The following is a 124122-nucleotide window of genomic DNA, read 5'->3' as shown; positions in this document are numbered from 1 at the left end:
TACCCAACCCTGTGACTGACTGGAAGAGTCTGATATCAACTGATAGGCTCCATCTTGTATTATGCATCAACATGTGTCTAAACTTGCCCAAGGCCCGAGTACTCTGCAGCATTCCAGGGACTGTCTCTGCCCTGAAAAGCATCTGACACCCTGCTGAAAGCCTGCCTCAGTCTCACTGCCTGCTGAGGGCTCTCCATGGCTCATGGGCTTGCTCATTTTGTCACATTTCACCCTGCTCAGAGGTGACAAAAGACAACAGGCTTGAGCTTAAGCGGGACACCCGTCTGGAGCAGGGCAGAGACTCGGTCCAAGGAGCAAGGTTTTACCTGTGCCATGTGGGGGAGATACTGCCTTGCCTGAAAGGCTATGGAAACTCAGGGGAAAACATCAACATGGGAATGAGGCCTTTACCCAAGGCCTGTAGCTAGACTTCTTTGAAAGCACCAAAGAAACTCTGCTAAATCTATTTCTTTTCCATGTTGCTCCACCAGCTGCTCAAGAAGATTTAGAGGATTTCTCAATACTCGTTTCATGGTTTAGAGCAGCAGGATTTGTTGCAGTACCACACAGAAAGGAGATTGCTAGGGATGCACACAACCCTCAGTGAGAACCAGCACCCGTGCCCTGCCCAGACCTGGTGCAGATTCCCATTAGACCCAGCAGTGAAGCCCCTCACACCTAACTAGGTCAAGGCGTTACATAGAAGACTGGCAAAGGGGGAATACACTGAAGATGGGCTCAGGGGCAGATTCTGTGATACTGTCACATGCTTATGTCTCCTCATCTGTTTAAACCTTTAAGACATGAGGAAATGTTTCGTATGAGTCAAGTTACCTGTGTAGTAGGGGCATAGTTCAGAAATTTGTGAAGTGCTCTGCTCCTGTACACTACTGAATTTCTAAAATTAGAATTGATTAGAGTTTTCTTTAAGGTACTGAATGGATTTTACTGATTCATAGAAGAATTGTTTCAGTTGGAATGGACCTCTGGAGGTCCAGTCTTTCCACTCAGAACAGGGTCAACTAAAGCAGGTTGCTCAGGGCTGTGCCAGGCAGGGTTTTGAACATCTCCGAAGACAAAGAGTCCACAAGCTCCCTGGGCAACCTGCTCCAGTATTTAACAAATGAATAGTAAAAATGGGGTTTTTCTCACATTTAAATGTAATTTCATGCATCTCAGTTGGCACCTGTTCCCTCCTTTCCTTTCACTAGGTCCCACTGAGAAGAGTGGCTCCACTTTTTTACTCCCTTCCAAGTGATATCTATACACAGTGATACACATTTACACACATCAACTCCCCTCTGAAGCCTCTCCTCAAAGCTAAAAAATCCCAGCTCCTGGTGTGTCAGATGTGGCAATCCCTGAATCATGTTAGTGGACTCCAGTATGTCCGTGTCAAAAAAAAGTTGGTTTCTGGTCCAGAGTGTGTTTGTAATGCAAAACACACTGTTCCATTCTCCTCTGCTTTGATCTTTTCCTGTTCCTTATGGAACAGTGGCCAGGAGATGTTTTAGGAAGGATTTGTAAATGGTCAAGTATATGGTTTGGCCCTGCTCTATGGCATGATCTTAGATGCACACACAGATAGGTGAGGAGCTAGTGCACACGTATGAAGCCAGGCCCAAACTGTTTCCTGAAGTGGCACACAAGAAAGGGATATGATTTCAGATTCTTCATCCCTTTCTGCAGCAGACTTGAGATCATTTTGTGAGCATAAATACCTTTGATTTGCTCCAAAGTTGTCTCTCTTCTGTGGAAAAAAAAAAGCAATCCTTATCATGTGAATGTCAATGCTGCAATCTCAAATTCACTGGGGGCAGCAGGGAATGGATAGTAGATGCCCTGCACTTATTTCAGCAAGTTAATTAAATAATTATTTTCTGCTTAAGCCACCAAAGCCTTTATCAGATTTTGCAAAAAGCAACTTCTCTCTTTCCCTAACTCTCTGTTGATTTGATTTTTTTCAACAGCAACATGATTAGCATTCTCATTTCATACAGCTCCTTGAGGGGGTTGTTTCTATCCTTAGCTTTGAAGAAACACACAGGAAAATTTTACAAGTGCAAGCAGGAACATTCTCTTCCTGCCTGAAACATGAGGATCCAGACAGTTCCTGGATCCTCAGTTCACATTTGCTGAAGGGTCTACGTGCCTTCCCACCAGTGCAGCACCTGATCAGGTATCTGACCAGGGCCAAGATGCGTGGATGGTGTAGTCCAACGTGAAATACACACACTTGCAGGAAATTCAAATCATATAGACATCTGTGTTCTAGAGAAGACACTCATATGTAATTCTACTAATCCATCTCCTGCATTCCTCGGGCTTGGACTTTGCACCATGAAAAGCATGAGTTGGACAGAAAACCAGAGAGAGATAAGGGACTTTCTGAAATGTGGACATTACCCTTTATTATGGCAAATCCTTTAGGATTTTGAATCATTTGTCTTACACTTTGATTTGCTGATCACAGTGCATCAGCAACCTGCTATTCACTGAAATAATCTGAATAAAGGTCTACATTCTCTCTTCCAGGATCATATACAGTAAAGCGATGGGAGTTTTCACACAATTTGACATATATGTTACACTTTAAAGTCATCTCTCAGGTCAAAAGTTTGCTTTTCTTTTTCCTCCAGGACCCTGGCTTTGCTTATTTCAAAATTAATCAATCTCCTTATCCTTATATTTTTCTATTGATCATTTTTGTGGGTCAGATTCTGCTATGTTTGGAGATACACACGTACAATATTTTTGTTAAGATACTGAGGTTGAATTCAGTGTAGATTTTTTCCATCACCTTGGAAACCATTCTTCTTTCCTCAAAATCCAGGCTCCACCTTTCCCAACACACAGTGACATATCCAGATAATTTTTGTCTCTGAAAAAATTCAGTGACAAAATCACATGTCTACATATGTCCATAAAACCTGATTGATTTCTGTGCTTGGTATTGCTTTTACTACTTCCTGAATAGAAGGGAAAGATCATTCTCAAGTTACAGGCCACTAAAGAGAAAATTTGTGTGCATAATGCCTTGAGAATCAGAGGCAATGCTTTGTCAAGAAACACAAGTGTGAGCTGAGCCAGCACAAGTATAAATGTCACTCTGAATTACAGCCTGCTTTTATATAGCATCAGCTGGAGCCTCCAGCATGGGGTGCAAAGTTTTCTCCTGAGACTGGATGTCACTTCATAGGTCCTATCTGATGAAACTGCTCCTACAGCCAGTCTGAGCTGTGCATGACCGTGCTCTCAGCTGCTGACCTCACTCCAGCAGCTTACATCCAAAGTTCAAGTAAACGTGCAATGGCACAAATGCACAAAGTGCCACTTTTCAGCTCTTCTGCTGCAAAAAATCTTGTTTGGAAGAAGAGAGAGAGAGAGGCCAGAGGGACATGACTACAAAAGAACTCCTTCCTTCCCTTTTGGGGTGGTTGTTATTTAGAAAGGGAAAATGCGTAGTACTGCGCAGCTGAAGAAACAGCATGACACATTTATTTTGTATAGCAACTTGTATAAAAGCTGCTGAGCTGTTTATGGAATTAATTATCTGAAATACATGATTTCTGCCGAAATAAAGAGTAACGGTGGCGGGCAACAACACTAGAAAAACTTCACTTTGCTGAGATTCTGCAAAACCCATTTCAGGATTCAGTAGAAATTCAAAGCAGACAGAGGTAGAGCTTTTCTTTGGGTTCAGCAGATTTAAAGAATACTAAAGAACACTGTTAAAAAAAAAAAAGAAAGCAAAAAACCCACAACAAAGTGTTACAGGCCACTAAAGAGAAAATTTGTGTGCATAATGCCTTGAGAATCAGAGGCAATGCTTTGTCAAGAAACACAAGTGTGAGCTGAGCCAGCACAAGTATAAATGTCACTCTGAATTACAGCCTGCTTTTATATAGCATCAGCTGGAGCCTCCAGCATGGGCTGCAAAGTTTTCTCCTGAGACTGGATGTCACTTCATAGGTCCTATCTGATGAAACTGCTCCTACAGCCAGTCTGAGCTGTGCATGACCGTGCTCTCAGCTGCTGACCTCACTCCAGCAGCTTACATCCAAAGTTCAAGTAAATGTGCAATGGCAGAAATGCACAAAGTGCCACTTTTCAGCTCTTCTGCTGCAAAAAATCTTGTTTGGAAGAAGAGAGAGAGAGAGGCCAGAGGGACATGACTACAAAAGAACTCCTTCCTTCCCTTTTGGGGTGGTTGTTATTTAGAAAGGGAAAATGCGTAGTACTGCGCAGCTGAAGAAACAGCATGACACATTTATTTTGTATAGCAACTTGTATAAAAGCTGCTGAGCTGTTTATGGAATTAATTATCTGAAATACATGATTTCTGCCGAAATAAAGAGTAACGGTGGCGGGCAACAACACTAGAAAAACTTCACTTTGCTGAGATTCTGCAAAACCCATTTCAGGATTCAGTAGAAATCTCACTTCCATTTCAAAGCAGACAGAGGTAGAGGTTTTCTTTGGGTTCAGCAGATTTAAAGAATACTAAAGAACACTGTTAAAAAAAAAAAAGAAAGCAAAAAACCCACAACAAAGTCCCCACACTCCAGAAGCATTTCCTAAGTATATTTAAAGGGAACAAAATAGGGTAGATTTCATCTGTACAGTTGAAAAGGACAAGAGAGGACAAGAACCTGATTATTTACTTGCCCCTGAGGTTATAGGGCTAGAATCTGTTACATACCATGCCTTTTCCTCTGTGTTACGGGTACCTCTCAGCTCCCTGGAGACCTTAAGGGGTAAGGGACATTAACAGTCTGCCCTGCTCTCCCTTTTAACTCTAGTCAATCATAGCAGGGTGGGGGGCACAGGACAGAGGCTGAAACAAGGGAAGGCATGAGGCCTCAGAAAGGAATGGCTGGCCATAGTGGGGGCAGACACACTACTTCAGTCTGTTCTGGGGGACCCAGCCACAGGACAAATCCTCTGTTCATGTGCAACTGGTGGCCAAAGAACCTGTAGGTGTGCGTGAAGCTGAGGAACAAGACTGCCCGCACTGGAATACTTGGGAACTAAATCTTTTAACAAAGGGCAATAAACATGCAGGAAAAAGAAGAGGTGGAGGAACAGAGCCTCGAGTCTGCAGACTGAAATTATGTGTTCAGTCAAGCTGCCAAAGAAAAAAGCGTAATTGGTGTTTTAATTCTGGGAAAGACGGAGCTTTTCCAGGCTGGGGAAGCACTGTGAGCTGCTGCAGCTGATTAACAGTGCCACCAGCCGGCCTGCTGGAAGAGGGCCAGTTTGAGAGACTGGGGAAAACAAGGTACATCCACTCACCACCTCTCACCCCTCACAGTCGGACTCTGATCCTGCAGGCACTTTGCCAAATGGAGAGAGGGCTGTTCCTGGGAACAGCTGCAATAAAGGTCTTACCCACAGAGGTGCTGTGCAGCACTGACTGCCCTCAGCTCCAGCGGGGTGAAAGGAGGTAACAAATCCCACGGGCTTGTTTGCTACAGCCAAGAGTGAAGGACAGAGTATCCAGCTCAGGAGGGCTTCTGCTCTTATGGAGCACACCAATCAGCATGATGAGCCATGTCAGGCCTGGAATTATTAAATAACCAGATGGTGCCAGAGGGGCAGTGTAAATGCAGCCAGTGAGATGTATGTTGGCAATGAGATATTTAGGGACATACTTTCCACTGTTTGTGGGGTGATTTCCTATTGGAAGATGAACTTCAAATTCAATTAAGTTTGGCACTTGACAGTCTCCCTGATTACAGCACTTATTAGGAGAGCTACTAATTGCCTGGTTGTACCAAAACAGCCTAAAAATATGTTGGCTAATAATAGTGTCAACAGTGTGAAAAACAGGAAAGTTCTCCTGCAGTAGAGCAAAGCCAACATCAAAAACTCTGCCCCAAAAAATGAATCAAAGGTTCATGGAACCTCTCACACAGTTTTTTAGACAGCAGTAAGGAACCGGTTTTGCCCTACAGCTGCAACAAAAAGCTGTGTAATGAAATAAGAGTTGTGGGAGAAGGAAAGGTATCATTTATAGTCAGTCTCAAATTTTGGCAGCCTTGCACACCTTTGCCAAGGATACTGGTCAGCATTTTGCTAGACTATAACCACATGATTAAGTAGCTAAATTTTATATTTGAACAAATGCAAGTCAAATGGGTTTCTGAGAAATGAGAACAGTATAAACAATTTATTCTGTGTGGTTATTGTACAGTTGACAGGTTCCTTTCTGCTGAGCTATATGTGGACATGTAGACTGAATGTCAGGTAACCACTAAAAAGCTGATTGAAAAGAGGTATAGTGAGATAAGGTATGAAATTTGAGAGGGAGTGAGGGGGCAGGGAAATACAGCTAAACAATACTGTATTCCAAGACCTAACAATAACTTAATGTAAGGGATAACAATGGAGCATCAGTTAAAAGTTTAATTTTCCATCTCCAAAAGAGATCTGGGATTGAGCCAAGATCCTTCCTCTTTGGACTCTGAAGCCAGAGAGAGTCTCATTCCACTCCAGAGCCACTGACAATATGCAAATGTTGGGGCTAGTCACAGCAGAGAGGTACAGGTGTGAATAATGGCTGTGCAATCCATGCTTCTGACAGGAATGCACAGGGACTGCCTGAGTGATGGTCACTTTTTGTGCATGTTCTTGGTGAAATTACTTCATGGCTTTGAGACTGTTGTTGAAGATGAATATGGCTGAGAAGCAGAGGAAGAACCTTTATTCCTAGAGAAGTAGTATCTAATAGAATGTCAAGGAAATGCTGTCAAGTGTCAACAAGTACCAGACAACGTGTCCACTAACAGATTTACCAAGGAAGAAAGCCAGAATGCTCTGAATACTTTTGTCTTTGCTTCAGGTTTTTGGTTTCACGGAATTGCTGACAGTGTCAGTATAGCAAATGCAATCTTCCAAGAGAAGTGAAAAAACAGAGCCTCGTTCTAAACCTGCTTCCTTTCCTGGAAGGTGAAAGCCTTCCTAAGCCTGTCCTAACACACCAACTTTCATCATGTTCAGCTAAGGAAGCAGGCTATCACCTGTTTGGAACATTGTAATGTTTTTTTATATTCTCACTTTTGTTGCTTTCTGAGTCACTTCCATTAATCTGAAATTCCAGTCTTGTTCCCCCACAGATGTGGCATATACTGGTAAGTCCATGCTGTCAACAGAAGACTAGCACCTGGTTCTAACAAATCCTGACAGGCATGCTGTATCACACTCATCTGTCATTATCACCCAAAATGCTAAGTCTTTGAGTACCTGGATGCTGTCAGAAATACTGGATGCTGACAGCAAAGTGAGAGAAACCAGTTTTTTTAGCTGGACTGTGGCATCTCTGCCTTGCCTTACTTCCTTACTGTGCATTTACCAAGATATTTACAGGATTATTTCAGTACTAGATGGTGAACAAAATGAGACACACTCCAAAAGGATACACAAGAGTGGGCACACCCCGAGCTGCCAGGTGCTTTCGGATGAGCCGCTCAGTGCCGTACCAGTTGAAGCCTTTTGTTGCATGCCCAATCCGTGGAAGATGCACTGTTGCTGAGGAGAGAACAGAGACAATAAAAAACACAAGAAATACTTTTGAGCAGCCTATCTGCAATGGAGATCTCACTTCACTTCAGAAAAAAACAATAGAGAGGTGGAAATCGGTCATCATTTTTTAGGTGCAACCACACATGTACGGATTCGCTGTTCCACTGCACAGACACTTACCATTCCTTTTCTTGGCTGCTAAATAAATCTTCTTCAGGCCCTTTTCCAAAGCTGACAGCTTAATGCCAGACAAGTTGTTGGACCGATCTCGGTGCTGAGCTACAATCAAGGCCAGCTAAGGAGAAAACACAATAAATTGAAATACAATCTATATACAGTACTAAGAGACACAGTGACAGTACTGGAAAACCGCGTTACTAAAACTTTTACCTTTAATAAAAGAAGAAAAGAACTCATTATCTCTACTATTTAACTGCAACTTAGCCATGTTCAGTAGTCAGTGCCATTACTGTGAAAAAGACATAAGGTTCATTTCACACAGCTTCAAAGACATATGGATAGAGCAAAACAGGAAAGAGCTTCTCATTCTCACCAAATCTTGTCCTTTTTTCCTAGATTTTTTATCATCAATAGGGAATAGCAGGGTTCCTCCTAACTCCAGATCTGTCCAGAAAAGAGAACAGGACAACAATAAAAAATCAGTCCTGAAGAGTAAAAACAAGCAGTCAATGAAGCAGTAATTTCACTGTCAAATTCTGTATTATTCTCTGAGACTGTATCTCCTCATGATGGTTTCAACAGTCAGATCCTTTGCCCAAGGAAGCAAGACAAACATTTTCCCCTGACACACACACCCACATCCCAATTAAAGACAACAAATGGAAATAGAGACACTGAAATGAGAAGAAAGCATCTTGCAGGTAATTAGAAAGATCAACAGATCCATCTTAGAGAAAGATGATAATTCCTAACCAGCTGCAGGTATCTCAAAACTGTTAATATATGCTCAGGAAAAGATTAGTGCATGGAAGGAAGCAATGGCTCCGCTGAATGGTGCCTGAGGTGGCTTTCATCCTTCTTGAAAGCACTTTGACAGAAGATGCAGTGCTCTGTCTTATTTAGTGAAAAACACTCTGTGAATAATGTACAAGTTTGGGAGTTTTTCCTCTTTTTTATGACTTGCAGGATAGATTGGAATGATCAACCTCTGCACAGAGTTCTCATACTCCAAACAAGCCAAGTTAAAGCACCTCCTGAAGTACTACTTTGAGAGCTAGGGATGCACATATCCACAGAAATAGTAAAACACATGAGTATTGAGGTATCCAGGCACTTCACTCCTGCAGTGTCAGTGAGGTTTTACCTCTTTCAAGTATCTTGGCCTCAGGTCATATTTGAATCTCTTACCTTTCATCTTTCCTGCCATCTCATATATTTTTCTTGGCTGATCAGAACGAGCCTCTAGAGCAGTGAATAAACCACCCCTTCCCCAGCGGCCGGAGTCATCTAGAATGAAATAACAAGTTAGATTCCTTTCAGAAGTGAAGTTGAGACCACTCCTGCAGGAAAGGCACCTGCTCTGTACACAGACAATGAATGATTATCAAAACCAGATATGGGAACTACATACAAACTTAAGTCAACCACTATTCAAGAGACTATCCTAAAGGATAAACCTCAGCCCTGGAGAAAAACAAACTTATCACAGTTCCCTGAAAAACTCCACAGAAAAATTCCTTACTGTTCACCAAGAATGCTGAAACAAGCAGTAACCATAGCACTGAGCATATAAACCTGACAGTATCCTCACAATACACACATACATATAGGTACACAGAGCAGGCATGTAGCATGTCCCCACATTGGTGCCTTGGGCTTCCCAGACCAGGCGTTTGATATTTGCAGTCTTTCACTTCTACTTGGCATTTGCACTTCAAACATGAGCTTTCATGCATGTCAAAGCAGATGTTGATGTTTTGCTGTAGCCCTGGACAGAGAGCAGCTCCAACAGTGCTTCAGGAGAAACTCCTTTTAATGTCTTTAATGCCTTAAAAGAGGGCCTTAACTTAGACTAACCCAGTGCCTCTGTACTGTCAGTGTTGAGAGACAACCACCAAGAAACTCTGACCTCAGCCTTTGGAAGTCTCTCTCTGCTGACCAAAAAAAGAAGATGAATTTCAGTATCTCGGTTTGATTCCTACAGCTTCCACTGTAGGATAAACAAAAGGCCCTACTCTCAGGAACTGTCATGATTTAGCCACAGATATAAAATGTCAAGATCTACAGGCATCTTTGAAGAGGTTTACCCATAAATCCAGAGCAGGCATGCAAAGACCCCTGCACACCTTGCTAGTACTTATGTGCATTATACATGCTGGAGTAGAGGCTGTATTGCCTCTGCACCACTTGAGATTAAGTCAGACTCAAATCCAAATTATTTCAGAATTAGAAACTATGGAACCATTAGGGACAGTTCATCTCCCTTGTTCACCCCACCCAATAATAGTCATATTCCTGTTGTTCACAAATCCCACCTAGGCAATGGACAATGATGGCATCTTCCTCTTCTGCTTGGGGGTGGGTTACATCTCCCATTACGTATTTAATATAGTTCTGGCCTTCATCTTTGTAATCTAAATCCACATTCTGCCCCAACTCATCCTCCTCAAACTCGTCCTCGGAGCCACTTTCCTCTGAAGGAAGGCAGGTAGATGAGTAATGATTGGCCTCCCACCAGGCCATCCTGAAACCAAGAGAAGAGGATGTTCAATGAAAAACAAAGGGGGCACACAGCTTGGTTTAAATAATTTCAGTGAAACACAGGAGACCTAGACCTGCATTCCCTCTGCTCCCACCCCATTTTAGGCCAGAACAATGGTTACCAAAATTCTTATTTATAACATTAGGAGCCACATGCCAATGTGATAAGCCAATTGCAGGCATGGAAAAAGTGAGCACGTAACAAAGGGCAAGGAGCTTCTCAGAGTGGTGAAAAGGAAGTAACACCTGGGAAATAACAAGGAGAAAGTTAAGATGTGCCAGAGAGTCACAGATGTCAGAGCACTTTGTAGGGGGCCAACTGTGACACTTCAGAAAGCTTCTCCCAAACGCTCATTAATCGTACAGCCAGACATGGGGCTCTTATTCAGGACATCCTCTATGAATTAAAGTAAATTCATGCAGGGTATTCAGGAGGAAAGAACCCTTGCTAGGCACTCAAGCCATTTTCCCACCTTCACATCCCCATGTTATGCAGTTTGAGCATATTATTTCCATCAACCAGACACATTCCAAGAATACAGTGCAATAGACATCAGTTTACAAGTAGTAGATGCAATAAAAACCATACTTTTTCTTGTGCTCTGCCTCTGCTTTTGCTGCCTTCTTTTCCTCCATGAGCCTTGCTCTCTTTGCTGCTGCTTCTTGGCGCTTCTTCCTGCGAGCCTCCAGCTCTTCTTCACTCAGCAAGTGCTTCCTCCTGGCTGACTGCTCCCGAAGGCCTGTGAGAAGGGCCTGGAGAAAGAAAGAGGTATCATAGAAACAAACTGCTCATCTTTGCCCTCCTTAACCCACATTCCTTTCCTATTTGTTTACTTGTCCACAAGTCTTAATCATCAGAACTCAACTGTCACATAATAGGTGGTTTTGTGACTTGAGTTTATGTAGAAGTGCCCTCTACAGCATATCTCAGATCTGTTAGAACTGCTGAATTGTCAAGCCCTGATTCCAGAGCCAACTTTAGTACACTGACATCCAAATCTTTTAACATGCCTTCTGCAAGCTGTAGGTAAAGAGAGAAAACTGCCAAGTTTCATTTTCCACGAGCAAATGAAAGAGCATCATGTTCCTTGTCACATCTGCCTTACGTTTGCTTTGTTCCGGAGAGCTCTTCCTTCCTTACTGGTTTTTTCAATCAATGCTTTCTGAAGATCCAAAAGCTGATCAAATGCTTTTTTGTCTTCGCTGCTGGGTTCTTTTGAATAATCTTTGCCTTCATACACGTAAATGTGATCTTTAAAAAATAATTGAAAAGTGTGAAAAGGAACTGAAACCTACTAACACACCAAATGTACAGTGAGATCAAAAAATCTATCTGGCTCTTCTGTGACATTGTTCTACCCTCAGCAGAGAAAGATGTTCACTTTCACAACTTTTTGGTATGACCAGAGTCAGTATCATGTAGAAACAGGAGAATCAAAATATGCTTCCTCTGACAAAAGCTTTTAATTTAAGATAATTTAACATGTTTAGACTGGCAAGAAGCTTTCTTCCTATTTCATTTAATTAATTATTTTAAATTGTGGTTCCATTGCTTTGGTCATTCCAGCTCTGCCAGTGGAGAATTCATTCAGCTTTGCTATGTAGTTACAGGCAGCTCTTGAAAAGGGACAGCAAATTTTTGCTTTTGACTTCCCAAATGAAATGAAAGCACAGAACTCTGGCAGCCCAGGGTTGCTGCTCACCACATGAGTTATTTTCCCTATACTTATTACAGAGTATGGTACTACTGCCCCTCTTTTAAGTCACCACCAGAAAATACCACTCTTGGCTAACTCTCAGCAAATAATTTCTCATTGCTGGCAACTGCTGCTGGATGGACAATAACTGTCCTGCAGAGCCACATTTCAGCTTCAATAAAAAATCTGTATTTAAGTGCTACAGTGTACCCAGACAAAAATTCAGTCTTTCTCTGGGAAAGAAGACAGTGGAAGAGGAAAGTATCCTTAGAATTTATTTTCAGGTAGTATGGGGCTATGAAAAACTAACCACAGCTGGGTGAAATTTGGGCTGGAAAGCAGAGTTTTGAAGACAGAGTAGGTTTAATTCTATGGACACCATGACTCTGCATTTCTTACCTCACCTTTTGGATTTTCATAGCAAATAATCCTTTATTTGGAGATAAAAAATTAAACACCTGCTACACAGCCTTTCCTTAACTTACTATAACATCTCCAAAACTGTAGATCTATCTTAATGGTTCTCTGGGAAAAGCAGTAGCTACAATATTAATATTTCCCCATTTCTCAGGAATTTCCATCTGAGGTATTAAAATATGAAAAGGAATTCAACTCTCAGCCACAAAAACTGGGCAAGTATTGTTAATATTATCTTACAAACAGGCAAATAAGGACACAAAAAAAGAACAAAAACACCAATAAACACTCAGAAGTAAAGTTTGTGGATAGTTCACAAACAAAATCCAAGTAACTTAATTACAATTCTGCTTTTCCACTTATTGCCTGAAAAATGCCACCCCTACCTGGGAAGCCTTCTTTGCCAGCACTCAAGTGACACAGCTATTTAGATTCTTAACTTACTCTCTGTATCGTCCTCTTCATTCTCTTCCTTTTGTGGCAGCACAGTGTCCATTATCCACTGCCCTCCTTTTGTCTCTCCAAGGATGTTTTCCAGCTCCACATCCTGTACAGTACTTCCCTCAGAGGAGAGCAATTTATCCAGGCCAAATTTCAAGATTTCACTCAGCTTTAACAAAGAGAAGGGGAAGTTCACTATTATTATCCTCTAATTCCATGTCAATCCCAGTGTGTTGAGCTTCTCAGGCTTAAAAGCAAAGGATGTATGAGTGGTGGAACCTAAGCTTTAAGGCTGCCTGTCAAAATACTTATTCTTTAACATGCCCCATTCTCCCAACACCTGACGGGACAAGCCCCAACAACATATCTCACATAATCATAACTCATCTAGACTTGAACAGTCGTTTTTCTTCAGGGCTAAATGACAAAATATCACTCTACTGACTGCATTTGAGCAGCTTTCCTCACAGTCAAAAAGGCCAGGCTTGCTTTTGCCCTCAACTCGTTTAAAACAAAAGCCTAAATACCATAAAAATCCAGGGGGAGAAAAATATCAGCATGGAACTTCCTATGGGCTCAGTTACACTTCACCCACAGAAACTTTAATTGCTGAGATACATATAAAAGGGGCAGGAAGGGCAGACAGAGGGGGAAAGGATATACTAAATCCAAACCTCTTCTAGGTTTAGCTAAAGCTACCACACAGGGTATATATTCCCTTAAATGTCACTTTGCTTGATGTTTTGCAGCCAAGTTCTCAACACAAACCTCAGCTTTCAGGTCAGAATTATAAATCAAGTCCTGACTTCTGGGACACTGTATTTGCCAAGAAGTCAAAAGAAGGTTGACGGAGTTTCAGACTAACAACCAAAAGCTGACTAGGTTATCACCTGACTTCTTATCAGCTCTGTTTGTGGGAGAAAAGCACCAGAGACAGATCAGTTAGACAAACAATGAGTCCAGCTTCCACTTTTTATAATTTCCACTAATTATAATTAAAAAGCAAGTAAGACAAAGAAAGGTTCTGTCTTGTCCTCTTCTCCAAGACAACACACCCTTTTTCCACAATGAACACACTTCAAAATTGCAAAAACTGTCTTCAAACATCAGGTGCTGTCTGGACCTGGGATGTCATTTTGGTTGCTACATACAAAAGCTGTCATGTCAATGCATAACTATTTGCAGAGGTTCAAATCCGACATAAACAGTGAAACATTCTGGCACATTTCTAAAGTGGTTACTGGAGTCAAATTGAGGATACAGCTCTGGTTTACCTGCAACTCTGCTGTTCCCTGAGGCTTGGGCGCTCCCAGAGCAAAGTGCCCCCCTTCGACAATGGCATTGGTCAGACGGAGCTTCGAGGCAGCTCTTCGGTAGATTATTTCTTCAACTGTATCTCGCCCAATCAAACGGATAATTTTTACAGGCCTTGAAAAGTTTAAGAAAATTCTTATTACTTACTTTGTTTTGAGGTGCACTAAGGTATTTACTATCCCCTCACCCACTCCTTTGGTAGGTAAAGAAGGCAGAAACAAAATGATCAAAAATAATCAGCAGAAATGTGATGCTGATACAATTCTGCTTGACACAGGAGAAATGCTCACTGCAAAAGTGCAGGCAAACCTCCACCCTCCATCTCCTACTCCAAATTTACAAAGTTCCCACCCTAGATACATGACAAGGACAAGACTGTATGAGGCTGCAGTTGGAAAATGAAGACACAAAGTCCTCTCTGCTCCCCTTTGATCTTCAGTCTATCCTCATGCTTTAACTTTTCATTGCCTATGGAAGGGGAAAGTAATACTGAGAGGCCAAGAGTCAGCAACCAAACCACAAGTAGTAACATTTCTCACTTGTGCTGCCCAATCCGGTGAGCTCTTGCTATTGCTTGCAAGTCATTTTGTGGGTTAAAATCACTATCAGCAAAAATAACTGTATCTGCTGCTGTCAGATTCATGCCAACTCCACCTACAAACAAAAGAAGGAGGTCATAAAATATGTCACCGACAGAAAATAAAGAAGCTGGAGAATTTATGCTGTGCAAAGTTCTGTCAGATCTGATCAACTGTATCTAATCCACTCCATCTCTCAAACCCAAATCTAAGTCTCTTAAGGATCTAGACAGATGGGTAAGCATTCCATTTCCAGCTTCCTGCAACAGTCCAAAAAAGAAGCTGTAAAATGCAGTGTAACCAAAAAACATAGGGTGTGAGTGAACCAATACAAAAGGGTCTGATTGTTAAAACTGATGAACAGACATAATTCTTCTGCTGGCAGGCAGATTATCCCTGCAAGGACTGGCTTCCCTGAAGCCCCAAAGGACTGCCCAAGTCATGACTTGGCTACAGCACAGAACCAGCTGTAAATATACCACTGAAACGGTGAAAAACACCAAGCCAAACTATACAATAACCAGAGCCCAGGTGTTTATGAGATTTACAGGTTTTGAGGTTAGAACTTGGGCTCTCGTGAAACAAAAAGATAAAAAAATAAGTTAATTTTACATTTTAAAATACCTCTACTGTTACCACATTGTGTAGTTCAAGAGGGGACAGTCTGCTGCCTTACATTTTCCCCAACTCATGACAAGACCTTCTTACCTTCCCTGTAATCAGAATATCCCTGCAAGTGGAGACACCATCATGCACCTGAAAATGTGTGTCCATAATATAACAACAATGGCAATACTGTTAGCACACCTGCTCCCAGCTGAATGCAAGATGCTTTGGCCAGACATAGCAGGGTGCTGTAAAAAACAACCCTAAGTGTGGCTGGCATGGGAGGGGGAGCTCAGGCACTGTGGTGACAGACACACATACTCCTGACACACATCCAGCATTAGGGTCTTCCCCTCACTATCCCTGTGTGCTCCTCGCTGTGCACTGTGGCTCATCAAGACAAGTCTAACCAGAAGCCCAAAGGAAGACCTGGTTCCAGTTTGATGTCTGAGACCAAGCAGTGTGGATTCCTCCTCTGGAGACAAGCAGAAGCCTGGCTCTGTGCTTGTTTGAACAGAAAGACAGGGAGGTTTGAAACTGTGTAGAAGACACAGATCTGCCCAGGGAGTGAAGAGGGGAAGCAGCACAGATGGCAGTCCCATGGAGTTCTCTGCAGCCTCGGGACAGTAAAAGACTCTCGTTTCAGTCTGTCTGAGCACGTCCATGTTCAGCAAACTTGAGAAGCAATTCCACCAGCTTACTTAAAGGAAGTCTGTTCCTGCCTGAAGTCTGATGCTTGCAGAAATAAAATGGTAGTGAGATTCCTTAAGCTCAAACTGGCACAGAGACAGACATTATGGAACTTGGAATAAAATAAACTCAAGAGGCTGCAATATGAAAAGGATCTTGGCATCAGCTGCCAAAAGGAAAGCACAGAAACCAGATGTCCTAGATGACAGACCCAAGTTCAGGATGTGTCCTGTCTCCCTCAAAAATCCCCCACATGAGCAGGCTCTGCAGGATTCAGAATTCCCTGAAACCCTGCCAGAGGGAATAAAATAAGAGTGCAGAAGCAAGATGGTTTGTTTGTCTCTCCTTACTTACCTGCTCTGGTGCTCAGCAGGAAGATAAAGATGGGCTGTTGACCAAAGTTCTTGATGGCAAGGTGTCTCTCCTCACCCCTAACAGAGCCATCCAGCCGCTCGTAGCTGTAGCCTTTCCAAACAAACAGTGTGAATGTTTCTGAAACTTTGCCTTTGCTCTTACCCTCTTACCTCACTCTCTATTGTCTCACTGCTGTCCTGAATCTTTTTGTGCCAGATCCTCCTGGCTTGGTTCTCATTTAATTGCCTTCAATTCCTTCATTTTTTTCCCAGTTAAACCTCGTATAAACTGAGGTAATGACCCTGACTTCCAAATTGACTGTTGGTAAAAAGTAATTTAGCTGAGTCTGAAGCAGAGACTCTTAGCATTTAATTTACTGCTTGGAAACACAACAGGAAAATTCAGAGCCCAAGTAAAAGAACATTAGCACACAGTCCCATTTCAGACTATGCTGTGCTGGCTCTTGGCCCCACAAAGCAGGCCAAGAACCATCAGATCCTCCTTATCCAAACTCCCACGGCCTTCAGTGTGCTTTGCTGTGAGCATGCAGTATGGGATATGGCACTGCATTTGGCTTTATCCTACATTATTAGTTGTCCAAAACCATAAACACCAAACAAAAGCCTCTTTCATGGGAAATCCTAAGTAGGCATGGAGCCACGTGGATTGACACAAAAGAAAATGTCCCAAGAACACATTGCTAACCTTGCCAAAAATGGTCTGATCCAACCTGCCCTCAGACATTTCGGGGCCCCACTGTCAACAACTGTTTTAATCAAAAATTAATTTCCTGGTGTAACTGTGGCTCAGTTTGTGTTTTGTGGTGGACAAAATGAATCTAGAGCCAGCCTACTGCCTTTATTAAAATTACTTCAGGACACGGGTACACAATTGAACACAGGTATATAATGAAACATTGCTACACTGCCATTTGTTAGCTCCATTTCAGTAAAAGAACATTAGCACACAGTCCCATTTCAGACTATGCTGTGCTGGCTCTTGGCCCCACAAAGCAGGCCAAGAACCATCAGATCCTCCTTATCCAAACTCCCACGGCCTTCAGTGTGCTTTGCTGTGAGCATGCAGTATGGGATATGGCACTGCATTTGGCTTTATCCTACATTATTAGTTGTCCAAAACCATAAACACCAAACAAAAGCCTCTTTCATGGGAAATCCTAAGTAGGCATGGAGCCACGTGGATTGACACAAAAGAAAATGTCCCAAGAACACATTGCTAACCTTGCCAAAAATGGTCTGATCCAACCTGCCCTCAGACATTTCGGGGCCCCACTGTCAACAACTGTTTTAATCAAAAATTAATTTCCTGGTGTAACTGTGGCTCAGTTTGTGTTTTGTGGTGGACAAAATGAATCTAGAGCCAGCCTACTGCCTTTATTAAAATTACTTCAGGACACGGGTACACAATTGAACACAGGTATATAATGAAACATTGCTACACTGCCATTTGTTATCTCCATTTCAAGGCACAAAAGTTACTTTGAAGAACACTTAACTGCCAGCTCATTTCGGGAAGCTGGTAACAGCAAAGAGCTGAACTCAAGACTCTCCAACTCACAGAGCTGCTGCAGGAATATGGTCCCTATCTACTAAGAACCAATAAACCTTCATCACATTTCTTTCCCCATCCCAGACAGATCAATCAAAATCACAGGAACAGTATCAGGCAGAGATCATTAGGATAAGCTCTGTCATACCAAAGTGTGCACAACGTACCTCTATAGTCCATGTAGTCCTGCAGGATATCGAGCAGTTGAGTCATCTGAGAAAAGAGCAACACACGGTGGCCTCTGCAAGAAGAACACGAAATCCTGTGATCCTCAGCATACTGTGACAGCATTTCACAGCCTGCTGGGGGTCACAGTAGCTTAACCAGTCATTATCAGTCCCTGTTACACAGCAAGGCCTCCCAGAATCACAGCCTGTTCCCTCAGCACATTTTCAGCTCCACATCTAAATGCAATCAGTTAAGATTTATCTGCCTTCATCATTTGCCTGTCCAGAGTGTGGAGTCAAGAGAAGTAACGGGGCTCTGACACAGCTCCGCTGTGGTTACAGGCTGGCAAGGAGCCTGTCTAAAAGGACCCCCAGCTTCAGCCTAGCATGATGAGGTCTTCTTCACCATCTGAAATTCTGGGAAAATGTAACATCAGCATCTCTATAACAGCAGAACACTTCCTTCTCCAGAAGATAACCTTCAAAGATCAAGCTCTACCTACAAAGGTGTGTTAAGAAATCAACTCTCCTCCCTCCGAGCCTAGGCCTCAGACAGTGCACTATTTAAATAAGACTTCACCCTAAAGCAGAACATAGACATTTCCCAGTCCAGAATTTCCACAGGGCTGGTCCTGCAGCAAACGCATTCAGTGGAGAGGTAGCTACTCACAAGGTGCTACACAGCAGGACAAAGACAACAAAATCACATCAGAACTTCACAAGGGCTGTTGAAGCTCTGTTCTTTGGTCTTTGGATTCCAGGTTCTGAACTCACCAGACACAACACAAGGGGTTCTGAACATCCCAAAACTTCTGAAGTTTCAGCTTATTCTTGGGTTTTTCTTTTTCCCATTTACCATGGACTGTGCCTCCCAGGCTAACAAAGGCATGCTAGCACAAAGAAACTCAACCGAGGCATTAGAAACCACTCTCAGGAAACTCACAATCAAAGCAGATATGCTGAATACCAAGTCACATGGCTATTGTCCCAGGTTCTAAAACATGGCAAATATGAAAGCATGTGAGAGAGTTAGTCAAGTGCTTTGAGAAATGCTTAAAGGGAAGCTACAAAAATCTTCAAGGTTCTTCTGCCATCTCCAGTACAGCTTTTTTTACTTCTTTCAGGTAGTGAGTAATGTGGAATGAATAGGTCAGTGCTTGTGTTGTGATGAACAACTGCTCAATCTACGGCTAAAAAAAGTAGTGTGCTTTCCCAGTTTACTCTTTCTCCCTATGTCAACCCCATCCCAACATGACATACCCAGCGTACAAGAATGAAAGGAGCTTATCCAACAAACACATCTTGCCACTGGCTTCAACAATATGGTCTCCAATCTCAAAGGGTTCTGGCTCAACACCTGGAACAGAAAGGAGTTTCAAAAGCAGAGTTAAAACCACAGAAATAACAATTCTGTGGTAAACCCCAGTGTGTCTGCATGGTCGCTTTTGCTGAGCAGAGCGACACAATGCTTTCTTGAGAAGATAGGGACAGTCCTTCTCTATCTCCAAATGACACCCTCAGTAGTTCACAAAGCATTGTGATTGCTTACATGACAGAAGACACAGAAATAGAAAGCTGCAGTCAGAAACTCAGACTTCACACAGTCTCCTAGTTTATTCGTCATTATTGATGAACTGTCATGTGTTGGAACTGGTCACAAACTCACAGCTGCTACTGATTCAAGTACAAGAGTGTTTATTACTTGCTTCTTCTAAGCATTACACTAATAATAGAAAACTACAGTATAAATCAAGAAAGTGATTTTTTCTGTTCCAAAAGAGGACAGTGCTTTCCTACCATTGAAGAGGTATGGGTGGGCAACACACTTCCGAAGCTGAATTAAGACATTCTGGAGTGTAACCTTCCTTCCCATTTCATTTTCAAATGCATCTGGAACAAAGAGCAGAGAAAGAAACAGAGCAGGGAAGCCCACGCTGCATTAATGGTTGTGACTGGGAATGTCTTGGTACTAAACATTGCTCTGAAGTGCTTCAGCACTGGAGTATTTCTCTCTGTGAATCATATCTGGATTTGAATTTCCCATCTGTTTTCATGGACCAAAAAAAAATTTCCCTCACACTTTTTGGACAAGCTTTTAGAAATAAGACCCTGATAAGCACTACTTTGCCTTGTCAGATTCACGGAACTTTCTGGACTCCCTAGAAAATGTCACTGTAATTTTTCTGAGTGAAATCATCAAAATAAGTGAAAGAAATTTGGTGCATTTCATTTGCATTTTCAAATATATATATATACAGCACAGTCAGGATCTCCTGGGCAACAAGATCTCCTTGTTGCATTTTTGTGAAGAACAAAAAAAAAAAAGCATGCCCATATGCTGACTACAGTAGAACCCTGATAAGCACTACTTTGCCTTGTCAGACTCACTGAACTTTCTGAACTCCCTAGAAAATGTCACTGTAATTTTTCTGAGTGAAATCATCAAAATAAGTGAAAGAAATTTGGTGCATTTCATTTGCATTTTCAAATATATATATATACAGCACAGTCAGGATCTCCTGGGCAGCAAGATCTCCTTGTTGCATTTTTGTGAAAAACAAAAAAAAAAGCATGCACATATGCTGACTACAGTAGAAGATGAAGTTTCAGATTTCTGGGTGATGTTCATGCAAACTGCTAGAAAGCCCTAGAAGAAGAAAGCATCTGCAACTCCCCAGTTTCAATTTCCCTACTACAAATAAGCACTAACAAGCCACATGATGATAGTGGTTGCATTGCCTATATAACCCTGCAGTTTCCCAAAAAACTCCTATCTGCATCCAGTAGGTTGAAATTTGCTTTATGGCATGTGTGCTACTATTAGAAAATTTGTAGAGAGCCACAGATTTCTTGTACCACCCTTTTGCTTGAATACAAAGACATGCAATAGGAGCAGGCTTACCTTGTGGTAAGTATTTTTAATTTACTTTAATTACTTTGAAATTGCCCAAAGCAGATCCTCAAGCTGACCCTTCCTAGCTCACAATACCTGAGCAATAGATTATGTCTCTTATTTTACCACAAGCTAAAACCAAAATTAAGCAACTCAAATTTGGCATATTTATTCTGTACATATGCCGCAGACCAAAGCAACTGCTTCTTTACGACAGAGCATGCATGTACAACAGGAATTAGTTTGTTTTTTAAAAATAATTTATAGACTTCAAAATGCCCAGTTACCTAGATCTTTTGTCAAAATAGCCTTGTAGTACTTCTTCTGCAGAGCTGACATTCCATGGTACAGAACCACTTCCACCTTCTTTGGCAGCTCTGCAGCCACCTCAGATTTGACTCTCCGAAGCAGAAATGGCTGCAGAAGACTGTGCAATTCTTTGGCTATGCAGAGGCAGGGAGAAATTTAAAAAAAAAACCAACAAACAAACAAAGAAAAAACCCACAAAAAAACCCACGCAAAAATCAAAATGCCCAGTTACCTAGATCTTTTGTCAAAATAGCCTTGTAGTACTTCTTCTGCAGAGCTGACATTCCATGGTACAGAACCACTTCCACCTTCTTTGGCAGCTCTGCAGCCACCTCAGATTTGACTCTCCGAAGCAGAAATGGCTGCAGAAGACTGTGCAATTCTTTGGCTATGCAGAGGCAGGGAGAAATTTTAAAAAAACCAACAAACAAACAAACAAAAAACCCACAAAAAACCACGCAAAACCAGAGGAGAACCAGAGGAGAATACTGTGTTAAAGGTAAGGAATTTATACAATACCTTCAGAAGTACACTTTCAAAATAAATGTAAAAGGAATCTCACATCTATTGGTGAAACCATTCAAGCCACATTTTGCAAACAGAGAAACCAAAATATAGCTGCATACTTGCAACACTTGGGACTACATTAAGAAAGCTCTTTCCTTAAAAGTAATCATTAGTTTTTCTGGCTTTGTTTTAAAGCTTGTTACCATTAAAAGAAGGCAAATAAAGAGGACACAACATGGTTGCTTCCTAGTCAAGATAAAAGCTGGTTCTGACTGAAGTACAATGTGGCTTATTACTGACCTGGCTCACTCTCCTTTTCAATAACTTGGTAATACTCAACAAACTCTTTCACTTGGTCCTGGGGAAAGATGTCAGGTTCAATAAGGCTGAGTAAGGAGTACAGTTCCTGGAGGCTGTTCTGGATTGGAGTGCCTGTGAGTAGCAGGCAGAAGCCTACTGAGAACTGAAAAAAAACAGCAATAAAACAAAATTATTAGGAAAAAGTGTCTGTAATGAATAGTTAGTTAATATACAAGTCCACCTACACCACTCAGGCTTAACTTAGAAGATGAGTGCCAGCACGGAACTGCTCGCAGAATGCTGCAGATTTGCCAAAACCATCCAAACATGAGGTATGGTGTGACAGTCAAACAGCTCCAAACTGACAAGGCTGGCACCAGTGCAAGGAATTGAATGTAAGCCAAATAAGAACAAAGTACAAAACTGACTCCATTAAAACGCTCAGGTCCATGCAGTCTACAGTCTAATACTGCACACTAGATGTTAGATAAGGAGGGATTACTGGAAAATGTAGTTGGAATAGGGCAGTGGAATGAAACTGCGTCAGACTAAGTTCCATTTCTGTTTGCTGAGCAACTCTGACAAACCAACAAACACTATCAGGTCCATGTTGCTCACAGTAATCCCCATAAGAGACTTGAGAAATACGTTTACTTTTGGAAAGATACAAATTTCTCTCAAGTTCGGTAATAGAAAACAAGTTAGGAGGAGAGATGAGGTGAATCACATCTATTTTTTTGTGATTATAACCAAAGCTCCTGAATTACAGACAACATGGACAACATGTTCAGAATATGTAAGACTTTCAGGAATTCAATAAAACCCCCTATTTTCCAAGATGTATTGTAGTACATTGTTGCTGATGCCAGCACACACCAAATGCTGATGTTTCACTGCCATGAAAAGAAGTGCAGCCTTCATTCAGGCATTTGATACTCTGGCTGGGAGCTTTGGCAGCTGGAGCAATTCTCCTAATTTCTGTAAACAAGGGTGGCTCCATTAAATGAGACAGTGGAAGTCAGTAGTTCAAGACTTGAGGTCTCATGAGCTAGGCAAGGGCTCCTTCACCCTGCCAGAGCTGGAGATGGCCTCTTGTTGCTTAGGTCAGCCAGACATCTACTTCTGTAGTGGCACAGCTGTGGTGAAGCACCATGTCTGGCTGTTTTACTTTTTCAAGTTTTTCAAATTGCTCCAACATGGCAAGCCCAAACATGAAGCAGAATGAGAGGGAAGCTGCAAATACTGCCCACTGCTATGCATAGCCAACAAGACCTTTATCTCTCTGCCACTAAATATGGGAATCTTTTCACCAGCTCTGATGGAAACAAGTGATGATTCACACGGATTCACAGAGAATCTGAAAAGGGAAAAGTCTTAAGGCACTAGAAGATAGATGAGTTACTTTACCTCAGAAAGTGTCTTGTGAAGCAGAGAATTTTGATTTTTCAGTCTGTGAGCTTCATCTACAACCAAGGCAGCCCAGTTAAAGCTGAACAAGCAAAAAACAGCATCTTCAGTAAGGGGCTGACAATTCATTCTTGTAAGTACAAAAAGACCAAAGTAAGTGGTGGCTCTGCTTGGCTCAACTTGAGATGGGGTCCCACCCCATGAACAACAAGCAAACAGCAGAAGTGGGGTGAAATTCACAGGTACTGTTTTGGAAGAGCCGACAGAGGTTTGGAACTATAGTCTGGGTGAGTTTTTTCTGAAATCAAGACTAACAAAATTCACTCGAATTTCTTACTTCTCTCTCCACCCCTGTTACTATCAGGAAAATGATATAAGCACAAGTTTTTTGAACATTCAAAGAGGTCTCTGATTTGGAAAAAGAGACATGAAACTAAGCCCTAGCACCTGTGCAACAACGCAGCAATGATCATGAGGCAGTGATGGAAGAGTGATCCCAAGGCAAATCACCCAAGAAAGGAGCTTCAACTTAATCTGTGTTCATACAGCTCTATGCAGAGTGTGGTAGTAGTAGGCTGCAGAATCACTGGTGATCCAGTAGATCCACTAGGCTTAATTGAAACTCCACATCTTCTCAACCCTCAGTGTCTGTGCCTCCTCATCAGTAGGGTTTCAACTTCCACATCAGAGTCATTTCCAGGGGAGAGAAAGCATGAACCTCCATCTTTTCTCACCCACACACTTCTATTCCCAGTGGAACACAGCATCTGAAATCACAGTGACCTACATTCTTCCTAAAAAGGCTTTTTGTTTGCCTTGATTTCCCTCTCTGCTGTATCAGAGAGGTTCTCGATCGCCAGAACAATCAAGTGTCATTACTCTTATTCTACAAGCTCAGGAGCTGAATTGCCAAAGGACTCTGCACTGTGCAGCATTGCAGAAGCTCATGTGCAGAGCAGTCTGATCCCTCATCTATTCCATTAGAGCATGGCTCTTGCTCAACTCATTTGTGCTGTTACGCTGCTTGTGAGGAGTAGTGGTGGGGAGACATCTGATAACTCTGACCCTCCTTTACAAAGTGCTCCAATGCTCCCACACAGAACAAGGTACAAATGATTAGCAACCACTTTTTTTTTTTTTTTCCCTGAAGGAAGACTAAAGGGCAAAACCCTAAATTTGAGTGACATGGCTTTGAGGTTATTTATTAGCTTTAGAAGTAGGAAATTACTCTGGAGCTGACATTTCTGTGATACTAGGGCTACCTATTTGCTCTCTCTGGATGCTACATACCTGGGCTACACTTTAAAATAAACAGAGTAATATGCAGCAATGCAGAACATGATATGAAACTGTAAGGACAATACAGTCATGGCTACCTTTCATTAGACCTGGATTCTACCAGGATGTGCAGCACAGTCTGCCACTTCCAGCAGTGGCCAAGGACAGGTGCTTTGCTGAAAGACAGGGAGTGCCCACTGTGGGCCTGACTGCTCCTGACAGACACAAAATTGTGCCAGCGGGGGCCACTGGATTTGTTCTTCTACAAAGACACTGAGCCATGCATTATGTATAGCTGCCCCCAGCATTTGTCACAACACCACTGCAAGGCACTGGCACTACTGCTAAGAAAAAAGGAAAATTCCTCCCCATTTCAAGTGCAGATGCCTGTGGAATTCTGAGTGACCATGACAGTACCTCCTACAGGCTGAATTTCAGCTGAATAATCAGCCTTTGTAGACGGCATAATGCTTCATAAGCCCTCCACAGTTCTGACTGGAGGCAATAAACTTCAGGACATTATCACTGTTATATAATGCGGGTCAGTTTCAGTGAATTTTGCAACTAATACCTTTATAACCTGAAGCTCTTGAGGATGTCCTCTGCTGGACTGATACTTAATGTACTGCTGTAAGTCACTATGTGTCATGTCACTTTGAGTTAACTGGCTTGAAAACTGTCCTTGGGGGAAGTTCACAAGTGTTTTAGCTGACATTAAAGACTGAAAGTCGGAAAAGGCAAAGTTCTAATCACAAGCCAAGAACATCCCTCTCTCTTGTGAAACAGCACAGAATCTTGCACATACAATTATCCACTTAAGAAATCGTTGATAGATATCCACTTAAATTTGAAGAAATTAAAACCACACTCACGACTTTAGAAACGCTGCATCTTTCAGGCAAATCTGCAATGAAAGAAAATGAACTGTGATTTATGATTTAATTAAATACATCAGTTAATAAGCAGGGTATTTTTCTGTCTGCTTGCAAACTATGGTGAAAAGGTACAGAGTGGAATGAAGGCACTTACTGCCTGAGGAAGAAAAATGACAGCTACATGACACCTTCAGCATGTCATGGTTTAACACCACACCCCCTCTCACTCACGCTCCACCCAGGGAGAGGGGGGAAGAGAACTAGAAGGGTAAAAGTAAGAAAACTTGTAGGCTGACAAGGCATGAACTGGGTGGTACAGAGGAATCAAAAAGGCAAGGAAAACTTGAGCCCCCCTTTCAAGTGCCAAAGACATCACGTACCTCGTATGTTGTCAGGAGTGCATGGAAGTGAGAGGATCTTTTCAGATTCTCCTGCAGTTTGGGTCGCTCTTCCTTGCTACCTACATATGTTATGAAAGAAAGACCTGGAGCAAACCTGTTGGTAAGAGAAAGACAGAGCAAAAACAGTGAGCCAAGCTAAGTCTTTTCATGTGTTTATGACCCTGGACCTCATTACCAAACACAGCCACTGCACAGATGATGAGAATTCTATCCAAACACCCTACACTCCTGTGAGATGTGTCTGGCCCTCAGCTCTTCAATCTCACTCCTTCATAATTTTCACCTCAGGTTGGCACCTCAGCTGTTGGCTCTGGTTTGGACAAGTCCTAAGTAAACCTACATTCTTTTAGCTGTAAGAGTCCCAGGCAGACAATTGAAAACCAGTCTCATGACCTTAACTGCTATTCTGAACTGAAAAAAGTTCATAAGAAGCAGGTGAATGAATACAATTGGCCCAGATGAGGCCAAAGAATTGGCCTGGATCATACTAAAATAAAGACAAAAAATGTCTGCAGCAAAGAGGTCCTAGTCAGGGCCTCAAAAATATATTCTCTCAGTCAAAAAGCAGATAAAACCAGTTCCAATTGTTGGACCATAAAACTCCTCCTCATTTAATCCCACCACTGCTATTTACCTAATACTCCTTCTGGAAATCTGCACTGCTGCTCTATGAAGGAATGCACTTTCTCCCAATTATTCCAACCAACATCTATCCAAATCAGGCCATCTCACTTCAGAATGCAACCTGGATGACTTCAGATGCATCAGCTGACAGCCACAAAGACAGACTTCTGTTCTAACCTTTAATTTCTAGCCCTTCCTCTTATAAGGAATCTGTGGGCTACAGACCACAAATGCACATGTTTCAGGCACAGCAGCCTGTCACCCTGACACACATCAGCACTGTCACCCCAGTGAGGATGGGCTGCATGCACAGGTGTGATGTATTTGGTGTGCATATGTGAGCATGCCCCCCAACCTGGGTCTTACCTTTTACTATGAAGATTCCTGGCTGTCTTCAGCAGATTTTGCCTAAGAGAGGCTGAGCAGGGAGGGTTACAAATCAATAAAAAGCAAGGAGCTAGTGTAAGGCATTTGGACTGAAAGTCAGCCAATAATATAGGATGGATGGATTTGTGTATACCACAGCATTGTAAAGACTATGCATTAACTGCATAGTCTGCATTGATTTGTTGGTTTAGTAGCAGCTTCCCTTTTTACTTTCTATCCCTTTGAAAGGATAAAAAGAAAGTGTTGGGAGTGAGCACATTTGAAAACAATCTTTGCAATCTTGCAACTTGCAAACTTTGCAATTGGAAATCTGAGGAATAACATAGTAAGCCAGACAACTGTTAAAACTTACCTCTCCAGCTCTTCCTTCCAGTTGCTCAGAACTGACAGAGGACAAAGTATCAGAAATCTCTCTTTGCTGGATAACTTTTTTGTCAAATAAAGAAGTAGAGAAATGGTCTAAAAGGCAAGAAAAATATTTTTTTATAACAAGGGAAGGGTTCAACCTGATAGCCTGATCCTATATAAACTGTCTCCTTGTTGAGCTTTGCAGCTAGTTTCCATAGGTTCATTATCACAAATCAGAGTTAACAGCATATCAAGTGGGATACAGACCAAAAGGCTTAGATCCTAAAACATGACCTCAATATATGAAGCCCCTTTCTTGCACACTCACAAACCAGGTCTACCATGCATCACTTTCTAAATGTATTTGTAATTTAAGATCTATTGAATAAAATTTGGATCAGCTGATCCAAAGCACAAAAAGTAGCACACTCACAAACCAGGTCTACCATGCATCACTTTCTAAATGTATTTGTAATTTAAGATCTATTGAATAAAATCAGCTGATCCAAAGCACAAAAAGTCATTTTCCAACAAAACTTAAACCCGCTGAAAAACTTGAAAAAAAAATCCAACAAACCTCTGAAAAAATTAGATGTATAAATTTTAATCCATGTCTTGACAAACACAAAAATCTCCTTGGTGAAAGTGCATCAAAAGGACATCATTTTCCCTGTACTGGCTGTGTATTGTGCCTTCAACTCTGCACACTATGAATTATGCATTAAGGTGTTTGGATAAAATGGCCACTCATCTTTTTACAAAACCCTGAAACCTATTTGGAGTTACACAGGCCTTAACTCAGGACTCGTTTAAAGTGGTTAAGGACTGAAAGAGACAATGAGCTCTCACTTGAGTATGGAATTCTGAAGGGGTGGGGGGGAATCAGGGCACTTTTTCTTTTTATTTTTCATTCTGCAGAAACATTAGGCTAAAACCCCAAAACTTAAAGCAAAGATCATTTTCCAGAAGAAGAAGACACACCTGACAAGTCTTCCCAAGGCCCATCTCATCACCCAGGATACAGCCATGCTGGACTTCATAGCATTGCACCAGCCAGTTCACACCTTCTAATTGATAGGGACGAAGTTTAATGCCTGGGAATAAAGGGATTTGTTACACTTACAGTCACCCAATGCACTCCATACACATACTAGACAGAAACAGGCTTTCCCAAACATCTCCCTTACAGGAAAAGCACAGAAGAAGCTGTTTTACCCTCCTGGACAGCAAAGACCCCAATGTTATAGCAATTAAATTAAAGCATGTTCAGAAACTTACACAAAAATGCCCTGAGCCTGCAACAGGCCTGTACAAGGAAGCTGATCTAACAATTAGGCTGGTACTTTGCATTCCTAAAAGACAGCTTGATTTTCAGCCTGAATCACTTTTTAAAATATATAAGTACTAGAGCCAGGGACACACTTCAGGCTACCAGAAATGTTTGTCACAATCTATTATTGTATAATAATAATTTCTCAACAAGATGGTTTCCAGATTTTCTGTACTTAAAGCTAAGGCAGACCTCCACTATAGGCCACTGTGACTACTACCATCATTGCAATCCTTATTATGGGGCACAATATGTCAAAATTAACACAAAACAAGGCACATAGGAGTTGTCAAGACCCTTCCTTGTACTTGGACTCAAGTGCTGTTTATTGTGGCATTGCTGTCCTCTCCTCTCTGGGAAAATATGCACACTGAATGCATGAAGTAACTCACCAGCCCGCAGGATACACAAACCCAAACTGGTCCGGGGACTGAGGAAAGAACTTCCAGCAGCTAAGGAAAATGTGTGGGCAGGCTTGCCCTGGCATTGCCCTTTAACATCACCCTCCAGGCAGTGGAAAGCACTTTAACTCACACCCATTCAGAGGCCGGGAGTGAACAGGCCAACCCTTGCTGGTGTTGTCCCGAAGCGCAGAGCTGCCTGAAGCTGTGCAGAGGCACTAGGGGGGTAAAGCCGAGCTCAGCCCTGCCCGAACACCCACCCAACCACAAAGCCAAGGACAGGGACTGCAGCATCCGGGAGTGGGGAGCGTGGCAGCAATGCCATCTCTGCAGCAACTGCAGTTCACTTTGACCACTTTATTTGCACTTTTATTTATTTCCAGCCTAAGGGCTGTTAGTACAGAGCTCAGACAACCACAGCTGAGAGAACTGGGGCTGTCCAGGCTGGAAAAGTGAAGGCTTCTGGGTGACCTAATTGAGGCCTTGGAGGACCTGAAGGGAAATTACAGGAAAGATGGGGCAAGAATATTTAAAGGAGCCTGCAGTGACAGGACAAGAGGGAATGTGTTCACATTGAAAGCGAGTCTATTTAGACTGGATATTAGGAAACAATTCTTTACGGTGAGGATGGTGAGCCACTGGAACAGGCTGCCCAGGGAAGTTGTGGATGTCCTGTCCCTCGAGGAGTTCCAGGCCAAGTCGGATGGGACTTTGGGCAACCTGGTCTAGAGGGAGGCGTTCCTGCCCATGGCAGGGGGGTTGGAACTGGATAATCTTCAAGGTCCCCTTCCAGCGCAAGCCATTCTATGAGCTGGGCAGCGCCAGGCAGCGCGGGGCCCGTCCGCCGCCTCCCGCCATCTCTGACAGCGCCCACCCCCCTACGGCTCCCTGCCGACCCTCTCCCCGGGCTCCCCGCTGACCTGTCAGCCCCCACCGCTGCACGTCCGCCTCCTGCACGCCCGGACCCCCGGCCCGGGCGCCGCCGGCGCGGCGGAGCGCCTGCAAGAAGCGGGACATGGCGGGACGATGCCAGCCGCCGCACCGCCGCTCCGTTCCCGCCGCCCGCGGCCGGCTGCGGGCGGGGTGTTTTCCCCCGGCACGCTCCGGGCCCGCCTCACGGCCGCCGCTTTAAAGGAGGCGGGCGGGGTGCGTTACGACGGCCGGCTTTGCGGCAGCGCGCTGCTTTGCGGCGCGCGGGGCGCCTGGCGGCAGAAGGAGCGGAGCGGGAGGAGGGAGGACAACAAAGGCCGGAGGGGCCGCGGCGGCGGCGGGCGCGGGGCGGCGGGGCCGGCGCTCACCTCACTGCTCGCCTTCTCTCCGCAGTGGGCTCCGAGGCTGTGCGGCGCCGGGCTGCGCCTCTTCGTCCATGTGGCCAACACGGTGAGTGCGGGCCGGCACCCGGGGCTGCGCGGGGGAAACCGGGCGGGAGGTCCGGAGGGAGCGGGGCTCGGCGGGGAGGTTGTGGCGTTAAAGGGCTCGGGTCCCTCAGCCCTCTGAGGAGCGTTCCAGCAGGGTGCTGAAGGCAGCGGTGCCGCCGGTGCTCCCCTCGGGCGGGCTCCGGGGTGTTTGGCTGATCCCGCTGTGGCACTGGGACCGCTCGGGGTCAGGATGCAGAGGGGACAAAAGCCTGCATGGCCTGGGCACTGCCCCCCTCGCACCTGCTTCTGCTGGAAGCAGCTGGGTCTCATTGCTGCTGCTGCTGTTGCTTGGCCTTTCCTTTTGAGCGAAGTAGGCACAAAAGTTTCTTTTCAGCCGTGTCACCTGTTACAGAGCTTGGTGTCCAGCTGGGCCTGGAGTGAAACAGCTTGATGGGCTGTGTTTATTTGTGAGAATACCTTAGGAGTCGCTTTCTGTGGAGATGTAACAACCGGAGTACTTTGTTATCTTTTGCTTTGTGACTGCTTCTGGTGGGTGGCGAAGGGCTTCTTCCCTTTCCCGATACCTCTCTTGGAAGGGGCATGTGAGATTCTCAGTCTCCTACGGGATTGTGCTATGCTAGATTAGATGTAGATTAGGAGCCGTGTGTTTTCTAAAAGGTGCTGTAATTCTTATGCAATGTGTGAGGTAACATGCCGCTTTGTGGGGCTGGCAGTGTGAGCCTTGCCTCAGACTTGTACTGTATTTGTACATCTCACAACGTGTTTCTGAAGTCCATTGTTAATATCTTAAGACAGGCCAGAACAAGGCTGGTCTCTTTGGGATTGTTGATGCTGCTACTCTGCAAGCCAGGGTATTGAAAGATTATTTTCTGCTGTCTACTACCACAAAGTCTCTAAATTTCTCACACTTTTCCAAGTTGACTCATGTTACTGCGGGAGCTGGTTGAGAGACGGGCAAGGTCCTAATAGTAAATAAAACAATAAGCTCCTGCCTTATCCAGTGTTTGCATAATCTGTGGAACATGAAGAAAATAACGGATGGGAGCTATGTAGATGTTTCTTAATAGTGTTGCAGCTGCAGATGCTAGCTTTCTGTGTGAGTCAATGAAGGACAAAGGCAGAAGAATCAGAAGAATACTCTTTTTATAACTATATAAATATGAAGCATGGGGGGAAAGCATTTCAGGCCATTTTTTGTGGTGTAAAATACATCTAAGTATTTGTGCAGTTTCCTTACTGCATAGCATTATGCATGTGTGCACTCTAATGCTCTCTAGTGTGCTCCGAGCCTGCATCAACTGTGAGCATATTCAGCATTCCTTGTCTAGTGAAAGAAGGTGTTCAGGTCAAAGTTACTGCAAACCAACATTTTTGCTTGTTTTTTTCCTAGGCTTTTGGGCAGATCTGCTTACTGCCGTTCTTAATGAGGTAAGCGTGGGGACTTATCTCCTACTCTGAGTTTCTTTTATTTCTTGTTTTATGTTTAAGGTACCTGCATTGCACATTGCTTGTAGGTTATCTGAAATTGTATTTATTAAAGAGAAAAGCTGCATAATTTGATTGGAGGATATGATTACTTCATAGATGTTTACTAGATTATTTTTTTAACTGCTGTCATTTAAGTGGGTCTCTATGAGAAGAAATTAACCTTTTTTCACACTCATGCAGGTGCATAGGAACTGTATTCGCCAGCTTTGCTTTTTGCCTTTTGTTTGCTTTTGTGTCTCTTTGTCTTTGTTCTTTTGTTAAAGGACAGTTGTTTTTTCAAAGCTGGTGGCTGTGCAAATATGCTGTTCTTATCACTGATAGGGTTAAAAGAATAGTAGTAGTGGGGAAGTGAGGCCAGACATAAAGTTCAGAGGTTTTGGTAAGTTCTTTTTTGTGATGTTTTCTATTTTAGGTTAGTCTTTCTTCTTTCTCTCACATGTGTTTTTGTTCAGAAACTGATTTCAAGTATACATTGAAGTAAGGAGTAAGTGGACACTTGTGTAAGAGGTTCAGGAACCTCTTCATGCTTTTTTCATATAGTTTGCCCATCATTTGAAGGGTCATCTGTGCAGATCCCAGGATACTGAGAACTGTCTCAGCCCTGGATTTGACTTGGAATGTGGGCTTTTTGAGCAAATCAAACCCAGGCAAGTGTCGCTGCTGTTAAACTGCAGATCATTCCTGGATATCTGTGAGGATTTGATCTCCTTGCTTTGTGTGGTCCAAGCTCTGGATTTATGCTGCAATCCCCATTGTATTTGACTGCAAACAAACTGTTCAAGCAGGTCATGGAAAAGTCTGAAGAGGTGCTTGTTTTAACAGGATTAGTAGTTGAATATATGGCTTACACTATATTTTCCTTTTACTTTCTTCTCCGCTCCTGTCTTGTTTGGTCTGTGAATAAGAGGTCCAATTAAAGTGAATCAAAAGCTTCCACCATTTCTTTCCCAGCTCGAGTTTACAGAGGTTGGCCTTATATCAGTTGGTAGGAGGCTTTGTTAAACAGGCAGAATAGATTTGATGCTGCCTTTAGGAAATATGTGAGAGAGATTAGCTTGTAACTGTTGCAACTCCCTGCTGTGAAAGCAGACTGCTAAGACAAAATGTTCTTGGGTAAGGTTCCTTCTGAACAGTCTGAAAAATTAGTCATAGTCGAGGTTGAAAACTCCAGCAGTGACTCTCTCTTATTCAGAATGAACAACTTCTCGCTTATGCGTTCCCTTGACATTCATGAAGATCCCACGTTTATCCCGGAGGTTGCTGCAGGGGTTACAGAAGACAAGTCTGAAGCTAAAAGCCCTTCAGATGTTATCAAGCAGCTGACAGATGCAAGGTCAGTATGTGATGTGTAAGAGAGAAGTGGAAGAATACACGTGCTGGCACTGTTGTGTTAGTGGGAAGCTGTCATTGTCAGCAATTTAGATCGAATTCTTGTATCCCTGCCCAGCCATTTCACAAAACAAACAGTGCTGTCAGTCATCTTGCCTTTTGTAACTTACAAATCACCAGTAATTACAAGCAGTGTGAAAGGGAAAAGTCTGCCTATTGGGAAGAGACCAAATTCTGCCCTTACCAGGGCTCTGGTTGCACTATTAGAGCAGGTACACTTTGGGTAGTCAGTAAATAGATTGCTCTGTGTGACTTTGCAGGAGTGCTGTTTCTAGCCTGCAGGGAATCTCAAAGAGAACACCATGTTTGCTTGGAGGAGGGCAGGAACACATGTTCTAAAGAAAATTATGCACAAGAAATTAACTTCGTTAGTGATGAGAAATGGTCTACTGATTATGTGCTAGAGCTATTGATTTGGTGTTGAAGCAGTTTGCTTGTGTGAGCTGCATGGTGCTTTTCCCACTCCTGCACTACACACCCAGATGTGCTGCTGGCTGTCTCTGGATTGAACTTTTGACAGAGGTCCTGGGAGTAGATTCACAAGTATATTCCAGCTAGGCTATAGTGTTGTAGTGGTGAGTAGCAAATGTAAATCTGGAATACATTTTGAACAGTTTAATGACTGCTGTATTCAGGAGGAATATGAAGAAGCTAGAACATACTGGCAGAGCTGGTCCCTTATTTCTGTGGCATCCATACTGTGCCTATTGCCTGGCTTGTGTGCAAGAAATCTGACAGAGTGTGAGGTGTAATGCAAGGGCTGGCAATCCACATGGTTTGCTGTGAGTGATGCCCAAATCTGCATTGTACGGTAATGCTGAAGTCTACAGGTATGAACAAACCTGGCTGTGGTAGCTTGCAGTTGCACCTTTTAATCTTTTCTTTTGCAGGTCTGATTCTGCTAGGAACGGGTTTAGCTTCAAAGGGATCAAAGACTATCTGGAATGCTACAGGTAGGTGAAATTATGGTCTGGAAACAACCTGTCCCGCATGTTCCTCTGCTGTGGGCTGCCACTTTTCCACAGGCTCTCAGGCATCTCTTTGTTAGCATTGTCCTTGAGGTGCCATTGTTTATCATCACTTCCTGCTGTTCTTTTCCTTTAGTAGAATAACAAAGGAAAGTCAGCTGGGAGAGCTGGCACAACTTTACAAGCCCTGCAAGGATATTAAAATGTCATTTTCTTTGGCTTATTGTCAGTCTTGTCTGAGAGAAATTTCTACATATCTTGTTTTCTCAGACATGAGTGAGAAGTAGAGGAAGGTTGATCTGGATTAAGCCAGTTGTGCATTCTGTGGGTCTCTGATGAATCCCTTGGTTCCCCAGCTCCTTGTGCTTCTCTGAGCATGACACCTGCTTTCACCCAGTAAACATGTCCAGCTTGGAAAGAACTGAAAACAACCCCCTGACTCTGGTGTTCTGTGAGCTGTTGTCTGCCTGGTAATCCTAGTTGCCTCTGGGACATGTGCCAGAAGTAGAGCCCTTGGAAAAATATTCTTGCACCCCTAGAACTTGTTCCTCAAGGGCCACTTCTGCCTGCAGGCTGTGGCGTTGGAGCAAAGGGCTGACACTGCAGTCCGGTGTTACAGGTGCATCTTGGCCTCGAGGCTTTTGTGTCAGCCAGAGATGGTGTGTTTGTGGTGTAACACAGCCTTTGCCAGGAGGGAGGGAAGGTTTTTTAAAGGTGGGTTATGACAGTACTGCTGGCAGCCCCTTCTCTGTAATGGGATAAAGGGGTCTGACCTCTTGATCTTACCTCAATATACTGGGAGTTTTGTAGCTTCCAAGCTTTTAGGAGCTTGAGGACTCTCAGTATAGCTGTCAGCTATTTATCTGTCTGATGGTTCAGGAACATTTTGTTAACTCTCCTAGCTTTTGCCTCTCCTCTAAAGGAGCATTTTGTGTAGGCAAATTCTCCCCTTAAGGAAAAGAAGTCTTGGTGGTGTCAACAGCATTCAGATCATCACCACACAGAGATTCCTACCCAATTCTTGCTTAAAGCTGTGACAGCTACCATCTTGCTGCATGGGAGACAAATCCTGTGAGTGAATGTGTGAGGGGAGGTCTTGTAACAAACTCCCAACTTCTCCTGTCCTGTAGGAGTGGGAAGCTGACGCCAACCCAGGTAGCCAAGAACATCATTGCCATGTTGGAGGACTGTGACAAATCCACGCCACCGCTCAGAGCCATAGTGCAATGGGACCAGGAGCAAATAATGCTGGTAATGTCTGCCTCCGGTAGGAAAGCGGCCTCTGTCACCCCAAGCATCCATGAAAAGGGCAAATATGTGCAGAAAAATAAGTACATTTTTCCTTACTCTCTTTAGTGGACTACAAACAAGTTTGCTTTCCTTCCTGTGAAGAGAGGTAGCATTAAATCAATCTGTTTCCTGCTGGATGACTGTTTATAATAGGACTTCTGTGCTTATGTGGCATCCATTAGTGTAGATGGTTCCAAGTTGTAGTTTCCCACCAGCATATGGTGGAAGAAGGAAACTTTGATAGACTGGCCAAGAAAGCCATTTTTTATATCCATTCCAATACTGGTGATGACCTTCAGCTCAGCTAAATATATACACAGCATATGCTTTATGCTTTTTATTTTTCTCTGTGCAGATGGCTGAGGCCTCCACTACTCGTTACAGGAATAAGTGTACCCTGTCTTGTCTGGATGGCATCCCAGTGTGCCTGAAAGAAGAGTTCAAAGTGGTGAGTTTCCTTGTCTAGCTGCCAGTTTCTGCTGCAGGTGGTTAACCTGGACAGCTCGCTGTGACAAGGTTTTGAGACCAACTTCTCAGCAGAAGCCTGAGAATATGTTTGTAGTGAGGGGTTGTATGTGGGTTTGTAGTGAGTAGGATTAACAAGTTTTGCAAGGTGAAGACAGATCTTGCATAAAGCAGACGTGCTCCATATCTTGTACTGATCTTTTTAATCCATGGGGAGCAGAGGGTGGGTGTGGGAAACAGTCTCTTGTGATGAAATGGGAATGTATAAAAGCATCTGTAAAGTGGGTGTAACTGTCTGTATTTCTCAGGCACTGATTCTGCTCCACTGGCAAAACATCCCTCTCACCTTAAAATACACGTGCCAGAAATACACAAGTTCCTTTGAAAATTCCTACTGACGAAGATTTTTACCTGTGGCCTAACAACAGCTAACAGTAGATACTTGTGGCAGTGCCATCAGGCTATTGTAGGTTCTGCAGAGATGTACCCCTATGTACATAGGGTCCTGTTTGTGTACAGATTCTTCTGTTGCTGCCTTGAAGTAAAGAATACTTAGCATATCCTGAAAATAAGCCCATCTGTTATTTTGACATTTTACTAATCTTGATGCCAGTCTTCAAAAGCATGCAGATCTGAAATGATGCAGCCCTGTCCATAGAAAGATGGAACACAGAGTTGTGTATTGTGGGGCCAAGGTGATCTTCAGCTTCTGGGCATAGCAATTGCATTGCTGCAGGGAGGCAGACTTTGATGATCTACATGTTTCTGTTCTACTGTATCATGGTGTGAAAAGGACTCCTCTGCATGGGAGAAGGACCAAATACTGAAGGGTTAAATGTCCCTCTAAATATTGAAGGGTTAAGTCACAGAGATGAACACAGGACAAGTTGAAGAGTCATGGTCCCTAGCCCTTGCTTACCTCCATGGGTCCTAATGTCTGTGATCTGTTGTGATGGTGAAGTGTGCATGTGCTCCTTTGCTAGGGTTTTAGAATGAATAATTAGGTGTCTTCTTGTTGAGGTGCCTTACCATCACCGAGTGGGAACAGTGTATCTTGGGACACAGCCAGAAACAGAAGATGCTACTGTGGCCAAGAAGCTGCGAGAGGCTGGGGCTATCATTATTGGGGTCTCAAACATGCATGAACTAGGGACTGGAACAACTGGATGCAACCCTAATAGGTAAAAATCCCTTTCTTCTCTCTTCTCCCAGTCTAGAAATACCTGTGACTGTCCAGAACTCACAGGGAAGAGTACAAAAATAAGGGGAAGCATGACGGAGCCCTGAGGGCATGAAAACCCAGTACTGCACATTTGAGGGTTAGAGTAGTTGTGGAAGCCTGAAGGCTCCTGAAAGCAAAGGGAGGAGAGGCTCCAAATGTTGTCTTCTGAGTAAGGAACTTGGTTTGTCAGGCCTTACGGGCCTGGAGGTGTGAATGTTTATGGTATGAGTGGTTCACAAAAGCTGTGACAGAAAACAAATAGTCATGTAATGTTCAGCCTCAATGATGGCTGAAGGCCTAGAATACTGAGAAAAAGGTACAGTCATCTCAGGAGGACATAGTGGTTTTACTTCCTAGCTAAACCAGGTTCACTGAATGTGCTTTACTACGGTGAATTCTCCAGCTATAGCCAAGCTGAGACCTCAGCCCCAGAGCAGTGGTGCTCACAGCCTAGATAAGCCTTGTGTAGAGACACACTTGATGCATGTGCAGCTGGATGGAACTAGGGCTCCCCCTCAGCTGCAACAGCTGCCAGCATTTCCAGCGTTTCCTCGCCGTGGGAGGGCGGCTGGATACCCGGCGGCTTGGCAGGGCTCTGCTGGCTGGGGCTGTGGTCAGGCTGGAGGCGTGGGGAGCTGCTGCTTGGGAATAAAGGGCAGAGCTGACTTGCTTGTCTGTAAGGATTGCTGGCCACCAACTGCTCCACCTTTTGGAATTGCATCATGCACTGTGGCAGGCAGAAATGGCACGGTGCCGTTGCCAACAGAAGAGCTGAAGTGGCATCTTTTCTCTTGCTTTGGGCCTCTTTTGGATGGGCTGCTTATGCTCACAGGAGATTGGACTCTGAGGCAGAAGTCTTTTTTCCATCCTGTTTTTTAGGGATAGGCACTTTCTAAGATTGAGTGGCGTCTTTTACCAAGAGATCAGAATCTCTGAGCTGTGTTTCTGGATCTTTTCCTGCCCTATAGTGCACGCAGTCCTCCTAAGAAAAAGTTAAGTTAAATAATCTTTGTCTGCTTCAGGTACCACAAGATCCCTAGGAACCCCTACAATCCTAACCACTTCACAGGTGGGAGCTCCAGTGGGTCAGCAGCAGCTGTAGCAGCAGGTAGGTGGTCCTAAATGGAGATGGTGGGAGGAAGATCCTGAGCCAGAGTACCTCAGGCATTTAGTTTTTATGGGGGGTTTGGGTTTAGCAGCTGGAGGGAACTTGTAGCTAAACAGAGAGCTCTGTTTAGCTACAAGTGTGTAGCTGCTGGTAGAATGGACAGGGCAACATGTTGTGTCTCTGATCACAGGCCAATGCGTGGGTTTTTTGTAGGTCTCTGCCCCGTGGCTATTGGCACAGATGGAGGAGGCTCTGTGAGGATTCCTGCTTCGTTCTGTGGTGTGGTGGGGCTGAAAGGTAGAGCCCTTTAATCATGGAGGGGTGTGTGTTTGTCTTGTTTGCTGTTCCAGATAGAATGCCACAAACAAGTCAGACACTTATTAATTCCTGTGAAGTAAAATTTGACCAGAGAAACTCTGAAATATAACACCCTTAGAGTCATGAGGGTTAGCATGGCAGCATTTAAGTATTCTCTACTCTCTGTTGAACATATGTTCGTAAAACCTTATGTCAAACTTACGTCAAATACTAAACAAAATATGCATGCTGCCTTTCCTTTCTACCTTTCATCTGAGACCAGATACTCAGCCATTACTCTCTTTCTGTCCTTCACATGTGGTCAGCTCGACACATCTTGATTCATCTGTGGATGATAACCAAATGCAACTGGTCAGAAAGGTGCTATGAGTACTTGCAGAATGCAGCTGGTGTTAGGCATGAAGTCTCACCATGAAGTCAGACCTCCCATGGGGTGCTGTCTCCTGCTGTTGATAATCCTGCTCCTGCCTCCCCATCCTCCACACCACAAATGCTGCTTCTGCATATTTAAATACAAATATTCCAAAATGTCCCTGCACATATTTCCCCTCAAGTAAATAATTTCTCTGGGGGGAAACCAATTTCACTATTCACATGTTTTACTGATGAGACAGATTGGGGTCAGCAGAGCAGGGTACTGAAGGATGAGAGACTGGGCTCTGAAACAGCAGACATAAAAGTGACTGGCAGGGGTTTGCTGTTTACCCTGGGTGCACCAGAGCCATCTAGGTGGCTCTTCCCAGTGACTGCTGATACCCAGCTAAATCCCATTTCTTGTTCTCCAGGTACATTTGGGCGCATCAGTTGTCATGGCAGCTTGCCACTCTCCTACTCCACAGTCAGTGTAGGTAAGAGGATTTGTGCTCTGCTTCAGGGACCTTGCTGTGTGGTGCTCTCTCACACAGGGGAGGCAATCTCTGCCTAGGAAAGACCTGGGGAGGAAGGTACTATTTACCTCCTGTCACTTTTTTATAACTGGTCTCTTCTACAGGCCCTATCTGTACATCAGTGGCAGATGCAGCCATTGTTTACAGTATCCTTGCTGAGCCAGATCTGCTCTATCCATATGGTAGGTGAGCTCTCTCCCTCCCTCCCTGAGCCCAGATGCTCTCCCTTCCTAGAGGCATCCTGGAATAAAAGCAGGAACTCTTCTTTGTTCCCTGCAGGACTGAAACAGCCCAAAGCAACCCTATCTGATATGTGTGCTCCTGACCTGAAAGGTTTAAAACTGGGAGTGGACTGGACATTTTTTAAGGTGCCTGGTTTATCTCTTATCTTTCTGCTGCTTTGAAAAATAAGATTTTAAAGGAACCCAGTGCATTCATTGGTCTCTTGCCTGTCATCATTAAAGCTTCTCATATTTAGTCCTGTAGTTGGAGGATAATACAGCCTGTGTGAAAACATCAACATGGAGATATCTTTTTCTAAGGCAGCCTTTTGAGTAAGAGTCTGTTGGAGCCTTGAAGAAGGTAATGACTACTGCTGATTCTATTGGAAGCAATGCTTCTAAACTGATAACAAAAGGCAGTTAAAATCAAATGAGGAAAAGGAGTGTATCCACTTGGTGACAGTGCTGTAGCTGCTGAATGTTATTTCATTATCCCTATGTAAAAATGGGACTTGCAAGCTAGTACTACTTGAAAATTGTAATACAGCCCCACAAATGTACTCAGGATTTCTTCCTGAAGATACAAAAAAGACACTGTCTCTGGCACAGTGCAGATGAGGAATATTCTCTGCTCTGGAAAAGGTGACCTTTCCTTTTCATTAAGGGTGTGACCTGCAAGCTGTTCTCTTGCAGCATGTGACCTAAGTCCTGTAGGACTTTCACTGCTGTTAGGGACAGGAACAAAGAAAGGACTGAAGTCCTGGTGAATGTGCTCACCAAGATGAAGAGAGCAGTTACTAAAGTTCTTTCCTCTTATTCTTTAGGCATGTGATGCTGAAGTCCTGTCTGCCTGTGAGAAAGGTAAAGAGGGAAAGTCTCTAAGTCTCTTACTGTGCCTGATGTTATGGTGTTACTTGGTGTTCCTCTTATGTATGCATTAAATAGCTCTTGTCTGAAGTCCTTAAAGGCAGTTGCTTAAAGGGGTCTGCTGGATAAACAGCAGTAACTTTGTATTGGGGAAACCCCCCTGACTGCTGAGGGTTAAAAAGCTCAGCAGTTGTAGGCTTGTCAGATTACAATGGAAGAATGCAGTCTAGTGTGCTCAGCCTCTTGTGTGTATAAAGACAGATCTGTGCTTAGTGATACTTACTCTGCAAGCTTTAATGGTAAAAGACTTTTAAGGGAAGGCGTTGTTTCACAACATAATGCTCAGTAGTAATAGAGTATAAGGTCTTTGTGATATATCCAGTCCTCTGGTATTTCCTTGAAATCTGCCAAGTGGCGCCTTTAGGGTGACTTTGTCAGAGTTTAGACTAAGCAAAATTGATCCTGGTGGGTACTTGGGGGCAGGGGAGAAGGCTTCTACAGTGCCTGGTATAGTAATTGCACTGGAGCTGAGTATTCAGGCTTTGCCTGGATTTTCTTCACCCTCCTTATTTCCACAAACACACTTGTACATTTATACAGTTTTCTTAGGAGAGGTGGATCATAGGCAAGCTTGGGTATATATGAAGAAGCTGGGGTCACAGAAAGAAGAGGATTCTTTTCAGACTACAAAAGATTCACTTTTCCCAAAGTCTTGGTGTTCAGCCTTGTTAAAGTGCATCAAGATTTAGTGGCTCTGTATTGTTTACCTGGTCTCTTGAGTATTCCCTGGTTCCTTTACCATTATGGTTCAGAAGAGGCTTTGAATGGGATCTCTTGATGCTAAATAATCACTTCATGCTGATAGAACACTGGTCATGTGTAGTGCTCAGGGACACATTGTCAGTCCTTTTACCGTTTGGCTTAACTGGGAGGCTAGAGGAGTGAGGTGAATTTGCCTGAAATGCAGCAGGTAAGTTAGGAACCTGTCTGCAGCCCCTGCTCTGTTGGAATACTGCGCTGTAGTTAGGTTGAAAGCATTTCCCTGCAGGAAGCAGCTGCAGCCGTGCATGCCACGGGGTGCACTGAAGGTGCTTGCCCTGCAATGGTGTTTGGAGACTCTCACTCTGCAGGAGCTGGGGATTTGCAGCCTTTCTGTGAAGCCTGGAGAACTCAGGGATGCTGTCTGTCATTTACCTGTCCTGTACACAGCGGTGATGCACCTGCAGAGTTTGGGAGCCAGTGTGGTTGAAGTCTCTCTTCCAGAGATGGAGGAAGCCCGAGTGGCACATGTGATCTGCATTCTCAGTGAGATGAGGGACTTCCTGCAACCCGACTTCAATAAACATTTCCATGAAATGGTAAGTAGCAGCAGCTTGGAGCAGTGTCAGTAGTTGTTCTGGCTGATACAGATCAAATGTCATGTCAGTGAGAAACCTGAGGTGCTCCTGCTTCTTCTATGACAAACTACCTGTTGGATGGCTACTGGTATAGAAGGGCAGACCTGGAAGAGAACTCCTGGGCTGTCACAGTTCAATTTCCTGCAAGCAGAGCCTTGATCAGTTTTTTCTATTTCAGAATTTGGAAACTCGGGCTAGCTTGGCCTTGGCTTGCCAGTTCACAGCTCTGGATTATATTAAGGTGAGGAACATACTGGGGTGAAGGCTGAAGGGCTGCACTTGGTGAAACTGTAAAGGTCGGATAGGGGCTTCTCTTAGCTTCCCCATACATATGGGAAGATGTCACCCAGCTTTAGGTGTCCTCTGCTGTGAAAGCATGCAGGATGGTAGGGCACCACCACCTGTCCTGTACCTGTCCTGCACCCTGATTCCAAATTGCGGGAATGGTGTCTTCTTTTGCAAAGATGCTGATGGGCAGAGTCTGCCAACATCAAACATGAATTTTGTGAGCCAAGAGGGCCCATCAAACAGCATTCTCTCTGCTTGTAGGCAAATCGACAGAGAACTCGGAGCATGAGATTTTTGCAAGAGATCTTCAGCAATGTGAACTGTATCCTTACACCAGGTATTGGCACTCTTGGCTAAAGAGACAGTCCTCAACAGCTGTGTGGTGCCTTTTAAGAGCAGTCACTTCATTAACTTTCCCTCCTCAATTTTGAGAGTATGACTTTTGTGCACTTTGCTGTGCCTTGCACCCTTAGAGATAATGCAACCTGATTAGAGAGAGCACTGTGTATTTGTAGACTTAGTGGTTATATATATATATATATATCCATGGCACTGCATCAGGTTGCCCAGAGAGCCTGTGGGATCTTCATCCCTGAGAACATTCAAAAGCTATTTGGACATGGTCACGGGCACCCAGCACTTGGTGACCATTCCTGATCCAGAAGGTTAGACAGGATGACTTCCTGAAGTCCCTTTCAAGTTCAGTCATTTTGTGATTCCTCCATAGCTGTTCCTTGCACTGCTCCAAGAATTTATGAATCTGATCTCTTGACTGGGAGCAGCGATATGTCCTTCACAGTCCGGTCCATGAGGTAAGGAAAGTGCTATTTGCTCTACAGAAACAAACATTTGGGAACAGCTGGCAAAGACCTTCAGACTGTAAGTGGGAGAGATTAATCATAGCTGTCTCTACCAAAAAAGGATGAATTTGCTGCTGTCCCCAGGAATAGTGATGACAGTTTTTTCCCCCTAGGTTCATGCAGCTTGGCAACTTCACTGGGATTCCAGGCCTTGTTGTTCCCATTGGATATTCTACTGCTGGGCTTCCAATTAGCCTCCAGGTGAGTATTTGCTCTTTGTGAATGCTGTGGCACAAAATCCCCAGCTGGCTTTGTCCTGCATCACAACCTGTTTCACGCAGCTCACTCGAGGAGCGAGCAGGTACTGGAAATAAAACTTAAATTTGAGGGTGATTTGCCTCACTCCTAAATGACAGAGGTCTCTTTGGGTATCTTTGAGAAAGATTTCTCTGTCTCCCTGTCTATTTGCATCAATACCCAGTATTTGTCACTACCCTTTCCTCTCTTATTTCTAATATCTTTAACTTCTTTTAAATATTTTCCTCTTGAAACAGGTGTCATGTAAAGGGGAAAGATCTGTGTTTTGCAATTGAAAGTCATACAGCTGCCATTATCCCAAACACAGTGATGCCATACTTACTGGGGTAAAAGGCGAAAACATCTTTTGAGGATGTTGAGGGGGAGAAATTGTTTCTGAGGTTTTCAAGAGCATCTGTATGATGCTACTTTATTTCATTCATCCTTTTCCTTCTGCCTCTCTTCTTCTCCCAGGTCATGGCAAAATGGTGGGATGAAGCTGTTCTTCTGAGGATCGGCCTAAAGCTAGAGCAATTCCGTGACCAGACCAAAAAACCATCCATTTATTATGACATCCTCGCATGATGGAGCAGCCAAGATGGGGGACAAGTCTGTTTCTTCCTAGTCTGACCTGACCAAGTATTAGAGTGAACTTGTTTTCAGTGATCATCAGAATAAGGCATAGTAGCAGGCCCATCTGAGGAATGGGGACAAACCACTGATCTAATCAGGCACTGAGGCTGAGCAGACATAATTTCTGCTCCCTGCTTGGTGGATGGTCCAGTTTATACTAGGGAGACTAACTGTGCTAGCTAGTTGGGGTTTTGCCAACAGGGGAAGCTGCAACTATCTTCTACAATTTCTTCCCATGTAGGGGTCCTGTGTATGGGTGGAAGGCAGTTGCATCTGCAGGACTGCATGCAGGCAGTTCATACTACTGCACATGGCAAGGTACAACCATAACCTGGTCATGGAACTCCTCCAGGACAGAACAAAGGTACTGTTTCTGAAGGGGAAAGGCAGCAAACACTGCCTAGCACCCTTGGAATGAGGAGGATCTTAACCCACCTGCACTTAGGCAGTGTTTGTTTTGGCCCTGTACTCAGGCACTGGGAGCAAACCACAAAGCCTGTAGCTAAGGAGGTGCTGCCAGCAGTGCAAGGTCAGTGTCTGGGTGTGCTCACTGCCCCAGAGCCCTGCCTCCCTTTCAGCCTGGCATGCAAGGGGAGGAAAAGCCATACCATTGAACCCTCCTTGACTCCACCCCAAAGCCCTGGTGCAGTGTTTTGACTTTCTTTTGCACATCTCCATTTCCCAAGCTAAGCCTTGAAGAGCCTCTTTTCTCCTGCTGGTTGCTTATATATAAGCCTACTATAATCTAGGTGTCCAAATGGAAGAAATCACTGGATAATGCTATGAAATACTGTTCAAGGGATGCTGAGTCAGCTATTAGAAACAGGTAGAATTTGTAGGAAATTGAAGCTGGATGCAAGAAAGGTGTTGCACAAAGAGCAAAAGAGCATATGCAGCAAAGAGCCTGCTCTAGATAAGAAGCCAACCTTCTCTTATCTTTAAATTACTTCCTAAAGTAATCAAGGTAGACATGGATTACTACATACAACATGACATGGCTGTAAGCCACCATGTTGTTTTATTGAAAGACTCCAGACTGTAAATTCCCTATTACCTTTGTCCTGCCATAACCATTAGGGCCATGTGAAAGGAAAGGCTTAGGAGTAACTAAACCTAAGCATTTGTGTTCATTTTGGATTGAATGCTCAGAGGTATCTCCTGTTGTCTACCATCTTGGGCATCCTGGAACTGTGATCAGGCTGCTGGAGCAGCTGTCCTACAGACAGCAAAGATCACTGAATTCTTACATAGGTTGGAAGGAAAGAAGAAACAGAAAGTAGTTGCAGTTTCTGCCAAACTCAGTATAGTTTTGGAATTTCTTTTTCCCATACTTGCATACAACTTAACCAGAGCTAGTGCTTTACTAATGGTTGAAGTTGTCAGAGGGCATCTGAATCCAAGAACATTGCATTGCTGTCCCCTGCTTAATTTCCTGAGTTAAAACATCAACTCCTACCATCAGCTGTCACCAGCATGCACAGTTAATTGTATGGTTGATTATGCTTTTTATCTTGAATGGGGTATTGCCACAAGTGTTTTTTCACTGGAGTCTAGTATAGCTCAGCTTTAGGAAGAACAATCTCAAAGCAAGGCATTTCCTATATTATTTATGATAAGTTATTAACACTACCAACATAAATTACAATGAAACTGCTGAAATGTAGTGCTTAGCAATAAGGGAGTTGGTAAGAGTTTCACAAGAATAAATTTCAGTTAGGAACATTACTGCTTGAAGGAAATAGCTGACTATTTCCTAATTCAATGGTATTATTCAAGGAATTATGAGATGAGTGTTTAAAATATTCAATTACAACCCTGCTAGATAAAGCTCTTTACTTCAAATCGCTTCCTAAATGTTTCACTACTTTAAGATTCTAATTTCAATATTTAGTTCATTCTGTGGGCATGATGAGGGAGCTCAGGTTGCTGGGAGGAGAAAGGTGAAAGTAAACAGTTACTTTTTAAAAGTACCTGCATCCTCCTAACAGTGGGAAGAAGAACTGAGTTTTTACTGACTGACAGTACTACTGCTTCCTCCCTTTGCCTAAACATATCTCATCAATGCACATTTCCAGTGCAAGAATTTCCTAGTACTGAGGTCACTAAAATAAACTTTACTCATCCTGGTGAAAGGCCCCTGTGTTTCCTTTTTTTCCCTGGCTGTTAGTTTAACCAAATTCTGCAGAAGACCAGTTCCTAGTTACCAGCAGTTCTGTGAGCAAAGCAGACACAGTGACCACACACACAATCCTGTTGCTTCACATAGATATATGTATGGGTATAGATATACTGTATATACACATGGATTTTTAATATATATATATATATATAAAATAACACCTTGTTTATAAAGCGACATTTAATTGCCACTGGTTCCCTTCCCGCCCCACAAAAACAATAGTATACAAAATATAAAATATTTTAAATATTTATAAACGTCGCAAGAAAAAAATAGAACTGTACGAAAATATTTTTTTTTCTGAGGTTCCCTCCCTGCCCTGTGGGATGAGGAAGAGAAGGGGTACACGTCTGGCCAGCCTAGTGTGCCTTGAGTCCATAGTTGTTAAGTGGGTAGGAGTATGCCCTGCCTAATACTATCCGGTCCCGGAGGAGCTTAAATAAGACATAATAATTGCAGAAAAGGATGAGGGCCATGGAGAGGGTGTGGTTCCACTTCTCTGAGCGCAGCAGGGAGTAGAGCTGGTAGCAGACCACACTGCCTTCGATGAGAATCAGCAGGTTGAGCAGCCGTAAGGGACGGTGAAAGAGGAACTGCAGAGAAAGAGTAAAGAACGAGAGATTTCTGTCATTGTTGCTGGGTTGAAGTGAGGAGGAATATGGACATAATGCTGTCAGGGACCACTGCAGGGCAGAAGCAGTGCTTGTGCTCCAGCCACCACTAGCTGCTACTTAGGGAAAACAGTAAGAAACAAGGCATGTAGAAGTGGCATTTTGCTCGAGAAGGGGAAGTGGGTGAAATAAACCTATTGGCCTGCTGAGACACTTTCCCATTTGCCAATACCACTGCCTGATGGGAGAGCTGTGTCACTTCGATGAGAAAGCACTGACAAGGCAGCCGTGGCTCCCATCTTGCCCAGAGGTCACTGTAAGACACAATGGGAAAGCCCCACTCCTGCCAACATGTATTTTGTTCAACAGCACCAGCCAGTAATGGAACACTGAACTCTCTCCTGCTGCAGCTGGGTTTGAGCCTTTCCTCCCTCCCACAGGTGTAAAGGCACCAAGCAAGAGAAGAGATACTTGCATAAAAGCGGGCATGGGACACGTCTGAAGGCACTGCTACGTTGTAAGGCCCAACTGCTTTATACAGGCACCGGCTCCGTCGCACAAGAACTCCCTGTGGCCATATTGTGTTTTCTGACCAGCTGTGGGGAAACAATGCCAGTGTTACATCTGTGCTCCTAACCCCCTGAATGTGGGTTCACAGGAATGGACTGCATCTTGAAAAATACCATAGCCTCTGCCACAAGAACATGTCCTAGTTCCCACTGGAAAAACACAGAGGAGTGATCAGAAGCCCATTCAATGGACTCTTAAGTAATATGAACGAATGGCTTCCAGTGCTAGAACCTTTTCCACTGCAGTGGAAGGAGCCACCCCCTGCCTCTGCTCAAGATACTCTCCAGTGGCCAAGAAGAATCTCAGCATTCCTTTCTGTGAAGGAACCAGCAGTGACTGGAGGAGCTCAGACAGCTCTTTAACACAGCCATTTCTGTTTTCAGTGAATGAGGCCAGTAGAGTTGCATGGGGAGTGGAGACACATCCTCAGTAGATAAACACTGCTGGTACTTGCTCATCCACTAGAACATCTCAGCCCCTTGCTAGGCATGCCAAGCCATGCCCATCCCCACACTCACATGTGCTGTGGAGCATTGCTGTAGGAGCCATGTTCTAGTTTCTGCCACTTGCCGAGGTGGGCGGCAGACCTGTGGAGCAGGTCACAGTACTTGGGAGGCAGCAGCTGCGTGGTGAGCATGACAAAGGCATTGATCCACACCATGATGAGGTGCTCGCAGGACCAGCGCATGTCATAGTACTGGGTGCTCTGCGAAGAGACCAGACAAGAACTTGGCACCACTGTCACAAAGCAGAAGGAGGAATGACAAGGGACATACTGCATGTGCATCCAGCAGACCCACACCACACGTTACAGGCATGCGCTTTTGGACCGGTGATTTCAGAGGGTTACAGCTTAGGAAGCACTCAGCTCCCTTCTCCTTGAGCTGCAGGAGAAAGGGCAGGGGATGATGCTGCAGCTGGTGCATCTCCTCCTCCAGCAGCAGGTAACAAGGCAGTTTGCTTGCCACCAATTGCACCAAGACTGCTACATGGATTGTGGAGCCCTGCCCATTTCTCTGCACGAACTGGAGCTTATTCAAGTTAGAGAAATGACAGATGAAAAAATATAACCCCCACACTGACAGGAGGTTCTTGGATTTAGTTTGCCAAGCATCCTAGTTGGCTCTAACAGGCTGACCACCAAAGCCTCTGATCCAAGCACTCAAAAGCCACGATGCTGGATCTGAGACGGGTAACAACAGATTCTCTTTTCTAGGAAGAACACAGCTATCCATCTGCCTAGGACAGGGGTGGGAGAAGGGGCGTTAGTAAGTGGGGTGATGGGACTAGAGGTGCATCACATTTATGGCAATACCTATCTGCCAACCAGGAGCAGTACTAGTGCACTCCGGATGCAGCCATGCTCCGCTATCCGGGCTGCCAAAGGGGAGACAGAGAAAAGGGGAATTAACCAGGAATCTGGCCTGGCAGCAGTTCACACAACATTCAGAAGGAGACAGTGGGCAGGGGCACACAGAGAGCCAGACAACAGCTACCTTCACAAAGCACAATGGCAGGAATGCCACATAGTAGGCACTGAAGAGAGAGTTGAAGAGAACTTCCTTGATCCTGCGATTGAAGTCTGCTTTTAGGCACTCCACCTCATTGCGGATGAGATCTGGGGAAAGGGGGCAGCTGTGAGTGGGGATAGACGTAGGATTATTGAACTGTTCTCTCAGGGATTCCCACAGAAGCGAGAAGAAGTCTTTGACCAGGCTGCTGACAGCTGAAGCCCCATCATCCGCCACCTGGTCCTGTACCAAGTAACCACAGTCTGCAGGTAGAGGCTGTGCTCTGCTGTCCTGGTGGAAGCAGCACAGAGGGACGTAGACACCAAACCTGCCATGAAGGAAAGAAAAAAACGGCTGAAATAATGGCCATCCAAACAGGGAGTAGGGGGCACCTCCTCAACAGACACTGGCCCTGACAAGACTGACAGCACATAGGAGCCCCCACTCCAGAAGCTAACAGCCAACTCTTCTCCCCACTAAAAAGCCAGAGGCTGTAGCTTCAACACCTGTTCAGAGAAGTTTTTTAAAATCCCATTTGTAGAACCAACAATCCCAAAGACTCAGCTTAGAAGTAGCAGTAAAGGCCCCTCACACAAAGAGCAGCCGAAGCAATTCACTTCATGAGCTCATTGCCACCTCCTCACACCATCCCCCAGCCACTCCTGCTTCCTTTTTAATCCTAAATTGAGGAGACATTACAGCCAACACTCTGCTTCCCATGGTTGCTCATGGCACCCCCAAGCAGCTGTGCCCCCCTACCCAGAAGGTTCAAAGTGGTGTCACTCACGGGTAGCCCAGGAAGAGAAGGTTGAGGACAGAATGGCTGCGGAAGAGGTTGACCAGAGTCCAGCAGAGCACCCATCCACAGAGGGTGAGCAGCACCAGGCGCACCATGTAGCACATCAGTGATGTTGCACCCACCTGAGAGGCCTGCAAATGGAGAGGAAACACTCAGAAGTCCTCTAACAACCAGTGCTAAAAGATGAGCACAAGGAATGCCTGTGGAGGTGGAGCAGGGAGAGGGGTGCCAGGAGGTAGTAGAAGAGGGATAGCTGCCCTCTTCCTCTCAGAAGCAGGAAACTGATTCTGTTACAAACGTAAATGCCTTTAATTTTATTCATGATTGACAGGATAAAAAAAATTCAAACAATCGTAAGTTGTGAGGCATGACTAAAATAGAGCCTTTGAAGAAAAATTCAGAGCTGCAAAGTAGAAAAATATTTTTGCTTAAGTCCCTTATTGCTCTGATGATAGTCCAGGATGGCCTGAAACCCATTTCCTGTCTCTCTTTTCTTTAGAAGGATCAGGTCTCAGCATTGTGAAAGTTTGCAGCTGAGGGAAGAGAAGATGTGCACCTTGTCAATCCCAAACCCAGATTTCCATAATTTAGCTCTATTGGATGTGCAGGCTGCAGTGTAGTGAGGAGGCAGCACAGCAAGAAAGCCTGATCCAATCTCCAGAGGAGAGAAGGAAACTGAGCTATGAAAATATTAAGGGTTAGAGCCAATACATGGGATACTCAAGAACCTGCATGAAAGATTTCAATGCAGAAATTTCAGTCTATGGCAAGTTTTATGGAGGATGTGAACATAAATGAAAATGGAAGAAATCAGTTGAAAAGAGACCTTCAGAGTTCCCACCTTCTCCACTTATGTATTCAACAGGACATGACTGTTCCATTTATTTCATTTACTTATTTTTAAACACTGCTTAGTTGCTCAGCCTAGAGTTGTATTGGTCGTTTCAGTGGACAAAACTTCTATTTTCCTGAAAATGACCTTTTACAGAGAACTAATCTGGCCTGGTTCTGCTCCCACAAACAGGAGAGAGAAGGTCTCAAAATCTGTGGTGACATGCCTGGAGTCTGAGTTACTGAGTAACCAGGACTGGAAAAGCCGTTCTACCAGTATTCCTATTTCACTTCAGTGTAGTCATCCTTCTCCTGACCCTTCCCCCTCTCATCTCCTGTTCTTTCTTCTTGTCTTGGCCAACCTCTATGTTTGCCTTTTTGCTACCTGACTTGTAATTCTCTTGGCCACTTCTCCAGCACAAGATAGCGGAGTACATTATTGTACCTGCAGGAATAAATAAGCAAGTGGGACTATTTAATCTCCTCCTAGATGCAGAGCCAACAGAGCTACCCAATACTACAGGACATGACTGGTCCCAAGGACAAAACTCCACGGCAGATGGGCATCCTCAAAATCTTAGTCCTTTACACCCAGACTCTTCTGAGGAAAGAAACCTTCCAACCTGCAGAATTTTCTTAGTACAGCAAGTTCTACAGGCAGGAGAGGGAACAGTGGGAATGTTACCTCAGAGATAATGGCCCACACCAGCCTCCGTGCCAGCATCACTGTGATGAACGCCGCCAGGTGGTAGTCAATGAGGTGAAAATTCTGAAGGAGGAAAGAAAAAAGGTCTTCACTAGGAAAAGGGACTCTGAAACCACCCAGCTGGGGTGGGACTAGAAAGCTGGCTGCTAGAAAGTACATTAGGACCTCACATAAGCATTCCACAAATCTCTGTATTTGGAATGAAGGAAAAGCAATAAACATTAGTAACAGGAACATCTCCAGAAGCAAGATCTCTTCCACGTGGAGATTCCTTCCCATGGAGAGGTTTCCGTGGAAAACAAAACACATGCACCCTTCAGGTAGGTATTTTTGGGGTCAAAGGGACATCTAAAACCAGAATGCTACCATGGAGAACAGGTTGCAGGTTTCCACAGAAAAGCCCCTGAGCAATCAGACAAAGGGCAGCCAAACCTGAGACCAGAGTGAGCACACCAGCTTACTTTCCCTCTTGGTTTTATAAATGGTCTGTAGCAACCAGTGCTGCCTGATGAAACCAAGCTGATCTGAGAAACCTCATCTTCACTGGCCATGAAGAAGTTCTCTAGCTGCATCAAGTTAGACACAGTTCTTACAGCTTTTCAGTGAAGCCATCCAATATATTCTGGCCAGAAGAGTTAATAGACTCTGAATACTGCTGCTTTTGGTACTTCAAGGACATTTTGGGTAAAAAAGAATGCTTGAGTTGTGATGGGAATAAACTATTCCCATCCTGCCGGGTAGGAAGCCCCAAACAGAATGCTTTTACTTCTAAGCCAGCTGTGTCCAGCACGGTAAGCTGATCAGGAGGCTGGTGACTGGAACACCAGCACCACCTGTCGGTACAGGTAACTGAGGGACCACCTCGTACTTCCAAGCAGCCTTCAGGTCACGGTTGCAGCTGCACAGGCTGGCTTTGCTCACTTGAGACCCGCTGGCTCACAGGCAGCTTACTGGGACAGCAAGAACACTGAAACAAAGGAGGTCGAGAGCTTTACCTCAGCTAAGGATCTGACCTCCTCCCCCACTGTGCTGCTGACCTGCTGTGGCATCCTAACAAAAATCTGCACATCTTCCTTCTCTCAGGCTCTGTTGTTTCAACTGGCAAGGGGCACTCACAGCAGGGACAGCTCCTGGAGTCTCAACTCTGTGTCAAACCCTAGGGGCTAGCTAGACCATGCAAATATGTGCAAGAAATTTCCCTTGAAGGAGTCCTGCTGATTTTTCTCTCTCTCCTGCAATGATTTTCTCCCCTGTAAAATGGGGGATGACATGGCTCTGACTGACAGTGTCACGTGAACTCTCATTCACTCCCTTAATGTCAAATGCTTGGTGATTTCTGGATTGAAGAAGCGTGAAAGGAGCTGTGTAATGAAAAAGCCCAAGTGATGGCACTTGCTGGGGAACTCACCAGTGAGGTGCAGGAAGCAGGGTGATTGTATGGGTACCACCAGACAGTCTTGTAGATGTTGATGTACTGAATGAAGAGGGCTACCAGAAGGTAGATGAAGAACAGGAATTCAAAGAGAAGGCTCCCATCCAATGGCAGTTCAGGGATCCGGCAGTGACGCACAGGCTCTGGAGTAATCAGCGCTGTGATCGGAGGTGCCGACAGGCTGATGGCACTACCATTCCTGAAGCAAAGAGACATCACTTACTTGGTAAACATACTACATAATCTCTGACATTTTCCAGGACAGAGTGCTTGAGGTTGTGAATTTGAGACTGGGCATTACTAGGGGAGAGGTGACAGCAGTCTTATATTCCTATTTCTGACATGAGGCTGGTGGTGAGCTCCATCATCCTAGCTCAGACAAAACCCTTATCCAGAATTTTCTCTGGATGACAGCTTGATCTGTCAGAAGTGCTGTGACATGCCCAGCAACATTTCAGTAAACTTGCAGACTGAGGAGCAGACACACAGAGCAAAAATCATTAAGGACTCTGTGCTACACCCAACAGTTAATATTGGCTCTTTCTACCCATCACACTAGCACCCAGCCTCCTTGTCCAACACAGCAAAGTGCCCATTGTCTTTCTGTTCATAGTTCCTCTTTTAAAAAGACAAGTAACTAAAAATGGAATGGAGTAGTTCAGCCACTTCCTAGAGGCTAACCTCGCAAGTGTTCTCACACTTCCTTCATTTCTAGCTTTCAGAGGAGGATAGGACAACTAAAAGCTCTGGCATACTGAACTAGTGGAGGAACTATGCTATGTCTGACTGAAACCAGATAAGCAATGCTCTCCCAGGACCCTGGGGCCCTGACTCCAGAGTCTCGACAGCCACTTGCTTCTCAAGAACCTCAAACTGTGCTATCTGTCCCTCTGTCCCTGACAGAGAAGTCTGTAAAGGCCAAAGCTAAATGGCTTGGATTGCTCTACTCTGTAAGAATGAACCTATACCAGGGCCCCAGCATGCAGCAAATAGCTTCTCTAGTCTGCCAACTTTTTATGGAAAGAAGTAATGCTGGGCCCTTTCAGTTTTTATACCAAATGTGGTAATCTCAATGTCACTGCATGTGTGTTCCTGTTTCAGCCACCAACTTCCCCAGAAAATGCAGGTCATCTTTACCAACAAAGAGAATTAGTTTCATCAGCTTGCAGGTCTAAAACAGAATATGGGCATCCTCCTGCCCTGCCTTTTATTATGTAGGAGGAAGAGTCACAGCTGTACTCTGACGTGTCACACTAATTCCCCAGGGCAGTGAAGGCGAGTGAGCGAGACAAGGACTCATCACTTGCTAGGACTCACTGCTCTGGAAACTGCTGCAGGAAAGACAAATGAAGCATTGTGTGATTTCTACTGTGGCTGTTGTGACCATAGTGAGTGGTGAAGGGAGGCTGAGACCGCTGCCACTATCCCCTCCATGGGGCTGGTTTTAATGCATGAAGTCAAAAGAGAGGCTGCAGGGGGAAGCATGTACCACAGCAGAGCTGAGAAGAGAAGCTGTAAGAGGTTTGTCACGCAGGACTTGTTCCCTCTTGGATGAGCCATCTCATAACGCCACAATGGAAAGCTCAAGGTTCCCCTCTCCCAGTCCCCCACTTTCACCACAAAGCTGTGCTCCCACACAGGGTTCAGGGTGGATCAAGGCTCCTTTCTTTCAGTGCCCAGCCACAGATGTCTCAACAACACTACCTTTGTCCTCACCTGTTTCTCAAACCAGTACCGTTTCCACAGCTCCCGCCAACCAGAGTCTGGAGAGAAGGCAAAGCTGAACGGCTTAGCTGCTGCCGGCTGGGTCCCCTCCTTCCACCGGGCATGACCAGGAACCAGTCCACTTCCAGTGCCTCCAGCAGGCTGTGCCCCGACACTCAGACAACAATTCAAAAGCCTTCCCAAATCTGCAAAGGAGGCAGAAACATCACTTAAGCTTTAAACTGCTGGTCAGGCTCACCACACTCCAGCCAGGCAAATTCACGCAGAAGGAAGTCACTCTCATACACTCAGAGCCCTGTGGGACAGCCATCACCACTCTAAAACACTGTGCCACTTCAATGGCAGCAGGTCAGTGTCTGCTTGCACACCCAGAATGAACACCACTGGCACTGTGTCTCTAAAAAGGGGCTGCTTACATTAGCCATCAATGACTGACAGCACTTATTGCTGGCTGGAAAGCACCACTGAGCATCTCCAGAGCTGGAGACGGCACAAACGTGTGCTTTATTTCAAAAGCAAACCTGGAAAGAGCCCTCTCCATGTTGTGGTTGAGCTACTAGAGCTTCACAGCTCTTTTTAGGCACCCAGGACATTACTTGCCAGGCTGTGATGCTGGCAAGTAATTCGGACACCCTCTGGCAGAGCTCTGAACAGACAGACTGGTGTCCTTGAAGGAAACTGCATGGTTCAGCTCCCTTCTGTGCTAATGCCCAAATGACACCAAGGTAATACATCCATTTAAAAGTGGGTTTAGTTAGCAGAAAAGTACAGCAAAATGCACACGTATGCATGTACTTCAAATGCACATATAGGCAATCACATAAACCAGCCCTGAAAAGAAAAATAATTCAGAAGTAAACTTGTACATATTTATTTGCCTATTTATTTTTAATGATACACTTCAATCTATTGATTCCTTAAAATGAACTAGTATGAGAGAGGCTGGGCAACTCAGAATATCAGAAGCAATAGTGTTGTTTCTGGCACGGACTTTATCACTTCCCATACAATTTTTCTTCTATTTTACTGGTCTTCCATGTGACACTGCAAGGATTTTGGCAGTCAGGAAAGTTTCCAATGGAAACACAGCAGATGTAAGGGAGCAAAGGATCGAACTGGAGTGCACGTGTGCTGTACAGGAACAAGACACTGAGTGAGCATCTCGCTACAAAGACTTTGCGGTACCTGGAGTCTAAAGCAGCTGCCCTTCTGGAAAAATATAATAGCCAGAACCAACCCAGGGGCCAAACAAGCACACCCACCTTCTGGGAAAATCTAGATGTAGCTTTGAAATGTACAGATGGAACCTATGGTCTATTTTTAATTCAGTCATCACCTCCTCTAAAATCCTGAGAAATCACAGCTGGCAGAAATGCCAGAAGTTTTCTCAGTGAGTCACAGGACTGTCACCATGAACACAGTATGCAGGAGTACTTCTCTAAAAAATTCCCTCAAAGAATTGCCCTTTGTATTAAAATTTCCCATCCTTCATCTCTACTCCGATAAACAATTGTCATGATTGAAACCAGGATACCAATTCTCAAACTTTCAACAACAATCAAGATGTTTCAAAGGATGAATGCTTTCTGCATACCCACATGAAAGTCAGTTGGAATAATGAAACCAAATCAAACCTAAAAAAAACACACCAAAAAACAGAGATCCAGGAGAGAGAGAAAAAAAATAAAAAGGAGATATGAAAATGCATGAAAGGCAAGCAAACATTGGAGAATTTTGGTTTTCAGGTAAATAGTGTGTTTTGGCAGACTTTTATACTCTCATATCTCCAATAGCAACACAAGAGAGATTGAAGCCTTCCTTATCTTTCTTGTCAAGCAAGAATTTTAAGACAATTTTCCCTAGGATGTTCTAGAGTTTCATTTGGAAATATTTATATTTCAGGAATTAAATATAAACAAGAAAATTCTCCTGCATGTGTAAGATGAGCAGGGGCAGCAACAAACAATGCAGAATTCACTTAGGACAGTCAGACACTTTTGATCAACAGCTGAAGTGAAGGAAAAAAATGAGGAAAAACCCCCAAAAAGAACAAACTTGAAAGCCATTTTAAGCCAAATTTAGCTACCACAGGGCCTGTAGTAGCTGAAACAATAGTTCTGATTCGACCTACAGGATATTTATGATAATGGATGCAATATGTTGGTGGTCTAATTAGTGCTTTTAACAGTGGAAGGTATTTTATACCACATTCAATAATTCATGTAAATAATTTAACAGGTCTCATTAGTATCACCCCATTAGTATGCCTCACACACTCGCCAATACAGACACTTGGACAAAAGTAATCGCAATTCCAGCCCCTGGCTTTACAAACCAGTGAAATGCAGGTTTCTACCAGTAAAAACAACTGCCCATGGAAAGAAGCCATCCTTAACATCAGTACACATATTTTAAATGCACTTGAATAAGCCCTTTCACAGTGATTCATGAACATATAGACTGGGCAGTTCCTCAAGCCAAGCTTTAAATAGCTTTGCTGGAGTTAGATCAAATTAGGTAGGCGTTTGTTGGAGCAAAATCTGCCTAAGAACCATTCCTTTTTTTGTTTGCTTTTATTTTTTTAAAATTAGCCACACAAAACTGAAGCTCCACAGATAAAGCTAAACAAAGCAGTGAGTTTACAGATCAAATTGCCTCTAAGTCTGCTTCTTTTGGCCTTGAACCAATCAACAGCGCTCCTTTTTGAGGAGAAAGACATGAGGAAAAGCGTTTTTATAGCTTTCAATTAATAAACAAAGGCATGATTATACTTTGAAAATGAGAAGAAAAGGTGTCCATAAACCCCTTACTCCAACAGATAATATTCCAAGTCATATTACGTATTAATGCAGAGTCCACCCTGCTCCCTTCTCTGCTTGCACTCCCCACCCCATCAGTGATCTTATTTTATAGAGTCACGCAGAGAAAGTGAGTAATGAAAGATAAAAGCTTTTCCTGACAAGACTCGTCAGTCCATTAATGTGATTCCACACTGTTCTTTCCAGTTCACCTACAATTTCCCTCAAAAAATAAGTGAAGTCCCTTCATCCTCAAATCCTCAGAACCAACGTTACCTAGCCTCCAAGATCTCCTCTCTGAGGCACATGTGGGCATCATAAAAGCACCCAGGCAGAATCTGGAGAGCAGCTACAGAAGAGCAGACAGTGGTTCTGCCCATGCACAGGGAATGGATATGGGTACGGACAGCTCTTGGATCCTAGGGCAGACCATGCTTCAGGACAGAGACAAAACTTTAATTTGTGACAGCTACAAGAAAATCCAGAAACAGAAGGCATTAGATGCTCTGATTTCAAATTTCCACTTTTAGGACCACAGAAAGCACTTGGTAATTTTTTTTTTATTCTGTGCCATGATATCCTTCCTTGCCCATCAGCTCCCCAGCTATCCTGATGAGGCAGGATCGTGGCAGGATCAAGGCAGGCAAGAGCCACAGCTGTGTGCAAGACTTTACTGATAAAAAGCTAGGCAGATGAATTACTCACCAATTCAGAGGTGAAACAGTGTGTAGCCCTGTCCTGCTTACCAAGGCCCATCACTCAGAATCATGTTTTTGCATCAGCAGCTGCCCAAACAGCTCTTTCAAGAGGCAAATCAGGAGAGAGTCAGTGACTCATCAGAATGGAAAGTGTGCCTGCCTGTTCCCCATCTCTTTGCTGGAAACGCTACAAAGTTCAGTTGGTTATTTTGATGGTGTCAACATTTTTTAATTGGAGAAAACTCCGAGCCTCTGCAGTCCTGTTGGGAAGCTTGCTGAGAACTCCCAGAGGCTGGAATACATTCAAGTGGCTCTCCTCAGCTCTACAAGTCCTGCAACCAGTTACTCACAAAAGCAGAAAGGGAAACATGGCCATCCTCACTTGGTGTAATGCGGCTCCAGAAGACCACAGGTCTCTCACTGCAACTCACCATCTCAATTAAAGTAACCTTCTTCCTGCTGAGGAAGCATCTGACAGCTGGGGGTGAAGCAACACATGGCCTTTGTGGTGAGGGACTCTCTCTGCCTCCTCCACAGCGACACAGACACTCCTGGCAAGATTTTCCATTCAGGGTGTCCGTGCTTTATGGAAACACACCTGCCACGTGTGCAGAGCTCCATGGCAGGGAAGCGCAGCCAACCACCCCCATGACACGGCTGCAGAGCACTGACACAAAGCACAATTAGTTACTGAAACTGAAAATGCTCTTTTGGTTGCTAATGTCCTCAACTCAACTCACTGCAGCTGGTCAGCCTAACCCTAAACTTGCATTTGTTCAGCAATCCTAATATCTTTGCAAACTAACACACAAGCTTTCCTTTGAACTTTGAGAGTCCTAGTCACTATAGGTTATTTTTACTTCCTTTCAGTGTCAACCTCTTATTTATTTACTTAAACTAAAATAAAAAACAACCAAAACCCCATTTTGACAGCTGAAAAAAGACACAAAGCTAGTAATTGACTCACCCAATATACAAAGAAACAAAATCACCAGAGAGCCAAGGAACAGCGATGGCTGCACCCAAGCCTTGGTGACAAGGCCACCTTGTCAGCACCCTCACATCTGCCACACCAGAAGCCACAAAGACACAAAACTTCTGTGAAAGCCCCAACTGGTCTGGGAATAAAATAAGCATTTGGTTGTTGCAAGGGAGGAAACAACCGACAGGTTATCAGATGGAAAGCTAAATATTTGGCTTGCACAGAGCTGCCCCAGTGCTAAGTCAACACAACCTTTCAACTCTGGCTGGATCCAAAGGCACACACCCGCCACCTGGCTCAGAGCTGGGAGGCAAAACCGGTTAGAAGGGAGGTCTCCAAGTCAGCACATTTTCCAAGTCCTCATGCCATACAGAGCGATGGATTAAGATGGGGATTTGGCACAGAGAGAGACAGAAATCCCCCTGAAGTGCAGCCCAAACACCATCACACAGGAGAGCTGGGTGGGGAATCACTGTCAGGTGGTGCACCAGCAAGACTAATTTTTGCTCAATGACTAATAAATGCTCAATGACTTACTCCTCTGTAAAAACAAAACCAACCCATCAAGACCATGTTAGTGTAGGCTTTTCTGATACAGCACAACTCTGGCTGAAGAGGCTCCATCTATCAGTCCTCTACACAGATGCCAAAACCAAAGGGTTGAAGTAGCAAGATTATGGCAAGCGTTAACAAACAGCATATGTACTGCAGGACTTACTTTTAGTATTTTCATCAAGGAAGACTAGAGCTAAGCAGAAAGGTAAGTGGAAAAATAGAAGTTTTAGCTTAAGACAAGGGCAAGGCAGCGCCTGACATTTGTAGATGCCACAGTACTTCAAATACCCACATATAAAAATGGGAACAGGAAAGAAACGTTTTTTCAGGAAAAGCCTCTCAAAGTTAAAGTGCAGTAAGCTCAGTGAGCTCATTTTGCAGACATGTTAAAGTATAGGATTTAAGTTCTTAATACTACAGATAAAATTATCTAAGATACTGAAAAAGCCATTTTTAAAACCAGAGAAATCCTATAAATTCCCCAAAAATCCCCTCAAAGACCTTACTTTAGGGGGTGCAAGGAAGAAATTTCCAGAGGTATGCAGGCAATAGTGTCCTCTTCAGAATACAGGTAAGTTCAGGTTTTTGTGAATTGGAGGAAAGTTGAGACACACACTAAATGCTCTACACAAACCTTGGCGAGTACAAGAACAAAGCCACAATTCCTGGTGTAATAAAACAGTATTACCTTATATTACCATATAATTACCTTGTGCAACTAACTGCTGCAGCAGGTCAAAATAAACAGCTTAGGAAAATTTTAATGAATGACTCTAGTAACTTTATGAATGAAGACAAGAGAATTTATATTCCAAAAGGAAGTAAAAAAAAAAACAAACCCAAAACAAAACAACAAAACAAAACAAAGCCACAATGCAAGACCCTCAAGGCTCAGCAGCTCCAAGTGGCCAATAACAGTCATCACCAAGCCAACAAGTATTACACAGCTAGCAGCAAGACATTAACATTTTCTTTGGCTTCTTCTAATGTATACAACAACTCTCCCAGCCAAATACTGGAACTGGGAATAAAGAAAGCATTAGCTTGTTCTTGTGTGAGAGCAAGACAGAATTGCAAAGCTGAGCTTTTCCATCAGCAGAGGGAAATGCAGGCCTGACCAGTTGGGTCACAGTCTATTTTGGTCCTAGAGTTCCCATGCTTCCGAATTGTCTGGGGAAAGGGACATCAAGCCCAGCCTGATCCAGAGTAAGAGGCCCAAACTAAAGAGCTGGAGGGAATTACCAAGCCAGACAGTTCTCTGAGTATGTAACAACATAGCAGTTTTAACTCCAACTCCACATTACTGATAGAAACTGAAGTTCTGTTGAGAAGGGGACATTGGTTGGGAAGTGAAAGACAAGGACAGTGTTTCAGCAGACACAACACAGGCAAAGCTATCAAAGCTGGCCAATAATACAATTTATCAACATGCACTCACTCCTAAGTACATCTTGCACCAGAGCTCTTCAGTAAACATTACGCACAGCCACAGCTCTGCTAAAACACAGCTACAGATCACTCTCCATTATACCATGCCATGTGCAGTATCTGGGAAAGTCAGGAAATTTTAGGTATGGCCACTGAATTTTTTTTTCAAAGATATCAAGGCAAATGCACAACAAAACAGATCACTGATCTGATGGGGGGAAAAGAAGGAAAAAAAATAGAAGATGCTCATGCTCTAAGAGCCCATCTTAAAATTTTCCATCAAGCAAGCCACCAAGACAGGCATTCTCCTCCCAACCTTGAACACAAACCCGCAGTCTAATAGACTGAGCACAGGCCAGGATAGTTTTTGCTTTTTAATCTTTCCTCTTCAACTGACTTCCAGGGATTTTGTTTTAGCAATACAGACCTCAGTTTCCTTATCCAAAACAGGATAAACTGTTCAGCAAGTACTTCTCCTCCCAAGGGTCTTTGTATGTAGTAGTGGATATTTTTTACAGCATTATTTTAGCACTTTACACAAGCTTTTTTTAAAACAAACAGAAGCAGCTTTCCTGCTGGTTTTGTTCCTCTGCCAATCTCGATGTTTAATTTAATGGAGATCAGCCATGATGACAAACCATGGGGAGTCACTAGGATTTTTCTATTTTGTCCTGAAACAGCTAAAAATAAGGCAGGCATCTGTCATCTATACCAATGAGCTTGAATGCATGAAGAAGAACACAGGTTAAAAACCAACTTCCTTGAGACCTTACACCAAGTTATCACACTGGGATTTAGAAGGTATCAGTGAGACAATGCTTTGCACATCCCTGACACTACAAAAAAGCAACAATATTGCAGGGAATTTTAAATGAATTGTAATTTGTATAAAAATAAATTTGCATTAAAATATAAACTACATATGAGAATGCATTGATTCTGCTCTATTTGCCTCTTAAACAACAGGTTCAGGAGATATAAACATTCCCCACAAAACAGTAAGTCTTCAATTCAACCTCCATGACTTTGGTAGGCAGGACTCAGAACTTTGTATGGCTGTTTACAGAGCAACTAATCCAGCAGATTGAGAAAATGCAATAGGACACATTAATCCCTTGTATAATTAATTATACTGAGACTAATCCAGCTGTCTGAATCTGCATCCACGCTCCCTTATACATATTTCTGGGCTGCAGATGTCTACTGATAATTGTGCTTTAAATCAACAATTCCAAACCTCCCAAGGGACACCACTGCACCCTGTCTCCCAGGACAGCGCTCCTGACCAGGTTGCACAATACCCACTTCTCACCAGAAGTCTTGTTTTCACTTGCAATACCCAAAAAAGCCAAGAAAAGGTTGGAAATAACTCACCAATGAAAACAGCCCCCAAAGAATGGCATGAAATCTTCCAGGACAGTTTGTGAAAGCTAATGAGCTATTTTCCCAAGTCACACAGCTACTACAGATTTTAAAAATCTGTACTCTGATTTTATAAATCCACCTGCTAACAGCTATGCCACTTACCTAACCGTGGTAGGGTTAGAAACAAATGGACTAAAGTTCCAATTTTAACTGCCACAAGAAAACTTCTTCATGATTTCACAGGATTTCATGATTCTGTGGCACAGGGAAAACACTGGGACTAAGGAGTAGAACTGTCTCAGAATTGTTACTATCTTGTTGCTTTCCACCACATCCATCTTTAGCAACTGTAACTGTACTGAGGAGTGGCCCAACTGGTTTCTGAACTGAATGCTGATGGAAACTGGAAGCCACCTTAACAAATATTTCTAGCACATTTACTCTTGGCTGTATTATCAAACATCCAGATTTGATGCCTACAGAGAGAAAGAAAGTGTTATGTTTTATGAAAACCAGGTTTGAGTCAATCTGCATTACATATCCTTTCAGAGAAAGATTTGTGTTCAGCACTACTCAGTTTCAAAACCAGCAGAAGTTGTGGGTCTTCCCCTTCAAACACTGCATACAGAAGTTATTTTTTTAATCTAAAATGTCAGAACAAAGAGGAATGTCTGAACAATGCATAGACAAAAAAAAAGGTGATTAGACCTGTCTGCCTTTGAGTACTACATAACAGTACACCTATATTGGCAATGTTACATCAGCACACATGTTGCCAACACAGGCAGGCCAGTAAGATGAGAATTGCTTTATTTCCTTAGCTACCACTGAATCTGCTGTGGTAAATGCCATTAGTGTCTCTGAAAAACAAGTAATTCAGCAAGGTGCTAATTATTACAATGCAAAAATTTTGTTATAAGAATTCATCATCTTACAAGTAGAATAGAAACATGCACTGCAAAGTAGGAAGCAAAATGTTTTGTCCCCATTTTACAATCATAGAGACTAAATATAAAAGAAAGAAAAGCCCTGCATTTTCAAAATTATTAATGACACTGAATGCTCTGGTTGAGGCAGTATAGACACCTCTATTAGTAGGAAAATGGACACCCAGAGCTTCTAAAAGCCAGATCTCAAATGCTGCAAACAGCCAGCCTGGAATGAGCTGTACAGGAGGCACACAGGTGTTCTATGGTCTTGAGATCAGGAGTACACGCTGAGCACGGGTCACTGTGTCACTGATATCACTTGAGCTTCTTGTTGTTCCAAATAAATCAAACCTGGACAACATTACCACCCGCTGTGCTGGTTTGTACTGCAAAACCCCAGGCAAAGAAGCTCAAGAATAGGAACAAGGAGTAGCTGCATCTACACCTGAAGAAATTCCAGTCAGATAAGGGACAAGAAGGAGCAAATGAAGTTTCAGCCCAAACCCCAGAGGGGTCAGCATTGCCTGGCTACACACCAGTGAGCCCAGATTTTACCAGCAGAGTATTATCCAAGCACCTTGGCTGAAGGACTCTGCACTCCAGGAGGTGCAGCTGGAAGGAGAAATGAGTGTCAGAAACAGTCCAACAGCAGGAGTGCCAGGAGGTGAGCCATGGAGCAGACTGTGGGTTAAAAAGGGCTGATGTGCTCTGCCTTCAGCATCCTGTGAAGGCAGAGCTGTGAAATGAGCTGAGCCATTCCAGTCCCACCCTTGTACTACTGTATCCCTCTCCCAGAAAATCTGTTCTGGTAACAGTGAGTTAACAGACAGAAGGGATGGTTACAGAAGGGATGCCTTGTCTCCAAAAATTTTGTAACTCACCCCTTTGTAACACAGACATCTCATTTCTCCACTTACAGTCGTAACAGACGACAGGGACAGGGGCCCCTTACTCACAATGGAAAGCATGCATGAGAGCAATCAGAGATTGCAAACAAAGCTGCCTCTGTTTCTGCTGTACGTTCACATGTTAAAATGATGCTGGAGTAGCCAAGGAGCTGCCACATGTAATAGGGAAAATCATGTGCCCGACTGCTACCCTATATAAGGGAGAATGATTGATACACTGTTTTCACTGCGGTATAAAAACGAAATGCGCACCCACATCCATTCTGGAAACGGTACCTTATGGCAGGTTGGATTTGTCTGGACTTACAGCAGATTGCCTCAGCTCTTCATCTTCCACAGGTCAGTGCCCTTGCAGGACTGGTTATGTAGGGACAGCGCTTTAAAAGCCCAAAGCAGACATTCCCGTGACCCCAGCCCAACTTCCTCGCGTTGAACCCTCAACCCTCCCACCACAGAGCACCCGGCTCTCAGCAGCGTGCGCGGATCTCCCGCTTTGACCCAAACACGGCAGGAAACGCCTCAAAGGAGAAGCCCGGGACCCAATGCCGTAACTTAGCAGCAGGACGGAACACACCGGGCCTCCGCAGCACTCACTCCCACACGCAGACACACGGCAGGCTCCGGAGGGGGGCTCGGGCGGTCGCAGCCCGCCGCCCGCATGGGGGGCCGCGGCTCTCCCGGCGCGGCGCTGCCCCGGGAGCGGCGGGGCCGGTACTCACACATCCAAGCGCGGGCGGCGGCGCGGCTCGGACATCAGCCGGCAGCGGGGTTCCCTCCGGCGGCAGCGGCCCGGCGGCGAGCCCCGGCCCCGGCAACCCCCGGACCGCCCGGGGAGAACGAGGCTGCGGCGGTGGGAGCCCCGCGGAGCGTCCCTCCTCCCGCCGGGCAGACCCACCTCGCCGCGGCCCCGCGGCGGGGCAGGAGCAGGGCAAGGGACAGGAGGAGAAGAGGAGGCAGGCGGGCGGGTCCGGCCTCGGCGCCCCGGCGCGGCCCTGCACAGCGCCGGCTACCCGGGAGACGTGGCAGTGAGGGCTGATGCTCTCATCACACGGCGACAGCGGCGGCGGCCCCCGGCGGCCGCGGCCGGCCCAGGGAGGGCAGGAGCCGCGGGGCGGGGCGGCGGCCGCGCCGCGCCGCCATCTTGGTAGGGGCAGCCGGGCCTCGCTGCTGTGGCGCCTCAGAGCGGTGCTCCGTCCGCTTGTTCGCCCCGGAACCACAGGACACTTGTGGAATTTCAGCAGGGAGCCGGGCAAACAGGGCCTCAGACCCCTGAACACCAATGCCAGCCCTTTTCCCCAGGAAATAAAACACACCAGCCCAGGTTCCTGATGTCCGTTTGCAGGAGGCACTGGCACTGTCAAACCAGCCAGAGTTGGCTGTGGTGGCAGCTTGGGTCTGGGAAGCATCCTCCGCTGTATGGAAATAGAGCGAGGAGCTGGCCACTCGGGGCCACAGGTCCCTGAACACCAACGCCGGCCCTTTTCCCTGGGAAACAAAACCCACAAGCCCAGGTTCCTGATGTCCGTTTGCAGGAGGCACTTGGCACTGTCAAACCAGCCACAGCTGGCAGTGGTGGCAGCTTGGGTCTGGGAGGCATACTCTGCTGTATGGAAATAGAGCAAGGCCACTCCAGGCCACAGGTCCCTGAACACCAACACCGGCCCTTTTCCCCAGGAAACAAAACCCACCAGCCCAGGTTCCTGATGTCCGTTTGCAGGAGGCACTTGGCACTGTCAAACCAGCCACAGCTGGCAGTGGTGGCAGCTTGAGTCTGGGAGGCATCCTGTGACATGGGGAATTTCAGCAGGCAGCCGGCCACTCCAGGCCACTGGCCCCTGGACACAAACACCAGCCCATTTCCCTGGGAAGCAAACCTCACCAGCCCAGGTTCCTGATGTCAGTTTGCAGGAGGCATTGGCACTGTCAAAGCAGCCTGAGTTGGTAGATGTGGCAGTTTGTTTCTGGGAAGCATCCTGCCTCCCAGACGGCAGAAAGATCCACACGGAATCACACAATCAATCAGGCAGGTCTTGCAAAAGTCCTTTGAGGTCGTGGAGTCCAACCTATGCCTGATCACTACCTTGACAACCAGATCATGGCACTGAGACCCACATCCAGTCTTTTCTGAAATGCCTTCAGGGTCCGTGACTCCGTCACCTCCCTGGACAGCCCAGTCCAATGTCTAATCATCATTTTCGTCGAAGAAATTCCTCCTAAAGTCCAATCCACACCTCCTCTGGTACAGCTTAAAATTGTGTCCTCTTATCCTGTTGCTTGTTTCCTGGGAGAAGAGACCAAGACCAAGAGAGTGATATATGGTCCCCCCAAGCTTTCTGTTCTCCAGGCTAAATCCCAGCTCTCTCACCTGCTCCTCAGAGGACTTATGCTCCAGAACCTTTCACCAGCTCTGTTGCCCTTCTCTGGCCTCACTCCAGCATCTCAAAGCTTTTCTTGTATTGAGGGGCCCAGAACTAGACACGGGACTTGAGGTGTAGCCATGTTTTGCACCATGCCATTTAAAACAAAATCATAAAATAATAATTAACTGCTTTATTACAGCCAGCACATCTATTTATCCCATGGCTGAACATCAGCAGCTGAAAAGCCCTGCTGCCATTGCCACCCTCAGCCAAGGTGGAGAAGGCCCATGTTCCCATTTGAAACCAGCACAGTATCCACCCCTTATTCTCCATCATTTACATCATGCCAGCTCCCATACTTTCAAATATCCCATCACCCTTCCTGTCCTTTGGTGTGTGCACACAGATACCATTCCCTAAGTCTGTCTCTATAAAATGTCAGTTGAGTTGATTTCATCCATGACCTTGAGCTTCATTTGCCATTACAGTCTTTCAGGGCAGAGAAGACTGTCCCTATAGGACACGAAACACCACGACACAGACACGGTGCTGTTCTCAAGGGAAAAAAGGAAGTTTATTTTCTGACTCCAACATTTATAGATTTCCAAAGGTGACAGTGGATTGGAGGGTGAAGGTGCTACCTCTCCAATGACACTGGAGAAACCAACAGTCCATCAAATTTCTCCTTCTCCATAAAAGAATGCAAAACAATAAGTTGTTTACAGAAAGTGTGTGAGAAAGTATGCTACAAGAATGCAAACATCAGAAGATTTTTAGAAAATCTTAAAAAATCAGGGTGACAGAAGACGGTGTGTGTTGTTGGACTGTTGCATGGTGAAGCCTGTTCTGATTACATCACCATTGCACTTGTTAATATTTATCAAAGTTCATCCTCTATTAATGTGGTAATCAAAAGGGAGTTGGGTTCAGATCCCCAAATCTGGAGTTGGTGGAGATGGGTGCTGCAATGTGCCCAATGTACTGATGAGCATATCACCACCATATACATAATAGCATACAGTCTTATATAGAAATTACATCAAACAGTTTAATAAATTGTAATTCCTACCCTAATCAAATCCTCCTGAGGCACACCCCATCCTTTTGAATTACCCATCAAGTGCACCCAAGTCCTTGAACAAAAACAATCCCATGGATTGCTTTTGCCTTTGCCTGAGGCAGGAATAACCCAGACTTTTTTCCCTCGGCATATTTTTTATATGCAGCACTGGAAATTTACCCCATTGTCCAGTATGTAAAAGTTTTGATTGAGCAGTGCCAGCCTGACCGACAGATTCCCTAGTGCTGACTAACCAGGTGGCTTTTGCTAAGTGTTTGAAGATTCCACCACCCATTTCTCTCTGTGCAGTCTTTAATAGTTCATTGCTCTGCTGATTTTTTCCTGGAGGCTGGTGTGCAATAAGATGTGTAATATCCACTCAACGCTATGTTTTTGGCCCAGTTGTCTACAAGGTTGGAAGAGTCCCATTGTGTAACACAGTTGTTTATGGCATACCAAGTCCCCACAAAACTTGTATTTCAAGGCCCAGGATAGTTTTCTGGTGGTGGTATGGGGCCCAGAATGTTTCCAGCCCTCCAGTAAGCCCATGGAGGACTTGTGGGAGTGTGATACATTCACTCTGCCAGACCTCGTATTTATATTTCAGCCCCTGTCCTTCATACTAGAGAGCTTTTAACCACTTGACTTGCTTAATTGCAGCATGCTGCACATTTATGGATAACCTGTGTGATGGTGTCCATGGTCAAATCTATCCCTCACTATCCCGTCTGGCTTTCTTGATGGCCTGAGGTGTCATGGGCCCACCGAGCTATAAATAATTCACCTTTATGTTGCCAATCCAGATCCACCTGAGCCACCTATTGGTTGGTTTGATGTTCTGCAGTGACCCAACTCAAGCACATGAGCATTTATGTGATGCTCCTTCCCAACCAGGTTCTCCACCCAGGCAGCAATATCCTGCCACAGTGCAGCAGCCCAGGTGGGTTTATATCTGCATTGCCAGTTACTCTGCTTCCATCACTGCAACCCCCTCCACAGAGCATTTGCCATCATCCCTGTTTCAGTAGAAAGGTAAAGTATTTGCCATTTTTCCCATTCAACAATGTCTAAAGCCAGCTGGATGGCTTTCACCTCTGCAAACTGACTGGACTCACCTTCTCCTTCAGCAGTTTCTGCAACTTGTCATAGGGGACCCCATACAGCTGCCTTCCACCTCCAGTGCTTTCCTACAACACATCAGGACCCATCAATAAACAGGGTATATTGCTTCTCACTTTCTGATAATTTGTCATTTGTCGCAGTCTCTTCAGCACAAGTCACCTTCTCCTATGACCATATTCTGAAATCTTTGCCTTCTGGCCTGATCACTTTCAAGATTCCTGGATGACTGGGTTTTCCTATTTGAGCTCATTGTGTGATCAGTAGTATCCCACTTATTCCATGTAGCCTCAGTTGTCTGAAGTGCAGAGGAGACCCTCCCTTTGAGCATCCAGTCCAGCAGAGCTAACCGAGGTGCCAGGAGCAGCTCTGCTCAGTACCAATCACTTCCGAAGCAGCTCAAACCCCTTCATAAGGTGCATTTATCTCTTTTTCAGCTGGAATGTAGCAAGTCTTAGATCCTCTGTATCCCTGGCTCCAAAAGCCATGGGGTTGACCTCAAGTCTCCCATGGTGCTTAATGCCAGAGGTTCCATGTTGGGTCAATCTCCCTGGCTGCAGCACAGAGCACATTTCTAACATCTTGCCCTGCCCAGACTGGCCCAGGAGCTACTGCATTAACTATTTCCTGTTTAATTTGTTCAAAGACTTGTTGCTGCTCCAGGTCCCATTTTATACCACTCTTCTGCTGGGTCACATGATAGAGAGGACTGTAATTTGGAATGTGCATTCTCCAAAAACTCATAACACCTAAGAAACCTTGTGTTTCTTTCTTGCTAGATGCTGGGCATGTGGCTGTTGTTTTGCTGATCACACCTAACGGGATCTAACGATGTCCATCTTGCCTGGGGGACGTATAACATCTTCCTTGAAGGGATATTTTTCTTTCATGCTTGACAGAAGTCACCTCCAAAGAGGACTTGTATCCCTTTACCAACCCTTGAAGGGATATTTTTCTTTCATGCTTGACAGAAGTCACCTCCAAAGACCGAGGACTTGTATCCCTTTTCCAATAAGCTTGTCAATGCCCCTTTCCATAGAGAGTGACCCCAAATGCTTGGCTTCCCTAACTTCTATTTCCAGGTTGCTAGTCCCATTTTCCCAGCATTTTAGCAGCCAAATGATAATGTGTTCACCTGGACAATAGATGAAATCTTTTTCCAGAATGCATAACTCACTCAGTAATAGGGATCGAGTGGTGGTTATCATTTGTTCTGCTTCTTCCTCCTTTTCTTCTGCTTTGTCCCCCTTTACTAAATGAGTGGACTTTCATGTCCGTTTCTTGTCTGTAGGGTGACTGACACTGGCATGGGTTGGGTCTCTGGTTCAGCTGCAGTCCCTGTCACCAGGGGTGGAGTAGCTGTAGTGCCTAACACTTTGACATCAGATCCAGTCTCGTCCCCTTGAGGTACTGAAGAGTGTTGAACAGGGATCAGTAGGCACAGGCCAGGCCCCAGCACATGTCTGTGACTTGTGCCTGTCTGGAGCTGACAGGGTAAGAGCATATTTTTCCCAAATATTTATTCTGCACTTGTTCAGGGAGGAGGATCCAAGACACTGGTGGTGCCCACTGTCCTAGGTACTTGCCACATGCTATCCCACACATCTTGCTACTTGTAACTATCCAAACTCAGGGAATTCTCTTGGTCTTATTCCCAAATTATTGTTTAACCAAAAACAAGACCTGGAACACATTCAACATTCCTGGAAATAGGACCGTGCTGGTTTCAACATCTCAAGGACATTCACAATTTTCAAAATCCTCAAACATTACTGTAATTATCCTGGCAGGAAAGGGGAAAGTGTGGAAGGATATCTCCTCCATAGCTTGTCTCTTGGAGGAGGAAAGAAAAAAGGTGTGATTATTGGTAGTTCCCAACAGATGGCTCTCGAAGAACAGAGGTGAGCAATGCTGAGTACACACACCAGATTAGTCTTGCAACCAGTAATTCTATCATATCACAAGCCAGCATTACAAAGTACAATAAAACGATAACCTTAGCCCAGACCTCAAAGGCGATAAAGCCAAGACAAGGAGCATGTGCTGCAGGTAAAGTGCTGCATAATACAGCCCTGAGAACAAGTGCAACGACTCTGAGAGCAAGTAAACCAATGTTGTGACCGGTGATTGTTAAACCAATGCAGCGAATGCTTACAACAAATTTGTTCTAACGTGCTGTGGTCAGGTCTGTCCTTATCTGAACCCTCAATGCTTCATGTTGGGTGCCAAAAAGGATATTGACACAGTGTAACTCCAGCTGGCAACTAAGTACCACCGGGACTCACTGTCCTACCCACCCCACAGAGGGATGGGGAGGAGAACTGGAAAATGGTCAAATCTGTGGGTTGGGATAAGAGCAACTTAAGAATTGACATGAAGTAAAATAATAGTGCAACTAGTAATAATTGTAATGAAAACAGAGATAATGGAAAGAGAGAAATAAATGTCAATATAAGAAAAGTCAACAAGCCAAAAGTCATGCACAATACTGTTGCTCACCACCCACTGACTGATGCCCAGCCTATCCCCTAGAAGCCAGCAGTGACTCCTGGCTAGATTATTCCAGTTTGTATACTGAGCATGACATTCCATGGTATGGAATACCCTGTTGGCCTGCCTGGGGCAGCTGTCCTGGCCATGCTCCCTCCCAGATTCTGGTGCCCCTGCTTCCTGGCAGAGCATGGGAAGCTGAAAAATTCTTCACTTAGGGTGAGCAGTACTTAGCAACAATGACAACATCATTGTATAATCAACATTATTCTCATACTGAATTCAAAACACTGCACCGTACCAGCTACTAGGAAGAAAATTGACTCTATCCCAGCCAAAACCTGTTCTGTTTTACTTTTAAAACAAGTGGCTGGAAGGGGCTCTGGTAAAGTCTTTTTGGCTTATCAGTGTGATTTGGCTTGTTTCTGACAGAGAAATCTCCCTCTTCATTCCCTGCCAGCAGATCAGGGTCTGTGCCTGCACTTTCATTCCTTCTGCCTCAGCAGCATCCTCACATAATTTCCACGTCTACAAACGGGATCACAGCTGCTGCTCAGTGAACAGATTGATTGTGTCTGCCTCACTGCCCTCACACCTCAGCTTTGCTGATCCTTCCCCTTTAGCCACAGAAATGACCAGTGACAGCCCAGATGTACCAACAGACTGTATCTGTAGTTCTCTGTCTGAACTTCTGTAATGCACACCTTGTACTAGGAAATCTGCCAAAGCATTCCATTGCTCCAGATCAGCTGCAAAAAATACCCAAACAAAACAGTGAAATATTTAACAAGACAAATTGTTCTTATCCTCAGTACAGGTGTCTCTGAGGCCTGAGATGCCTGCTCCAAGAGAAACCTGATCTTGTGTAAATATGCCCAGGAGATCTTAGCTGATGGAACTGTGCAACAAACCACAGTAGGATAGGAGACAGATCTGTGCTAATTCAGCAGGGGTGAAATTCCTTCTCAGTCAAAGATCTGAACAGCCGTTCAGGTCCAGATACATGCAGATGAACCTTACAGCTGCTATGCATTTTGACTAGAAGAAGTAACTTTGTGCTATTTTTTAAAGTTAGGCTAATGACTTAAGCACAACTTTGGTTGGATGCTTTAAGGACTTATACACCCTCCTCCCTAGCATATTATGCACTAATTGTTATGCCTAGTGTGGAGACTTATGTGTCTCATCTTTTCCTTTTTCATTTTCACATGGCAATGTTAATGTGGCCAGAGCTATCACGATATGACAATTTATACCCTTGATATTTACTCTTGATATAAAATTTCAGAAATAACTGCATTTGTCTGGCAGGGTTGTTCTGTGTAATCCATGGCGTGATGTATTTTTATCAATGAATTCATCAGAGAGCTGCATGAATGTTTGTGTCCTTGCTTTCCTCATATTTGCAAGGAAACTGTAATCCAGATTGAGCCAAGGAAACTAATACTGAGGAACAAGGATCAGGTCAGATAGAATGGGAAAGCTGAGATCCTGCTTGCTAGGTTTTGGGAAATCCCCTTTAAATATCGGTCTTCTAACTTATCCTTCCTGGGACTTTATCGTAAATCATTGGACTACGTGTGTGAGAAGACCATCAAAATACACAGGCTTAGGCTCCAAAAGACCCTTCTTTGATTAAATGTGTAACTGCTGTGGGGTGTTAGAGAGAGTCATGCAATACCAGTTTGCCCCCAGCAAACACTAACAGTATAAAACTTTTCACTCTATTTGATTTTTCTATCTGTTCCTTCCAACTGTCATTTCTTTTCTGTTATTTAGGTTAATGCTCTTTTCACCTACTTCTTGCTTCTGCTATGCTTTGGGCCTGTTTTCTGCTGTCCCTGAGAAAACACAGACCCCTTTTGCTGCTCACTCTCCCTCCTGTTTCAAATCCTTTTCCTGTCTTACTGGCTCCTCAATATTTCATTTTATCAAACACCTCCTCTATCCTTTCACTCCAGGGCTATTGTTCCACAAACTCTGTGACATAAACAGGTGATTCTGAACAGGAATGATCCTTTAAATTTACCCTGGGAGTGCCCAATGTGGACTTTGTGTCCAAGAAAATAGGTCTTCTAAGCATCTTCTAAAAGTATGTGTTATAAACAAATTTATTTCAAGTCACTGATGTCTATGTGAGTAGAAAACCAACCTGCAGGGCTTCAAAATCTACTGCAGCTCAACAAATAGCAGCATTAACATAATCAGACCCAAATGACCCATGATCCGATTCTATTTACTCAGAAATTCTGAGAAATTCTGCCATTTCTATGGCACAGTATTGAGATAAACTAGTAGCATTAACAACCTGCTGAGAAGGATTTGATTTCTTAGAGAAACCTTTTATGTTGTGCTAGGCAAGTTGATGAGGTATCAGGTTTGCTGTTAATATCATTGCTGCTTCCGGACTGGAAAAAAAATTCCTTTCATCACCTCAATGTAATAATGTTGCTCAGCATGCCATATACTGTGTGACCTTCTCCCAGCTGGAGATGTAGCATTCCACTGAAATACTTACTGCTAAATTTACAGATAATTATTTATTGGATGGCATTATTTACACAGCTAATGATCTTTGCTCCTTTCCAAACATTTAAAAATGTCATTTTACGCCTTGAAAACCTTGAATCATGGGGAAATTTTGGAAACACCCATCTTGTATTACATTTGCATGTGGTGTGGAGCTCAGCAATGGTTGATATTCTGGGTGGGTTAAGTTCAGTCCTTGTCATATTCTACAAGTGAGATTAAAATCAGCAGCTAAAGAGCACACCTAGGACAACCTGAACATTTGAGGTAGGGGAAAATGTAAGGTTTGTTTAATTAAAGAAAAAAGATAGATCACTGAAGGAGACCCCAGATTCAGGGCCTTTCTCAAGACTGTTCCCATGAGATCCACAAGGCTTTATTTTTTGGAACAAGCACAACATTTAGTACAGAGAAAAGAAACTTGGTTAAACAAAATTAGACAAATGTTAAATTTGCAAGATGAGAATTTGTGGAGGAAAACACAAAGAGAGACTTTTATAGAAAGGCAGTGTTCCATGGGCCATAAACAGATTTAATTGCGGTTGTCAGAATGTTTCCCACATTCCCTGTGATCACTGCCATGGGCCAAGTTTCCCTTTACACACAGCACAGTATTCCTGATGACTGCAAGTCCACACAATGCTTTGAGATCCTCTGCATAACTGAGTTTGTTTCTAGCATCCTCACACATACCTTTGGCCACTTCATCTCTCCTTTCTCTGTCCTCTCCTTTTCCTTTCTCCTATCCTGTGAGACCACCACCACAGTAATTTCAGGTCTCATTATTTGCTTCCTTCTCTCTGTTGGCCTGTAAGATGAGTGATTTGCTGTGTGCACTGGGATTTAAGATACACGCTGGTTAAATCTGTGGTTTGAGGGTGGACTGACAAAGTGATAACGACAATGCATTCTCGATGGGTCAAATAATGACTAACACTGGGGGGCACTCTCTCAGCAGTGTCTTCTGTATCTACAGTTCTGACTGACACAGCACTAACAAAAACATACTATATTTGAGACCAATTCACCCTGGTAGATTTGTTTATGATGAGGAAGTAGTATCTGGGTCTGACAATTACATAACATCATTAAACTAGACTAAAACTATCAATAGGTGTGACTGATGCCACGAGGAAAGGGATCACTCATACAGCTAATACTGGACAACTATTAACATCCCTTTTATTTTTAGATTATCAACATTCTTTACTATTTACAAACAGAAGGAATGTAATAATATCCTTCATTCTCCCTCAGATCTAATTTTCGAAAATTTTATTGTTTTGCCTTTATTTCCTACACTTTTAAGCAGAAACTTTCTACTCTCTGGTTCTTTCAACAGAAGTAATTTTTCTCCACAAAAGAAAATGAATTTTCCCCTTTTCTTAAAGGACTTTTGTAGTGCTTCACAGCAGATGCCCCGTGGGTGTATCTATCTGTACGAGGTGTGGGTGGTATGTTCCAGCTCCTGGCAGGCACATATGCAGGCCTGGAGAGCAGCAAGCAGCAAGCCTCTAGAGCAGGGCAGCACCGTGGTCATTCTCACTGCTCCCATTTTGCTTGGTCAGTGAAACTGCTTTGCTGTTTGATCACATAATTTAAAATAATTGGCCTTTTTGGCAGGTAGGAGCAGTTAGGTTGAAAAGGTTTGCATGATTAAACAAGCGGTGCTAAGTTACGGCAATATGAACTTTGGTTAAGCCATACGGTGATCTAACGTGTACTGCAGGTAACAACTTTGATTTTGAGGCTTGTTTCAAATATTAACTTCCTAGGAACAGCACCTTTAGCCATCTGCATGCGGGCACCAAAGAAGGGGTTGTCTGCACTCTTGAAGTTCGACACCAAAAGCCCTGTTGTGATTTCACTTAAGGAAGGGGAAAAACATTCCTGTTCCTGAGCAACTAGGTTTTGGAAACAGGCATTTTAATTTTTATCACTAAGAACTGCGGAGCCGCATTTAATTTTCAGTGTAAAGTACCACAGAGCCGCAGAAGCACAGAACGGTTCGGGGGCGAAAGGACCTTAAAGATTCGCTGGCTCCACCCCTGCCACGGGCAGGACATCTTCCAAGAGATACGTCTGGAGAGGAAGTGACACTCAGCTGCTGAGGAGCGCCGGCCATGCAAATGCTTTGATGCCCAAACTCTGGGAGCTCCCCCGCAGCTCCAAAACCTCCAAGCCCCAGGCGGTTCAGCATTCCCGTAAACAGCAAGAGCTGGCAGAGTTCTGTCACCAGCACGCCCGCCGAGCTGTCACGGGCGTGCCGAGCCGCTGGCACCGTCCGAGCCGCGCTGACAGAGCCGTGCCTGCCGCGCTGGCTCGGGAAGCCCAAAGCAAACAAGCGGCGGAGGCCCGCCGGCCCGCTATTCCCGGGATGGCCCGGGAGCGGGAGCGGCGGGAGGGGCGCTGAGGGGAGCGCGGGGAGGGGCGGCGCGGCGCCAGGGCGCCTGCGCGAACGAGCGGGCGGGCGGGTGGGCGGTGGGCCGGGGGCCGCAGCACCGGGAGCGTGTCCCTGTCCCTGTCCCTGTCCCTGTCCCTGCGGCACCGGGAGCCACGCCGGGAGCGCGTCCGGGCCCCTGCGGCCTTGGGGGCGGTGGGAGGCGCGGGCCCCGTAAGTACGAGCTCCGCCGGCAGAGCGGGGGAGCGCGGTGAGGGGCTGCCCGTGCTGAGGGCGGGCGGTGGAGCTGCGCGCCGCGGGTAACGAGTGCCCGGCCGTGCTCCGGCTTGGGATCGTCAGCGAAAGGGCCAAAGGTGTTGGTTTCATTGCACCTCCTCGGACTTCGAGCATCTGGTCCGTGGCCAGATGGAAACTAGGTCGTCTCGTACAGCTCAGGACTTCCAGGGAGTCCGTGTGCGTGTGGGGAACCCCTCATGGAACATCACAGGCAGGACTTGAGGCTGTGATCGTGCAAGTAAGTCTGCCGGGACATAATGTTCATCATAGCATAGCTTTAATGGAATAACTGGCAATAGTTACATATTTAAAACTTACGGACTCGGTGGAAGTAGTTACTGTACTCGGGCTTGGGGACTGTAAGTGTGGAGGATGTCTGCAATGCTCTGGTTTTTGCATTTTAAGTGCAGCTTTGGATGGTTTTGTGTTAAAGTAAATGCAGTACTGGATGTAATTTTCTCTATTTCACACGTGGAAACCGGAGCACAGGCAAGTGATGCTCTTCACTAAACATTTTCTCACTGACAAGACATAAAATATTTCACTTGCTGCTCCAGGTGTTAATTTGGAAGAGCCAGAATAGTGATCAGTGGGCTTGAAAGGAGACTTGCACAAGTTCACAGAAACTGTCATTTGACAATATACTCCAGGTGATGTTGGAAACAACTACCTGAAAGGAAGGTTAAAAAAAAAAAAAAGTGACAGGACAAGAAGACACAGTCTTAAGCTGTGCCAGGGAAAGTTTAGGCTAGACATCATGAAAAAATCCTTTGTGGAAGGAGTGATTGGGCATTGGAATGAGCTGCTGGGGAGGTGGTGGAGTCACTGTCCCTGGAGGTGTTTAAAAACAGACTGGATGTGGCACTTAGTGCCATGATTTAGTTGATAAGGTGGTGTTAGGTCATAGATTGGACTTCATGATCTCAAAATTCTTTTCCAACCTAGCTAATTCTGTGAAATGTGTTTCCAGGTGTTGAGGGGGAGCAGAAGTGGGGCTGCTAGCATGAGTATTCAATAAGGTTTTATTTCTGAATCATAATATAAATGCTTTTAAAGTAGAGCTCTGATAAGATTTGAAACCTTGCAGACTTTAAGACTTTCACAGCGTTTTTGTAGTAATAGTCAAAAAGGAGGATATGTGTATTCAGTTTGTTACTAATGCTTGCTTGTCTCAAAGAGTTAACAATGAATATCTCTTGTGGATTTAACATTTCTTCTATCCCTTCATTTAACAGCTGTGGAAGTTCCCAAGAGACAGCTGAGGCAGTTTACAAGACAGTTTTCAACAGAGTGGTTTAGAGAAAAGGAAGGTGAAAGATTGATGTCTTTGAGATAGCTACTATGAAAACAACCCAAAGAAATAAACTTTGGGATCAGTTCTAAGTCCTCAACTTAAATATTTACAGTTTTTGTCAGTAAAGCTGGTAGCTATGTGAGATGCTCTTTCTCTAAATGTTTTTTTTCTTTGCCAGCTTAGTGATGGTTCTGTATGTCTTTTGCTGTTAATTACAAACACTGATTAAATTTAGAATACATAGAAGCGCAACTTTGGGGTTTTCTGTTTATTCTCTCTTGCTGTTCAACAGCAAGATAATGTTTAATGAACTTTGCTTTAACAGTGTGAAGTATCACTTTCATCTGAGATAATGTTACTGTGACTAAGTTTTCTTGATAAACACTTCCTTTAGGTATGGTTGATCTTGGTTTTGATTTATGTGGGTATTTCCTTGTCATTTTTGTAAAAGCTGTGTTTCATTTTCACAAATATGTTTCAGTTAGAAATAATACATTTGCTACTTCAACTTTGGAAAGCTTGGGTTTTTGTTTTTCTCTGAGGTTTGAGTTGGCATGTCCTTCTCTTTTAAGTAATATGTAGGAGAAAAATAGAAATTGGGGGGTGCTTGATTGCTGGCTTTCTTTTATATGATCTTAAGTCTAAGTTAGTTTTATGAGTTTGGTGAACTTGGCTTTTGTTAGTTTGAAGGAGGTGTGCCTTGAGATTCTGTACCCTGGTTGAATGATGCAAGAATTTGGTTAAAAACCTATTTTTTTTTTGGGGGGGGGGCAAATACGTAGTTCAAAAGTCACCCAGCAGGTTTGCTGCTGGGATAGCTGGGTTTTTTTTTGCTTCAGAGACTGGTGGTTTTGTCCTGCATACAAACGGGACCTTGAAAATTATGGGAGAGTGCTTCCTTCACTTTTTTCTTTATGGGCTTCAACATATTTAGAGTGTTTTATAAGTATTTTGTCTTCTGTTTGAAGTGCTCTGGCACGCCTACAGGTAACATGCCTTACAGCTACAATTGGGTCATCTTGGTGTCCTGAGAGTAACAGCTGAGTAAATATTTATTTACCAGGCAGTGAACTGTAGGATAAAGTTATCATGGATTGTAATTCAGATAATCCTTTTAAACGGATACAGTGGTGACTGTAAATGTGTGCAGTTACAAGTGAGAGCAATCTATTTGGATCTGATGTTGGTGGGCATCAGCAGCAGCAATCTTGTGCTTCCCCTCAGTCTTCAGTTCTGTAGTTGACTTCTGAACTCTTGCATCTAATTTTGTTCTTCAGTGAGATGGGAAGGGATAAGACCTGCACAGTAATGAGAAGTGAAGGGTTGGAAAGGAGCCACTTGCCCCTGCTCTGCTTCTGAGTTAGGCATCATCCCTCTTTACCTCTCTTCTTCCTGGAAAGAGAGAGAGCCCATCTGCTGCTCAGGCTGGGGAGACAGGAGCTCTTTAGTCCTGAGAGGGCAGGAGAGGAGGAGCCCAATCACATCTCCCTTAATTCTCCAGACTCCCAAGCAGGATCTGGTTAGGTGGGGGAAGGAAATTCGTAACTAAGTGTAAGAGGGATAAGCTGTCTCTCTCTGCCTGAAGTTTTACTGACTGCTTGTCCAAAAGATTTAACAATATCCTGACTCTCAGGAGTATATTTTTCAAATTCCTTTTGCAAGCACTTGATTAAAATTTCATGTTGCAATGTTGTACTAGTTTCCAGCTCCAAAATGTTGTTCTAGGCCATATCACATCCAAGGGGTTTGAGTTAGAGCTCTTAAATTGTATGTTTGAAACTTTTCTACTGCATAAAAATCCATCTGCAGATTGGTTGAAAACTGGCATAGGTGTAAATTGTGTTTTACCATGGAAAAAGTCCTGTACATTTAAAGGCTTAACAATGTCATGCTGTCTGTACAGCTTTTTGATGGATGTCTTTGCAGTAGGCCCTGAGAATTTGTAATCTTTACTGGGATAAGATTGCAAAAGTAATAAAAAAGTAAATCTGAGGAAGGAAACCTAAGGAAGCTTTAGCTGGAATGTCTTTGAATGTCTTTGGTGCAGTTCTGATGCTGAAGCACCTTAATGTGAAACAAAAAATGTTCTTCAAGATAAACAAATGTTCTTAGTTATGCTTTCATAATACATGTTCAACTCTATTAATTTTCTTTTTTTTTTTACAACTCTGTTCATAGATACATGTAAACTGAATATTATAAATGTATTAAGTAGCTGCAGGTCTACACTACTTCTGTATTGCTTTAGCTCTCTGTGGTTGACACTTTCATTTAAAACAATGTGTTGTGAAGCTGAAATAAGAATATGTGATATTGTAATATAGCGGTTTTCTCAGATGTTATTTTACTGTGCAGAAGAGAGTTGATGAGGAATTTGACCAGGAATGTGTTGAAGTGTTTTTGTAAAGTGTCAAGGCCCCTGACATCTGTCATTTGCACCGATTGATGGCACTCCAGGAAGGTCACAACTGCCAGAAAAAGACAGGGTATTGCTGAGTTGAATAGTGACCTGAGCATTCCATTACACATGAGGTTCCTGTGTTCAGGTTCCTGTTTTATCATGTTTTTTCAGGCTATTCCACTCATCTTGGGTGGAAAGGTGTTTTTAAAAAGTGCTGTATTACTTAAAAAAGATTTCTGTGGTAAGCAGTAGGGAGCGCTGGGCTGTGCCAGAAGTGTTTGCTGTATCCCTCACTCCGCCGCTTTGGCTGGGCTCGGGCTGGCAGTGCCATGTCTGACAGTGAGGTCAGTGCCTCAGCTGGAGTTGTGTAACAAGAGGGGCCATTCATAAATGTGTTTCTTGGCCTAGAGACGCTAGATTGCATTTCCTAGCATAGCACCACAGTTCACTGTGCCTCAGGAAAGTGAAAACTGTACTGCAGGATTGGAGTAGCACCTGCTCGTTTGCTGTGGCTGGGGAGAACTCTCTCACCTGAGTGTGCAGTAGTCAGTCTCATGTTGTAGCCAGGGGAGATGCCTTGAAAGAAGCTGCAGCCTGTGGCCTCCCGGCCTGGATCAGCAACAGTGTGCCCAGCGGGATTAGGGTAGGGATTGTCCCCCTGTACTCGGCACTGGTGAGGCCACACCTTGATAACTGTGAACAGTTCTGGGCCTCTCACTGCAAGAAGGACATTGAGGTGCTGAAACAAGTCCAGACAAGGGCAGCAGAACTGGGGAAGGGTCTGGAGCAAAAGTCCCGTGAGGAGCAGCTGAGGGGGCTGGGGGTGTTTAGCCTGGAGAAAAGAAGACCCAGGAGAGACCTGACCTCTCTTTAAAACTACTTGAAAGGGTCTGTCTCTTCTCCCAAGTAACAATCAACAGGACAACAGGAAATAGCCTCAACCTGAACCAGGGGAGGTTCAGATTGGATATTGAGAAACATTTTGTTATGGAAGGGATTGTCAAGCCCTGGAGCAGGCTGCCCTTTGAAGTGGTTGAGTCACCAATCCTGGAAGTATTCCCAAGTCTTATAGATGTGGTGCTTGGGGACATGTTTTAGTGGTGGGCTTGGCAGTGCTGGGTTAACAGGTGGACTCAATGATCACAGAGGTTTTTTCCAACCTACATGATTCTTCTGTGACCTGCATTCCTTGTCTCCCTGCACTGTTGTGGGTTGGGAAGTGGATAAGGTGGGAATGAATGAGTGAAGTTGAGCCTGGGAAGAAGCAAGTGGAGGGGAAGTGTACTTTTTGCCTCTCACCATCCTACTCAATTTTTAATTGACAACAAATTAATTTTCCCCAAGTTGAGTCTGCCTTGTCAGCTGGTAAGTGACCTCTGAGTCTTTACCTCCCTCTCTTCTGTTCCGGTGTGGTAAAGTGAGAGTCTGGCAGACAGAAAATCAGGAGCACACATTCAAAGGACAATGGATTTCACACGTACCAGTGCTTAGGGACTGCTGTATTTGTCTAATGCATTCCCTGTGGAGACAGTTGTTCAGCTTATTGATCATAAACCAGAGCAGGCTGGAACATGGGAATAGCACTCCTTGTTCAGGGTGATGTTGAGGGGAAGAACAATGATGTCCCTGTTAGGGATATGCAGGATAGTGAGATGCTCCTATTTTCTTCTCTGTCCTGCCTGTCAGAGTTAAAAATGTATGGAAAGTTCTTTTTCAGTGCTTTTCTGCTGTGATATTCTCTTTTTATGTAATGCATTTATTGTATTTTTCTGCCAAGCCTTTCCTCATTTACATCACTGCAATCACTTCTGTGATGCCCACACTCCTGGAGACAGTAAGTTGTGTAAGCTTAAATATCCAGGCTATTGCCCTGATTTCAGCAGGGATAGGGTTAATTTTCTTCCAGTCGCTGGTACAGTGGTGTATTTGTTATTTAGTATGAGAATTAAGTTGATAACACAGGAGTGTTTTGGTTGTTGCTGAGTAGTGTTTACCCCAAGTCATGGACTTCTTAGTTTCTGATGTTCTGCCAGTGAAAACGCTGGAGTGGCACAAGAATTTGGGAGGGGGCACAGCCAGAGCAGCTGACCCAAAATGGCTGAAGGAATATTCCACACCAAAGGGCATCATGCTCAGTGTATCACCTGCGGGGTGGGCTGGCCAGGGGCAGCTGCTCATGGTCTGGCTGGGTACTGGTGAGCATCTGCATGTCTGTTGTATACTCTAGTTATCATTATTGCCACAGTTATTATAATTATTATTTTCTTCCTTTTATGTCCTATTAAGCAGTTTTTATCTCAGCCTGTGAGTTTTCTCACTTTTCTGATTCTCTCCCGTGTCCCACTGTTGGTGAGGAGTTGAGGGAGTGGCTGTGGTGTTGAGTTGCCAGCTGGGGTTAAACCACAGCAGTTATTTCCTGGTGTGTTAGGTATTCTTTTATCTGTTTTTTTTTTTTTGGTTTGTAATTCAGGGAGTTGGAGCTGCCAGTACCTTTGTTCTTTTATATTGAGTATCAAACGGCTATCAAGGAATAAAGAGAGTGGAGCCAGCACATCTGTGTATCTCTTTGTATTCTTGACATAACTGGAGTATTTAGCTGGCAGTGGCTGTTACTGTAATCAGGCCCCACAAGTGCACCTTGGTCAGTTTCTTTTTAACTCATATGTTTCCTCTTTAAAATTTCCTAGTTCCAGGCAGTTTGTAGAATGGTACCTGTCGTTGCCTGGAAATATCTGTTACCATTCTGCCAAAATAACCATTCCCAGTCAACTGAAAGCTGAACTACTGTTTTTCTGCTGGTTGTCATATCAGGTTTTCTGACATTTTTCAGTGGGAAGTGTAGACAAAGGATTACAGAATGTTGCTAGAAACTCTGCTTGCTTCCAAATCCAGCTAGCTCCATGTTTTCATGACAGCTTGTGCAGAGAAATTATAGTTTGGGGGCTGGATCAGAGAAGAAGATGAGATGGTGGCAGTTGGGACCCAGACTACTCTGGCTTTGTGACTGACCAGTTAAAACATGTGGTAGTGCTAAAGGTTCTTTCTGCACTACTGAGTGTCTGAAATGAGGAAACTTTCCCCCAGAATTCTTGTACAGTCCTGAAAATAGGTAAGACCTTTGTGGCACAGAGGAGGTGCCACTGACTGAGGAAGCCTTGAAATACCTGCCTGTTTGGAATGCATGTATTGCCCAAAAAGTTCAAGCAGCTTTGAGTTACAAGAGATTTAACCCTTGTCATGATACAAGAGATTTAACCCTTGTCTAGGGCTGTACCTGTACTTTCTCTCCCATCCTTTTCTGCAATCCACCTTACCCATGTATCCTGTGTCTACTCAGGTCGTTGCAATGCTGCATCCCTGGCAGTCTGAGGGAGCTCCAGATGGGTGAGATGAGAAAGTGACCCCTCTGTTTCAATACAGCTCATCCTGTGGGGTTGCTAGAGGAGTTTTACAAGTGAGAGTGGTAGAAAAAGCACCAGGGAGGGACAACCTAGTAATAGGAAGTTGCTTTTTGTGAAAAGGGTCAGTGAGGCAGGCTGTTTGCATAAAGTAGACAATAGGGACTGTCATCAATGGGTATGTCTAGGTGATAACAGAGGAGTGGAGTGGGAGCACTGGCACTTCTCCACAGATATGGACAAGAGAGTGGGCAGCTTGATGTGTGTAAGAAGAATGACATCTCTAATGTTTAAAGTCTCCAAATGGAAAAGATGCCAAAAGGGCACTGATAGATTGTGGTTTGCTTTTAGGAGCAAAGGCTTGAGCCTTTGTTTCTAATGGAAGGGTTTGCTGTGGGAATTATTTCTGAGCAGTGTTGCTTCTGTCCCAGTATGCCCGAGTGCCTGTGTGCTGGTTCTGCTGTGCTAGGAGGGAAGGAGGGAGGCTGGCTGCCGTCCTGGGCTCGTTCATGAGCTGAGGGAGGGGCATGTGGGACAGCTCCACGGAGCCTCTTTGGCCTGAGGAAAAGTGGAATATGTTGGCTCTTTTTATTTTTTTTCTTTTTCCTTTTAAAGTTTTTTTCCCATCCTGTGATATTGAGCTGATTCTTTCCTGCAGCCTGTCAGAGGTAACAGAGGTCTCTTTATGGTGTGGGGTTTCCTGGATGAAAAGTGTCTGCTGCTTGTGAAGTGCTCTCCGTAGCTCTTGGAGTGAGTGTTCGACAGGAAGGAGCATTGTGGCAGCAGCAGTGAGTGGTTTAATGTGCTTTCTTTATTTGGCTTGAAATTCTGGGAAGTGGAAAGAGAATTTGTTTGAGGATGGATTTATCTTTTTTGTTTGTTTTTCTTTTGAAATAGCACCATTTCTCAGTGCACTTGGTGGGTTTTAAATAGGAAGAGGTAATAGGATTATGAAAGTATTGCGTAAAAGAGGTGTTAAAAGTTATTAGTTTAACTCCTTACTAAGAATCTAATCTGCTGAAAAGAAGGAAGTGCCTGTGAAAGGAGCAGGTATAGACTCTTGTAAAACTTGAAGACTTGAACTATGCTGCATAGAAAAGCTGATGCTGTACACTGATCTTTCCAGTTGTCAGGAATTTTAATTCCTTCTTGGTGGATTTCATGAAGACTGCTACACTTCCTGATGTAGCCGGAGCTAACCCATTGCTGCTTTTGATTCTGGCCTAGATAAAATAGCAAATAATTGTCTGTTTAGTACAGAGCTGATTAAATGCAGTCCCAGGGAACTCTTTCATGCATCGTTTCCTGCTTGAACTTATTACAGTTTTTCGAGTTAGGTTGAAGTGAATGCTCGTTGCTGCTGAACCTGTTCTGCTGCCTTTGGAATTTGTGCATGAACTTGAGGAGCTTGCAGGGGCTTCTAGAAAATTCTGTGTGGGAAATCTGTCCTTATTCAACCATGTGAAACAGGTAGTCAGAAAATTGGTTTATGTAATTTAAAAATTAATTTTCCTTTCATCAGATGAAAATATCTTGCACCCCTATGGGGTGAATAGTTTTATATGTGAACATATGAAAAGTAAAATTTAGGCACCATGTTCTCACTGATTGTTTATACTGTTAAGCATAACTTTTTTTGGATAAGTAATCTAGGCTTTAGCATAATTATCATGACAGTTTTAATCTCAAAATGTATCAGGGAAAAATCACAGTTTGGAACATAATGAGTTTTCATCATTTCAGTTACTTACCAAATTTTGTTCATAAGGTTACTTTCCTAGACTTATATCTAGATCAGGGCTATCAGGTCTCAGTCTTCTGGCTGACACTGACTTTGTCTAGGAATTCTGCATCAATGAAAAAGAACAGCCTTTGGTCCAGTATTCCTGGGCATTTCTGAGCTTGGCAGTGCTACTGGCTTCAATCAGGAGGCAAATGCACAGGCTGACCCTGCAGCCCTTACGTGGGGAACCAGCTTGTGCATGTGTTGCTTGCACAGTGTGTCAGACTCCAATGCAAATGTGTTTCTGAAAACCCTGGATGAGTATGGATCTGGGTTCTGATCATCCTATTTTGCTTCAGAAGTCTTGTCCAGGCTGGAACCTTGCTTACTATTTTGGACTACCTGGATGAAAAGGGCAGGTTAGGGCTTCATGTTTGTGCCGTCACACTCAAGGATGAGAACTGAATGCCCCTGTTCATGGAGGAGTCATACAGCTCTGTGTCCTGGATTTATCCTGCAGATAAATATCTTATGAGAAGTGCCAGGAGCCTTCCAACAAGGACGCAGGGTTTGGCATGTGATTCAAAACACATTGCAGGTTATAGAACTTGGGTTGTCAGACAAGCTGCAGAGTACAGGGACAGTTGTTGGTCCAGATGTGGTTTTGGGGAAGGCAGAACATGCACTGTTTTTATGCCTCAACATCATCAGGGAGCTATTTAGAATTGTCTCACAGCATCTGTCTAGATATGAGAATATCTGCATGTTGATGGAGACCTTTAACATTTTCCATCAATTTTAGAATTCAGACTTATGCCATATTTGCATAACTGTGGCTTTGTTCTGTTTAATTTCTTTCTAGTATACATTTTGAAATGGATACTGTGGTCGTTTTGACCTTGTGGTATGAAGGGCCGTTCCCTTCTAGCCAGCTGTAACTTTCTAAACTAGGTTTGGTTATGCTTCACTGAGATTTTTTTTTCACAAGAAAGTGGTACTTTGTTTCCTATGAAAGTTTCTTTGGTCTGTTTTATGAAGGTCACACACAACTAGAGTCAGGTTTCAGAGCTATGAGAAGAGTTTAGTTGCACCACAGATTTCTCCCACCCATGTTTGAGGGTTGGTCACCCTGGATTATGAAGTACAGGAGAGAAAAGAACCATGTTTCCAGCTTCTGAGATACTATTGTTTCTAGCAAGATTTGTTCAGTATTGAATTTTTGTTTGCACTTGGCATAAGGTATGATGAGGTGGCCTTTTCTCACTACCACCCCCAACCAATATATCAGCCATAATCCAGGGATATCAAAGATGAAAAGATGTGCTTCATTAACTACATAGGGAGCAAAAGAAAGATGGGAAATTGATCATTGGGATGGGGGATTTAGCTACTGAATGTCTCTTCTCCCTCAGCTGTTACTGTCAAGATTATTAAGGCTGGAGTAGGTTTTGCATGACTATTCTAATCAGTATTTGATTAAAACTATTCTATTAATAATGATTTTATGTTATGTATTATAACTCTGGCTTTTATAATACTTCTCCAAGTATGGCTTTTTAGCAGCAGGCCCTGAGGCTAACTTTTTTTTTTCTTCTTTAACAAGGTCCAAGCTCTGGTCTTCTTGACTCTGAGTTACCTGCCTGACTTGGCAACCAAGGTACTTTAGGCTTGCTGGTGAAAGATGACTATTTTAATTGAATAGTCCTTAGTGTGAAATGGTAACACAACACCCTCCAGAGGGGCATTGGCCAAGCCTTTTTTTTTGTTTCTCTGACAGGCAGGTTCTACTGAGGCTTAACTTCTTTCTTGTCCTTTTATTCTCAGTTATTGTCCTCTTAAGTTCCCAAGTTCTCAGTCTTTGGCAGGAGTCATAAAAGTGACAGCTCTTCACTGTCATCTTCATTCATAAGGGTACAGTTCTTCCACAATTCTTCCTTCTCTGTTGGTAGAATCAGGTTTTCCTTTCTGTGCCCATGCCATTCTCATGCTTCAGGGGAAGAAAACCAGGCAAACAACCTTTTAACCTCTGAAGTAATAATGTAAGGTGTGTCAATTGATTCATTTGTGTTTTTCTGTTTAAAATACCAAAATACCTTTGTGTGTCTGCATTTTGAAATACATGCTGTATTCTCTGTAGAAAACACCAAAAAAATCAATCTGCAGGTTTCTGAAATGTGAATTATTGCCCTTCTGCATGAGTGTTGTGATGAGCTGAAGGTGACTAATGGTTGTGATCGTGTGTGCACATTTATGCTGCCCTGCTTAACTGTATTTTAAGCAGGAGCAGCATTCTGTTGCTGCCATAGAAGCCAGTGGAAATGTGAGTTTAGTTATTATGGGAAATTATTCACACTGACAGTAGAATGGTGTGAAGATTTGTCAGCGACAAGTAACATGAACTTTTAGTAGCAACTACTTATAGAATCTTGCAAAGCTGACAAAGGAAATTCATATATGTGAGATTTGGAATAGGAGTGGAGGAGAGTAGAAATAAGGTTGGTGCAGTAAGTTCATACTTTATGTCCATAATCTTAACATCCTAGTACCTTAGCTATTTTACACATACATGCTCTTCCTGACGTTTTAACAAAAACAACAAAATATTTCAGAAGCTTCTTCTTCTGACTAATACTGCTGGCTGCCTCCTGGTGCTTCTTTGTCTTTTCCCACAGATAGTCAATTTTAAACTTTATTTATGGACAAAATAATTTCTTTTGGGGGACAGTCCTTTTGCACTAATCTTAGTACCAGTGGTGAGCAACTGTTTTAACTCTTTTTAAAGATCGTAGTCCATTTCTGGGAAAGTGGGAAGCTGTGAATATAATAACCACCTTTTGATAGTCATTTGCTGCATGTAAAGTCCAGTTTTTTAACTTTCATGTTGTCCTGTTCAGCCCAGGTTAATCTGGGGTGCACTTGGATTGAGTGATGGAGAAGTAAATTCCCTCCTTGTACATGCTTTTTGTGCAGTGAGACCTTTGGATTGTTTTGGGGAAAATTACACCCTTTGGGGAAAGTGCTTCACCTGATGAATGCTGCATAGTAGCTGAGAAGCCATGAAGGGCAGCAGTTTAGATTATTCCATAGAAACTTGTAGGTAGAGTTTAGATAAGCAAATTCTAAGGTCTTTGATTTAATTATTACAGGCTAGTATTACCCATGGGGTCCACACTGCTCTCATAGAGCTTATCACAGATTTCCTGTGTGCAGCTGTTGTAGGGTGTAAACTGGTGGGGAAGCGTGGACATTTTATTTGAGTCCCTTTACTTAGAGCCTTGCTGTGTGTTGCATGTGAATGGGGAGAGCAGGTTGACATTTCCATGAAGTGCCTGCCAGGAAGGACAGCAGCTGGTAATTCCCAGTGAACCCTAAAAGCTTGGGAGTTCATCTTGGTAGTCCTGGGTCAGGCTCCCATACATGTTCCCACTGATCAGCAAAATTCTCCAGAAGACACCTAAACTAATGGAAATGTGGAGTTACTGTACTCCTTGTGCCTGTGATGTCTCTTCAGGGTCTCATTAGAGGCTGGTATAAAAGAACTTTTTCCATGTTTTTATGTTTCTTCTCTTTGATCTAGCCCGTTTCATGTGCATTGTCTTTAATCACTGCCTTTGCTTCACTTAGCCTCAGTCCTTGTTCTTCTCAGAGGCTGCAGTTTTCTTGTGTGTTTTCTATATCAGAGCTCACTTTTATTAAAATTTCATTATTTCTCTGCTATGAAATGATAATAACAGCCAAAAGAAGTAGAGTGGTAACTATAGTATGATTGCAGTGAAAAGCTGTATGAAAATGGAGCCCTTGAAAGAGGGCAGGAGGTGGAATAGAAGATTGGCTCCTCACAGACCTAATGCTTTTGAAAAATGGAACATTTCTCTTAAAAAGTAGGAAGATTTTCCTCCTTCAGCTGTGTATGAGAAGGGGAATACTGGACATGGACCCAAAAGGTGTCCTGTCCAGGTGGTACTGACAGGCAGCAGATAAAGAACAATGATTTCTGGTACCAGTCAGGTGCTGTGGGTTTCACACTGCATTGTGCAGAGCAACATAACATCAATAATACTGTCTTTCAGAAGAAAACAGTTTATTTCTGCAGAGATTCATGTGGTTTTCATTTTGGATGGGCTTTACTCATAGCCAGCAGAATCTCTTGCTTTGCAGCTGTTGTTAATTTTGGTAGGAACAGAAGTAATAAAACCTGTGTATTGCTAGGCACTGTACACAGATATAACATGGGCAAGTGGTTGCACTTTCTGATCTGAAAAAAAAAATATATTAACAGAGAAGAACAAAACAGGAAAGTGATTTGCATTAAATCATGCAGCTGGTTTTTGGCTGAACTAAGACCAAAGATCATTGTCTTGGTTTCTGACCAGTTGTTCATACTTGCTGTTCCTTTTGTGTGTTGTCATAACCTATTTTCATCAAATCTGTGAAGGTGTAGCAGTGGAGATGGTAGAAACTAATTTTCTCCTTCCTTTTTTCTTTTTTTTGTAGTCCAGGTTAAAGTCATATTTTGTGACATTTGAAGAGCAAACAGTACTATGGCTCCTTGAATTTCAGAACTGCAGGAAGTGCAGCAGCCCTCCCTACCTCCAGCTTTACTTCCCTACTGTGACATTCTTATTGGGAGCTGTGGTTTCATCCCCACTGGATATGCAGTGACTTGCCTCAGCATCAGAGCAGAGGAAGCTGTTGTGGATCAGGGAAAGCCATGGCCTTGGGCTTGAATGTTTTTAACCTCTTCTATAAGTTCAAAGTGTTGGTGCTTGTCACTTTATTTGTGATGGTGCTATGGACCACATTCGGTTACTTAGTGGACACCAGACAGGAAGTTCCTAAAGCTAAGAGCATGGTGGAGTTTTTCAGGAGGATAACTAGCCTGGAGCACAGTCAAAAGGAAGAGAAGACTGAATCCACTGCAGATGTTCCCACGGTGAAGTCATTTCAGGATCCCTGCCCAGCTCTGTCTCCGTACCTGCGTAAGTGATGCTGTTTTCCTCTCCTCTCTGACAAGTTAATCCACTGTCTTCCTAGCCATATTCCAGCTGGATACCTTTCCTGAAAGGTATCTGTTGTGAAACCAATACAACCTGTTGCAAGCCCAGCTCTGTCTCCGTACCTGCGTAAGTGATGCTGTTTTCCTCTCCTCTCGGTCAAGTTAATCCACTGTAGTGCTGCTGACTTCCTAGCCATATTCCAGTTGGATACCTTTCCTGAAAGGTATATATTGTGAAACCAATACAACCAGTTGCAGGAATCACTCCTGGATGAGGGAGTGTCTTGTGGCACCCAGTGCCTATGCTGGGTCTGGCTGGGAGAGCAGCTGATGCTGTGCTCTGCATTTATTGATAAAACAGCTTTGGTAACACACCAGTAACTTGGCTACTCTGTACAGTGTTTGCACTCTCATGAGGCTTTGTCTCTGTCTGTTCTGGCCCCCTAAAATTTAGTGGAATGGGTCGGAGGCTGGGAGTGGACACAGCCAGGATTGCTGACCCCAGCTGACTGCAGGGGTTTTCCATACCCTGTGACTGTTCCATTCATCATGGTCAGCAGTAAAAGCTTGGGGAAAGGAGAAATGTTCATGGTGGCAGCATTTGTCTTCTCAACATCTGCTGTATGTGCTGAAGCCCTGCTTCCCTGGACATGTCCAGACACCTGCCTGTCAACTGGGATAGTGAAGGATTTTCTTTTTTCCTTGCTTACGCGTGCATAATTTTCTTTATTAAAAAAAAAATAAAATTGTCTTAACTGCAGGTGTTTTCATCTTTCCTCATTTTTTTCCTTTTTATTATTAAATATACTTTTGTGTCTCCATATTAACAGTTGAAGGACTTCACAACTCTGTTGGAGTTAGCACTAATTATGATGTTCAGATAGGTGACTGTTCTCTTGGTTTGGGCATTTTTATTATTCTCCTTTTTTCTTGACTTGGTACTGCTAGCAGCACCAGGCTCCTGATTTGCATCATTATCATGTCATTATCTTCATTATCAGTATCATGTCATTATCTTCTTTCTCTTCCTTATTGTGAACCTGATTAGGGATTTGTTTGGGAAGCTAGACTCTTCCTTCTTCCCTGATGTAGTACAAAAACCTTCTGTCTCCCTGCACACCCTCACCCTGACCCCAAGACACATTTGATTAAGCAAATGCAGCAATGGCTGTAGCCATCACAGTTTCCTGTATGGTACTTTTTCATGGGCTTGCTGAGTCCACAGGAGCTGGGACTATAGCTCAGTGCAAGAGAAGGGATGAAAATTTCATTTGGCTGCAGAAAGCCTTGGTATGTTTTATCTTACTAATTTATAGCCCTAAGCCTGTTATGCTTTTTTTGTGCTTTAGGTACCAATGACTTCTTATAGCTGCAGTCCTATGTCTCTTTCCACTTTCTTCTCCTTTGCTTTGCCCTGGCAGTCATTCCTGGCCAATTCTTCTACAGTAGCGTAGATCTTCTCTTGGGTTTTTAAAAAATATTTTTATTTTAGTGCTACTAATTTACAGTCAGTTTAAGCAGCTAACATGCTTGACATCCTCTCCTTCCACCTCCTGCATAGGATCCTTGTAGTACTGCTTTTCTCTTGGAAGGGCAGGGAAGCCAGTTGGGGCTTGAACCTCGGTTTCTTACACTGGTTACATGGTGCCTCATAACGTGACTGGGCCAGCCACAACCTGAAATGACTCAGGAAAGGTTCTTGTGCTTCTCTTACAGGAGGTGCCAGCAAACTCTCCTTCAAACCTTCTGTTACACTGGAAGAGGTGCAGAAGGAGAACCCTCAGGTAGCCGAGGGCCGGTACCACCCTGTGGAGTGCTCAGCCCTGCAGCACGTGGCCATCCTTATCCCACACCGCAACCGGGAGAAGCATCTGCTGTACCTCCTGCAGCACCTGCACCCCTTCCTGCAGAGGCAGCAGCTGGATTATGGCATCTATGTCATTCACCAGGTGGGGCAGCTGTGCAGAACTGTTTGGCTGAGGGGGATGGCTGTGCCCTGCAGCCTGAGGAGAGGCTTCTGCTGCCTCTGCTGTCTGACATGAGTTCTTCAAGCTTGCTTCCAACAATTCTGCTTGCTGAGGGAGGCAACACTGCCTGCAGCCACTGCTGGTGGCATTCCTGGGTCTCAGGGCTGGGGAGTATTGACAGTGTCTTTAACTGGAATTTCTCAGTCTAAGTAACTTGGTGTTTCTGAGTTAGCATGCAAGGTAAGCATCTTTTGCACTGCTAATGCAACTGACTTCTCTTGCAGTATCCACACATGTAACTAGGCTGGCCTGTTCTGACTTCACATTTGGAATAGCTTGGATAGAAGGCCCCAGTTTCTGTTGCCCTTCTCCCCCATCAGGCTCTTGTGCTTAGTAAGTTGTGTGTATTGTGTAGTTTAGCTTTCTCAAACTAATCACGACAGCTGCTGCTTGTAGCTGCTTTATTTGCCCAGCAAGTGCAGTGGAAAGTAGTTGTCATGGAAGAGCACTTGGTTCCTGAAAGATTTATTAATTTCTTGATTTGCATTTTTTCTAGCAAGGCTGTTTCATTGGCTAAAACTTAAGCAGACCTGTGGCACATTGTCTTTCATCAAGGTGCTTATGTTCTAATTGCATGTGCTAAAAGCATTTTATATTTCTCTTTTGTAATATGTTGTCTGTTTCTTGATCTTCTGTTATGTTTGCTTTCTTTTACTGTTGTTTACTTATATGTTCTGCTTTGGCTCTAAAAAGTCATTTGAGACAGCAGAAGAAAACAGTGATAAATTAATACAGTTTCTCTTCCCTCCTGATTAAAGAGCCTAGAGTCAATTAATCAGTATGAGACTGCTTTCTAGGTGAAAGCTTCCACTCCTATGCTTCTGCTCAGCTGAATGTCTCAGCAGAACAGCAATAAAAGTCATGGCATGATATTTTTACTTGGAATGAATTGTTCTTTCATTGTTCAGAATCATCATGTGGCCTCTAGAGTGGAAAAATGAGGGGTTTTTTTCTGCATTAATATGTACTATAATCATACATTTACTGGCTCATTCTAGCAGGAAGCAGTGGTTAGGAATAAATTACTGGGAGAATGGGCATATCTTTTTATTGAAATACATGAAGTGGAGAACTGTTGTTGTCATGTTAGCAAAAAGTAATATAGAAGTATGGAAGTTTTGTCTGATGAGCACAGCAGTGTCAAGTCTGAACTTGTTCTATCAGAGATTGTGCTTGGAAGGTTGGAAGCTTTCACATAGCTTTTCCATGTAGGCATGCCCAAAGACTGGAAAGTGGATCTAACAAAACTGTTCTGGGGCAAATCTGGTTTCTCTCTTATTTGTGATGTCATTAGTTGTTCTAAGTCTCTTTTGAGGAAAGATAATACACACTCTGCTTTGGAGATGGGTTAAATGGACCTTTTGTAATTTTTTCTGTGAGCCACTGGAGGGCTTACTCCAGATTTCTTCTTTATGGGCTGCTTTTAACATCTCTAAAGTTGTGCTCCCCTAAACGTGTGCATACATGAGTGCTGCACTCAAACAATGTGAGTTTGTAATCCCTAAAGGGTGAATAATTTCTTTCCCAACATAAGTTTGTCTTGTGGTCAGTGTTATTCTTCCATAGAAACAAAGGGAGACAATTCTGTCCTCGATAAAAGGTGGATAAATTTTGCTGTTTGTTCAGTATGTGGTCTGACATGGCAAACTTCCCTTCCTGGAGAGCCATGTCAGCTGGCATTTGGCTGTTGTGGTGGCACTGATAAGGAAAACAGAACTTAAGCAGATGAAAGAGGCTGTCCTGAACTAAGCTGGATTTGATACTCAACACAAGTGATGTTCTCCAAATGTACCTTACCAGACATCTGATTAATTCTGTTTACTCAATAACCTATGTTTTCATCCTCAGGAGAAGGCTGTCTCATGGATATTTTTGTATACAGGACATTTTAAGAAAAACAAAACACACACAAAAAAAAATCTGACATCCTGATTTTGGGTGAATTGTATATAAATTTTTACTGTAAAATTTCTCTGCAGAGAATGGATGCAATTGATTATCCATCTTGTAATTTCTCAGAATGGGCACTGTATTGTTTTTTTCAGACTGCAGGTATGGAGTCATAAATCCCATAAATCTTCTTCATTTTGGATCAGATGGTTGTTTTAGTGAACAAATCCTACTTTAGAGCAAAGTGTTACTTTTTAGAGCAATAAAACATGCTTTGTATACAACAGCTTTTCCCTGCAGCTCACCTTCTCAGCCTGGGGAGGCCAGCTTCATTTTCATTTTCCATGAACCTCTTTCTGTCCAGGCACCTTCTAGAAAACTTGCTAGAATTCCAAGCAGTTTCTCTTGACAAAGTTTTTTTATTATTCTTTCAAGTACACAGGTTCCTTTCTCAGGCAAATGACTGTCCTCTCTGTGTATGGGAGGGCCAGGGTTGGCCCTCTGGTTCCCAAGTGGGAACTTAAGGTAAATTCTCTCTTTGTCCTCAAGAGCAGAGAGCCTTCTGCAGACTGGTACAGTGTGCAGCCAGGTGAAAAATGAAAATACCAAGATAAGCACACGTCTTGTTCCAAACTGAATGTTGACATGATAAGCTTACAAAACTGCCAGGTGTGTGTGGATATACTTGCACCTCAGATGTGAAAAATTAGATTTTTGAAAAGTGAAATACTAAGTAACTCACAGCAAAAGCAAATGATGAAGACTAGTGAAAAGGTGAAGCTATGTGCTAGCAGCCTGCAACAGCATCATCAGGTTATAGGTAGGAGGTAAAAATGAAGAGACCTGCTTTTCACTCCCACTCTGCCACTTGTGTGTGAGCTGAGGAAATACAGGGAACTCTTTTTAGCATTGCTGTCCTCCATGCTGAGGGGACAGGCATAAATCAATCATAAATCAATCATCAGGTTATAGGTAGGAGGTAAAAATGAAGAGACCTGCTTTTCACTCCCACTCTGCCACTTGTGTGTGAGCTGAGGAAATACAGGGAACTCTTTTAGCATTGCTGTCCTCCAAGCTGAGGGGACAGGCATAAATCATTCATGGCAAGGGCTCTGACATCTAGAGACTAATTAGCATGGGAGTAACATGGGGGTTTGGTTTGGTTTTGCTTTTTTAAAAAAGAACTTCCGTGATCCTTACTGATACAGTTGTATGGAACACCAGTTTCTAGACTGTACTGGTACCCCTTCTGTTGTGGAGCCTGATGGTAACTCCAGGACTGGGGCAGAAGGGTGGTTAAGCCATGGAGCAGTCTCACTTGTGGTACCCAGCTAAGCACAGGCTTTCCTGGCCCTGGCTAGGTGTTTTTGTGATGAATGGAGGCTGGAGAAACACTTTTCACCGTTGGCCACTCCGACACTGTGCCCAGTGTGATGGGGCACTCTGTGCAGTTACTGCTCCCGAGGTGCTGCAAAAGCCACACGGGTGTGGTTGCAAACCATGCAATTGGAACAAATGCCCAGGAGCAGCTCTGGTTCAAAAGCTGTGGCACCTACTTCAGAGTTGTTTTTTCCCATTCTTTTCCACAGGCTGGCAACACCAAATTTAATCGAGCCAAACTGCTGAATGTAGGATACCTAGAGGCCCTAAAGGAAGCAAACTGGGACTGTTTCATTTTCCATGATGTGGATCTGGTGCCAGAAAATGACTTTAACATTTACATGTGTGACACACAACCAAAGCACCTTGTAGTTGGCAGGAACAATACTGGATACAGGTAAGAAACCAAGAATATGGAAAGAATACTAACAGGGAAATGCCATGTTACTGATAATGTTCCTCTTCTGATGGAGCTGTGTGCTGGTATCTACCCTTCGTCACGACATGAGGTTTCTGGTGGTAACACTTCACCTCTCTGGAATACAGAACTGGACAGGCAGCTCTGCAGTCAGCCCTGTGGTCACCTGCACAAATGATCATTGTCATTGTTCTGTTTCTGGAGTTGAATTAAGGGGCGTTTCGAGAGGAAAGCAATGTGCCAGAGGTTGTGCAGAGACCTTCTGGCAAAGCTACTTACACATTTGCAAGTTTCCTGATCCTGTGATTTGTGGGAGTGATCTTACTGTAACAGAACTTGCCACTTATTTCTGCTGTTGAAGAGGTAATGTCCGCTATGGAGAGCTCAAGTGTGGGAATTTGCCAAGGCATAGGGCTGTCCTTTAATTATTTGACTGAACAGTGTATAACACAGGATCATTATGATTTTTAATGAGTCCCCTAAGTGCTCATGTGATATAAATAATTGAAAGTGAAAAGTCAAGTTCAGTGCACCTCAGAGAGAAAAGGCTCCCGAGCTTGGTGAATTTAATGACCAAAAGTGTTTTCATTGAACTTGTTTCTTTCAAGATTCAGTTCATATCATGTCACTCTAAATACTGATTAGAAGTGGGCTTTTCAAAAGCTGATCTCAAAGTACTTTGAAGTAAAGCTCTGCTTTGCTTTTGTATTTCCTTTGTTAAATATATGAGAAAGAGGTGGGATGTGTCAATACTAGCACAGAATAATATTCCTGCTCCAGTCATTTAGTGAAAACTGGAACAAGTACATACATACTAGGCTTGTGACAGGCTTTTGCAACACTTGCAGAGCCTTGCAGAGTATTCCACTGGAATGCTGGTGGCTTGAATTTGATCATTCGACTTGAATTGATAAATAATACTTTTTCTGTGTCACTGCCTGTATTTATGCATCCATGAAGTGGGGTTAATAATGCTCGGCTGCCAAGGCATGTCTGAAGGAATTCAGATTCTGAGCTCAAGAATGATACTTGAACTGAGCTGATACCACAGATTGATACCAATCCTAGCTGGGTGACCTCAGTGTTTTGCTGCAGCTGAGGTGATCATACTGAGACATACTGCCCAGCTAAGGTAGAGAAAACTGAACTCATCTATGTTCTGTATTAACACTAAATGTCCTGGGCAGAAATATGGGTTGGTTTATGTTTTGTGGGATTTTTTAATGGTTTTTTTGGGGTGTTTTTTAGGGGAGATGGTGTTTTGTTGTTGGTTTGGTTTGGTTTGCTTGCTTGTTTGTCTGTTTTTTGATTTTGGGGTTTTACTAATTTCCTGGTGTGGGGTGGGGGGAATTATTTTTCTTCCAGGGAGCTATATTCTATTGTGATGCAGTGTGCAGTAATCTCAGCAGCCATGTGCCTTTGGAGATCCAGTGTCTTATCTTTGGCTACATAAACTACAGCTCAGTTTTGGATTCTTTTAGACAGAAGACTTGTATATTAAAGTTTTGAAGATAAGAAACTTGGGAAAACTCTTCTATTTTAATTAAGGTTTCAACTACAGCTCAGTTTTGGATTCTTTTAGACAGAAGACTTGTATATTAAAGTTTTGAAGATAAGATTGGGAAAACTCTATTTTAATTAAGGTTTTTCCTTGAGACTAGCACATCATCTTTTCCTCCTGACCATTCCTGTTATATGTATTCTTCAGCCCAATTTTAAGAATTCCAAAGGAGCTAATGTTCTCTTGTCTTCAGGGGAGGAGTGGTTGTAGGGCTTGTTACAGAGATGTATTTTTGCAGGTGATGTCAGCTGGGAGCAAGTTATGCCTGGGCCCTGCCAGTTCTGTGCTGCCTGAGGAAGGTTGAATGGGCAGCACTGTCCTGGTTACAGGATCACAGAATGGATGGGGTTGGAAGGGACCTCTTGGAATTATCCAGTCCAACCCCCCTGCCAAGGCAGGGTCAGCTAGAGCAGGTGACATAAGAACTCATCCAGGTAGGTTTGGAATGTCTCCAGAGAAGGAGAGTCCACAACCTCCCTAAGCAGCCTGTTCTAGTGCTCTGCCACCCTCCAGGGAAAGAAGTTCTTCCACATGTTGAGGTGGAACTTCCTGTGCTTTAGTTTATGGCCTTGCTTTTCATCCTGTCAGTGGAAACCATTCAAGGGTCTGGCATTGTCACCTTGGCACCCACTTTGTAGACATGTACTTGCACTGATGAAATCCCCTCTCAGTCTTCTCTCCAGATTAAATAGACCCAGCTCCTGCAGCCTCTGTGCTTTAGTTTATGGCCTTGCTTTTCATCCTGTCAGTGGAAACCATTCAAGGGTCTGGCATTGTCACCTTGGCACCCACTTTGTAGATATGTACTTGCACTGATGAAATCCCCTCTCAGTCTTCTCTCCAGATTGAACAGGCCCAACTCCTGCAGCCTCTTCTCATACGAGAGATGCTCCAGACCCCTCATCATCTTTGTGGTCTCTGCTGGACCCTCTCCAGCAGTTCCTTGTCTTTCTTGAACTGTGGAGATCACAACTGAACACAGCACTCCAGATGTGGCCTCTCTAGGGCTGAGTAGAGGAGCTCCCCTCGTCCTGCTGGCCCCACTTCTCCCAGTGCACCCCAGCTCTGGCTCCTTTGGTGTCTGTCTCTGCAGTGGTATAGGGGAATTACAGGGTGGATTGGTGAGCAGTGGGGTGTGTACATAGGTGTGTGCCTGGGAAGTCAGTTCCCAAATGGTCAGGCTGCTGGAACGGGATGTGGTCTTGTTGGTGACTGTCCTGAAAGCAGGGCTGGGGAGGGCTCTGCCCTGCTGTTCCTGTTTATGGGACCTCCTTGCTGTCCATTCCATTTGCTGCGTTCCTCTGGAGTATCCATAGTGTAAGTCTCAAGGTAGTAATGTGTAATTAAAACTTGATGGAACTTCCTCTGCCCTTTGGCTTGTCTCCTCTGGGGGGGCGATAAAGGAGAGAGTACAAATCTGTTCACAAGTCAGGCCTGACCAACCTGATAGCCTTCTCTGATTTGACTAGCTTGGATGAGGGTGTAGTAGTGGGTAATGTTTATCTTAGGAAGGCTTTCAGCACTGTCTCCCATAATGGCCCCACTGACAAAGTGATGAAGTACAGACTGGTAAGTGGACAGTGAGATGGGCTAAAATTGCCAGAACTGCTGGGCTCAAAGGGTTCTTATTAGTAGAGCAAAGTCCAGCTGGAGGCCAGTCACTAGTGGTTTACACCAGAGTTTGATATTGGGGCTGGTACTAGTTAAGAGTTTTCATCAGTAACCTGGAAGATAGGGCAGATTGCATCCTCAGCAGGTTTTCAGAGGACAGAAATCTCACAGGGTTGTTTTATGTAGCAGGGCCTTTGTCAGGCCAGGATGTGGCCAGAGAGAAGTTCAACAAAGGGAAATGCAGTGTCCTGCACCTGGAGAAGTAACTCTGTGCACCAGTAGCTGCTGGAGGCCAGCTGTCTGGAAAGCAGCTTTACCAGAAAGGACCTTGGGCCAGCAGTGTGCCCTTGTGACAAAGGCCAGTGGCATCTTGGTGGGGAGTTAGCAGCAGGTTTTGGGGAGGTGGTTGTTCCCTGCTACTCAGTGCCATGGAGGTGATACCTGGAGTACTGTGCCCAGTTCTGGGACACACTGGAGCAAGTCCAGAGGAGAGCCTGAGAACGTGGTTGAGGGAATGCAGCATCTGATATGTGAGGGAGGCTCAGAGTGCTGGGGCTGTTCAGCAGAGAGAAGGCAGAGGGGGATCTTGGAAATGAGTATACATACCTGATGGAAGGGAGTAAAGACTCTGGAGCCAGACCCTTCTCAGTGAAAGGCAAGTGGTAATGGGCACAAACTGAAATACAGGAAATTCCACCTAAACATATGAAAAAGGTTGGTTTTTTTTTACTGTGAGGATTGTCAAATACTGGAACAGGCTTCCCAGACAAATTGTGGAGTCTCCATCCTTGAAGATGCTCAGAATCTGACTGAACACGTTCCTCAGCAAGTTGCTCTAGCAGACCCTGCTCTGAGCAGAGGGGTTGGATTATGTGATCTCCAGGAGTCCCTTTGACATTCACAAATCCTCTGTGATGCTGTGAGCAAAAATCAGCCACGAAAAATAGTCTTGAGGAAGGTTGTATTGAGGGTCTTGCGTTGATTTATTTTCTCCTTTGGTGTTTTTTAAATTATATTCATGGTAAGCCAGAAATAATAATAAGCACTGACTGGCATGTCCAATGCCAGTCAAAGCACACACATAATGTGTGCCTTCTACCTCTGGCAATTTGTTCATCTGTTTAGATTCACATACATGTACAAATGCAATCTGCAGCCATGTGCCCATTACCTCAGAATGGGCTGGGGCAAGATAACAGAGCCTGTGTTGTAATGTTATCTTAAGGGCCAAGACAGAGGGCATCATAGAAAGCAATTAGCAGAATGGCCTAGGAAGACAATAAACATGATATGCAAACATATTTTAAAAGTAGATGCATTTTTCAGGATGAGGAAGGTAAAAGTTAGAAATTATCTCCTTTAGAGCTGAGCTCCATTGCATTGGGTTACTGAGTAACTTGCACTATACCTTACCTTGGAATTGTTATGGCACAGGAGCTCATGTGCCCTTGCCTGGGAGCTGATTTCTTTCCAAGTTTTTCAGATTCAGCGCTAAGGTAATCAATGGCTCGCTGTTGTTATTGCAGAGCTTCCACTATATTAGTGCATAGCTGTGTTGCTGTTCTATACCTGAGAGTCCCTGAAATGAAGTACCTGCTTGGCTGGCAGGGGAATTGTGTAAAGAGAGAGAAGCTCCTGAATAAGTTGTTATTGCAGAGCTTCCACTGTATTAGTGCATAGCTGTGTTGCTGTTCTATACCTGAGAGTCCCTGAAATGGAAGTACCTGCTTGGCTGGCAGGGGAATTATGTAAAGAGAGAGAAGCTTCTGAATTACACTCTGTTCTCTCAGTTGGAGAGGTAATTTTTTCTGGCCTAAAGCAAATCACCATCTTTTTGTGAAAAAAGGAAGAGACAGGACCAGCTTTTAAGGATCTGTGCACCCTTAACTCTGTGAGAGACAAGTCTAGATCTGGAGTATGAGGGTGATGTTTTCATTGTTGATAGAATTTGACTTAATTTTTCATTCTCTCTTCTTGTATGTCTAGGTTACGGTACCGGGGATATTTTGGAGGTGTAACTGCTCTTACAAGAGATCAGTTTTCCAAAGTGAATGGATTCTCTAACAACTACTGGGGTTGGGGTGGAGAAGATGATGACCTTCGAATCAGGTAAGCAATGAGGAGCTAGTTTTAAGAAATTTAAAAAATTGGCCCAACTTTGCACTAAGCCTCCAAGAGCAAAACACCCCAGGGGCCTTCATTCAGAACAGCACTGAACAGTATTGCAGTGGAGATGTGAAGTCCAAAATGCAGTTCTGTGAGCAGTTTCCTCTTCGCAAGGGTTAGGTATGTCCGATGCCTAATCCTCTTCCTCACTGCACTTTTGTCTGGGTGTGGGTTGTTATTTGGTTGGTCTGGTTTGGTTTTGTCTCAGACACACATTGTATTCTTGCTTGGAAATTGGTTATAACTGAAGTCTGGAGTGTGGTTTGCCAGACATACAAATGTATGGAGTTCCAGGGCTTTGCTAGAATGTGGGAGTGTTTTGGTGGGACTGGGTGTTTTGTATTCATTGACTACTGGATTTACTCCAAGTAAGGTTTAGTTTGTAATTGTGTAGTGTTGATTATAGTGAAGATAGCAAGTAACTTGAATTTTAGAAAGGCTACATATACATGCATATGCCCTTTGCTCTTGTGAAAACTCATTTTGCAGATGTGCCTGTCAAAGTAGGAGAAACCTGTTGGCTGGAGAGGTTTAGTGGGACAAAGAAGTCAACCAAACTTTTATGTTGATCTTTTGCCCTTTGCCTAGGAATAAACCTCTAATCCTGCATTGCTGTTAGTAAATGGAGAAAAAACCACAAGCAAACAGCAGATAAGAAACCACACTCCGCAAGCTCTGCTGGCAGAGCCTATCAGTTTGTAACTCGGTTTTAACTCCATTATTTTTAAGTTGTTATCCTTTTCAGTTGCTTAAATATGCAAACAAGCATTTCGGGGACATTAAATTTATAGCCCTGGTGATGTTATGTAAATATAGAGGGGATTGAGTGTGTTAGAAGTTAGGAACTTGCAAATGAAAAGTGTTTTTCGGTGTCAGTTCAGCAGATTGGTCAGCTCTAGCTGAAGAAACTGGAAAGGTCTGCTGCAGGTACAGATTTCTGTCCCTTAACAACAACTATTTTTTCCTTCTTACTCCTGCCTATATGCACCAACTTCTCTGTGACCTCCTGGGAGCTGACTTCTATAGTTTAGGAGGTGGCTTGGTGCTATTTTATTTCCTGGCTTCCCACTGGTAATAGTTCTTTCAGATATTCCCTTGGGCAGCAGAGAAGCAGCAGGACAGCAGGATTTACTGAGGGTCTCTATGATGTTTGCAAGGGGTTGGAAACAAGTGATGTTTTTGTGTGGCACTTTGACTTTGCAACTCTTGAGGTCTTGATGGGGAAACCAAGTCCTGACCCAGTGTGTGCTCTGCAGCTGGACTTTGCTTGTGCCTTGGGCTGGCCTGGTGACTGAGTTTGCAGGGGTGGGGAATGGCAAGCTTGCTGTCTGGTGGGTTGTTGTGCACAGATCCTTGGAGCTTTCCCGAGGGAAGTCAGCAGATGGCAGCATCCCTTCGGTGCTCTCAGAATTCGGGGCCGCTGACACACATTCTGCAGATCTGCCTCTGGAACAAAGGTGATGGTCTCATTTGGACCCCTCCTAAGGCGTGTATCACAGAGAGATTCTTCAAATAATTTGTCGTAGTTGTTTGATAATTTACTGCTACAAAGTCACGGAAATCTGTACGGGGCTGAGTTTTTTCAAATCTTGGTTTCCTATTTTTCTTTCAGCTGATGAGTGACTAACGTAGAGGTGGACTATTCATTAATTCCCTTGTCATAAAGCTTCTTTCTTTCTGCTGTTAGGGCAAAGCTGTGCTCCACAGATATATGTAAGGTAGAAACTCCAGCTAAGCACCTGATGTCAGACATTTAAATCTGTGCACAGGGCTCAGTGCTTCTGGCATTGTTCTTAGGGAAATTTTCTTCATGTGAACAAATAAAAGTTTTGCAGCTGTCTGCCAGCTACTAAAAAATAAAACAATCTTTTAATTTATTTTTGTAAAACTATCAAGTATAGGGGTTTTATGGCAGGGGTTGAGATGAACTTGTTGCAGAACATGTGGAAACTTGCTACAGGGCAGTAGAGAGTAGTCCAGTGAATACTGATATAAATGTACTCTGTTGCATAATGTGTGCTTAAAACTCTACGTCTCTACTGTAAGTAGTTACCTGTTCAAAAGACAGGTGTATCTGTCACCCACCCCAGACCTATTCTCAGGAATGCAACTCTGAGCCTCATTTTTCTGGCAAAATAGGTTGTGGAAGAGATGCAGATTAGCTCTTACAACTCTCTATGTTTTTTTCCACAGCATCTGCAAGAGATGAAGTCTCCAGCTGTTGGGTTTTTTTTCATTAACAGCTGGTTTATAGGTGTTGTCTTCCTCACAACACTTCTTATTGCTTCTTGCAGGGTTGAGATGCAGAAGATGAAAGTGGTGAGGCCGCCTGCTGATGTGGCCAGGTACACGATGATCTTCCACAAGCGTGACCACGGGAACGAGGAGAATCGAGAGAGGTGGGTCAAGAACAGGTTTCTACCTCGCAGTGTCATGGTCTGTGGCTGAGCCAGGCACCTGGGGGACAAGTTCTCCAGGCCAAACAGGCTTCTTGTGGTATCCAGAGGCTCTGGGGGACACCCGTGTGACAACACTGTTCACAGCTGGCAGCTGTTTTCTCTGCATGAGATCTTCCTAGAACTTGACTGGATGTTTCCTAGAAACTTCCAAAATTACACTCACATAGGTATGATTAAAGCACAATTTCAGAGATTGACCTAAAGGATTTTTCTCGCCATATGTGATTGTGCTGAAAACAGGAACAACTTTGTGTAGCTATGATATTTTATGGAAAATCTTTTCCTAGGATTTTTCCCCTCATGAGAGCTGAGGACCTCAGGAAAGAAATGTAAACAATAACTATCTGCTGCTGTGGAATGCAGCAGGTGCATCTTCCATTGGTCCATGTTGACTGTTTTCAATTAGTGACCAATCACAGCCACCTGTGCCAAGGCTGTGAGCAGTCACAGGATTTTGTTATGCATTCTATTCTATTCTTGTTCTTTGTAGCCTTCTGATCATTCTTCTCTGTCTGTTCTTTTAGTATAGTTTTAATGTAGTATTTTAGTATAATATATAACATAATAAATCAGCCTTCTGAGAAAAATGGAGTCAAGCCTCGTGTCCCCACACTTGGAACATCCACTGCAACAACTTTGTATTTCCAGTAGACAAAAAACAGCAGTAGCTCTGCTTCCAAACTTACTACCATTGGGAAAGAGCTCAAAACTCCAGTGCATGTCAGTGAAGGTTTTTCTCCTCTTTGTCCTCAGGATGAAGCTTCTCCGTCAGGTCTCTAGAACATGGAAGACAGATGGCCTGAATTCCTGTTCCTATAAACTGCTCTCTGTGGAACACAACCCACTGTACATCAACATCACGGTGGACTTCAGTGTGCAGCCCAAGGTCTCATAGGGGCCAGCACCTCCCAAGTTAAAGGAAATGGTAACAGATCTCCTTTGTGGCTGCTGTTAGAGCAGATGACTTCCAGCACCTGCTTGGAAGAGTCCTTCAGTAGCACAGGAGCAAGTAAAGTGCTCCTTCACAGCATCTCATTGAGTGGTTGAGAGTTTCCTTTTGTGAGGACTGGAGTTATGGACTGACCTAAGGGACAGGTCCTCGTGTTCTTCTATGCACTTTTTTTCTGGGACATTAGAAAATATGTCCTTGTTTGAGCTGGTCCAAGGACTTGAACCAACTCCCTGAAAAAATATTTCATTTTGCAACTCTTTCTAAAGTTATTTGTGGTCTTATTAAAAGCACAATAACTCTTAAAGAACTACAAAGTTGATGAGAAAAGTTAATTTTTTCCGGCCTAAGGAAAAACTGCTTATTTGTGAGGGAAGGGCAGTAATGGTAATGGGTAAGGAGATGTAACAAATTTCTCAATAAATGCACTCCACTGAACTCCAGAGTGTCTCATCCTTCACACCACAGTGTCCCCTACTGAGGGACTGCTGCCATGTCCCGTGGCAGTGATCAGTCTCATTCTGCAGCAGGATGCCTGCTGCTCTCCAGGGATCGGGAAGGAAAGGCAGTGGCCAGCTGTGTTGGAGGGGGAGACATTCTGCTCCACATATTTTAATGCTTTGGGCCACACTGTTAGCAGAGTGTGGATCTGTATACAGACCCAGGCCATCATCAGCTTGGAGTCTTGCTTAAGAAACAGGTGAAAGGCTGTGGATAACCAGCTGTTCCACTGTGCTGCTGGATTTGTGCAGAAGTCTTGATTAGAGCACTGGACTTACTGCATTGTATTTAACTGTCTTTACTGTAGATGTGAAGCCAGGCTTGCGAGGGTTTCTTTCAGCACATTATTCCAATTGTGGAGAAGACTGAAACGAAATGTTTTTAAGTATAGTGGCATGGATGCAGCTTTTCAGTGGTGAAGGAGCTTTTGTATCTTCAAGGAACAAGCCAAAATACCCTGTGTCACACTCTCAAAATAACTGGACCTGACAGGCAGTGCTACAGACTGAGTTGGCAGAGAAAGGAGGTTTACAGCAAGGGCAAGGGTTTGGGCTGACTGTGTCAGTCTCACAGTCAGGTAAGTACAAATGCATTCCTGCCAGGTCACAGTTCCACTGTTTACATGTTTGACCTTGAGGAAAAACTAGTATTTAATTTCTCACAAGTATTTTATATTGAAGACAGCTCAGCCTTGAATGATACTTAATGTCTGAGCAACAGCTGTAGTAGTAGATTAATTTCCCTGCTCTGAGCAGGAGGTTAGACTAGGTGACAGCCTCAGGTCCCACTCAGTCTGCATTACTTGCAGCTACAATAAAACAATTTCAACAGTGGTGGTTTGGGTCAGAAAAAAAAAATCAGGGATTTAAACTCTGGTTTGTCTGGTTTCAGGGCAATTTTCTCTTTTATTACACTCTTATTCAGTATTCTATAAAACTCTTAAGCCAAACATATAACTCCATTTATTTTACTCAAATTCACAAAAGATATTTATAGAACTGTAAATGGCTTCAACACCTTCTCAAAATACAACACGTCAGAGGCCAATCTGACAGAATGGCTTGCATCCCAATTAACACTTAAGTACAAGGCAGGACAGAGCTATCCAGCTACTGAACAAAGGTTCCAGAAAGCTTGGATTGGCTTACTGCCATAGACATGGCTCAGGAATCAGTTTTACAGTGACCTGGACAATTTTTACAGTAAGCCACAGACTGTTTAGTAGCTGTCATACCCTGTTCCTGGAGCCTCTTCTAAACCTGAAACAATGAAGAAAAGTGAAAGGCAAAAGGGTTAATCTCAGGTGGGACAGATGCCACAGGAAAACGGGAGGGACTGGCTGAATGCCCATGTGGCACCCAACCTCTGCTTTTTAGTCTCTTAAGAAAATGGGGGAACATATCCAATGTCCACAGTGATCTTGGTATAAAGAGGATGCTTAGTCCTGGAAAGGAGCCTGAACTGTAATGTATTCATTCCATCAGCTTTCCATGTTTTTCTGGTGTTGTGTTGGGAAGGAGGCCTGAGGGAGGAAGAATACCTGCAGTTAGAAGAAGGAAGGTAACATTTGCAGCTGAAGCTGCAGAAGAAAGAGTCTTCCAGAGGGCAGAAAAGCCCTGAGACAATTCTTCCCATGATACAGACTGAACAGATTAGAGTGAGTTCACCACTGACTATTCCAAACAAGGAGGACAATTTGGACTGGACCCTGATCAGAGAGGGAGCCCAGCAAGGTGGCAGCTAGAGTCTCCAAAAACCAAGAAGCTGTCAGCAGCTTACAGAGAGCTGGGAGTGCAACGCAGAAGTTTGCAGCCACAGTGTACACAGGCTGCTGTAGGTAGGTTTTTGACAGGGTTGTTATGGAAACCTGAGTTTTGAGATGATAAAGAGAAATCTGCACTGCTGGTATGAGAAGCCTCCACCACACTTGACCCAACACCCTCCTCCAGCTCTTCTATATAAAACAGCCTTTGATCAAGTCTCTCATAGCACCTTTCTCATGTCTTCAAACTGGAATATTGCTTTCCACTATTTTAATGGCATGTTGTAATTCCACACAGACTGAACAGCAAGCTTTTAATATTGGGAACTTGTAACACAGTGCCTCTTCAAACTGAATTCTCCCTATTTATAAGACAGTATTTTTTTTTCTTTAAGTTTTACTTCCTATACAATTTCATGTTTAAATCTATGTGTTAGCTTCCTAGCTGGCATGTGTCCTTCACAATAGGAGGAAAAGGCAGAAAACTAGGAGAAACCCTTCAAATGTGAAGACAGGAGCCAAATGATTCAGTTGAAACTGACTGAGGGCTGCTTTTAAATAGCCTTCCTAAAGCAGAAAAAGCAGCAGTGACATGAGGCATGTGTAGCCTGTGCTGGGGAAGATGACAGCAACAGCCAACCTGCCACAAGGCCCAGAGTAGCCCCCAGCCCCACCAGGTACCTCCTCCAGGGCTCTTGGAGCTCTGTCTCTTCACTGTAGTCCATCACTCGGTAGCGGCCAAGGTGAGGGGATGTCCGGACTATTTTCATTCCTGCCAAGTGAATCCTTTAAAACACAAAAGTGTTTGCTTAGGCACAGAGATGCCACTTCCAGGCTTATGGTCACAGATGATTTTCAGTGCTAATGCAATAAAAACAAGGTGCAGAAGCAGCACAGGGCCACATGACCTTCTCTAGCAGGCTGTAGGCCAGGCTTGGTCTAGAAAGCTCCCAGCTGCAGTGCACTTTGACAGGGCACAAGGGGATTAGAGCAAGCAGGGAATGAACTACAACATACAGAGCATTCAAGAGCAGTTCCCCTGAATCTGAGCATTATTCCACTTCCTCCTCAGAGCAGAGCTTTTGCTGCCTAGAGGTCCATCACTTAAACTTTAAGGAGAAAAAAAAAAGAAAGAAAAAAAAGACCTCAAACTTGCAGTTTCTGAAAGGAAGCCAGTCCTGAGTTTCAAAACCAGATTAAGCCTCCCTGTTCTTTGAGAAGTGCCATTCATTCAGATGGCCTGATTAGACTGGTTCATAAAAGATTAGGGATAAATACAGGCACCAGACAAACATATGTAAACTCAGCTGCAGTACAGTTAGATAAGAGGGACTGAAGGCTCAGAATTCCAGGAACAGAGCTTCTAAGCCCAGCATTTTGGGTGACTTTCAAGCAACTCACAGCCCACTGCTGATAGCACCTATGTTACTTTGCCAATAAAAAGTGCCTTCAATAGTGCTACAGCTACCAAATCTCTGTTATCACAGGACAGCCCTTAGGCAGAGAAAATTCCTGTGAATGTAAGAACGAATGTTTGCTCAATTGAGGTTATCTAACTGGCATGTGTGCAGCATTTGACTGCATTCCATCAGGATCTGATACAGCAGGAATGTTATAAAGCTGAAAGGCTACAGAACTGAAAATATTTGTTAGGCTAGAGCCATCAGATGATTATAACACTTCACTGACAGTGTTGTAGTTCCATTATTTCACATGGAGTTTTAGACAAGTTTCTTGTTTTCTGAACATAAGCTTATGGCACATTCAATCATAAAGAAACAAAAAAGCAAGAACACTAAACTAGCTTTGCTGTTACAGCTTTTTGCATTGCAAATAAGAATAAAACTGAATAGTTAATACATTCATTTACTGTTAAGAAGAGTCCAAGAGACTTTCCTGTAGTTGAAAATGTTAACACATGAGTGGCTCCAATTAGAATAGTGTTTACTTCTAATAGAAGGCAGATCTTGGTATTTGCTGCAACTTGTATTACAGAGTACTGCAGTCTGGTGACTATTAAGTAGCAGCTGGCAGTTTTTTTCATTAACTCTGCTTTTAATAAGCAGTATCCCAGAAAAAAAAAAAATCATCTTTGCACAGAATTTTTTAAAACTGGACATTAAAATGTTAAAAAAAATTTTCATTAATTTTTTTGCTACATGGTAAGAAGTGCTCGAGCACCTCCTAAAATCCAGATCCCAGCTGGTCATTGAAGAACAGCCAGTTCATTCCTAACTTCTGCAGGCTGAGACTTCAGAATGTGAATAAATCATTAACAGGCATTGTCCACAGCCTCCATGTATCTCTGGGCCAAAACATGGCTAATCATTAGTGTAAGTTTTCTCTGAAAACATAGGCTCTAATTTCCTTCCAGAAAGGGCTATTCTGGGAGCTATAGAATTCACTTGCCTTCCAGGATTCTCTTCAAAGAAGTGCACTCCTATGCATAACTGGCATGACTCCACCCTGGGTACCAAAAACCAAATTAGATGCCTAAGCTATACTAAGAACAGCTGAATAGATCCAGCATTGTAGTACTTGATGTAAAGATCTATTTTCCTGGCATTCTATTCCTTTCATAAATGCTGACTCTCTAAACAACCATACAACCTATTAGTTGGCTTTCTCTGAAAGGCAAAGGAGGAATTCTATATTAGAAAAATTTGGCTTTCAATTCCCAGATGAATACTGCCTTGAAAAAAACCCTGTAACTTGTCACATTATGCAAGACAAAAATAACAAAGGCTTCCATGGTCAGTTTAGTTTTATAAACTCCCCATGAGCCTGCCTCAGTGCAGGATCATAAAGGTGCACAGTGCAATTCCAAAGCTGAATAAAGAAGCTGCAGCCATGATTCTGTACTTGAAGAATTCACATTAGGCAGAGCACCTGGAACTAAACTCATCTATAGAATGCTGCTGCCATGGCAACCAAAGTACAAGAAAAACCATCAACTCTTGCTGTCACTGACTCACACTGGTACACAGGCTCCTCCATCACTCAGCACTGCAGACAAAAGGTAGAATTCCTCGTGCTCCTTAGTCCCAAGTATCAGTGATTAGGTAACACTTGGAGCAGCCTAAATGCACTTAACTTAAACTCCCAACTGTCTGAGAATTAGTTAAGCACCGTCTTATTTGTCAAGCTTGCAGATTCCTTCCCTCCCTTGGGGCTGTCGACATCAGTGGTGGCACTTGTCAACTACAAGCAGTTCCAACCCCTTGCACTGAAGGCACAACGATGTGAAATAACATTCTGCTCCCCGGAAATGAGAAAGCTTCCTTTTCCCAGAACACAGTGATTGGATTCATAGGTTCTGAGCATCTTCTGACATTAAGCATTCCCAATACCAACAGCATGTGGGATTACAATGGTACTGCAAGCACATTAAGGAACAATGTTGTTGGTTCCTTTCCTAGGGTGCTGCTGTGCTTCACTTGCCAGCTTAGATCCATTTCAAGCCTGTCCTGTGCATTGGTACCTTGTAGCAATGTCATCATTTTCACCACCATCACCCCAGTATGTGTTGGGAAACCCATTCATCTTCATGTAATGTTCTGGAGTCAGAGCAGACACGCCCCCAAAAAAGGACTTGTATGGCAGACTAAAAGAGAAAACAAACAGGCAAACAAACACCACCCTCCAAAAAAACCCCAACCACCAAAAATCAGAGTTCACTATTGAAGGCTAATGCCTGTCCTCCACAACTAACAGTGTAATCTAAGCCACACATACATTAATTGCACACTTGCAGTCACTGTCTTGACAATGCCAAACCCCAAAACAGTAAACCCAGTGTAATTCCCATCATGTTCCATTCCCCTCATTGTGTCCCAACACCTTCCCTCAGAACTGACCAAAGTAAAGCTGGTTTCAAAATTTGTATCTTGGATCAGTTTAAAATACCTGTAACCTACCACATCATATTCCACATGATCCAATATTACCACCTTATACTTTTTTTTTCTTGAAGGAAAGTCAAACAGAATCCTGCCAGTCATTTGGCAAGCTGAGCTAACTCTGGAACAGGGAACTACGGGAAAGGAAACATTCAAGATTGCGTGCCTGGGTCAAAAATATCCTTTTCTAGGAAGTAACTACTGCAAAACTAACACACAGAAAACCTCATAAAGGTTGTGCCTTTCACTGTTCCCACCCATACTTTCTTAACAGGAAGTGAACCAACTGGAATATACCCACAGAAAGCAAATGGAGGCACTTACGTGTACTGAAACTTATCCATGGCACTGGCCATGTGCTTGGGATAATATTCATCACAAATGTACAGGTTATAATCATTCTCAGGCACCAGGTCAACATCATGCAGGACAAGGCAGTCCCACTCTTCATCCTTCATGGCTTCCCGGACACCGACATTAAGCAGCTTTGCTCGGTTAAATGAACCAGTCCCTGCCTGGAAAAGAAAAACTACATTTCTTCACCAAAACAACAAAGATGTTGTTAGATAACTCTGTTAAAATTTGTTTTAGTGCAAAAGCCTTATTCAAATGAATTAATCAATACTGGCTGCAAATTCCATGCTCCCAACTTTGAAAATGTCACCCATCCTCTTCACAACATTCTCAACAATTGTCAGCTTTGCTACGTCAGGGGCTATGCACTGCTGGCAGCTTTCAAGAGACCCATAAGCCAATCCTCAGGTGCACATTTGCACAGCAACACTTTTGCCCCGACTACTGTTTACTAAAACTTACAAATGAGAAAAAGATCTTGGTCAAACAAAAAAGCTTCTTTGCCCTCCCAATACTGGTTTTAATTGATGGATCCGAAACTTGCCCCCTCGTCACTGATCTTTTGCAACACCAGTCTATGTCAAAAGGCTATTTGACCTTGAGGCACAGGCTGCCCCACAGCAGGGCCATGCCACATGTTTATATTCACAGACTGAAAATATCCAGCTTCACTTCAGCATTTAGTCTCCAGGTTTTGCTCAGTAGTCACACTGACAAACCACACGCAAATCTCAAAAAGAGGAAAACAAAAGTTACCACTGTCCTGGGTTACAAAAGGAAAGTGCTACTGTGGGGTGTAACCAAACTCTGTATTCTACTTTCCTCTACAGCATTTTCAGACAAACTCTTAAAGAAGGGTCATTTACAGCAGCTGCCCAGTGCACAGCCACCCCTCAGGCTACAGCTGGGTGTTACATAAGGAAAAAAGAGGCAGCCCTGGAAGGCAGGACAGTGTTTCCTTCTCTTCATGCCGGTGACTCAGCTGTGGTACCTCCCTCCGGTGAAGCAGCAGTCCCACCCATCCTGAAGGGTCTCCTCGAAGAGGCCATCATCAACTCAATGGCACCAGCAGAATACCTGGCACCAGGAACCTCCGCCAAGGACTCCAAAAATATTGTGTCCCTCACAGGACTACATCACTCCATTGTGAAACTCCCTGTCCTGGGGGAGGTACCACCTGAAGCTGACCACATATAATCTCGATTTGGGGATTTGGCACTTGGCACACCACCACTGCTTGAGGAACCCAGAGGAGGACCAGACCTTCTGCAGGACCACCTTTTTCAACACTGCAGCCACCACTTAATCAGACTGTGACCACCATCCTGACCAACAGGGGGACAGGCTATACTCTGACTTTGTCACTTTAAGCCAGTGTTTCTGTATTAATGCATTTATTGCAATCTTTCCGCAGCCACCACTTAATCAGACTGTGACCACCATCCTGACCAACAGGGGCACAGGCTATACTCTGTCACTTTAAGCCAGTGTTTCTGAATTAATGCATTTATTGCAATTTTCTATTAAGTTGTAATTCTGATCTGAAATCTTTCTCAAGGTGATTTTGTGGGGGTTCATTTCTCCCGCTGGTTTACTTTCAAACCAACACAACCATTTAGTGACAAATTTATACCCCCAGGAAAAAAACCAAACTACAACAGAACCAATTAATAGCAGAATGATGATCTTGACAAGTGGTATGGTATTTCAATCATTAGCAGTCATGGAGGTGGGACAGCCATCTGACCTCCTCTCAGCCCATGCATAAAACAGTATTTCCACATCAGAAGAGTCACATTTCTTCTTCAGAACCCAACCCTTGAGTGGTGTAGGTGAGCCTCCCAGCAAGCACATTTGACTTGGATTTACCTGCTGAATCAGGTAGATAGTGTAACTGAGCTGCTGGCGCTGCAGGAAGGGATGGATGTAGTAGAGAAGATGGCGAAGGTACTTCTCCTGGTTCCTGTAGGCCACAAGGATGGCGGATTTGTAGCGGGGAAAGCAGTGAGGTGGCTTGTAGTGGCCACCAGACTGAACAAAAGGATTTCTTTTCATGATCATCCTTTCACTAGGAAGCACCCTGAAGGTGATGGTTAATGGACCAACTGTGAGGAGAGACAGAAAAAAGAAAAGTAAGATCAGTGATGTTTCTCCACCTTTTGTCAGACCTATGAGATCAGCTACCCATGCTTGCTCCTTCAGACAGCAGCCCCACCAGAGAAGAGTTAACAGCACCCATGCAGAAGTGGCTCCATGATAAATTTCACTGCTGGCCTGCTGGCCACCTGTCCTGCTCCACAGCAAGAGGAGGAGGGAGAGGTGGCCAGCTCAGCACCAGGAGGACACACTACTGCCAGGCATCCCGAGTCCTGGCACAGCCACCAAGTCTCACTGGGCTGCAGCGCAGATGCTTCTCCCTGGGACTGCCTGCCTACTACAGCCTTGTGTTGCTCAGATGAGATCCTTGAATAAATGGATTCACTGAAAGAAACAGCGTTGAAAATTATTCAAGATGAACAGACACATCTGCTTTTGCTACCCATTTGGAAAATTTCTCTAAGCCTCTTTCAGAAGAGATTCAAGGACAATGATATGCAAGTGGATATTCAGCAGGTCAGGGGAGAAACAGTTTAAAGCTTGGATGAATAGAAATGCTTTAGAAAATGTCAGCTCTACCTTTAAGAGCACTTCAAGTCCAATTTGATGTTATAATCACATGCCACAATGGCTGAATTTGCTATATTATTTCATTTTATACACAGTGATAAGCAGGCAGTACTTCAAAACGTTGAGAGAAGCAGATGACAAAGAGAAAGAAGAAAGATGTCATATTTTCAGGAACAGGCACAGGATAGCAAAAGAAACTATATATGATTGTTGTTCTACTCAGCAATTTGTTTTTAATAGAAATATATAAAATATAATACAAATATAAATAATAATATCATTATAAAATGTACTGGATATCTTCAAGACTTTTTGCCTAATTAAAAAAAGATCTGCATTTTTACATGAATCCTTCCATTCTTCAGATGGAAAAATACTGACAAGTCGTAAGTGAAAAAGAATCCATATAAAGTGTCAATACCCATTTTAACACAAACCACACTGTTACAATATAAATAAACAAATTTAAATTATCTAAATGCCTGTCTTCTTGAGTAGTGAGAAAAGCTTCCAGAAGTAGCAGAATACTTATATTTATACACAAATCAGTGTGTCTTAATTGTTTTCTACATTTGTGAACTTTTAAGAAAATAAAACACAGATGCAGAACAAGATTAACATCCAAGGCTTAAATGAACTAGGAAAAAAACTTTCACCCAAATCATAATTAGAAGCTGGCAATTTCAAATGACAGGTCTATTTAAAAATTCTTTGCAGGCCATTCTACCAAAGGCAAAATGGTTTTTTTTACACCAGAAGTCTGCAAGGCAAGTTTGTAATTGGTGGTGTTATTTTTTAATAGCTATGAACAATATTTTCTTTTCTTTCCAAGCTGATAATTAACACCATGGCTGCCCTAAATCAGGTTTTCAGTACCTTGCAAATGAGACTCCCTCTGAAACCACTGAAATAAATTCTGATAATGAAGCATGAGAGAGAGCAAATATTTAGGCCTGGTGTTTAGGAGCTTTCATTTGAGCAGAAGAAGGTACAGATATGTTTTAAGACTAAATGACCAAGTGAGTCCAGAATATGCTTCTTTCAGTCCATCTTGCATTCAAATCTCTGCTACAATTCTAACAAAAACAAACAAAAAAATTGAGCCTGCCCACACCCACATCCTGTTTAACAAACACAGAAGGAAGCAATATCCCTCCACTGGTTTTGGAGATTTGGGTTTTTTGGGGGTTGGTTGGTTGGTTTTAGGTTTTTTAGAGCAGTAACAAGGCTTAAGGACTAAATTTGCCATAAAATTCAAAGTGTCCATTCTGAACCAGGGAGCATCTTGCTACTATGAGGTTGCCACACCTCACATTTCTGATGAGCAAACCTGTATTTGATAAGTGTCTCCTTTCCTTCCTCAAGAAACACACAAATGGCATTTCCTGAAGGTCAGTCTGAAGAGCCACTGATCCCATTTCTAATGCTGTCAAAAACATCTGGTCTGAATTCCCCTGCATGGGTTTTGTTCATTGTTTTTTGTTTGTTGGTTTGTTTTTAAAAAGAAAGCCTGACTTTTGCTTGTCAGCAAGATTTTGCAATAGCTGACTCTTAAACATCACTTTTCAGTCCTTCTCCAACTATTTAAAATACAGGAGAATTTGGTTTTCACTGCATTACCCGCAGCAGGAAAGCAGAGTACATATATTTACCATATATTTGTACCCAAAACAGAAGAGTGGTTCTTCAGAGAATCATTGTGTGGGCTGTGAACCTAGGTCACATTTACAGTGAACGTTTCATGATGTTATTTCCTACCTCTGTGCATGCAGTTTCCCTTTCCACCGTTAAGACTCCCATGTTTCAGTCCAACAATGTTATCAACCTGTAGTTTATGTTGCTGTTTAGATTAATGGACTCGCTGATTATCAGATCTTTCAACCTAAAGCACCATTAACCACTAATTTGATGACAACTGGAGCTTGCTAAAGAAGTATTATATTCAAGGATTTAAACTATAGATCACTGCTCTAAGGAAAAAATAAGAAAGGGAATTAATCTCTTTTATTCTCCCACAAAGGCAGGGTTTTATTTTCTATAGAACAATTGGAACTCTGTATTGCAGAGTAAGATTCTGCAGCAACAATCTTTAAATTCCAGAAAAAATAAGATCTTAATTTGGACGTAAGGGTACCAGTAAGATAATGTGAATAGCTTCACTCCTGTTCTCTCCTTCCACACCCAAGCATACCATTCAGGAGGGTAACATTTGCATTTTCCAGGTTTTTCAAGATATCGTGTTCTGCCATACTGCCTCTCTACACCTCAAGCAAATCAGCTCAGAAACTCAATCAGGAATATGCCAAGGGAAGGAAAAAAAAAAATAAATCAGTGTGACTTACATCCCCAAAACCTCTGGCTGCCCTACACCCCTTGGCTACAAGCTACATTCTGGATCTCATGTCTCCCTGCCGTCCAACTAACAAAAGGCTAATGCAATCGAATCCAATTAAATCCCAAATGTGAACAGAGCACTTGCAGGCTGGACCAAAGAGGGATAAATAAAACTGTCAAAGCACAGCCTTGGAGAAGGAGAAAAATCCATCTTACACATATACTAGGAAGCACAGGATCCCTGTTGAGGCAGGGTACAGAATCAACACCCTGAAGTGTCCAAGCAATTTTCCCATGGCCTGGTTAAAAAGATGTTTCTGTGCCTGTACCATCACACAGAGGGTGTTTAATGAATACGAAACTTCAGTGTACTGTTAGGTCTCACAATTCCCTGTCTGTGTTAGCTGGTGCCAGTGACAGCACACTCCCTGCTTGCTTCACTCCCCAGACAACATATTTACCTATCAGGGGACCTATTGACTTTGACCATACCTATCCCACCTCATGGAACTAACTCCAGGACTTCTGAACTCATTTAGAGTTTGCAGCTGTAATTGCCAAGCCCAATCAGGATAATCAGAACTTACACAAGATGAACAAACAGGAACAGTAGCATGGGTGAGTGCTGCACTCAGATACTGCAGCTCCACACACTACATTAACACAGTCATATCTGTGTAATTCTACCAGTGCTTGGGGAAAAAATAAAAAATCAGACCAACAGCTTTCATTTAAGCATCAGTTTCTAATGATAGAATACAAGGCTGCCTCAATGGCACCTGAAAATAAATCTCAGCATTCATCACTGCCACCTTTTTATTTCTCTTTCAATCCAAGAGAAGAAACTCTGGCAGCATTAGAAAATATAGCAGGAGCTTCTTAATACAACAGATGGTCCTGCTCATGAAAAGGTTATGACAGATGGGAGTGAAAGGCAGTAACTGCTATAAGAAGGGCTTGGAAAAAATCCTTCCATAGCATGAGCAAATTATAAACAGCAGAGTTACAGACAGAACTTTCAGCTATTAAAGTCCTCGAGGGCCAAACCAACTTGTTCAGCACATACCATGCACAAAGGAAGGTACCCCTTTAAACAAAACCAGAAAAAACACAGTAAAGCCAAATCTTCCAGCACCAAACTTCTTCCTCATGAGAGGAAAAGATAAACTGAAACAAGACATCTTGCATGCAATGTGAGAAAGTCAGATTTTGAATTTAAAAGCTGCTTAGTTATGTTTAACGAAGTATAACCCTGCCATATAAGCACTTCACTTTTCTAAAAACAGAAGAGGAAGAAACAGGCAATGGGTTACTTGTGTAGAAACTTTAACCTTTCAGGGAACTCGAGTAATTTATTCACAATATTAGTGAACACCTGCAATGCTTTTCAAGTTGTTGGTCACAAAATGTTCATTGGACACCACTAGGTGTTTAAAAGTACCACTAGTCAGCAGAAGTCTAATTCCTCTAAGGCAGAGATGATTAGCAATTATACTATAATTCTTGGAAGTCCTGGAAGAACCAAGTTGCTACATATTCAGGAGACAGGAAATAGACAGATGAGCTGCAAGCTGATTAACATTCAAACAGTTATCAAAATGATCTACTGTATGTATAAATGGAAAAAGTGCTGCACTTCATAAAAGCCCTGATGCAGAAACCATTTAAGCCATTTGGCATCCTTCCAGGTACTTTAACACACTTTAGAGTGGGCACAGTGACTTATTACCAGCTCTGAACAGGAGGCTGAGTCCTCAAGAATTGATTTGAAATCTCATTTAATAGAGTTGATGAAATTAATATTAAAAGGCATTGCTCTCTGCAATATAATGCTTCCAAGAATCATCAGTATCATGAGAGATGATGGCAACAACTATTCAAGACATTTATAAAGTATTTATATCTCAATTCATATGTGCCCATCACGTACAAAACAAGGGACAACTCCCTCACAAAATAGCACGCTTCTCAGCTAAGAAAAAAGCCAAACACCCAGAAGAGGCTGCATGCAGTGACAGAAGTAATAATTTACATCCTGTATTTAGAAGGAAACACCACTGAGCAAAAGTTAAGCAGTAGCAGAGACCTCGTTTTTCTTAAGCTGAATTTGTATCAGTGCTCCAAATTACTTGTGTTTCACTTCAACAATGGTTCATATGCTCAACTCAGTATTTTCATACAGCAAAGCTTACACAGTTACTTTGCCTCATGGTTGGCTTTTTTCTCTCCCTCCAGCTTACTGTTTGTTTCTGTCTGTGACTAACATCATGTTTCCATTTTAGCTCTGAAGTACCGCCTGCAGGACGCTCCCCTCTTCTCAGCACTCAGTGATGGGCAGAAGAAGATTTCTTAAAAAGATTTCCCAGCTCTAAGAGCACAAATTAGTGTAATTTTACTCTGCATCTGCCTCCTCCACATACGTCACTACTTTTACTTATCTGATGGTTTGCAGGCAAGGTGCAGAATTGTTTGGTTCTTTCTTTTTGACACTAAAGCTGTCTTATTTGACTCTTTAGGAGAGGGGAATTTCGAATTGTTTGGTTCTTTCTTTTTGACACTAAAGCTGTCTTGACTCTTTAGGAGAGGGGACATTTATCAGTAGTGGAGACAAATTAGGTGCAGTCACATTTCTGCTGTGCTTTTTAAAATAAAACAATTCAGCCTGGAATAAGGAATTGTAGCATCCCAGAACTGAATGGGCTGCAGTGCACAGAGGCTGTGACACCCAGCAGCTGTGCAAAAAGGCTCTGTGCTGTCAGGATTTCAGGATTTAGAAGAGCCATTTCTGAGGGAAATGCTGAAACACACACCCAAGGCTATCCTACAATTTCATCATACATACTGTATGTATTTAATTTAATTGCAAGCAACAGGGTAAGGAAGAAAACATCTCAGAAGAATAGGTATCTTACAAAGATTGCAGTCTGAGCAGGCTCATCCAAAGGGTCCCAGCAGAGTTCTCCAACCTAAGTAAGACATTGACACAAGAGCACTGGCTTCCCACAGAACTTCCACGTGAACCAAGGTTCATTGCTCCTCCTGGGCTCCATGTGCAGTGATCAGCTTTCCTAGAGCAGCAGTCCAAGGCTAGGTGTATTCAACATTTAGACATGCAGAAACCTTTGCAGTATGAAAAAATCTGACAGAAGTAACTTACTACACAGTACCCTAAGAAGGTGATGGCCCCAAACCAGCTCTAAGTGCATGCTGATGGAACTTAATCCATTCATGGCTGGCTGAGTCAGAGGGAGTCACTATTGCCTGAGCAGCACCATGACTTTACTGGCAACACACCTGCTTTATAGGTTTGACTTTGTACTGACTTAAAGTCACTATTGCCTGAGCAGCACCATGACTTTACTGGCAACACACCTGCTAGGTTTGACTTTGTACTGACTTAAAATTTCTCAGCTGTTTTAGAACTGCCACAGTTGGATGAATGCTGCTTCTAAGATCAGCCCTGGTTTGGTCCTACTGTGAATACAAATTAACCTGTGACCAGACTTTTAAGTCTAACAGAGAAGTTTCCAAGCCTAAATGATGTGTAACGATCATAGACTAGAAGATCACCACGAAGAGCAAGGTGCCATCCTCATACATCCTCCTTAAGGTGATTTCAAGTCAACTTAATAAATTTATATTGAACTACAGGCTTGCTATAAGGCTAAGACAAAGAACCCAGGAGTTGAAGTCAGAGGTCAATATTATGCATTTTCTGAATCATTGGGTCATTTTACACAGGACCGCCAAGAAAAAAAAAAAAGCCTTTAACTTGATATTATCACCATGCACTATTTTCACTCTTGATCTACAATGCTGACATCTATGTAACCAAACGCTCAATATTGGAAATTTGTAGGCCAGTAAAATACTTTTCCTCACACAAGCAATAAAAACAACACGAGAAAATTTTGTCAGTGCAAGTACATCAGCACACCTGTTTCAAAGTTTGAAGAAGCTACAACTTACATTTATGACAGGTTCAGGGCTATGAAAGAGGTTCTCCCACACACCTTTCCATGGTTTCTGGAGGTTCATACCTACCCAGGACCGGGGACTGCGCCGAGCAGTAGGGCATCGTGTCCTCACGGGGAGCCCGGGTGAACAAGCTGAGGTTTGTGTACACATCGTGGGGCTTCGAGTAATCCACCACCTGAGGCGACTCTAAAAACCCGCGGAACACACGCGAAGGTCCGCCTCGGTAGAGGATCAGGATAAATATTGCTTGGAAGACAAACACAAACAGCAGGAAACAATGATTTTCCATACGGGAGAGGAACATAGTGTTTAGCCCATGCTCCAGGATCAGGGCGGTGAGGAGCTGAACTGCCTTCCACGGGCTGCCGTTCCACGCTCTGGGCTACATCGCTGGGCAGACCTCCTCCTCCTCCTCCCCCTCCTTCTTCTCCTCCAACTTTCTGAGGCGGCAGCGTGCTCCCCTAGCTGGGCTTCATCAGGACGCCGAGAGCCAGACCTCCCCCTCCCGGTGCGAGCTGTGCCAGGCGGGCTGGAAGAAGGCAGGAGCCGGCCAAGCCACCCCGCTCGGAGCCCCGGGCCAGCGGCACGGGCTCTCTGTGGCACAGGCGCAGCGCCCGCCCTCCCCCGCCCGCCTTCCGGCCAGACTACAGCTCCCAGAATGCAGGGCGGGGCAGGGCGGGCCCCGGCCGGGCGGTGCTGCCGCCTGGCATGCTGGGAGATGTAGTCATACCCCCCTCCCTCAGCGGCCGCCGCTGTGGGCGAGCAGGGAGAAGGATGGGGTGGCTGCTGAACTGCACCCCGTGTCGTCTCCTCGATGAACATCCGACTGCTGTCTCCACTTTAAATTGGCTATTAAACTGCCCGGGGAGAGATGAATGGAAATTTAGACATTGCAATGCGCAGGGAGGTGGGGCAGTCTCCGTCCCGGGAGGTGTGTGAGGAGGGACTGGGCGTGGCACGCAGTGCCATGGGCTGGTGGCCGTGGTGGTGCTCGGCCAGAGGTTGGACTCGATGGTCTCAGAGGTCTTTTCCAAAGTGGTTCATTAGGCTATTCTGTGGAACGGATAACACAGCAGCCTGGCCACTGTGAGAGGCCTTCTGCCACGGCCATGCTGCCCTGAAAAATTTCAGCTTTTATGCCCCTCTCTTCTCTGGCTGATTTTGTAAAGGGATGGGGCTTAGATTGTGCTGTCAGTCATTTGTCTGCTCTCATGTGCCTGCTTTTGCTTAAATGCGGGAGCGGAAAATACATTTTGCAGATTAAATTCCTACACGACTACAAAGAAGAGTTGGCATTGCACTGTGGAGAGGGTTAAAAGGAAATCTGTGAGGGAGATCAGGCTCCCTGTTCATTTGTCTGCTCTCATGTGCCTGCTTTTGCTTAACTGCAGCAGAAGAAAATACATTTTAAAGATTAAATTCCTACATGACTACAAAGAAGAGTTGGCATTGCACTGGGGAGAGGATTAAAAGGAAATCTGAGGGAGAGCAGGCTCCCTGAGCTCAGCATCCCGCTCCAAGGCACAGCCACCGGCCCGGCAGCCAGCCCATGAGTGCTGGCCCAGACCAGGCACAGCACTGAGCGCTGGACAGGCTGCCCAGACAGACTGCCAGTCTCTTTCCCGGGGGAGATTCTGAAGCTGCCTGGACACAGTCCTGAGGAACGTGCTCTAGGGGACCCTGCTTGAGCGGGAGGGTTGGACATGATGGTCGTCAGTGGTCCCTTCCAGTCTTACCTGTTCTGTGATTTGTGAAGCATGTGCTGCTGTTTGCCTTCCAAATAGGATGGCATGGCAAGAATATGGGGGAGAGAAGGATATCACTTTTATGAGGAGTTGGGAGTACTCTTGCTTCAGAGTTGGACTGAGATGTATGAGACACATGTATGGGAAACTTGATCTCAGTCATTCTCCTGTGCAGAACAACCCATTATTCAATTAAAGTGGATTGCTTAAGGCCTGGATGCAAATTGTCATCATTTCACATTTAATTTTAACTTAATTGGGTTTTTAAATAAAAAATGTAGAGAACTTTTCCCCAGGCAAAGTCTTGCTTTACTGAAATCCACACAATACTGCTGCCACAAAGGTGGCTTTTTTTGTACACCACAATGAGCCTCTACTGTTTACATTCTCCGTGTGCCATTCCCTCTACAATCACAGCAAACCCACCCTGCTTGCCTTCCTCTCCATAAAACAAAGCAACACTCGCTGTTCTGCTGGTAGCTCCAGCAGGTACAATGCCAAGGACAGGAAAGAATTAATCTCTGCATCAGCTGTGAAACAAAGAAAGGAATCAAGACTTTCATGGTATGACCTGGGGCTGCAGATGGTAATTGTTTCAGGACCAGTAGTGCTTTATGTTTCTCTTGCAATCCCTCCTTGGGTCACAGTAGGAAATCTCAGCACAGGAAGAATTTGGACACAGCATGAATGCCTCCCTATGTCTTGGAGAAGGGAGCATCTGAACCATTAGAGCTGCCCCACATCAGTGGCTCTGCTAACTTCCTTGCAGTCAGGGCTTAGTTGTAAAAATTGCCACCTGGTGCCAGTTTTTGGGCAGAAGAACAAGGTCAGATGGAAACAGCCTACCCTAATCTGTATTTTCACCTGTGTGTATATTTGTTCTCCAGACTGGAAAGCTAAATACAGCTAGGCAGATCAGCTGTCTGCAGACAGGCCAGCCAGCACATGTTTCTGTGCAGGCTCGGAGGGCTGAATCTCCAGGTGTGTCTCCCTCAGGAACCTTCCAAACCAAATAAAGTTCCTCTCCTTCCCCTTCAACCATCAGCACTGAGATGAGTGGATCATAAACCCAATCACGAGCCTTTTCCTCGCCAGAAAGAAAGCAAGCCAGGAAGAGCAAAGTGCAGGTCAGAACTCCATGGTGCCAGCAGGTCTGAGCCTTTTCAAGGTCACAGTGCTCCTGTTTTAAACAGAGCTGTGGAAACTAGGGTGTGTTTTGAATTAAAAATGAATTGGATTGCTTAAATGCAAAAAAATAATGTAACTGTCTCCACTGAAGTGTGGAAGGGAGGTGGGGGGAATTTTAGCAACCTTAGCGCAGAGATTTATTGAGGGCAGTGATGGAGGAAAACAATGTGAGACTGGATCTGTAAGAACCAGGCACTGGGCTGGCTTCACAGCCAAAGGTCTGCCTTTCTCATTTTCACACAGCTCCCTGGGAAATTAAATTGAATGCATACAAAAAACCCCCAACAAAAGAAAAAAAACAAAAAAAAACCCACAAAAAACCCCAAAAAAAACCAAACCAAAATACACCCAAACCAAACACCATCTTCAGCAGAGCTTGAAATTAAGTTTGTGCAAGAACCTCTGGATTGTCCCAAGGGAGGGGGCTTTCCCTCCCTCCAAATGCAGTTTCACTTCCAATCAGGGCTGAACATGATGAGAGACTGAGAGGAGTGCCTCACTCTGTTTAATAAGATTCATTCTTGCTTGCTCTTATTCTCTTCTTTTATCCTCCATGCCCTGTCTCCTGGGGGCTGCACTAGATCCCTACTGAAAGTGCAGCAAAGTGGCTTTGGGAAGCTTTGCCTTGAAAATGTAGGGCCCAAGGAGGGGAGGAACAGCTGGTGTAACAGAGTGGTTGATACCAGGCTGGGTGCTGATACAGCACTGGTCAATGTGCATTATCCAGTGCTCTCTCAGTCCCCAGGGCTTCCACTGAGGCAACAGGAAGGTAGCATTAGTCCTTCTACAGGTGGATGCTTTCAGCCAAGCAGAGCTGTCCCTCATTTTTGGGGACTGAGGTGGTTTTAAACCATGACACTGTGATTTCTAGTGAGGTGCATGTTTCAATCACTTTGGCCACAGCAGTTCTTTCTCAGCCTTTTGCAGGATCTTGGCTTGTAAACATCACATTGTTTTCTAGCAGCACCTTTGTGAATGTGATTTTTTTTTTATTATACATGTAT

The 124122-nt window shown here is 43.9% G+C and overlaps 5 protein-coding genes across 9 annotated transcripts; 2 read left to right on the top strand and 3 right to left on the bottom strand.

Moving 5' to 3' along the window:
- Positions 1-3787: 3787 nt before the first annotated feature.
- Positions 3788-30190, bottom strand: CHD1L (chromodomain helicase DNA binding protein 1 like). Of its 2 annotated transcripts, XM_039718129.1 has the most exons (23): positions 30059-30190; positions 28389-28501; positions 27412-27518; positions 26028-26142; positions 25645-25676; positions 23495-23576; positions 22088-22250; positions 21513-21668; positions 19876-19968; positions 19339-19435; positions 18079-18152; positions 16343-16453; positions 14654-14768; positions 14075-14228; positions 12804-12969; positions 11352-11497; positions 10835-10998; positions 10020-10228; positions 8893-8991; positions 8078-8148; positions 7705-7819; positions 7422-7530; positions 3788-6726 (listed from the first exon to the last, which is right to left on the bottom strand). In XM_039718129.1, exons 1-23 carry the CDS (start codon positions 30153-30155, stop codon positions 6648-6650), a joined length of 2667 nt encoding a protein of 888 aa, XP_039574063.1. In that variant the 5' UTR covers positions 30156-30190; the 3' UTR covers positions 3788-6647. The 2 variants fall into 2 exon arrangements, with proteins under 2 accessions (XP_039574063.1, XP_039574062.1); XM_039718128.1 differs by lacking the exons at positions 21513-21668; positions 22088-22250; positions 23495-23576; ... (3 more) ...; positions 28389-28501; positions 30059-30190 and adding an exon at positions 21259-21410.
- Positions 30191-30422: 232 nt separating this feature from the next.
- LOC120506401 (fatty acid amide hydrolase-like) lies at positions 30423-46287 on the top strand. The gene is made up of 19 exons (XM_039717937.1): positions 30423-30518; positions 31908-31945; positions 33198-33338; positions 34285-34347; positions 35493-35613; positions 36008-36100; positions 37138-37298; positions 38362-38447; positions 38661-38744; positions 39551-39613; positions 39757-39834; positions 39932-40020; positions 40698-40734; positions 41950-42098; positions 42316-42378; positions 42687-42762; positions 43153-43237; positions 43399-43486; positions 43997-46287. The coding sequence occupies exons 2-19, from the start codon at positions 31941-31943 to the stop codon at positions 44105-44107; spliced, it is 1593 nt and encodes a 530-aa protein (XP_039573871.1). The 5' UTR covers positions 30423-30518; positions 31908-31940; the 3' UTR covers positions 44108-46287.
- Positions 46288-46408: 121 nt separating this feature from the next.
- On the bottom strand, positions 46409-65233 carry TMEM39A (transmembrane protein 39A). The gene is made up of 9 exons (XM_039717938.1): positions 64902-65233; positions 54511-54704; positions 52771-52993; positions 51342-51425; positions 49814-49956; positions 49012-49354; positions 48034-48221; positions 47421-47541; positions 46409-46927 (listed from the first exon to the last, which is right to left on the bottom strand). Exons 2-9 carry the CDS (start codon positions 54621-54623, stop codon positions 46694-46696), a joined length of 1449 nt encoding a protein of 482 aa, XP_039573872.1. The 5' UTR covers positions 54624-54704; positions 64902-65233; the 3' UTR covers positions 46409-46693.
- Positions 65234-76194: 10961 nt separating this feature from the next.
- B4GALT4 (beta-1,4-galactosyltransferase 4) lies at positions 76195-105133 on the top strand. Of its 3 annotated transcripts, XM_039717999.1 has the most exons (8): positions 76223-76655; positions 89728-90188; positions 90333-90356; positions 91946-92178; positions 95736-95923; positions 101103-101225; positions 103577-103681; positions 104495-105133. In XM_039717999.1, the coding sequence occupies exons 2-8, from the start codon at positions 89945-89947 to the stop codon at positions 104634-104636; spliced, it is 1059 nt and encodes a 352-aa protein (XP_039573933.1). In that variant the 5' UTR covers positions 76223-76655; positions 89728-89944; the 3' UTR covers positions 104637-105133. The 3 variants fall into 3 exon arrangements, with proteins under 3 accessions (XP_039573931.1, XP_039573933.1, XP_039573930.1); XM_039717997.1 differs by lacking the exon at positions 90333-90356 and having other exon boundaries at positions 76195-76354; positions 89728-90212; XM_039717996.1 differs by lacking the exon at positions 90333-90356 and having other exon boundaries at positions 76224-76655; positions 89728-90212.
- A 934-nt stretch (positions 105134-106067) lies between these two features.
- Positions 106068-120828, bottom strand: LOC120506482 (beta-1,4-galactosyltransferase 3-like). Of its 2 annotated transcripts, XM_039718107.1 has the most exons (6): positions 120252-120828; positions 113076-113311; positions 111177-111367; positions 110435-110557; positions 107635-107739; positions 106068-106713 (listed from the first exon to the last, which is right to left on the bottom strand). In XM_039718107.1, exons 1-6 carry the CDS (start codon positions 120487-120489, stop codon positions 106572-106574), a joined length of 1035 nt encoding a protein of 344 aa, XP_039574041.1. In that variant the 5' UTR covers positions 120490-120828; the 3' UTR covers positions 106068-106571. The 2 variants fall into 2 exon arrangements, with proteins under 2 accessions (XP_039574041.1, XP_039574043.1); XM_039718109.1 differs by lacking the exon at positions 110435-110557.
- Between the last annotated feature and the right edge of the window lie 3294 nt (positions 120829-124122).

The sequence above is a fragment of the Passer montanus genome, unplaced genomic scaffold, assembly GCF_014805655.1.
Source record: "Passer montanus isolate IOZ18808 unplaced genomic scaffold, ASM1480565v1 scaffold39, whole genome shotgun sequence".
Classification (NCBI taxonomy): Eukaryota; Metazoa; Chordata; class Aves; order Passeriformes; family Passeridae; genus Passer; species Passer montanus.
This window is presented reverse-complemented; position numbering and strand designations above follow the sequence as displayed.

What these genes read in the sequence shown, in the direction of transcription:
- CHD1L (XM_039718129.1), bottom strand. Translation starts at nt 30,155, where the DNA reads ATGTCCCGCTTCTTGCAGGCGCTCCGCCGCGCCGGCGGCGCCCGGGCC. An exon ending in TGAAAAGGAGAGTGAGCCAG is followed by an intron (nt 21,669 to 22,087) that starts GTCAGTAATAAG and finishes GCCTCTGCATAG; the next exon opens with CCAAAGAATTGCACAGTCTT. An exon ending in CCTGCTGAGCACCAGAGCAG is followed by an intron (nt 14,769 to 16,342) that starts GTAAGTAAGGAG and finishes TTTTGTTTGTAG; the next exon opens with GTGGAGTTGGCATGAATCTG.
- LOC120506401 (XM_039717937.1), top strand. An exon ending in ACCAGGAGCAAATAATGCTG is followed by an intron (nt 35,614 to 36,007) that starts GTAATGTCTGCC and finishes TTCTCTGTGCAG; the next exon opens with ATGGCTGAGGCCTCCACTAC. An exon ending in GGCTTCCAATTAGCCTCCAG is followed by an intron (nt 43,487 to 43,996) that starts GTGAGTATTTGC and finishes TTCTTCTCCCAG; the next exon opens with GTCATGGCAAAATGGTGGGA.
- TMEM39A (XM_039717938.1), bottom strand. Translation starts at nt 54,623, where the DNA reads ATGCCCGGTGGAAGGAGGGGACCCAGCCGGCAGCAGCTAAGCCGTTCA. An exon ending in CTTCTCTTCCTGGGCTACCC is followed by an intron (nt 49,355 to 49,813) that starts GTGAGTGACACC and finishes CCTTCATGGCAG; the next exon opens with GTTTGGTGTCTACGTCCCTC. An exon ending in TGTCCCATGCCCGCTTTTAT is followed by an intron (nt 46,928 to 47,420) that starts GCAAGTATCTCT and finishes CTTTCTCTGCAG; the next exon opens with TTCCTCTTTCACCGTCCCTT.
- B4GALT4 (XM_039717997.1), top strand. Translation starts at nt 89,945, where the DNA reads ATGGCCTTGGGCTTGAATGTTTTTAACCTCTTCTATAAGTTCAAAGTG. An exon ending in AGCTCTGTCTCCGTACCTGC is followed by an intron (nt 90,213 to 91,945) that starts GTAAGTGATGCT and finishes CTTCTCTTACAG; the next exon opens with GAGGTGCCAGCAAACTCTCC. An exon ending in GATGATGACCTTCGAATCAG is followed by an intron (nt 101,226 to 103,576) that starts GTAAGCAATGAG and finishes TGCTTCTTGCAG; the next exon opens with GGTTGAGATGCAGAAGATGA.
- LOC120506482 (XM_039718107.1), bottom strand. Translation starts at nt 120,489, where the DNA reads ATGTTCCTCTCCCGTATGGAAAATCATTGTTTCCTGCTGTTTGTGTTT. An exon ending in CTATCTACCTGATTCAGCAG is followed by an intron (nt 111,368 to 113,075) that starts GTAAATCCAAGT and finishes TTTCTTTTCCAG; the next exon opens with GCAGGGACTGGTTCATTTAA. An exon ending in CTCCAAGAGCCCTGGAGGAG is followed by an intron (nt 106,714 to 107,634) that starts GTACCTGGTGGG and finishes TTCCTCCCTCAG; the next exon opens with GCCTCCTTCCCAACACAACA.